The 144,179-nt window shown below is 36.7% G+C and overlaps 2 protein-coding genes and 1 non-coding gene across 3 annotated transcripts; all 3 read left to right on the top strand.

The window, feature by feature from the left end:
- The first annotated feature begins 63,970 nt into the window (after positions 1-63,970).
- Positions 63,971-116,815, top strand: LOC107945389 (uncharacterized). Its single transcript, XM_041075955.1, has 2 exons — positions 63,971-64,897; positions 116,645-116,815. The coding sequence occupies exons 1-2, from the start codon at positions 63,971-63,973 to the stop codon at positions 116,813-116,815; spliced, it is 1,098 nt and encodes a 365-aa protein (XP_040931889.1).
- A 258-nt stretch (positions 116,816-117,073) lies between these two features.
- On the top strand, positions 117,074-117,907 carry LOC107921349 (uncharacterized). The gene is made up of 2 exons (XM_041075954.1): positions 117,074-117,398; positions 117,561-117,907. The coding sequence occupies exons 1-2, from the start codon at positions 117,074-117,076 to the stop codon at positions 117,905-117,907; spliced, it is 672 nt and encodes a 223-aa protein (XP_040931888.1).
- Positions 117,908-142,451: 24,544 nt separating this feature from the next.
- Positions 142,452-142,558, top strand: LOC121205125 (small nucleolar RNA R71). The gene has a single exon (XR_005900209.1). It is a non-coding gene; the product is annotated as a small nucleolar RNA R71 (small nucleolar RNA).
- Positions 142,559-144,179: the final 1,621 nt, after the last annotated feature.

The following is a 144,179-nucleotide window of genomic DNA, read 5'->3' as shown; positions in this document are numbered from 1 at the left end:
TCAGATAGACAAAAGTCTTATATGGATTTGAAAAGAATAGAAATTGAGTATCAAGTGGGCAATAAAGTATTTTTGAAAGTATCCCCATGTAGAAAGGTTCTGAGATTCGGTAGGAAAGGCTAGTTGAGTCCTCATTTCATAGGATCTTATGGGATCACCGAAAGGGTAGGACCATTAGCTTATCGATTGGCTTTACTACCTAAATTGGAAAAGATCCATGATGTATTTCACGTGTCTATGTTGCATCATTTAGATCAGACCCCTCACATGTGATTTCACCAACAGAGGTTGAGATTCAGCCAGACATGACTTATGGTGAAGAACCGATCAAGATCCTGGCTCGAGAAGTCAAACAGTTGAAAAACAAGAATATCGCATTAGTAAAAGTGTTATGGCATAGACATGGGTTAGAGGAGGCTACGTGGGAGCCCAAGGAGGCCATGAGAAACCAATATCCACATCTGTTTACTGGTAAGATTTTCGGGGATGAAAATCCTTAAGGGGAGAATTGTAACATCCCAAATTAGGGCCTAAACGGAACAATGGTTTTGAAACCAGAAATTCGAGGTAGAAATATTTATATTGATAAAGTTTTAAGGTCTACTGTGTGATTAAATAACTGTGTGAAAATATCGATGAGAAATTTTACCGATAAGGTGTCCAATTGAATCATTAGGACTAAATTACAATAAGTGAAAAATATATGTTCTAGTTGATTTAAGGACTTAAATGTGATGGAATTTGAAATCTGAAGTCCTTATTTAGTAAATAGACCACTATATGTCATTATGGACAAAAATGGACATAGGAGGGATAATATATCAAAGTTTTAATGGAAGGGCATTTTGGTCCATTGGTATTGAAAAGAATTAAGAGGGAAAAATAGTAAAAAATTAAGTCCATCTTCTCCGTCCTTGGCCGAATTTCATAAGGAGCCATAGCTAGGGTTTCTTTCATCTTCCTAGGTCAAAGTAGGTGTATCCTAGCCTCGTTTTTAATGTTCTTTATATTTTTGAAATCCTCGTACCTTGATTTAGCTATTTCTACCCTTAACTTGAGCTAGGGTTCAAGTTAAAAAGTATACCCATGAATGACATGCTTGTGCTTTGATGTCTAATGGAAGAATATGGAGGTTTGAGGTGTGATAAACAACTTTTACTAAGTGGTTTTTGGTGAAATTGATAAAAAGGACCTAATTGTAAAAGTTGTAAAAATTATGTGTAAATGTGTGACTAAATGAAAATTTTGGGATGGTATAAGAGAATAAATGATTCAGCTAGGTTTGGGCAATGATAAAATACGATACTTTTCATTTTACGAGCTTAGGGGCAATTTCATAACTTTGTGAAATTTAAGGGCAAAATTATAATTTTGCCATATTGTGATTTTTGGACTGAATTGAATAGTGCGTGTATTAAATGAGCTAAATGTGCTATTATAGATCAAGAGGGACGAGGGATAGAACTTTACCGAGGAAAAGGCAAGGTTGTGAACTAAATCGCAAATTGTCATATTTTGCATCGAGGTAAGTTGTGTGTAAGTAATTCAAAAACTCCAATGTTACGTATTTCATATTTGACATTATATGATACATGTATGTATACTTTAATGAAATTGACTTGTGATGATTTAATGAAAGTTTAGTGATAGCCTCGTATCTCTAAAGCCTTGTGTGACCCAAAGGAATACTTAGGACTTGGATGTCGTGACATTGTGCTAAATGAAATTCTGTGTAAGACCATGTCTGGGACATGGTATCGACATCCAAGATATGTGACTGTGTAAGACCATGTCTGGGACATGGCATCGGCAACAATATGTATGCCAGTGTAAGATTATGTCTTGGACATGGCAACAGCGATGATATATGTGCCAGTGTAAGACCATGTCTGGGCAATGGCATTGAGGATGATATATATGCCAGTGTAAGACCATGTCTAGGACATGGCATCGGCGATGATATGTGGATTCATGTAAGACCGTGTCGAGGACATGGCATTGGTACTTTATTTATTGCATGATAATCCCCAGTGTCCTTTAGTATTCTGGGTGGTTCAATGGGCCATTCAAGATTTTGGGTTATGAAGTGGAGGGATATGAGTAAGAATGTATGGTACAGGAATGTACGTAAATCCCATGAGTATTGAACTCGATTCATGATGGGAAGTTTTGTAACACCCCTAGCCCCAAGTCCGATTGCCAGTTTAGGCTACGAGGTATTACTGAGCTAAACATTTAATTTCATTCACATAATCTATAAACTAAACAGAAATCGAGCTGAATACATACTGATCTTTGAGTTATATATATATGCCATTTTCACATGGCCAAAATATTTACAATTACAAAACATAACTGCCGGCCTAACCTATACATGCCATATCAAGGCCAAAATATTACTGTACAAAAAAGGGTTGATAGTATGATGAGCTGCTGATGATCCTCGAGTCGGTGGCCAATATCGACAATCTAAAAAAAAAGAACAAAGAAATAAAAAACAGAGTAAGCTTTAGAGGCTTAGAAAGTTTTAAGTATTTCAAACAATTAAAACGTGTCATATAAAATGAACATTAAATATCATAAAACTCGTATTCTAATTACAATCACTCGGGCGAATATACACAAGTATACCACATATAAATCCTATTGGTCGAATATGTATACACAAAGAAATTTTCAGCACATGTTTCACTTTACTTTATGGCTCATACAACTAATTTAATTCACATATTTTCATATAATGACAGACATTGACCGAATAGGTCATTTCTCTTATTCGTAGATATAATAATCATCCGCACAATTATATCGTTATTTGATACTCATAACTCACCTTGAAATCAATTTACATATAAGTACATAATACGTACCTGGTCATTTCCATGTATCATACATAATCAATAATAGTTTGCTTTGAACATTTGAATTTGTAATCTCACTTGAATCACCGGCGTTAAGCCTGCTAGGTTTCAAAACCCGAATCCAGTCACTGGCTCAAAGCCTGCGGGACTTTAAGCCCGGATATAGTACCACACTAAGCCTGCGGGATTTAACTCGAATATATATATTGCCAGCACCAAGCCTGTGGGATTTAACCCGGATATATTTTACCAGCACGAAGCCTGCGGGACTTTAACATGGATATATATATATTACCAGCACGAAGCCTGCGGGACTTTAACCCGGATATATTATATATTGAGCGCTAAGCATACAAAGAAAACACACCTTCAATATAACTTTCGGTTCAACACTTATACGCAAGAACACATAACCATTTCACCATCTCAGCTTAGCTCCTAATATCCGTTCGGTTACATGCCATATACTCAATTTATTTATTAAACAACCTTATTCAAGTAGAGATAATACGTAGCAATTCATTTATCATACTTATCTCATTACATCAATTATCTAATAACTGTAATTACTCAAAACTTACCTCGGATATTTTTGAACAGTTGCGGATAGGCTATTCAATTGCTGTCTCCTTTCCCCTATCGGATCTAGTTCCTCTTTGCTCTTGAGCTTAATTTAAACAAATTAATTTGTTTAATCATTTCGAGCATCAAAGGCAATTTAAAGTACTAAACCCTTATACTCAATAATGAAACCAAACCATATACCTAATTATTTTAACACATCACCATAAGCACATATATTGACTAACATACACCCATTTCACATGCCAAGTTACAATGAATAGAAATACATACACACCAATAATCTAATCACCTATTCGATCATATAGAGTAACTTCAATGCATCATGTTTATACAATTTGCCATACACGTACCGCATATTTAACAAACCGAAATTTACTCTTACATATTATCCATTATAATCATTTCATAGATATATAACATAGCTGAATATTCCTTAGCATAAATGCATATAGTAACACTTTAGCAAATAAAAATATAACAACCATTACCATATGTATATTGTTACTTATGCAAAGACCATAACCGAATCAACCATAGGTAACACCCAAATCATCAATTATTTTAACGCACATAACACATAAGGTTAACTAAAACTCCATTCACTTATAAGATATTAACCCTAATGAGTTCATACCATGATCATACATAACCGAATTCAAGTAGAGAAATAATCATAACAAAAACACAACTAAAACCAACTTAAGAATTTAGCCATTTTTGCCTAGCTTGAATATACATTCCTTCCCAAAATAACTAACTACAAAACTAGCCTATACATTATACCAAACTTGCTAGCACACATAATCCTTGACCGAATGTTATTAACTACTAATGCCACACACACACTTATGCATAAAATTCATCCATACATAATCTATAGCTCATTCGGCCATTCATCACTCAAGCCTATCAAAGCTTGTTATCAAACTCATTTGGCCGAATACACATATACGTACATAATGCAAATTTAGCATTTTACTTCGTGACACATTCGGCCTTGGCATAATTTCATTATAATTCCTGATTAGCCACTTCACAATCATATGTATCATCTACTTAATGTTTCATAACTTAGCATGCTAATGACATCAAAGCAATCTACTATAAATTTTTAAGCTCTTTAGCCGAATCTCAACCCATCCAAAACCTAAGTTCAAACCATGAGATAGGTAGAATTTAAACTAATCATCCAAATGATGCATAATTTTCCAAGAATGGCATTGAACATACCTTAATCTAGCTAATCACCTTAGCCGAATTTTTCCCAAAGATTTTTCTTCTTCTTCTCTTCTAGTTACGGCAATGGAGGAGCAAAAATGAACCAACTTTGGTTTCTCCTCCCACTAACCAATATTTTATTTTTCTTTATTCTTTAATTCATTTTGTAAATTAAAATGTTAATAGAAAATACATACAATATGTTTTAATCATTATCATGGCCGGCCACTATCCAAAAATTGGCTAATTTGACATGCAAGTCCACCTTTTTGACAACATGCATTATTAGATCACTTTAAAATTTACCTATCACATTTCACAAATGTCTCACCTAAGTCCTATTTAAAATTTTCACATACAAATGACAAAATCAAAGCATGAGATTTTCACAAATGCATTTACACATATAATAAGCATAGAATTTAACAGTTAATTATTTTTATGACTCGGTTTGGTGGTCCCGAATCCACTTTCCGACTAGGGTCAATTTAGGGCTGTCACAACTCTCCCCCGCATAAGGAATTTTCGTCCTCGAAAATCTTACCAGTGAATAAGTTAGGATATCGATCCTTCATAGTGTCTTCAAGTTCCCAAGTAGCTTCTTCAACCCCGTGCTTAAGCCACAGTACCTTCACTAATGAGATTTTCTTATTTCATAGTTCTTTCTCTTCACGTGCCAAAATACGAACCGGTTCTTCTTTGTAACTTAAATCAGATTGAATCTCAACCTCAGACGGATTGATTATATGTGATAGATTGGATCTATAACGTCTAAGCATCGAAACATGAAAAACATTGTGAATCTTTTCAAGCTCAGGGGGTAAAATCAATCTGTATGCGACTGGCCCAACTCGTTCGGATATTTCATACGGCCCAATGATCCTCGAACTCAATTTGCCCTTACGGCCAAATCTGAGCACTTTTTTCCAAGGTGAGACTTTAAGAAACACTTTGTCTCTGATCTGATATTCAATGTCTTTTCTTTTTAAATCCACATACGACTTCTGACGATCTGAAGCTGCTTTCAGACTTTCACGGATCACTTTTACTTTCTGTTCAGCATCTTTAATCAAATCAACCCCGAAGATTTTACTTTCACTAAGCTCGGTCCAAAACAACGGTGTACGACATTTACGACCGTACAAAGCCTCGTAAGCTTAATGCTTGATTGAAAACTATTGTTGTAAGCGAATTCAATCAAAGGCAAATACCGTTCCCATGAACCACTGAACTCAAGGATGCAACATCTCAACATATCCTCGAGTATCTGAATTATCCGCTCGGATTGACCATCGGTCTGGGGATGAAAAACGGTGCTAAAATGTAACTTAGTACCCAATGCCTCTTGCAATTTCTTCCAAAATCGCAATGTGAATCTTGGGTCTCTATCTGACACAATTGAAATGGGTACCCCGTGTAATCTGACAATCTGAGAAACATACAACTCGACTAGCTTATCAAGTGAGAAATCCATATGTACAGGAATGAAATGAGTTGATTTAGTCAATCTATCTACCACAACCCATATCGCATCTTTCTTGCTTGGTGACAAAGGCAACCCAGACACAAAATCCATCGTAACTTGATCCCACTTCCACTCGGGTATCATGATCGGCTGAAGTAAACCCGAAGGCACTTGATGTTCCGCTTTCACTTGTTGACATATCAAACACTTCGAAACAAAGTCAGAAATGTCTCGTTTCATACCAGGCCACCAAAACTGACATTTCAGATCCTTGTACATTTTCGTACTACCCGGGTGGATTGATATTCGGCTACTATGAGCCTCACTCAAAATCATCGAAATAAGTTCTGAATTTCTTGGAACACACAATCGACTTCTGAACCTCAAACAATCATTGTCGTCTATTTGAAACTCTGATTCCATATTAAAATCATATTCGGCTCGTTTAGCTACCAATTCATCGTCAACTTTCTGGGATTCACGTATTTGATGGATCAATAATGGTTTGGCCTTTAATTCTGCTACTAACACATTATTGGATGAAATGGACAGGTGTACATTCATCGCTCACAAAATAAATAGTGATTTATGACTTAAAGCATCGGCAACCACGTTAGCCTTTCCCGGGTGATAGTCAATAACAAGCTCGTAATCTTTCAACAACTCAAGCCAACGTCTTTGTCGCAGATTCAAATATTTTTGAGTCATCAAATATTTGAGGCTTTTGTGATCCATATATACATGACACCTCTCTCCAAACAAATAATGTCGCCATATTTTCAAAGCGAAAATGATGGCAGCTAGTTCGAGATCATGGGTCAGATAGTTTTTATCATGTGGCTTCAATTGCCTCGACGCGTAAGCTACAACTCGATCTTCTTGCATCAATACACAACCCAACCCAAGTAAGGATGCATCACTGTAAATGACAAACTCTTTACCTGATTCGGGCTGCAGTAACACTGGAGCTTCAGTTAAATAAGTTTTCAGTTGATCGAAACTTTTCTGACATTTTTCTGACCATTCAAACTTAACATCTTTCTGAAGTAGTTTCGTCATTATTGTGGCTATCATCGAGAAACCCTTTTCAAACCGTCTGTAGTAACCAGCAAGTCCCAAAAAGCTCCGAACTTCAGTAATATTTCTCGGAGGCTTCCAATTGAGTATGGCTAAAATTTTGCTCAGATCAACTCTAATACCCGATGCGGATACTACGTGCCCCAAAAAGCTAACTTCTCTCAACCAAAACTCGCATTTACTGAATTTCACGTATAACTGCTTGTCTCATAAAATCTGTAATACCAATCTCAGATGCTCAGCATGTTCAGTTTCATCTCGTGAATAAATCAAGATGTCATCTATAAACACAACTACAAACCGGTCCAAATACTGTCTGAAAATTCGATTCATCAAGTCCATAAATATTGCAGGGGCATTAGTGAGCCCAATCAGCATCACTAAGAACTCGTAGTGACCGTATCTCGTTCTGGAAGCAGTTTTGGGTATATCTGAGTCTCGAACTCGCAACTGATAATAACCCGATCTCAAATCTATCTTTGAAAACACCGAGGCTCCCTTCAGCTGATCAAACAGATCATCAATACGTGGTAACGGATATTTATTCTTTATTTTCACTTTATTTAATTGACGATAGTCGATGCACATTCTCATGGTTCCGTCTTTCATTTTCACAAACAATACTGGTGCACCCCAAGGTGAGAAACTCGGTCGAGCGAAACCTCTATCCGTCAACTCTTGCAACTGAGCTTTCAATTCCTTCAATTCCGTTGGTGCCATACGGTACGAAACTATCGAAATTGGTGAAGTCCCAGGTACAAGTTCAATGCCAAATTCTACCTCCCGAACAGGTGGTAACCCCGGTAATTCCTCGGGAAAAATATCTGGATACTCACAAACCACCGGCACTGATTCAAGCTTCATTTCTGATTCTTTATTATCAAGTACGTACGCGAGATATGCTTCACACCCCCTTTTTACATATTTCTGAGCCAACATCGAGGATATTATTGCGGGTAACCCGTTCATGCCAGCAGACTCAAATCATATTATCTCATCATTTGCACATCTCAAATCAATAGTCTTTCTTTTGCAATTCACAACTGCATCGTGTACAGTCAACCAATCCATACCGAGAATAACATCAAATTCATCAAACGGTAAAAGCATCAAATCATCTGGAAAATAAGAACCTCGGATTATTAGGGGACATTTCTTGCACACTTTGTCAACTAGCACATATCGACCCAAGGGATTCGACACTCGAATTACAAACTCAATAGACTCAACAGGTAGAGTCTTACTGGATACTAAAGTCTCACATACATATGAATGAGTAGAACCAGGTTCAATCAATGCAATCACATTAGTATCAAAGAGAGTGAATGTACCGGTAATAACATCAGGCGAAGAAGCATCCTCGCATGCGCGTATAGCATAAGCTCTAGTAGGAGCACGAGCCTTGGATCTAGTTGTAGCATCTCTAGACCCTCTCTAACCGCCACTAGCATTCCCCGCATTCCTGGGTGGTCTACCTCGGGCTATAGCAGTACTCGGTTTCCCACTCTGATTCACATTTTGTTCTGACAATCTCGGGCAGTCTTTAATAAAGTGGTCAGCTGATCCACACTTATAACAGGATCGGTCATGAAATCTACAACTCCCCGAATGCCATTTCCCATAATACTTGCACTCGGTCCTGTCCCGATGATCGTTTCCAACACTGGCAACCGAAGTTGCTCGCGTACTCACAGGGGGTCGATCGCGGTCTTGTCTGGAAAAGCCCGAAGTGTTCTTAGATCGGTCCAAATCATCTTGAAATTTCTTCAGTGACTGCCGAAAGGGCATTCCCAAAGATCTTTTACGGAATTCTCTAGCTCCATCTTCAGCTTTTCTTTTTTCTTTACTGAGCTCTTCGGCTTTCCAAGCTCGCTCGACAAGTACTACAAACTCTCTAATTTCAAGAATGCCAACAAACAGTTTTATATCTTTGTTCAATCCATCCTCGAAACATTTACACATTATAGCTTCTAAAGAAACACATTCTCGGGCATACCGGCTAAGTCTTACAAATTTTCGTTCATAATCAGTAACTGACATAGAACCCTGTTTAAGTTCAAGAAATTCCTTCCGTTTCTGATCAATGAATCTCTGGCTAATATACTTTTTCCGGAACTCAGTTTGGAAGAACTCCCAAGTCACTCGCTCTCTGGGCACAACAGAAACCAACGTATTCCACCAATAGTAGGCAGAATCACGTAGCAAAGATATAGCACAGTTTAGGCATTCATCAAGTGTGCAAGACAGTTCATCGAACACTCGGATAGTATTGTTCAACCAAAATTCAGCTTGCTCAGCATCATCACTATCGGTAGCCTTAAATTCAGTAGCCCCGTGCTTTCGGATTCTGTCAACCGGGGGCCTATTCAACCTCAAATGATCAATTATCGGAGGTATCGTAGGTGTAGGGGGTGTATTATTCGGGAGTGGGGGTTGTGGAACAGCCGTATTAGTTCGAATGTATTGGTTGAACCAATTATTCATCACACTACAGAAAGCCTGTCTAGCCTCATCGTTCTGATTGCTTGCAATAGGTTGAGAGTCCATTGGCGCTGTCCCATGTGCGGGAGCAGGCGCTACACTTTCAACATCATCAGCTACCACTTGATTGGGATCGGGATCCATTACTATACGAAAACACATTTTTAACTGTCAGACTTCATCATACTATCGAATTAATACTATATGACATGTATCGCTAGACTCAAACACTCTACAATAGTCCTAGAATCGACTAAACCGTAGCTCTGATACTAATAAAATGTAACACCCCTAGCCCCAGGTCCGATCGCCGGTTTAGGCTATGAGGTATTACTGAGCTAAACATTTAATTTCATTCACATTAAACAGAAATCGAGCTGAATACATACTGATCTTTGAGTTATATATATGCCATTTTCACATGGCAAAAATATTTACAATTACAAAACATAACTGTCACCGGCCTAACCTATACATGCCATATCAAGGCCAAAATATTACTGTACCAAAAAGGGTTGATAGTATGCTGAACTGTTGACGATCCCCGAGTCGGTGGCCAATATCGACAATCTAAAAAAAAGAACAAAGAAATAAAGAACAGAGTAAGCTTTAGAGGCTTAGTAAGTTTTAAGTATTTCAAACAATTAAAACGTGTCATATAAAATGAACATTAAATATCATAAAACTCGTATTCTAATTACAATCACTCGGTCGAATATACACAAGTATACCACATATAAAGCCTATTGGCCGAATATGTATACACAAAGAAATTTTCAGCACATGTTTCACTTTACTTTATGGCTCATACAACTAATTTAATTCACATATTTTCATATAATGACAGACATTGACCGAATAGGTCATTTCTCTTATTCGTAGATATAATAATCATCGACACAATTATATCGTTATTTGATACTAATAACTCACCTTGAAATCAATTTACATATAAGTACATAATACGTACCTGGTCATTTCCATGTATCATACATAATCAATAATAGTTTGCTCTGAACATTTGAATTTGTAATCTCACTTGAATCACCGGCGTTAAGCCTGCTAGGTTTCAAAACCCGAATCCAGTCGTTGGCTCAAAGCCTGCGCGACTTTAAGCCCGGATATAGTACCAGCACTAAGCCTGCCGGATTTAACACGGATATATATATTACCAGTAGGAAGCCTGCGGGATTTAACCCGGATATATATTACTAGCACGAAGCCTGCGGGACTTTAACCCGGATATATATATTACTAGCACGAAGCCTACGAGACTTTAACCCGGATATATATATTACCAGCATGAAGCCTGCGGGACTTTAACCTGAATATATTATATATTGAGTGCTAAGCATACAAAGAAAACACACCTTCAATATAACTTTCGGTTCAACACTTATACGCAAGAACACATAACCATTTCACCATCTCAGCTTAACTCCTAATATCCATTCGGTTACATGCCATATACTCAATTTATTTATTAAACAACCTTATTCAAGTAGAGATAATAGGTAGCAATTCATTTATCATACTTATCTCATTACATCAATTATTTAATAACTGTAATTACTCAAAACTTACCTCGGATATTTTTGAACAGTTGCGGATAGGCTACTCAATTGCTTTCTTCTTTCCCCTACCGAATCTAGTTCCTCTTTGCTCTTGAGCTTAATTTAAACAAATGAATTTGTTTAATCATTTCGAGCATCAAAGGCAATTTAAAGTACTAAACCCTTATACTTAATAATAAAACCAAACCATATACCTGATTATTTTAACACATCACCATAAGCACATATATTGACTAACATACACCCATTTCGCATGCCAAGTTACAATGAATAGAAATACATACACACCAATAATCTAATCACCTATTCGATCATATAGAGTAACTTCAATGCATCATGTTTCTACAATTTTCCATACACGTACCGCATATTTAACAAACCGAAATTTACTCTTACATATTATCCATTATAATCATTTCATAGATATATAACATAGCTGAATATTCCTTAGCATAAATGCATATAGTAACACTTTAGCAAATAAAAATATAATAACCATTACCATATGTATATTGTTACTCATGCAAAGACCATAACCGAATCAACCATAGGTAACACCCAAATCATCAATTATTTTAACGCACATAACACATAAGGTTAACTAAAACTCCATTCACTTATAAGATATTAACCCTAATGAGTTCATACCATGATCATACATAACCGAATTCAAGTAGAGAAATAATCATAACAAAAACACAACTAAAACCAACTTAAGAATTTAGCCATTTTCGCCTCGCTTGAATATACATTCCTTCCCAAAATAACTAACTACAAAACTAGCCTATACATTATACCAAACTTGCTAGCACACATAATCCTTGACCGAATGTTATTAACTACTAATGCCACACACACACTTATGCATAAAATTCATCCATACATAATCTATAGCTCATTCAGCCATTCATCACTCAAGCCTATCAAAGCTTTATATCAAACTCATTTGGCCGAATACACATATACGTACATAATGTACATTTAGCATTTTACTTCGTGACACATTCGGCCTTGGCATAATTTCATTATAATTCCTGATTAGCCACTTCACAATCATATGTATCATCTACTTAATGTTTCATAACTTAGCATGCTAATGACATCAAAGCAATCTACTATAAATTTTTAAGCTCCTTAGCCGAATCTCAACCCATCCAAAACCTAAGTTCAAACCATGAGATAGGTAGAATTTAAACTAATCATCCAAATGATGTATAATTTTCCAAGAATGACATTGAACATACCTTAATCTAGCTAATCACCTTAGCCGAATTTTTCCCAAAGATTTTTCTTCTTCTTCTCTTCTAGTTACGGCAATGGAGGAGCAAAAATGAACCAATTTTGGTTTCTCCTCCCATTAACCAATATTTTATTTTTCTTTATTCTTTAATTCATTTTGTAAATTAAAATGTTAATAGAAAATACATATAATATGTTTTAATCATTATCATGGCCGGCCACTATCCAAAAATTGGCTAATTTGACATGTAAGTCCACCTTTTTGACAACATGCATTATTAGAGCACTTGAAAATTTACCTATCACATTTCACAAATGTCTCACCTAAGTCCTATTTAAAATTTTCACATACAAATGACAAAATCAAAGCATGAGACTTTCACAAATGCATTTACACATATAATAAGCGTAGAATTTAACAGTTAATTATTTTTATGACTCGGTTTGGTGGTCCCGAATCCACTTTCCGACTAGGGTCAATTTAGGGCTGTCACAAGTTTAGCATGAGTAGAAAGGAGTAAGATAAGCATGATGTTTAATGACATTTAAAGTCAATTTTGACTATGGTCATGTGTGCAATATGATATTGTGGTGATAATTGATAACATGTTTAACCCATGATTATCTTGACTTATGTTGTTTATTATTTACATGCAACTTACTAAACGTTTTGCTTACCTTTCTCTCTTTCCCTTTTCTTTTAGCATCGCCAAGCTAGCTCGGGGATCGTGGAGGTCAGAGCTCGAGTCACACTATCAACAAATCCTTTGGGGTATATTTGGTTTAATGCTTTTTAGTATGGCATGTAAAGGGGACTTAGCATTTTGTTACTTGTGTCATATTTGTTAGCCAAAGTGATGGCTCCTTTTGGTATATTATTCCCTTTTATATATGGCCATGAAACATGGCTCATTTTGATTATTGGGTTAAAATTCCTAAATATTGATACATGCATGGGATGTGTTATTATTCGTGTGGTGTGTGCTAAATTGGTTGCTAGCAATGAATGATAAAAGGTGGAACTCATGCTTGATGGATAAATTGTACCAATTAGCATAGTCATAATATGAACAAAGGTAAAGAAATGAAATGACTGAAATTGTCAAGTGGGGAGTTTTAAACATGTATACCTTGATATGTAAATTTCATGCATGACGTAAAGTTTTGGAGGTCTAAGCAGCACAACCATTGCCTAATCTATCAGCATTGACATGTGATTGTGTTTGTGTTGTTATGGGTGACAAGAGGATTTTTTAAATAGCCTCAAAATTTATCCACACGGGTAGACATACGGGCATGTGTCTGGACTGTGTGTGATACACGGTTAGCCCCATTGGCGTGTTGTCCGGCCGTGTGTCCCCTGCACCCTAACTTTTCAAGTCAATATCCATGGTAGTAAACATACGTGAAGAGACATGGCTGTGTGTCACAACCGTGTGGATGACGCGGCCTTAGGACATGGGCATATGCCCAAGCCGTGTGAAGTCTGCACCTTAAATGCAAAAATTAAATTCACCACACGGCCTAGTACACGAGCGTGTGGCTTGGCCGTGTGACCCTTAACCGATGCTGACGTCATAAACAGAGAGTTACACGGCCTGGGGACGCGGGGCGTGTCAGGGGCACACGGGCATGTCCTTGTTTCCACACTGCCATGTGACCTTGTTTTATGAAAATTTTTCTAAAGTTCACGGTTTAGCCCCGAACCGCCCCCGATGCATGATTTGGGTCTCTTAGACCCATGTAAGGGACGATATGCATGTTTTTGAATAACTTTTAAATTTGAACAAAATTTTATGGCCTAATTTTACATAGTTGTGTATGTTCAAGTCTGGTAATGCCTCATATCCTGTCCAGGCGTTGGACACGGGTAAGGGGTGTTACATTTAATTTGAGAGTAAAATAAAATGTCATTCAAGTTGGCATTCATTCTTTCAAAAAAAAATTTGGTCACAAAAATTTGCATTTAGTTATAAATAAGGAGTAATCTCAATCATCAATTTACCTTTTTATTCTCCCCCCTTTTTGTTATATCAAAATACAAATAAAGCTTAAAGAGAGTAAGTTAGCTCATCAAAAGATAGAAGAAGTGAAATGAGCAAAAAAAAAAAACTTAAGATAAAATTAAAGCAATAAAGTGTAAGAATAAGTTATAGGTATAAATAGAAAAAAAATAGTGCAAATGTTACGAAAATGAAATGTATGGTCTAGAGCTAATCTAATCATCTTGATGAGGAGAGAAAAGAGGTGTCGAAGGGAAACGAGCTAATAGAGATGCCATTTGCGTCTCCAAGGTCGAGAGACGAGAGTTAACAGCTTCCCTAATACCTCGAATGTCATTGCTCAAGGCATGTATAGCATAGATGATAGCACTATTAACCTTAGAGAAGGGTTGAGCCATATGCGACAAAGAAGGCGGTGGAGCAACGAGCTTGGATTCTGGAATATCATCAAAAGTAGCATTGACATCATCATTGTCATTATCCCCTGTTGGCCATGTTTCATCCAAGAGTTGGAGGTAGCATCGAAATGATATCCCATATGATGTAGGGCCTCATAACTAATAGGTTGATTAGAAGAAATGGGGATGTCTCCATGGGTGCTAATGCCTAATTGCCTAAGAACGTATGAAAAATAAGTACCATGAGGAAGAGTGATGTTTGTATTCATCCCTCAACCAATAGCTTTTGTAATATCGTTAAATAAGATAAGTGCAAAGTCAGGGTGCTTATTGGATTTAAAACAATCTAGCCACCAATAATCAGTGTTTCAAAGTTTGGCATAATTTTTTATTGGTCTTAGGTTCCAAGTAAGAATTAAATATAGGACATGATCAAGATGATTTAGTTTAGATACTGATTCAGACTGGATAAAATGGAGGGATCAAAATGCCCTTTTTCATCAGAGGAACCTCTAGAAGGTAAGTGAAGATAATCGCCAAACTCTTCAAGAGTGAGGCAAATAGGAGTTCCCATTAAAAAAGAGGTGATGGCAGTAACGGAGTCGCCAGACTCATCATGTTCGAGTTTGGTATTGGAAAAGAAAGCGCGAACAAGATTTTAAAAAGTTGGCGAATAAATTTTTAAAAGATCCTTCCACTCCCAATTTTGTAAAATAAGGAGATAAGCAAAGCTAATGGCTTATAACATGGCTATATCAATTTTCCTAGCCTCCCATACACCTTTTGAAGTAAAATAAGAGTTAAAAATGTATCGAGAATGTGAGTTAAACAAGTGCTAAATGGTGACTCTAACTAACCAGATGGATTAGAAGACGATGCGATAGTTCTAGAACACTTCTTTGGGAGCCATTATAGCTATTAACAACTTAGAGAAACATTAAAACAAAAAAAAAATCTTTTTTAGGAATTTTGTCAAACACTTGGTAGGTTAGGGTTTGGAAAGAGTTTAACAAATATCTTTAGAAATAGGTGACCTCCTACAATAAAACATGATATATAATGTTAAAAAATATCCCATTGACCATTAACAAATAAGATTTCAAGCTACATTTTTCACAATCAACAGGTTGAAAATTTTAGAAATTTACCTCAAAATTTTTGAAAAAGGAATAATCTTCAAGTAAGAAGGATCTAATCTTGTGAAAAGAAGTTTGAAGATGGAAAAGAACCAAGATTTGTTGAGAAATTGAAGAAATTTGAAAAGATTTTGAAAGGAGATGAGAGAATTTTCGGTGAAAGGAAAAACAACTTAGGGTTCTTTGTGTTTAAAACAGCTGTAGGCATCTTTAAAAGCCCAGTGGTATCAACATTTTTATACGAGTATTGATATTTTTATAAAAGTATCAATATTTTTTAGTTGATACTGATACCAACTTAGCATTCTGTTTTTTAAGTGCAGTAAAATAGCGAAAACGATATTTTTAGGTTGTATTGTTTCCTAAGTGTCCTAAAATGACTCCAAAATAGTTCCTAAACATTTCGTATGCATAAAGATGTGTAGTGTGAGTAAAATGCATCAAATGCATGAAGCAAAAATATGTTAAAAAAATGACTAAGTTAATACCACTACTCTAAAATGTGAAAGGAAATGAAATAGAAATATAATAGTTTTTCACAGGAAACTCCCCCTACCTTTTTGCATATAAAAGCCATGAAATTCAAGCTCAACAAGCTTGTAACAATTAAATAATCAAATATGGTAAAAGAATATTGTAACACAAAGTTAAGGAAAGGTTGTTAAACTTAGTTCTCCCTTAAGTGCCTAAAATCTTTCTTTGTCTAATGGTTTTGTGAAAATGTCAGCTAATTGGTTTAAGATGTCTATATACTCTAGAACCTTTTCACCCTTTTGGACATAATCTATAATGAAATGATGCCTAATTCTAGTGTGTTTAGTTCTAGAATGTTGGATGAGATTTTTAGTGAGACAAATAGCACTAGTATTGTCACACTTGATAGGAACAATATTTATATCAATTCCATAGTCCTTAAGTTGTTGTTTCATCCATAAAATTTGAGCACAATAACTACCAGCTGAAATATATTCCGCTTCGGCGGTGCATAATGCAACACTATTTTGTTTCTTTGAAAACCATGAAATTAGCATGTTGCCTAAAATTGACAAGTATTGGAGGTGCTTTTCCTATGTAATTTACAACCTCCAAAATCTACATCCAAGTAAGCATGCAAGCTAAAGGATGAGTCTCTAGAGTACCAAAGACCTAAACTTTGAATATCTCTAAGGTATCTAAAGATTCTCTTAATAGCTTGTAAATGTGATTCTTTAGGACAAGATTGATATCTAGCACACAACCATGCACTAAACATAATGTTGGGTCTACTTGCGGTAAGATAAAGCAAGGAATCAATCATTGACCTATATAATTTTAGATCAACACATTTACCTTTATCATCTTTGTCAAGCTTTGTAAAAGAGCTCATTGGAGTAGCTTGTGGTTTGAGAGTGTCCATCCCAAACTTTTTGAGCATGTCCCTTGTGTACTTAGCTTGATTGATGAAGATACCATCCTTTCTTTGCTTGATTTGGAAACCTAAGAAGAAATTTAGTTCTCCTATCATGCTCATCTCAAACTCACCTTGCATTAGCTTAGAAAATTCTTGACAACGAATATCATTAGTAGAACCAAAAACTTTGTCTTTTCTTTTAATGAAAAGTGTTGTATCAACCTTCCTTTTACAAATATTTTTTTCAATAAAAAAATTTGATAATCTTTCATACCAAGCTCTAGGAGCTTCTTTCAAATGATACAATGCTTTTGAAAGTTTAAAAACATGGTTTGGAAATTTTCGATCATCAAAATTGGGTGGTTGTTCAACATACACTTCTTCATTTATAAAACCATTTAGAAAAGCACTTTTTATATCCATTTGATATAATTTAAAATTATTAAAGCATGAAAAAGCTAAGAGCATTCTAAGGCTTCCAATCCTAGCTACGGGAGCATATGTTTCATCATAATCTATTCATTCCTCTTGAGTGTAATCTAGAGCAACAAGTCTAGCCTTGTTCCTCACTATGTTACCGTTCTCATCTAGTTTTTTCCTAAACCCCATTTAATACCTATAGTAGATTTATTATTAGGTCTATGAACTAGGGTCCAAACTTCACTTCTCTTAAATTGATTTAACTCTTCTTGCATAGCCAATATCCAGTATTTATCATTTAATGCTTCTTTGATATTTTTAGGCTCAATGCATGAGATAAATGCAACATACTTACAAGTATTTCTAAGAGAAGATCTAGTGATTATCCCTTGGGAAGGATATCCCAAAACCATACGATCCTTCACATAGTTGAACTTTTTTGGATGAGCGACTTCTCTTTACTCGATTGAAAGTTCTTCTAAAGTATCTTGTAGTTGTTCTTGAATTTTGTCATTTGATAATTGATCCTCTTTATTAAAAAATTCTGCATCATCATAAAAAAAAACATGTATAGGCTCTTGTACTACTAAAGTTCTTTTGTTAAAGACTCAATAAGCTTTAGAATTTAAAGAATAACCAAGAAAAATTCCTTAATTACTTTTTGCATCAAATTTACCAAGATTATCTTTCTCATTGTTTAAGGCAAAACATTTGCATCCAAAGGGATGAAAATAGCTAATGTTAGGGTTTTTGTTTTTGAAAAGTTCATATGAAGTTTTCTTTAAAATAGGCATAATCACTACTCTATTAATCACATAGCAAGCTGTGTTTGTTGCTTCCACCCAAAAATATATTGGTAAATTATTTTCACAAAGCATGGTGCTAGCCATTTTTTCTAAAGTTCTATTTTTCCTCTCAATAAGTCCATTTTGTTGAGGGGTTCTAGGTGCAGAAAAATTATGGCTAATTCCATTTGAGTTGCAAAAATTTTCAAAACCAAGATTTTTAAATTCGGTTCTATGATCACTTCTAATACTAGTGATAGAGTAACCTTTTTCATTTTGGTTCATTTTTAAAAATGTGATGAATTTTTCTAAAGCTTCATGTTTAGTAATTAAGAAAAAAACCCAAGTAAATCTAGAATAGTCATCAACAAGCACAAAAGAATATTGTTTTCCACCCAAGCTAGATGTCCGAATTGGACCAAACAAGTGTATGTGAATTAGTTGAAGAACTCTACTAGTTGATATATCATTAATAGGTTTAAAAGAAACTTTTTTATATTTACCCTTAATACAAGCATCACAAACATTATTCATATCAAAGTCAATTTTGGGTAATCCTCTTACTAAGTCATTTTTAACTAATTTATGCAATATGTTCATGTTATCATGTCCTAGTTTTCTACGTCATAACAAAGAGCTATTTTTATTTTTAGCAATAAGACATAAGCTAGAGTTATGCATATCATCTAAATGCACTATATATATTTCTATCTTATGTCCTACAAGCATAATCTTATTATATGCAATGTCAATAACTTTACAACCTTTAGACTCAAATGTGACATTGAAACCTTTATCACATAATTGACTGATACTTAAAAGATGATGCTTAAGACCGTTGACATACAAGACATTTTCAGTAATGATAGAAGAGTTTTTACTAATGGAGCCTATTCTTTCAATTTGTTTTGTAGAATTCTCACCAAATGTAACTTCTCTTCCACTTTTTGGCTTCAAATTGATAAAGTGACTCTTGTCACTGGTCATGTGTCTTGAGCATCCACTATCGAGGTACCATAAGTTTTTCTTTGAGTAACCCACCTTAAGGCAATGCTCCTTTTCCTACAAACATAGAATTAAGGTTAGATTTTTAGTAACCAAATTATTTTGGGTCTATAAGCATTAGTTCCTATAATTTTAGTCCATTTGGGTATCCATTTTGAAATCAAGCTCCTATCTTGAGAAGTTATGAGTCCTTTAGGGACCCTTACACTTTTAATGATTTTTCTCTTATAAAAATTTTGGGGACCTTTATGTTTATAGAAATTAAAGTTATTTTTAACAAAGTTTTGTTTTGAATTTTCTCCTTTTTCTAAAACTTTGTTAGAATGGGCTTTTTCACTCTTAAGCAACTTAAGTTGCTTTTGATGACCCTCATGAGCTTTCGAAAGTAAATTATGCAAGTCTAAATTTTTCTTTTGAAAGTCATTAATAATTTCTTGCATTTTATTTACTTTCTCTTCAAGTTCATGATTGGTTTTAGAAAGTAAGTCATTTTCATTTCTCAATTTTGAAACATTTTTCTCATGTTTTGACATCAGGACTTCAGATTCTAAACCTAATTCATCATAGGCATCTTGCAACTCATCAAAAGAATAATCATTTAAAGTAGATGAGTTAGAAGTTACCTTAATATCATCGATGACCATAAGGCAAAGATTGGCTACTTCTTGATATTCATTATTCAATAAATCCTTATCACTCCAAGTAGCAACATGAGCCTTAAGCTTTTGTATGCTTGACCTTATTTTCTTCCATTAAGGATACTCAAATTTGATGAGTCCTGGATTCCTGCACTCATGTCATATGATAGGGTTCTTCTCTTTAATAGATTCATTTTTCAGTCCTTCCTTATTTATTTTGGAATTGTCTTCCTTTGTTGGACCTCATGAATCTCTTGAATCTTTTTGCAAACATTTCCATTTCTTCATCATTATCATTGCTATAGTCTTAATTCTTCTCACAAGTTTTTGATTTGAATGCAACTCCCACTTTCTTTGGAACTTCTTTGATTTCCTTTGCATTGTAGTTGATCTTCATCTCATATGTCAACAAAGAACCAATGAACTCATTAAGGGATAGTAAGTTGAGATCCTTTGACTCTTCTATTGCCGTCACTTTGGGTTCCCAAGATGTTGGGAGACTATTTAACATCTTCTTTACCATCTCTTTGTTTGGATATGTCTTCCCAAGAGCTTTGAGACCATTGATAATATGAGTGAAGTGATCGGACATCTTATTGAATCCTTCTTCCAGTTTTGCTTTAAACAATTCATAATCAAGGGTGAGAAAAATTATCTTGGACTCATTAACTCTACTTGTCCCTTCATGGGTGACTTCAAGTTTGTCTCATATTTCTTTTACATTGTCATATAAGGAGACTCTATTTTACTCATTGGGACTAAGAGAACAAAATGAGTGTGCACAACCTTTACATTTAATTACACCTTTTTGATGTCATTTTCATCCCATTCATTCTCTTTCTTTGGGACAACAACACCTTCCAGCCTCTTTATTGGGATGGATGGCCAATTAGTAACTATCCCCCAAACTTCATAATCATTGGCTTGGATGAATAGCTTCATTATTGTTCTCTAATATGAGTAATTTGTGCCATTGAATATATGTGGCCTCATGGTGGAATGCCTTTCTCCCAATATAGTAGAATTTTGCTCTGATGTCATGTAGAAGAGTTCTTGACTTGAGCTTCTATCTAGAAAACCTTGAGGATCTTTTCTATTAGTGATAAAATTGTTTCTAGAGATCTAGCTCTGATACCAATTGAAAGGTCGATGACGTAAACCGAAAATGCCAAGAGTGGGGTGAATTGGCCTTTAAAAATTTTGGTAAAGGAAAGGAAAGAATGAAATAAAGAACACAAAGAATTGAGAGTGGTTCGGCCCCAATTGCCTACTCCATTACCTTAGATTTCCACCACTAAGGATTTATCCCAAATTCACTAATTTGTTCAACCTTTGAGGACAAGGTTTAACCTTACAACTCCTTAAGATTTATAATCCAAATCTTAAGTTTCAAAACCTCTCAAAGAGATACAAATGAACAAACAAAGAAACAATCCTTACAAGAAAATTTTCTTTGCAAATTGAAGCACAAATACAATGAAATACACTTGAGCAAAATGAAGGAGATAAAGCTCACAAGTGTATATAAGAAGAATATGAAAATTTAATCTCTAAGATTGTTTGATTGATGATTTTTGCTTGAAGTGATTTTCTTGGATATTGTAGGACTTTAAAAGATGGTATTTATACCCCTAATAGATTTCCAGCCATTGAGGATGTTGGAGAAGTTAATATGGCCGTTGGGGATGTAAAACTAGAGCATTTATTTCACTTGCAACTTCAAGTATTGATACCTCAAAAAATGGTATCGATATTTTTTTGGTCATAAATGCTAATTTAGTGACCGTTGGAATGAAAAAATTGATACTTCAAAATTATTTTATCGATACTTCCTTCCATAGGTATCGATACAGGATCGATACCTTGTAGGGTTTATGAGAAATAAAATACACTTTTGGTATCATTTTTAATAAAGGTATCGATTATTTTCAAAAAGTATCAATACCGAAAATAAGGTATTGATAATTTTTAAGGTTTTGACAGAATGCCTTTTGGGTCTCGATTTTACTAAGGCTATCGATTATTTTAAAAAATTATCGATATTTGGCCAAATGGTATCGATACTTTTTGGCCTGGAGCAGTTCTGACTTGGTGGAAAATCATTTTGATGTGTTAAAATAATTTTAACTTTATTGAGATCATTTTGACTTGATTTTAAAATTGTTTCAAAATTTTCTAAGAGTTTATTGTAAGTATTAAAAATTTTATTTCTTAGAATTCAAATTTAAAAATTATTTTGTCAAATTTAGCTTATATTCAAAAACTTTTATCAAATAAAACTTAGTTTAATAGGTATTGACAAAGAGATCTCCTAGCAAGTACAACAATTTCCCCTTAATCGAAGGGGAGGCTATAAAATTATGTCCCTTAACATTAAGGGTTTTGGCGAGGGATCTCATTCATAGACCATGGCGTGATGTGGAGTGGTTTTGAAAAAAAAATAAAAAATTTGAATTTATAATTTTTGAGTTATTGATGAATGTCATAACTGAGTTAGGGTATGAGGATCTAACAAGCTAGACATAATGAAATCCAAAACCATTGGAAGTAGAGTCGTTAATAACCAATTTGGGCTAGGTCGTTTAGTTACCTATCTCCTAAAGTTTTTTTAGACTATTCATGAAAAAAATCCTATAAAAAACCTAAGACTTGGTCTCGTTACCAAATACGAGTTCGAGAGTACACTTACGTATAAGGAAGTTAAAAGCACCCCTACAACACTTGTTTAAAGAATTTTCTACTTGATTTGATAATTAGAGTTTATGCCTAATTAATTAAAAATGACTCCAAATATTATAAAATTAAGAACACTTTTAAATCGAAGAAGTTTTAAAATGCTAGGCTAATATCCTAAATTCAAACCTCAAACTCAAAATAAAATGAAAAAAAATCCAAAATCTAAAAATTAGATAAAAATAATCTAAAGTCCTTAAAATCTAGAATCTAGGTTCCAAAAGTCACAAAATCTAATATTTGGGACCTAAAATATAAAATCTAAAAAATTTAAGGCTTATAAATAAAATAAAAAACTTAAAAAAGAAATCTAAAATATAAAAATTATAGTAATTAAGAATTACAAAAATCAAAGAAGTCTTAAAATCTAACATTTACTATTTACAAACTTAAAAATCTTGAAAAATCAAAATTAAGAATCGAAAGCTAAAAAATCTAAGGTTTATAAACCTAAAATCTAGAAAATGTTGAAATCTAAAATATTGGAAATTCTAATAGTAAAAACCAAACAACTTAGTGTGTATGTCTTTGCTAGAGCATTTTAATTATTTGAGTACTTTAGATGTATAATTTTGTTGTTTATACATGGATTCTTTAGAGTACGATGGAAGCTAAATTCATTATCATTTTGGGTTTTGGTTTTGCTTTTTTTATATTATTTTTTAAAATTTTGATGATTACTGATTTTTGTTTTTATTGGAGGGGTTGTTGGAAGTGTTTTACATCCTAATTTCAAAGTTAAATTTAATGTTCGTTTATATTATTCTTATATTGTAGTGATCTCTATTTATGAGTGCTTTTATTTATTATAAATTAGATGTTATTTGTTGCATTTTAATGTTATTATAATGTGTTTGGTTCTTTTTCTTTTTATTGTTTATATATATTTGTTGATTCATTTTATTACTTTGTGATTTGGTTTATATTCAATAAGTTGAGGGAGAAATGGATTAGATAGTCGGGGTGCTGTTTTTTTATTTATAATAAATATTAAGATTTTTTTTCAAAAGAAAGGTAAAAGTTTAATGGATGAGGCAAAGGAAATTCCATCACTTTAAAGTTATTGAATATATTTTTGTTGAGGAAAAAATAAAAAAAATATTTATTTGCTAATTGAAATTGCTTGAATAATCACCATAATGTATTCTAGAAAATATAGTTAACACATCTACTATATTATACAAGATTTCAATATTTATTAAAAATAATTTACTTAGCTTAACCTGTAATTTTATTTATGGTAAAGAAACAACTTATTGGGGAGTCTTGTTGAGCTTGCAGGAACGATACTTAAACATAATTTTACCATTTGCGGGACAAAGAACTTTATAACAAAAACAAAGTGTCTTTAACAAATAAACATAACCCTTACGTTTAAAACACTATGAATATGACAAGTTTTGCAAATCTTATCATGTTTTAGCGGTATTTATGTTGTTGAAATACTATTTAAATTTTGTTATATTTATGTTAGTTGCTGTTGGAACACTATAAATATGATAAGTTTTGCAAATCTTACTAGATTTTTTTTTATGGATTGAATTAAATTATTGGAAACCATATTAAAATGTATATACGTTGTAGAATGTCTACCGAACCAACATCTATTGAGGGTAGTGTTAACCTCTTAGTACTACTTCAACAAATTTTGGAAATTCGGTAGGTGAAGCTTCAATCCAAACAAAGGGGACTGCTGGGACAAGAAAAGCCATCCCTCTAAGGTTAGAAGTTTTGTCTCACTTCACTAAGATTATTAATAGTGAGGGTGCAAGTAAGGCTAAATGTAATTATTGTGAAAATGAATTTTGTTGTGATGGGAAAAAAATGGTACGGAGTAATTAAAATATCATAACAATTCATGTAAGAAAAATCCTAGTAATATTGTTGACACTAGCCAAGGACAACTAGTTTTACCTAGTAAGGGAGTTGAAGGGGGAAGAGCATCTTTCAACTTGGAGATTTAATCAAGAAGTATGTAGGAAAGGGTTAGCACAAATGATTGTGATTGGTGAATTGCCTTTCAAGTTTGTTAAAAGTGAAAGCTTTAGGAAAGACCAAGATAAAACAACTTTTTAAAAGTTCTTGTTCTAAAGTTTGCTTAACTACTGACACATGGACTTCTTTGCAAAGAGTTAATTATTTGTGTATCACTACTCACTTTATTAATAAACATTGGAAATTTAATAAAAATATTTTAAACTTTTTTTTCCAATTTCTAATCATAAGGTGAGTTCATTGGGATGGTGATTGAGAAATGCTTGTTGAATTGAGGGATTGATAAGTTGTTTATTGTCACTATTGATAATGCATGTTCAAATGATGTTGCTATTGGTTATTTGAGAAAGAAATTTATCCTTCCAGGAGGTTTAGCTCAAAATGGTAAATATCCTCACATGAGATGTATGACACACATTGTGAATTTGATTATTGTTGAAGGCTTAAAGGAAATGAATAAAGATGTTGAATGTGTTAGGGGGCTATTAGATATGTGAGATATAGCTAGATTACAAAAGTTTAAGGAGTGTGTTGTGGTGGAAAAGATAGAGTGCAAGAAGATCTTATGTCTTGATGTTTGTACTAGGTGGAACTCAACCTACTTAATGTTAGACACTGCTCAGAATTTTGAGAGAGCTTTTGATTTATTTGAGGAGCAAGATACAAACTTTAGGGCTGAACTTGAAAGGGCAGGGGGCTGGCCTAGTTTGGATGATTGGGCAAGTGTTAGAAACTTGATGGATTTCTTGGAACACTTTATGAAGTCACTTTGCATGTTTTTGACACTTCATAATGCACATCCAATATTTTTTTGAAGAGCTTTTTGAAATTGATATCCTTTTTACAATATGCTTAGTCAAATATCGATGTTGAGTTTAATGTTATGGCCATGAAGATGAAAGATAAGTACGATAACTATTGGGGTGATATTGGTAAGATAAATTTCCTTGTGTTTGTTGTTTGTGTTTTAGATCCTAGACAAAAAATAAAGTATCTTAAATTTGCAGTTAGTGAAATGTCTAATGTGAAAAAAACTTGTAAAATGATGCAAAAGTTTAAATAAGTTTTCTATGAATTATTTGATGAGTATAAGCCTCCACTTCATAGTGCTTATAGCCAATTGAGTGTGGCAACACATATTTCTCTCAATGAACCACAACAAAAAAATGAAAAGGTGTATGCAAGCTTTGTATAAAAAGCGTGAGTTAAAAAATGACAGTGAGGACAAATAATCTAAATTAGATAAATATCTAGTTGAGGCTAATGAGAATTTTGTTGAAGATTTTTGATATTTTATTGTGGTGGAAAGTGAATAACCCTAGATTTCCCACTCTTTCAAATATGGTTAGAGATGTGTTAGCTATATTAGTTTCTGCAGTTGCTTCAGAGTCTGCATTTAGCACCGAGGAGAGTGTGCTTGATAAATTTAGGGGTTCTTTAACTCCTAAAAATGTACAAGGTCTTATGTGTACTTAAGATTGGATTAAAAAATCATCATCAAAAGAAGACATCAAGAGATTGAAAAACAAATCCAAGAGTTTGACAATATTGAAAATGGTATATTTATTTTTAATTTAATATTTTCAATTTTTTTACAACATCACTTCTACATTAAATTATTTAATCATTTCAATGTTTTTACTTTTCTTGGAATGCATCAGAGCCTACCCTAAATTCATAAGCTTTCGTGAGTTGAAGGGTATGCTTGTTATCTTATTCTTGTTAACTTTTAGTCAATTCCTTTGTTATTATTTGTTTTTTTAAAAATGCATATATTACTATTATATGTTCATTTTTTTTCACATATTTTGTAGGTATAATGTAAATGGAGATCTTTTGGAGAGAAGAAATGGATGCAAATGAAAAATATTAAAGACTATTACATTTTAACTATGTGTTAATTTCAAGACTAATGTAGTGCTTTTAATTATGTAGTGTTTCAAGACTTAAAATTTCGATTAATTTCTTTAATTCGGTTAACTTTCAAGACAAATGAACATTATCAATGTATTTTTTAATATGTTTTAACAAAAAAAATATAAATTTCGATTAATTCGATTAATCGACTAAATTAATCGAAATATTTCAATTCGGTTAATTTTTTTTTAAAAAAATCGATTCAATTAATAGTTAAAGGATTATACAATTCGATTAATTCGGTTAATACTAGTTCGGTTTAGTTAACTAAACGGTTAATCGTTTGAACACCCCTACTAAAAAGCTAAACTCAAGCACAGAGAGGAATTGGGTTGCAAATTTCCATCACCCCTGCTATATAAGCCAAAAAATAGAAGAAAACATTTCTTTTTTTTTTTGAAAAATCAAATTTCGTCTATTTTCTCTCTTCTCTCTTGGCTTGCTCTGCCACAGGAAAACCCAAGGTTCTTCGATTTTTGGTGATAAAGCACTTGGTACGGTGGCTGAAAACTAGAAAACTTCTTCTTCTTCTTCTTTTGTTTTTAGTTTCAAATTGGAACCCTTTAAAATAAAAATAAAAAAGGCTAAAAATTTTTCGTTCTTTCTTTCGATCTAGGTTCTATGTTCACCAGATTTGTAAAATAAAAGGGGAAGAAAGGAAAAGAAAGGAAGCATCGAGGAGGGATATGCATGGGTTCACCAAGCTTCTTATGACAGAGGACTTAGTTCAATGTTGGCCCTTCATTGGAGTTCTCCCCTATTTTATTTATGCATGCACATGAAAAAAATGGAAATGAAAAGAGGTTGAAGATCGCTACCTATGGCAGCAGACTCAGGGGCTCCTCTCATATTTTCCATTTTTTAATATTTAGGGCTTTTTTCTATTTTTTACTAACCACTACTGTAACACCCCGAACCCGGCCTGAACGTTATGGCCGAATCTGGCAATGTCACATGAGAGTGTTTTCGAAAATGCATCGATTTCGCGGAAGCTTAAGAAAACATTTTATTTTAGAAAAAAAACGTTCGCTTTTAGAGAAAACCAGATTCTAAATCTTTCTTATCAGTAACAAATCATCAACAGAATAAAAACCGAATTAAAAACCAGAAAAGTCCAAAGTCCCAAACATTTACATCAAAAACCTGCAACACATAACCAGAATAGGAAAAATAGCAGAAAACAGTCCCAAAATTTTACTAGTGGCCACCGTCGAGACCTTCGCTGCACCGATCCACCTAATGCTGGAGATTACCTGAACAGTTTAAACAGAAAAGGGTGAGTTTTCGCAAACTCAGTGTGTAATCCCCACAAAAAATATACACACAGCACATAATTCGAAATCAGTCATATATTTATACATATTACAGGCCTGAGCCCTTTACAAAATCAGTGTAGACCTTAGCCCACTCAGATACAGAATCAAATACAGAACAAAATAATAGAGTCCTACCCACCAGCCTCTACACACCAACTCCGTCCAACACTACACACCATGTGGGGATAAAATCGACCCACCCATCCCTACACACCGTGCTGTATTGAAATGCGACATATTATTAGATAATTGCAGCTGAGCTGCCAGATATCATGCTTAAAAGCCTTTCAGAATACTTCCTCCAAAACATCAACCTAACACCGATGCACTGCAACATACAAATATGACATGCTAATATGCATTCTATCAGATCATACAATTAATTCAGATATCATAGTTCATGCTCAGTACAGAAATAAGACAGTTAGGATACTCGTTTAGGGGTCTAAGTAATGCTTACCGACCCTACAGTAGTCTACAGTCGGCTTGGGTGGCCCGTGCAACCTTACAGATCATTTCAGAAAAATGGGCTAACACACCCATGTGGCTTTCCCGTATGGGACCACACTCCCGTGTGGCCCACACGGCCCAAATTGGCCTTGGTCGTGTGGATCACAAGCCTGGCCCAAAAATCCCACACGCCCGTGTGGTTCATCCGTGTAGGCCCACAACGCCCAATTGGTCGAACCCGTGTCTCGCACACAGCCTCGTCGGCCATCACACGGCCGTGTCATGCACCCGTGTCATGCGCGCACAGCTTGGCTCGTTGTTCACATGCCCATGTTCAGCCACATGGCCTACCACACGAGCGACCACATGCCTGTGTGGCATCGATAGATTCATTTTTCCAACTTTCATCGATTCTTATTTTTTGTGTTTTCGGGTACACACCTAGTATTCATTCGAAGCTAAAACGACCACGCACACTCTCGAACCATCATTTAACCAGTATAACGCCAAAGTAGTCACTTAAAGCCATGCTCAAATTAAAATGCACGAAAAAGACCAAACGCTAAACTCACAAAAATGTTACCTTTCGTCGTACAATCGGGGTTTCACAGACTTCGCACATCAATCAGAGATCACCAGCCCTTTGATTATCTCCTACACCAATCGACCCGATTAACAATTGATTCATAATGCAAAGCTAGCACTAAAACGCTAATTGCACTTACCAAACGCAAAGAGATAATAGTGATAATGGATTGTGAAACCTTAGCAGTAAGAAGAGAATAATTTCACGAAGGAAAAAGGAAGAACAAAATCGGCAGCAAAGCTTGAGAACAAGGGTGAATAAAACCGAAACTGGAGAAAAAAATCAGTTTTGGCAACCATTCTGATCACTTCCCCCGAACTCTCCTCAAAACTCTCACCACTAAACCACACCTCATATTTTCAGTAAAACCCAAACTCTAGCCGAAATTTGCAGCAAAAAAAAAGAACAAAAAAAATTAGACCCTTGCCACTACAAAGATTCGAACACAAGATCTCCAACAAACCCTCACTCCTTCTAACCACTAGACCACAGGCCCATTCTGACATAATTTTGCCAAATTTTAATTAAGAGCCTACTGAACCCAGTTAAAGCTTTATTCATAAAAATGTCAAAATTTGCCAAAGACATGGCTTGAACTTGGGGCCTCTCCCAAACACCCTGAACACTTAAATATTGAAGCAGATACACAGTTGTGTGTCATTATTTACAGAAACAAATCTATAAAATTTTTGAGTGTTACAACTCTACCCTCTTAAAGAAAATTTTAGCCTTAAAATTTTACCTGATCAGAACATATAAGGATAATGCTGACGCATCGCATCCTCAGGCTCCCATGTGGCCTCCTCAGTGCTATGATTCTGTCATAACACCTTCACTAAAGGAATAGATTTCCCCCTTAAAACCTTAAAGTCTCGATCTAAAATCTGAACCGATTCTTCCTCGAAGGTTAGATCTGGTCGAACCTCAATCTCTTCAACTGGAACAACATGAGTGGGATCAGAGTGGTAGTGCCTCAACATCAAGACGTGGAACACATCATGAATCTGATTCAACTCTAGAGGTAGCTCTATTTGGTAGGCAACTGGCGCTACACATTTCAGAATTTGGTACGGCCCAATGAATCTAGGGCTTAGCTTACCTTTGCGACCGAACCACAGAACCTTTTTCTATGGCAAAACCTTGAGAAAAATGAAGTCTCCTATCGAATAATCGATATCTTTTCTATTCATATCAGCCATTTTTAGTCGATCTTGAATCAAACAGACCTTGTCATCCATTTCTAAAACCAATTTCAGACCCAAAATATGTCGTTCACCCAACTCAGTCTAGCATAGGAGAGTGCGACACCTACGGTTATACAGTGCTTCGTAAGGTGCCATTTGTATATTAGACTGGTAGCTGTTGTTGTAGGCAAACTCTGCCAATGGCAAGTACTCCTCCCAATTGCCTCGGAATTCGATAACACAGCTCTTTAACATGTCTTCCAGTATTTGAATCACCCTCTCCGACTGACCGTCTGTCTGAGGATGGAAAGCAGTACTGAAGTCTAATCTTAAACCCAGAGCCTCATGAAGTTTCTTCTAGAACCGAGACATGAAGCGAGGATCCCTATCAGAGATGATCGAGACAGGTACCCCATGTAGCCTCACTATTTCAGAGATATAGAGTTTAGTCAATTTCTGTAGAGAGAAGTCTGTCTTAACCGGGATGAAGTTAGCAGACTTGGTCAATCGATCCACGATGACCCAGACAGAATCCTTCTTAGTGGCTGTTAGAGGCAACCCACTAATGAAGTCTATCGTTAGCCGCTCACATTTCCATAACAATATCTTTACCAGTTGTAACATACCTAAAGGCAACTGATGCTCAGCCTTAACCTGCTGACAAGTCAAATAGTGAGCAACGAATGTCAGTAACTTCACACTTCAACCCTGGTCACCAGTACAACTCACACAGATCAAGGTACATTTTATTCCCGCCAGGATGCATAGCATAAGGGCTACTATGCACCTCCCTCAGAATCAAAAGTCTTAAATCCTGATCATTCGATACACAAATCTGACCGCAGAAACACAATACCCCATCCTTATTAATCCCAAAATCTGTTGTAACACCACTTTCAACCTGAAGGAAACACAACTCAAGAGACTGATCCCCAAGCTGTTTATCTCTGATCTGATTGATCCATGTAGGTTTCACTTGAAGTTCTACCAACAGACCCTTATCATCGAAAAGACTAAGTCGAGGGAACATCACTCTCAGATCGGTTATGGCTTTACGACTCAATGCATCGGCCACCACATTGGCCTTACTAGGATGGTACTCGATGGTGCAGTCATAATCCTTATGTAATTCAACCCTTCTACACTGCCTAAGGTTTAACTCATTTTGAGTGAGGAGATATTTGAGGCTTTTGTGATCAGTATAGATAGTACACTTCTCACTGTACAGATAGTGCCTCCAAATTTTCAGAGTGAAGACTACCGCTGCCAACTCCAAATCGTGCGTCAAATAATTAGCTTCATGATTCTTGAGCTGACGAGATGCATAAGCAACCACCTTTCCATCTTGCATCAGTACGCAACCCAAACCCACATATGACACATCACTTTATACCACGAAGTCTTTACCAGGCTTAGGCTGTATCAGAACAGGAGCTTGAGTCAAAAAAATCTTAAGCTTATCAAAACTCTCCTGCTGTGTATCAGTCCAAACGAAAGGAACTCCCTTACGCAGTAGCTTAGTCATAAGAGAAGCAATCAAAGAGAACCCTTCCATGAAACGTCAATAGTATCTGCCAGCCCCAGAAAGCTACGGATCTCAGACACATTCTTCGGCTGTTTCTAATCCAACACAGCCTCAATGTTACAAGGATCTACACGAATCCCCTCAATAGAAACCACATGACCCAAAAAGGCTACTTCTCAGAGCCAGAACTCGCACTTACTAAACTTCGCATACAATTGTTTCTCCTGAAGAGTCCGTAGTTGTAACACCCCTAACCCGTAACGAACACCGGGACAGGGCTCGAGGCATTACCAGAACTTTACACTTCTAGTATACTAACCCGGGTCACAAAATTTCACTTGAATTTAAAACTTTTCAATCATGAACATCTCGTCCCTTGTATAGGCCTTCGAGACCTATAACATATCTGAAGGCAATGTGGAACAAATACGGGCACGTTCGATTAACCTTGGGCTCCTCAGAAAAAATCTTCCTTAACATAAAGGAACACACGCCCGTGTGTCTTGGGGCACGCCCATGCCCTTCAACTGTGGGCAACACTGACTTATCAACACGGCCATGGAACACGCCTGTGCTGCCTGCCCGTGGACGAAACTGTCATTTTTACACGACCATGGCGCACGCTCGTGTGGCTTACCCGTGTTCAACTTTGAGCTAAAATTTTAAGCGTAGGGGACACACGGCCATAACACATGCCCATGGGAGGGAACCGTGTGTCACACACGCCCGTGTGTCCAACCACGTGGACTTTATTAGGCTATTTTCCAAGCCTTTAGTCACCCCTTTATACTACTTGTGCCTAATGGTTACCAAGTTTGAGAAGAAGCATGATTATATACTTGTAAATAATCTTAATGAAAATAGTTGTATGGAAACCTCATATCATTGGTTTCATACATAAATGGTTATTTCCTATTTAGTGTCATAGGTTCCCATATTACTTTAATCCATCTGAAATTGGCTCATTCATGTGATTCATTGCCAATTGATAGCAACCCATCCTTCGTAATTAAAACCATGCATAAAATCATAGGTCATAGCCTACTTAAATTAAGTGAATTTTCATGGCCATATACAAAGAGATAAAAATATTTTTATATGCCTTCACTGGGAAAATCAAATGACACATATAATAAAATACTCAAAAATACTATACATGCCATTAAACAAAATAAACTGAGTCTTTATACCAAAGCTTGTTTAGTTGATAGTGTGTTCAGTCCCCAATTGTCTTCCAATCCTTATGAGTCATTGAGCTCTGTAAGACAGGGAAAAAGAGAGGGGTAAGCATTTTCATGCTTAGTAGGCTCGAATAACTGGAAAGTAAACTTACCGAGTAATTAGCAAACATCCATACTTATTTCATGAAATCATCCATTATGAAATGATTTCCTATCACATGCACTCAATCAATGAGTTAGTCACATAATCATGTATTATGTAATTTAACTAGATGAGCTCATCATTCAACATTTCATTCATATATGTATATCCCATGTTAATCTCGTTGAGTTTCTAGGAAACCTTGATGGAATACCCATTATCCGTCAATTCATACGAATGATTATTCCATATATGCACTCCCGCGAACCTCACATCATATGGCAGGATTACTAGTCCAGGCTAAATCCCCTATTATATGAACTCAAAAGGTGATGTCGGGATTACCAGTCCAGGCTAAATCCCTTATAGCGACAAACACCCTTAATGAGCTCGGATCTGAATTACCAATCCAGGCTAAATTCAGACCCTAATCGGATTACCCGTCTGGGCTGAATATATCATGCACACATATTCTTCGGGAGGCTTGATCATTCAAGGAACATCTGTCCAGGCTAGATTCCTTTTCATACCTGAGGTCTCGGATTACCCGTTCGGGCTAAATCCTTACTACAACACATGTAGGATCTTAGTTTACCCTTTTCAATGAGGGTTTGTCCATTGAATTCCCTTTGTCAACCTCAACCGAGATATTTTTCACATGTTATCATCAATATGCATTTCTATGATATTTCATACCAATAACGAATACAATCGTCAAGTATTCATTTTTCATACAATTATGCATATCAAGGGTTTACTTTAAGTTTTCCGAACTTACTTGGTACTCTTCTCGGAGTTGTGTTTCGGTTATTCTGAAACCTTGCGTTTACCACGATCGACCTCCGAAATTTGTTCCTCGGGGTCTATAACAGCAAAATTAATTCATTAATACCCCACATTATATATTTCAAGTTTAATACCTACCCCCGGTCCAAATGACCGTTTTGCCCCTAACCTTTCACATATTTACGATTTAGTCCCTAGGCTCGTATAATGAAACACATTCAATTTCTATCTTATCCAAGCCTAACCGAATATTTTGCTCTCTTATGGCAACCCACATTTTTCATTATTTGCCTCATTTCTACCACACATTTACATCTGTTGCAAAATAGTCCCTATAAGGGTTTCTCATGAAAACCAACTTGGAAAAGATGTTTAACACACATTTATCTTTCATATTCTTCCATAATCTATCAAAATACCAATAACTCATGCATGGGTAAATTTTTGAACATGAACCCTAGCATGAAATATGGGTAGAAATGGAGAGCGGAAACTACCGGGATTTCAAAAATATAGAGAACATAAAAAATAGGGCTTGGGAGCACTTACTATTGAGCTTGAAAATTGAAGAAACCCTAGCTATGGTGTCATCTAAATTTCGGCAGCTATGGGAAGAAGATGAGCATATTTTTGCTTTATTTTTCCCTTTTTATTTCATTAAAATGCCTAATGACCAAAATACCCTCATGCGCTTTCTTTAAAATTTCATCCATGCAAGCCCATTTTTGTCCAAAAATTTAGAATTTGGGAAAATTGATCTCTAAGGCCTTCTAATTCATAATCTATAGCAATTTCATACAAATTGCTTCTAGAATCCAAGTTTTGTAATTTATTCAATTTAGTCCTAAATTTCCAATTGGATATCTTATACTTAGAATTTGTCGTGAAATTTTAACACATGCATATATTCATATATTAGGCCTCATAATAATGATAAAATAAATATTTTTGATGTCGAATTTGTGGTCCCGAAACCACTATTCTGACTAGGGCCTATTTCGAGATGTTACAATAGTACCACTCTGAGATGCTCATCGTGCTCGTCTTCAGACTTAGAATAAAGCAAGATATCATCGATGAACACCACAATAAACTGATCTAGGTAGGGCTTAAATACTTGGTTCACTAAGTCCATAAATGCTGCTGGTGCAATAGTCAAACCAAAGGGCATAACTAGGAACTCGTAATGTCTATATCGAGTCCTAAATGTTGTCTTATGCACATTAGCCTCCTTAACTCTCAACTGATGATAGCACGAATGTAGATCGATCTTAGAAAACACAGAGGCCCTTTTGAACTGGTCGAATAAGTCATCTATCCTCAGAAGTGGGTACTTATTCTTAATCGTTAACTTGTTCAAATGACGGTAGTCGAGACACATCCTCACTGTCCCATCTTTCCTTTTCACAAATAGAATAGGTGCTCCTCATGGAGACACATTGGGACGAATGAACTCGTGATCTAACAACTCCTGAATCTAAGCCTTAAGTTTCGTCAGCTCTTTCGGTGCCATTCGGTAAGGCGCGATAGACACCAGAGCTGTACCAGGGATAAACTCAATACCAAACTCCACCTCTCGGCTCAGAGGCAAACCCGATGTTCCTCAGGAAACAGATCTGGAAAGTCCCACATGGTTCTAATGTCCTTAACTGAAGAGTCCCCAGAATTAGAAACACTGATTAGGCCAAGAATGCCTCACATCCTTTCCGAACCAACTTTTCCACTACCAAAGCTGAGATCACATTAGTTAGGTAGTCACATCGTTCCCCAATCACCACTGCCTCATTGTCCTCCACGATCCTCATAACAACCTTTTTCGTCGCACAATCCAGACTCACACGATGTTTAACTAGCCAGTCCATTCCCAAAATCAGATCGAACTCCCCAAACGGAAGCTCCATTTGATCAGGCAAAAATACTGTCCCTTGGACCTCTAGCAGAATGTCTCTAAACAATTTACTCACTTAGATAGACTGCCGCAACGGACTGACCACAATTACCTCACTAGAAGTACTCTCAATCGAAATCCTGAAGGTTTTTGACACGGTACTAGCTACATATGAGTGTGTAGAGCCTATGTCTATCAATGTGAAATAAGGTACATCAAATATTAAAAATGTACCCGTAATAACGTCCGAAGCATCTCTATCCTCACATCGATGAGTAGCATAGATCAAAGAAGGCTGCCTCGTCTTAGTCGGTCTTGCACCTCTACCCGGTGCTCTCTGCCCTTGGCCTATGCCGTTACCACCCCTGGCCTACTCTGGCCCCTAGGTGACTGCTGAACTAACCTCAACGACTATGTTGTCCCAGTAACCGAAGCTTGCATTTGATCAGTTCTCAATAGACAATCTCTAACATGATGCTCAGTAGACCCACATCTCAGACATGCTCCAGTAGTCTTCCAACACTTGCCTGGATGACGTCTACCACAATGTCCACAAAGCGCCACCCCAGCAGGTGTAGCACGAGGCCCAACTCTCACTTGCCCATTAGATCTGGCCTTTTTCCTAAGCCTCATCCTAGAATTTGAGGGCTTTGAATCCCTCTTAGTCTTTCCTCTATCCCAGTTTTGGCACTCAGTGTGCTTTACTTCTTCGGCGATCTTTGCCTTCTCAACTAGAATAGAAAAATTATGCTCCCTCTGCGGAGCTATCAGAACCCGCAAATTGTCCCTGAGGCCATCCTCGAATCGGACGCAGCGCTCACACTCTATCGCCTCTATGCCTCGCACATCATAACCCAATCTTAGGAACTCAGCCTCATACTCGACCACTGAACGGTCTCTCTAGGTGAGATTAAGGAACTCACGCCTCCTGGCATCAATGTAGCTTTCCCTCACATAATTACTCTAGAACGCAGTTCTAAAATAGTCCCAAGTCAATCAGTCGGGCTGAGTGCACTCTTTAACTCAGCCACCATTGATTAGCAGTAAAATCCAGGTCGTCCATAATTCTTTCCATGGCCTCCACCAAATACTTAGCCATGCTAGGGGTGACTCCAGCAACACCCCTAAATAATTTAGCCCTATTGGACCGGAGTTGTTCCATAACCGACCCTTGGCCCCCAATTCCGGTGTTGGACCTAGCGACCCTCTCTAAAATCCATAACATGGCTTGGGACAGTGCGTCATCCCTAGCCACAGAATCTCGAGACCCAGTCTCTACCATAGGTGATATCGGTGTCTCACTAGTGTCCAAGTTTGGTATATTATCCATGGAAGAGGACTCAGCTCGAGCCCCTCTATGGCCTCTACCTCAGCCTCTAGTACCACGTTCGTGGATACCTCGTACACTCATTTTCTAATTCGATAAAATTTCTTAACGTTTGAGTGTTTAATTTTATCGTTTGAGTGTTTAATTCGATAAAAAGGACTAAATCGTGTAAAGTGCAAAATTTATGTTCTATTAGTTAAAGGCTTCTAATAGCTATTAAACATTAAAGTTAAGTTCCTTACATGTTAATTAGACCATTTTTATAGTGGGTGGACTTTTATGGACATCTTTTAATGACTTTAAGGTATATATATTATAAGGTTAAAATAGTAATTAGTATAATAAACTTAAAACATATGAAAGAAAAATTAACACTCATCTTCTTCAATGTTATTCCACCAAAATTATAGAAAAAAGATACCATTTTAGGGATTGAAGCATTCGGCACTTTCAATTGCTTGCATGTAAGTGATTTTGACTCGGTTTTTAGTAATTTCTATGTTTTTGAGATTGTTGCAGCTTACTCTAGCTAGCCGAGGGACTATTTTACAAAACTATTAAAGGTTTATGGTTTTGCCATTGTTGAATCTATATGTGTTTTGAGGTTTCTTGATAGATTCTGAATGGTTGATGTGAATTATACAAGTTTTGTTAAGTGATTTTTAGTAAAACACTCAATTAGGGATTAAATTGAAAAATGTTGAAAATTTGTAGTCAAAGAGTGAGATAAATGAAAATTATGTGCTAATATGAGTACTAGGAAAATTCAGCTATCATGGGTTTGGGTGAAATTACATGAATTTGTAATTTTATGAAATAATGACTAAATTATAAAAATGTGAAACATTAGGGGTAAATGTGTAAAAGTGCCTTAATGTGAGTTTTGGACTAAATTGAATAAAGAGATAATTAAATAAGTTAATTTTGATTATATTTAGATCAAGAAAGGTGAAATACGAATTTAGATCGGGGAAAGAACAAGGTTTTGGATTAGCTGACTCATGTCGTCGTTTTTACATTCCAAGTAAGTTCATATGTAATAAGTTTTGTTATAATTCTATTTTAAATATTTTGATATTGCATAAACTGTGAATACGACATTGCAGATATATTCATCGATGACTCAGGATTGGAAATCCCAATTGAACCTTAGGAATAAATTAGGATACAAATGACATGTCATTAGGGATAATTATAGAGATAGCTTCAGCTATGTATTGGCACTTTGTATGCATTATCGAGATAGCTTCAGCTATGTATATTGACACTTCGGGTGTAAGATTGTTGAGACAGCTTCGGCTATATTATTATTGGCACTTATTGTGCGAGATTCTCGAGTATCCTATTTTATTCCAAATGGTTCAACCAGTTTATCGAGGACATGAATTGGAGAGAATAGATACGTATCGGTACAGGTATGTACAAAAACTGAATATGTATTGAGCATATGAAAGAATTGAGTTTATGGTTAAATAGATGATTGAATATATGTTAACATTATTCTTATGCATATTTTGTAGTATGTTATATGCATATTTTGAATGTTAACTAAATGGTGAGTTTTGCTTATGATTTTCATACGAGCTTACTAAGCTTTATAGCTTACTTTGTTTATTTTTCCATGTTTTATAGTGATTTGAAAGCTAGCTCGGATTCGAGGATTGTCGAAGACTTCATCACACTATCAAGCTAACATTTTCGTACCTTTGAATCTATGTTTTGAGTATATGGCATGTATAGGTACTTTGGTCATTTTGGTATATAAGTTGATTATGAATTTAGCCATTTGAATTGGCTTGTAAATGTCTAAGGTTTGGCTTGTATAGATAGCCATGTGAATCGGCTAAATTTGGTTAGTTTGGTTATATATATATGTGCATATGGCCTATGTTATGTGATTGAGGTTGGCTTTGTGATGCTTATCGATAGTAGGAATTATGGATGTAAAATTGTTGATATTTAAGAAGATGTATGCTTGTGAATTTGAGCATAATGATGCATGTTTCGAAATGTAACACCCTGATTTTGGGCTTAGTTGGAACCATTAATCTGAGGTCATAGAAATTATTATTTTTATTATTTTATGTATTGTAGCAAGATTATATGAGTGTATTAAAAATTTGGTGAATTAATTTTAGCGATTTCGTGCTTAATTGCAAAAAAGGACTAAATCGCATAAAGTACGAAAGATTTGTTCTACAAGTAATGCTGTTAAATAGCTATGAAACACTAAATTAGAGGTCCTTAGTGAGTAAATAGACCAATAAAAATTAGGGGCTGAACATGGAGACAAAAAAATTGGAAAGTCAAAGTTTGGTGGGCATTAGGAGACTTATTTGGTAATAAAATAAAACAAAAAGGAAAATGGTTGTCATATTTTCATCTTTCTTCTTCATCCATTGAAAATTGTAGCAAACATGGGGGTTTTGAGAGCCCAAACCTTCAGCCACTTAGTTCTCTTTCAAGTAAGTGTTTTTGAAGGTCTTTCTTGATAAATTTTGTATCTTTGTGACCCTTGTAGCTTAAGCTAACTAATGCAGGGACTAGTTTACAAAATGGTTGAGAGTCTAGGGGTTTTCCATGTGAAGACTCTTGTTGTTTGCTGATTTTTTATGAAAGAAAATGAATCTTGGTTGTTTAATTAACAACTTTTGTGAAAGGATTTTTCATTAAACCACCTAAAATGGACCTTTTTGTAAATGTTATAAAATAGGTGATAAATGTGAGGAATAATTGAAATTGAAAGTTGTTATAAGCTTAAATCAGTTTCAGCTAGGCTTGGCTAATAAGGAAATTTGATGAAAATCGCTTTACGGGCCTAGGGGAAAAATTGTAATTTTGTGAAAGCTTAGGGGCAAAACTGTAAAATTTTCAATGTATGTTTTATGGGTAGCTAGTAATAATTATAAAAATTTGGCTAAGCTTGGGTTGTGTTTAATTTCATGAATTTGCACTCTTATGTGATAGGGACTAAATTGCAACAATGTGAAACATTAGTGGAAAAAGTGTAAAGTTGTCCTAATGTGAAATTTTGAACTAAATTGTATAAATTGATGACTAAATAAGTAAAATCTGTTATTATATAGATTGGAGGAGACGATATCTAGACAGAGAACAAGGGAAAGCAAAGTATTAGGTTAGTCGACTTACTTTGTTGTTTCAGCGAATGAGGTAAGTTCATATGGTTAGTTAACAGTGATCAATTATTAAATTAGAAATGATATAATGTATTATTATAATGTAAAATTGTTATCGAATCATGATAATATGAGATTGAATTGAAAGATCAATCTAAGAAAAATACAGGGTCGAGTACAATCGGACTAAGACTCGTGATGAATTGACAGAAAAGACCATGGTTGGAACATAGTGATATATGAGCCAGTGTAAAACCATGTCTGGGACATGGCATCGACACCAGTATATGGGAGCCAGTGTAAGACCATGTTTGAGACATGGCTTTGGCCTCGATACGTGTCAATGTAAGACCATGTCTGGGACATGGCATCGGTACTGGTATATGCGAGCTAGTGTAAGACCATGTCTGGGACATGGCATCAGCCTCGATACGTGTCAGTATAAAACCATGTCTGGGACATGGCATTGGCACCGGTATATGCGAGCTAGTGTAAGACCATGTTTGAAACATGGCATCAGCCTCAATATGCGAGCCAGTGTAAGACCTTGTTTTGGAACATGGCATCAGTATTGATATATGTGTCAGTGTAAGACCATGTTTGGGACATGGCATCAGCACCGATGTATGAGAGCCACTGTAAGACCATGTCCGGGATATGGCATCAACATTCTACCCTTTTGTATGAGGCTTATTGGGTATCCTTTAATATTTCAACTAGTTCAACGAGTGATTTAAAGATCATCTCATGATTGAGAAAAGTTATGATTATGTTGCAAGTGGTACAGGTATGTGTGCAAAACTCATGAGAAATGATTTCAGTTTATGATGCACATTTGGTAAGGATGAAAACAAGTAAGTCATGCCCATGAGAATGTTTTTTTGATGACCTTGTGATTATGGGTCAATGCTTATGATGTATAAATATGTATTTTTACCATGATGGTTGAAATGATTTGTAAAGGTGTTATAAACTTAGTTATTATTATTTTACACTAAAACAGTTTTGGACAGCAGTAGTAGTCCGACTTTGAAAATCCACCAAAAATTGTGGAAATTTAGTTATAGGTTGAATAAAATATGAAATTAAACCTTATCGAGTTTAGTTTCACATAGAAGAAACGGTGCAAGCAAAAGAATTTCATGTTATGAGATATTTGGATTTCTATGAGACAGGGTTAGAGTGATTTCGGGTCCCATTGTCTTAACTTTGGAAACTCATTAAAAATTGAATGAAAACAATTATGGGATAGAATTCATATTAGTAAATCCTTAATGAGTCTATTTTCAAGAGAAATAGATAGGAACATTATCCCGTACTATGAAATAATTATTTTTTAGTAAAAAAAGGTCAAAGCTGTCAAATAGGAGAATAGGGGTAACTTTGAAGAATAAACTGTACTTATTGGCTAATCTATAAATTCTAAAAATTTTATGGTAGAAAGATATACGAGTCTAGTTTCAAACTCTTTTAACGGATCTTAATTTAGAATTCTGTAGCTCAAATTATCAATAATTTAGTGATTATGACTCGCATAGATAGCTTGGCTGGAATATGAATAAATAGTGGAATTATGTGCAATTGTGATTGTGTTACCTTGAGAACATGTTGTGAGAATATGGCAAAAACATGTCAATAAACCTCTTATTATTTTCATATGGACTTACTATGCTATATAGCTTACCCCTTCATTTTTCCTCATTTTATAGGATCACTAAGCTAGCTCGGGTTGTAGATCGTCGGAGATTCTATCACACTATCCAGCTATTGAAGGGTATAAATTATTTCAAGCACTTTAAGTTTATGCCATGTATAGGGACTTAGACAATTGGGTATGTGTCATTTGATTTGGCCAAATGTATTGGCTCATAATGAGAATATGATTTATTTTGTATATGGCCATGTGATGTGGCTCATATTGATTATTGGACTGTAAATCTATTCATATATGAATGCATGTGCTAAAGGTTTCATATGGTGTGGTCATGTGTGTTTACATGGATGAATTGTGAATATGCCTGAGATTACTTGATGATTTTAAAGTGACTAAATTGGCTTATGGATAAACCTTATCATAAGTATGAAGGGTAAGAATGTGTTAACGATAATCATGGCATGAAGTTGATAAGTTTAAACTAGGCAAAGTACAATGCCTTTTGCATGAATAAATTGATATGAAATTGCCACGAAAAGTGCCATTGAAGTTATGTTTAAGTAAGTGCTAACAAGGGTGCCAAATGGCTTGGTAAATAGTCATTTTCTGGGCCACACGGGCAAAGACACAGCCGTGTGACTTGGCCGTGTGACCTTTTTGTTGCTGACGTCATAAAGAAAGAGTTACACGGGCTGAGGACATGGGTGTGTCCGAGGCCACACAGGCGTGTGTGACCACACAGCCTAATGTGACTTTCTAGAATGAAAATTTTCCTAAGTATTGTAAAAGGTTCGTAAGTTCTCGATTTAGTCTCGAACCACCCCCGATATATATTTTTGGCCTCGTGAGCCTATATAATGGACATTATGAACATGAATGAATGTTTTTATTTTGAACGAAATTTTATGACCCAGTTTTATATGTATGTGCACGTTTTAGTCTGGTAATACCTCATACCCTATCTCGGCCTCAGACTCGGGCAAGAGTTGTTACATTTAGTGGTATCAAAGCTATGGTTTAGTTAGTTCTAAGACTAACCTAGCATGTGTGAAGGTTTAACTATACATGCCATGGATTTGTGATAGTGTGATGTCTCCCGGCACGAATAAGAAGAATTTTGTTTAGACAAAGGTACTCTCCAACTGAGCTAAACCTGACCATGTTGATAGTGGTACTAAGGTAATTGACTAAAGTGCAATTATGATGACTTAAAACTTGGAAACGTACGAATAAGAATTCATGATATATATATTTATGTACATATGAGACATGAGAAACATGAAATAGAATGTGTAAGCGGCATAATGAGCTTATCTACGATTGATCGATAATTCCATGATGTATAAGACTGATTTGCTCGAGTGAATGCATGTGTTCAGGTAACTTACGAAAAATATAGGTGGAATAAATGTCCATGTATACTTATTTGAATAATTATGATTGGCAAACTCGTACAGTTTAAGTAAATGTGTTAAATCAATTGGATTGATTTATATGATTGTAATGATATGTATATGATGATGTGTGAGATGAAAGTTTCGATTGTGATACATTTATTCATATTTTTTGGCCTTCACATGATGTTATGTGTTCAATATGTTTGATTAAGTGAATGTGACAAGAAAAGACATTCGAAATTCATAGAATGTATGCATAAGTGAACTTGATTGAATAAGATAATCGAAAAATCTATGAAATACAAATGTGAACGATAGTTTGCCTGAAATGAATGATATAATTGTGACGACATTACTTTGATGATGAAAGTTGTGTCATATTTATGTGTATAAGAGACGAGTTAGGGACCTTACGACCACACCCTTCCCCCTTACTAGAGTGGTATTTTGTAATGGAATTTTGTGAGAAATGTATTGAATAAACTCACAAGTGTGAAACTAAAGAGTTTAGTGATAGAATAGCTATGAATATGATTAGAGATTAAGAGATTAAGAGATTAAGAAAAGGTTGATAGGTAAACCCAGAATTAGTAAGGTATCAGATAACCCGAAAAATTTTGTGATTCACGCAATATCACAGTTGGTGAAGAAGTTAACTTCGATTAATCGATCTATTCTGATACGATGTCGAGAAATGTATTAATCAAAATTTCTTCAAAACTGATCTCCTTTAGTGAGAAGAATAATATGAAATTTGTGATGGTTAAATAGATTATGACAGTCTCTTCTGAGGTGTTCTATGTGTTTATTTGTTCTCAGAAATATTCCTATGGCTACTGATCCTCTGATGAAATTCTTGTTATGTGGGGATGTTTTCTAATCGTGATATTAGACGAAAGCATTGTCAGCATGACTGGTTTATAATCTATGTTGCTCTATTTCCCTCTGGCATTCTAATGCATTTCGTCTGTTGCGAATGGATGGGAAAATGTGTATGAAGCTATGATTCTGTTTCTTCTAAATATTGCTTTATTTGATTTATATATGGGAAGGTACATTGATATTGTTACATCTAGTCCTAATGGGTCTGAATGATGTTTTTCTAGACTTCTTTTCTCTAGGGGATTATCGAAATCTTTCATACTTTCTTGTGAGTTATGTTTTCGATATTTCGATACGGTATTGCATCTTGGTTTTCTTTATTTTGGAATTTCCCAACTTAGATTTCTTCCTCTTGGTTTTCATGTCATCTTTATTTCATAAATTGTCAATCTTGGCTCATGTCTAAAGTGTGTTCTTTGGCTTATGATGACTATGTTGACTATGATTATGCTTTTGGTTTGATTATTGCTAATGTGATGACCTTAGTATTTGGATTTCTCAAATTTTTGTGTAATGATTTGACATCGGCAAAGACTTCTTGATTTCAATAATGTATTGCTGAATGAATTGTGAAGTGTTTTAAGACCATAAGGCAACGTGATAACTTAAAGTATCTAATGTTATAGAAATATTTGACTTTGATATAGTGAAGATGACTTGGGTATTAAAAGATGATGAGATAGTATCGAATGACCTTTGAGAAAGCAAATTGTGATTGCAAGTGTTTGGATAGAAAAATCCAAAACTTATACAGAGATTCTACAAGAAAACTCACGGAAATAGTGTGTTAGTGATCGAGTTTGGAACTCGATATTTCTAATCTTTTTGTATGAGTAATTGAAATGTTAATGGAGTTAAAGCCGAACAACAGGTATTACCAGAACTACCTCCGTCAGTATTGATATTAGAATGGAAATAAGAAAGGGATCATTCTCGAGGCCATACCAAGAATTTCCCTTGTCTTGTAAAGAGAAAAAAATGTTATGTGGCTCGTTGATTAAATGTTTGATGAGATCTATAAAATTTTTTCGGTATGTACGGAAAATTTCACTCATCAGATTAATGGAATTTCATGTCTCTATGATTGTTGGAATTCTTGGAGTGCTAAGTCTTCATTAATCGAATTGAAATATTGGTTTTATATTGTGATTTCTTGAGGAAGCTAAAAGAGACTCTGAAATTTAAGAGCAATTGATAGTTGAGTCCACAAGCTATTGGGTCGTATTAAATTATAGAGAGTATAAGGTCGAGATGAACTGGCTAGTTTCACTATTTGAATTTGAAAAGATTCAAGTATGTGTGTATAAGTGTTACAATGACATGGATCTGACCTTTTATGTGCATGAACTCTTCAATAGAAGTGAGATTCAGTCGATATGTTGTATAGTGAAAGAATCACTCATGATTCGAGTATGAGAAAATAAAGAGATAAGTATTGAAGGTACAACCAAGTGAGAGTTCTGTGACAATGATTATGAGAAGAGTAGTTTTTTTGAAAACCAGACCACTTTTCTGGAAAGATTTTTGGGGACGAAAATTCCTAAGGGGGAGAATTGTAACACCCTAATTTTGGGCCTAGTAGGAACCATTAATCTGACGTCGAAGAAATTATTTTATTATTATTATTTTATGTATTATAGCATGATTATATGAGTGTATGAAAAATTTGGTGAATTAGTTTTAGCGATTTCGTGCTTAATTGCGAAAAAAGACTAAATCGCATAAAGTGCAAAAAGATTTGTTCTACAAGCTAATGCTATTAAATAGCTATAGAACACTAAATTAGAGGTCCTTAGTGAGCAAATAGACCAATAAAAATTAGTGGCTGAACATGGAGACAAAGAAATTGAAAAGTCAAAGTTTGGTGGGCATTAGGTGACTTATTTAGTAATAAAATAAAACAAAAAGGAAAAAGGTTGTCATCTTTTCATCTTTCTGCTTCATCCACTGAAAATGGCAGCAAACATGGGGGTTTTGAGAGCCCAAACTTTCAGCCACTTAGTTCTCTTGCAAGTAAGTGTTTTTGAAGGTCTTTCTTGATAAATTTTGTATCTTTGTGACCCTTGTAGCTTAAGCTAACTAATGCAATGACTAGTTTACAAAATGGTTGAGAGTCTAGGGTTTTTCCATGTGAATACTCATGTTGTTTGCTGAATTTTTATGAAAGAAAATGAATTTTGGTTGTTTAATTAACAACTTTTGTCAAAGGATTTTTCATTAAACCACCTAAAATGGACATTTTTATAAATGTTATAAAATAGGTGATAAATGTATGGAATAATTGAAATTGAGAGTTAATATAAGCTTAAATCAGTTTTGGCTAGGCTCGGTTAATGAGGAAATTCGATGAAAATCATTTTACGAGGTTTAGGGGCAAAATTATAATTTTGTGAAAGCTTAGGGGCAAAACTGTAAATTTTCCAAAGTATGTTTTATGGGAAGCTAGTAATAATTAAAAAATTTTTGCTAAGCTTGGGTTGTGTTTAATTTCATGAATTTGCACTCTTATGTGATAGGGACTAAATTGCAAGAATGTGAAACATTAGGGGCAAAAGTGTAAAGTTGTCCTAATGTGAATTTTTGGACTAAATTGTATAAATTAATGACTAAATAAGTAAAATTTGTTACTATATAGATTGGGGGAGAAAATATTTGGACAGAGAACGAGGGAAAACAAAGTATTGGGTTAATCGACTTAATTCGTTGTTTTAGCGAACGAGGTAAGTTCATATGGTTAGTTGACAGCGATCAATTATTAAATTAGAAATGATATAATGTATTATTATTACGTAAGATTTTTATCGAATCATGATCATATGAGATTGAATTGAAAGATCAATCTAAGAAAAATGCAGGGTCGAGTACAATCAGACTAAGACTCTGTAACATCCCAAAATAGGGCCGAAACAAAATAGTGGTTACAAAACCACGAATTCGAGATAAAAAATTTTATTTTGATTAATTTTTATAATTTACCGAGTGATTAGATTCATGTGTTAGAGTATCGATGGAAAATGTTATAGATAGCATGCTTAATTTACCTACTAAGGCTTAATTGAAAAAGTTGATAAATATGAGTTTTAGATGTTAAAGAATTAAATTGAAGAGCATAATTGAAGTTGAGGTCCTTAAATGGTAATTAGACCATTAGGTTTTCATGGACAAAAATGGACGTACATAGATAAAAATAACTAAAGTTTTAATGAAGGGTATTTTAATCATTTGGTAATTAAAAGATTAAAAAAGGGAAAAAGATGGCAAAATGTACCCATTTTCTTCATTAGGCTGAAATTTCAAGGGTTCTTCATAGCTAGGGTTTTTCAAGCTTCCAAGCTTCATAGTAAGTGATTCCAAGCCCCGTTTTTAATGTTCTTTACGTTTTTGAAGTCCCGGTAACTTGATTTAGCTTATTCTAGCAATAATTTAACCTAGGATTCATATTTGGAAAAATACCCATAGGTGAAATGTGTTCATTTTGTTTTTTTATGGTAGAATATGAACTTGAAATTATGTTAAACGACCTGAGCTAAGCGATTTTAAGCGTAAAGGAGTAAAAGAACATAATTGGTAAAAATACCTAATGGTCATAAGTACATGTTAGAGTAGGAATTTGATGTTGCCATAGGTAAATAAATAATTAGCATGTCATAAAACATAATAATTAGGGATAAAGTTTTATTTCCGAGCCTTGGGGAAAAGTGTAAATATGCAAAAGTATAGGGGCAAAATCATAATTTTTCTAAAGTTAGAGTTAAGGACTGTTTTGATAAATGTGAATATTAAATAAGTTAAATTTGCTATTATAGATCAAGAAGAATAAAATTCCGGGTTAGACCGAGGAAAGAAAAAGGTTGATGACTAAATCAAAATATTTGATCATATTTTGTATCAAAGTAAGTTTGCGGTAAATAAATGCAATGTTTTATTATTTATAATTAATGATGTTATTTTTCAGCATCTATATATTTATTTTGTAAATTTATTCCTTGATGATTCAAGCAAGAATTGACGGAGAAATGATATTTAAAAGTCCCGATTGAACCTTAGGAATGTGTAGGATACAAATGTCATGACGTTAGGGTTTAAGGATACCAAGTAAGACTATGCCAAGGCATGGCATTGGTAAGTTTTACAAGGAAAGGAAATCATGTAAGACCATGTCAAGACATGGCATTGATAAACTACTATAAGGCAAAGATCCCATGTAAGACCATGCCAACGCATGGCAATGGTGCGTTCATAAGGCAAGGATACCATGTAAGACCATGTCAAGACATGACAATGGTAAGTTTAAAAAAAAAAGGTACTCGTGTAGCCTTAGTATTCCAAATGGTTCAACAGAAAATTTAAAGAGTGTACCAAAGGGAAGGTAAGATAAGTCCATGTTCTAAAGGTTCAGGCTATCTTGATAATTCATTTAGAATGTTGTTATTTATTTACATGCAAACTTACTAATCTTTATGCTTACTCCCTTTCTTTTCTCTATTTTTTATAGTATCACAAAGCCAACTCGAAAAATCATAAGGACGTCGGAGATCGCCTCACACTATCAACAACGTATCTCGGTATTTTATGACTAGAAATACTTTAAGTTATGGCATGTATAGGGACTTGGCTATTGTGTGTGTATGTCCTTATGATATGATTAAAGCATGGCATGTGAATACTTGGTAATGTTTAGCTTATGATATAGCTAAATAAGAACACGTTTTGGTATTATGTATGCCTAAATGTGGTTTGATGAAAGAAATTATGAAAGAGTAAGAGTTGGCCATGGAACAGTTAGGAAACAACAGTAGTAACATGGTTTGAAAAATCACTAAACATTGTTGAAATGGAATTAAATGGTGAATGCGATATAGAATTAAATCTTATTAAGTTTATTTTCATAGGGAAGAAATAGAGCAAGCAAAGAAAGTCTATATTCTGAGATATTTAAATTTCTGTAAGACTGGTTCAGAGTGACTTTGTGATCCCCAGTTCCAAGTTTCGAAAATCACTAGAAATTTTACAAAAATAATTATAAGTCAAAGTTTATATTTCTATAGTCCTTACTGAGTCTATTTTCATTAGAAACAAATAGAAACATTATTTGATTTCTGTATAGTGAGATAATCAATTTTCAGTGAAGAGAGGTCAGGTCCGCTGAACTGCAAAATAGGGGAACTTTTAATGAAAAAACTGTACTAATTGGTCAAACCAAAAATTCTAGGAAAAATTTACAGATTTAAAGTTTGAGTTTTGTAACTCGAGTTATAATTAATTTAGTGACTGTTAGTCAGATGGTCAGTTTTATTATGAATAGTGAAATAAATTGTTTTGATTTGTGTAAGTAATCGAAAAAATTTTAATGTTCCCGGTCTGGTCCTGAACCATTCCAATTGCACATTTTAGGGCCTCGAGGGCCCCTTTTTGGGATTTATTGGATGAATGTGAGCGAATTAGCTTTTAAAAGTAAAAAAAATTATGCCCCGAACAAGTAAGATAAGTCTGGTAACGCCTTGTACTCGACTCTGACGACGGTCTCGGGTAAGGGGTGTTACAGACTCGTGATGAATTAATGGAAAAGACCATGGTTGGACCATGGCAATATGAGAGCCAGTGTAAGACCACGTCTAGGACATGGCATCGGCACCGGTATATGGGAGCTAGTGTAAGATCATGTCTGGGACATGACATTGGCCTCGATATGTGTCAGTGTAAGACCATGTCTGGAACATGGCATCAGCACCGATATATGGGAGCCAGTGTAAGACCATGTCTGGGACATGGCATCAGCCTCGATACATGTCAGTGTAAGACCATGTTTGGGACATGGCATTGACACCGGTATATGCAAGCTAGTGTAAGACCATGTGGAACATGGCATCGCCCTCAATATGCGAGCCAGTGTAAGACCATGTTTGGAACATGGCATCGTCATTGTTATATGTATCAGTGTAAGACCATGTCTGGGACATGGCATCGGCACCGATGTATGAGAGTCAGTTTAAGACCATGTCTGGGACATGGCATCGACATTTTATCCTTTTGTATGATGCTTATCGGGTATCCTTTAGTATTCCAACTGGTTCAACGGGTGATTTAAAGATTGTGTCATGATTGATAAAAGTTATGATTATGTTGCAAGTGGTAAAGGTATGTGTGCAAAACTCATGAGAAATGATTTTGGTTTATGATGCACCTTTGGTAAGGATGCAAATAAGTAAGTCATGCCCATTAGAATGATTTTGTAATGACCTGGTGATTATGGGTCTATGCTTATGATGTATAAATATGTATTTTTACCATGATGGTTGAAATGATTCGTAAAGGTGTTATAAACTTAGTTATCATTATTTTACACAAAAATAGTTTTGGATAGCAGTAGTAGTCCGATTTTGAAAATCCACCAAAAATTGTGAAAATTGAGTTAGAAGTTGAATAAAATATGAAATTAAAGCTTATCGAGTCTCGTTTCACATAGAAGAAATGATGTAAGCAAAAGAATTTCATGTTATTAGATATTTGGATTTCTGTGAGACAGGGTTAGAGTGATTTCAGGTCCCATTGTCTTAAATTTGGAAAATCATTAAAAATTGTATGAAAATAATTATGGATATAATTCACATGAATAAATACATAATGAGTCTATTTTTAAGAAAACTAACTGGAACATTATCCAAATCTTGTACTGTCAGATAATTAATTTTTAGTAAAGAAAGGTTGAAGCTGTCAAATAGAAGAATAGGGGTAACTTTAATGAATAAACTAGTGTAATCCTTCAATTTTGAAAATTTTATGGCAGAAAGATATATGAGTATAGTTTCAAATGCTTTTAACAGATCTTAATTTAGAATTTTGTAGCTCAAGTTATCAATAATTTAGTGACTATGACTCATGTAGACAACTTGGCTAGAATATGAATAAATAGTGGAATTATGTGCAATTGTGATTGTGTTACCTTGATAACATGATGTGAGAATATAACAAAACATGTCAATAAATCTCTTATTATTTTCATATGGACTTACTAAGCTATATAGCTTACCCCTTCCTTTTTCCTCATTTTATAGGGTCACTAAGCTAGCTCGGGTTGGAGATCGTCAGAGATTCTATCACACTATCCAGCTATTGAAAGGTATAAATGATTTCAAGCACTTTAAGTCTATGGAATGTATAGGGACTTAGTCAACTGGGCATGTGTCATTTGATTTTTCCAAACGTATTGGCTCATAATGGGAATATCAGTCATTTTGTATATGGCCATGTGATGTGGCTCATATTGATTATTGGGTTGTAAACCTATTCATCTATGCATGCATGTGCTAAAGGTTTCATATGGTGTGGTCATGTGTGTTTAGTATGGATGAATTGTGAATGTGTCCTAGATTACTTGATGATTTTAAAGTGACTACATTGGCTTATGGATAGACCTTAGCATAAGTATGAAGGGTAAGAATGTGTTAACGATAATCATTGTATGAAGTTGATAAGTTTAAACTAGGAAAGGTATGGTCCCTTTTGCTTGAATAAATTGATATGAAATTGCCACGAAAAGTGCCATTGAAGTTATGTTTAAGTAAGTGCTAACGAGGGTGCCAAATGGCTTGGTAAATAGTAATTTTCTGGGCCACACGGGCAGAGACACAGCTGTGGATCTCATCCGTATGGAGAACACGGTCTAGCAGACGGGCATGTGACTTGGCCGTGTAACCCTATTTTGTTGCTGACGTCATAAACAAAGAGTTACACGGGCTGAGGACACGGGCGTGTCCCAGGCCACACGGGCGTGTGTGATGACACGGGCTAACCTATACGGATGTATGGCTCTCCAAACATAGAAAATTTCCTAAGTGTTGTAAAAGGTTCGTAAGTTCTCGATTTAGTCTCGAACTACCCCGACATATGTTTTGGGCCTCGTGAACCCATATAAGGGACATTATGAACATGAATGAATGTTTTTATCTTGACCGAAATTTTATGACCCAGTTTCACAGTATGTGTGTGTTTTAGTCCAGTAATGCCTCGTACCTTGTCCCGGCCTCGGACTTGGGCAAGGGGTGTTACAGGAAATGTCTAATTAGTTGAAATGTGTATGTGAATTTGGTATAAATGGATTGGTCTATTTTGTGACTTGTGTGCATTGTGGATAATGATATTGAGTTAGCATGAATTAGGCTTGATTTAGTTGGTTTGAATGCCTATATATGCTATGAATTGTGCAAATTTGTGTGGTGTAGGTTTGAGCAAGTTTGGGTGGCAAAATGGCTTGGTAAATAGGCTATTTTTCCACATGGGTAGGGACACGGGCGTGTATCGTAGCCGTGTGTGACACACGGTCAAGTTGCACGGTCGTGTGTCCCTTGGTGTTGAAATTAAAAACAAGTCAGTATGCCCCACACGGTCTCACACACGGGCATGTGACTTGGCTGTGTGGCTTAAGTCAGTATACCCTAGAAGTTTCGCATTGCCCAGTACACAGTTTGGCACATGGGTGTGTGTGGCCATTTTTAGGGTACATAGGCTAGTCACATAGGCATGTTTGTTGGCCGTGTGACCGAAGTCAAAGAGTTACACGGGGTTAGACACGGGCTGTGACACGGCCATGTGCTCCCATTTTGAATGTCCACACAGCTTGTGACACGAGCGTGTGTTCCCTGTTTTTGGGAAAATTTTCTAAGTGCTCAAGAAGTTTTTAAAGATATCGGTTTAGTCTCGAACCACCCCAAATGCATGTTTTAGGCCTCGTAGGCTTGTATTAGGGACAATATGTTTGGTTATGAATGAATTGTAACACCCCTTACTCATATCCCATGCCGGGACAGGGTAGGAGGCGTTACTAGACTTAAACACATGCATACAAACAATATCGGGTCATAGAATTTTGCTCAAATTTAAAACTTTCAAACTTCCTCTTAACGTCCCTAATATAAACCTACGAGGCCCAAAAACACACTTTGGAAATGGTTTGGGAATAAATCGAACAGTTTGAAAACTTTGAGCAAACAAGGGCACACGCCCATGTGTGAGGGTGACACACCTGTGTGTCCTCTTAACGTGGCCATGTTGAAGGCCCGTGTGGCTCACACGGCCTGAACATATCAGGACATGCCTGTGTCCCTAGCACATGTGAATTTATTTCTCGGTTCAAACCTATAGGGCTTTTCACTCGGCTTGACACATGCTCGTGTCCATGGCCCGTGTCCCTTGCACGGCAATGACACGCCCATGTCTCAGCCTATGTACAAAAACCTTGACATTCTGTTTCTGACGTCATCAACCATTTAGGGGCACACGGCCAAGGCACACGCCCGTGTGCTAGGCCGCGTCCTTCACACGGTTGAGATACATGGCCGTGTCTCCGCCTGTGTGGATACTACTGGGCATTCTGTTTTGCCAAATTTAGGTGCAGGGGACACACGGCCTAACTACACGCCTATGGGGCAGACTGTGTGTCACACACGGTCTAGACACACACCTGTATGTCTACCCATATGGACAAAAACAAGGCCATTTGCCAAGCCTTTTTGTCACCCTTACTTACACCCTGCTACAAAAACATCAAACAATACCAATACCACATAAACATATGACCATATCAGCTAATACCTAGGCATCCATACATTATTTCCAATCTATTTCCTATCACATCGAACATCTTCTACTTATCAACACAAACCATGGAACAAACACATCCATTAGAATTTTCATCAAATGCATTTAATAATAATCAGTATTAGCCAATAGCCTATACAAAATGAATATCACATCCATATGAGCCAACACTTGTGGCTAAACCAACATGAAACTAAACAAAAAGATCAAGTCCCTATACATGCCACGCTCAAATCATTTAACCTAACTATACAAAAACTTTAGGTCATAGTGTGATCAATGCCTCCGAGGCCTCTGATTCCCGAGCTAGCTTGGCGACACTATAAGAGAAATGGAAAAGAGAGGAAGTAAGCATAAAGCTTAGTAAGTTACAAGTAAATAGTTAACATCGCTTTACCAAGTAACATCATACTCATAACATATCATACACTTGCACAAGACTCTCGAATGACTATAGACATAACTTACTCATTTTTTTCCCTACTATTCATACACATGACCCGAGCTCATTCTTATGAGTTTTGTGCAAGTACCTGTACCACTTGCAACATAATCATAACTTTTCTCAATCATGATATAATCTTTAAATTACCCGTTGAACCAGTTGGAAAAATAAATAGATACCCGATAAGCCTTATACAAAAGGGTAAGATGCCGATGCCATGTCCTAGACATGGTCTTACACTGGCTCTCATGTATCGGTGCGGATGCCATGTTCCAAACATGGCCTTACACTAGCTCACATATCGAGGCTGATGCCATGTCCCAAAAATGGTCTTACACTGGCTCACATAACCCCAGAAGTGGGAGTTTTACCACATCAAACCTTGTCATGCATATTAGTAAAAAAATTGAACATTTCATGCAATATCAATTATTTAATGCATAATAACAATAGAATTGTGATATTTACGTGCAACTTACCTTGGTGTACAAAATATGGGAGACTAGTTGAATTAGTCTACTACTTTGGTCTTCCCCCGATCTAGGTCCCGATTTCGTATTTCTTGATCTATAATGATAAAATTCACTAATTTAATCATCACATTAATCAAGATATTTCATAATTCTTATTTTGGCAAAATGACCATTTTGCCCTTAGATTTCACAAAATTACGATTTTTCCATTAGGCTCGTAAAACGATTTTCATCAAATTTTCACATTAACTAAGCCTAGAAAAAACTACTTTAAGCCTATAGCATCTCACAATTTCAATTATTTCACACATTTACTACTCATTTTGTAACTTTTACAAAATGGTCCCTTTTTGGTGTTTTCATGAAAACCCCTTTCACTAAAGTTGTTTATTTAACAACCATGATTCATTTTCTTCTATAAAAATTCAGCAGCAACATGAGTAACCTCGTGGAAAAACACTAGACTCTCAACTATTTTTCAAAATAGTCCCCTCATTAGTTAGCTTAAGCTACAAGTGCCTCAAAAATACAAAAATCATCAAGAAAGACCATCAAAATCACTTATTTGCAAGAGTCTAAAGTTGCTGAAAATTTCAAGCTCCCATAGCCTTCTTTCTTAGAAAAAATTAGTGGAGAAAAAAGAGAGAATGAAAAAGATGAAAGCCTTTCCTTATTTTATTATATTTCTAGTCAAATTTGTCACCAAATTTCACCTAACTTTGACCTTACAAATTCTTTGTCTCCATGTTCAGTCACTAACAAATTTGAGGTCTATTTACTCAATAAAGACCTCTAATTTAATGTTCCATAGCTATTTGACACCTTTAGCTAGTTGAACAAAATTTTTGCACTTTACGCGATTTAGTCCTTTTTCAAAATTAAGCATGCAATCACTGAAATTAATTCACCCAAAATTTCAAACACTCATATAATCATGCTATAACACATAAAATAATATTAAACTAATTTATTTGACCTAAGATTTGTGGTTTCAAAACCACTATTCTGACTAGGCCCAAAATCGGGATTTACAATTCTCCCTCTTTAGGGATTTTCGTCCCCGAAAATCTTACCAGTGAAAAGGTTTGAGTATTGATCTTTCATAGTCTCTTCGAGCTCCAATGTAGCCTCTTCAACCCCATGTATATGCCATAGTACTTATACAAGTGTTATACTCTTGTTCCTCAGTTGCTTAACCTCCCAAGCCAAAATCTTAACCGACTCTTCACCATAAGTCATATTTGATGGAATCTCAACCTCCATTGGTGAAAGAACATGCGAAGGGTTAGAACAATATCGGTGCAACATCGACACATGGAAAACATTGTGGATCTTCTCTAATTTAGATGGCAAGGCTAGTCGATAAGCTACCAGTCCAATTTTTTCGGTCACCTCATAAGGTCCAATAAAACGTGGACTTAGTTTTCCTTTCTTACCGAATCTGAGGACTTTCTTCCACGGGGATACTTTAAAAAACAACTTATCACCGACTTAAAACTCAATTTCTTTTCGTTTCAAATCCACCTAGGATTTCTGTCTATCCGAAGTGGCCTTCAAATAGTCACGAATTACCTTTACTTTCTCTTCGGTCTCTTTGACTAAGTCAACCCTGTGAATCTAATTTTCTCTGAGTTTGGTCTAATACAAAGGCTTTTGGCAATTATGCCCGTATAAAGCCTCATAAGGCACCATTTTCAAACTCGACTGATAGCTATTGTTATAGGCGAACTCTACCAGCGGTAAATGCTTTTCCCAACTGCCTTGGAATTCAAGGACACAACACCGCAACATGTCTTCAAGAATCTGAATTACTCTCTCCGACTACCTGTCAGTTTTCGGATGGAAAGCCGTGCTAAAATTCAACTTTGTCCCCAAAGCTTCTTGTAACTTTTTCCAAAACCACGAGGTAAATCTTGTATCTCTATCTGAAATGATAGACAAGGGCACTCCAAAGTCTCACAATTTTGGAAACATACAAATCGACCAATTTTTCAAGTGGATAGTCCATACGCACCAGTATAAAATGAGCTAACTTTGTTAGTCTATCATTCACAGCCCATACAACATCTTTCTTCCTTGGCGTACAAGGCAACCCGGACATGAAATCCATAGTAATACGGTCCCATTTCCATTTGGGGACCATCACAAGCTGAAGTAAACCTGAAGGTACTTGGTGTTCGGCTTTCACTTGCTGGCAAATTAGGCACTTAGAGACAAAATCTGAAACGTCTCTGTTCATTCCCGACCACCAATACATTTTCTTGAAGTCATTGTACATTTTCATACTACCCTGATGGATAGACATACAACTACTATGTGCCTCATGCAAAATTTTCTGAATAAGCTCATCATCTTTGGGTACACAAATTCTGTCTCAAAATATTAAACTGCCATCTGAACCAATCCGAAAATCTTATTCTATACCCGTCTCGCATTGAGTTATCTTAGCTTGCAATTCCTTATCACCTTTCTGAGCTTCGGAGATCTCTTGCAAAATCATTGGTTTTGCTCTCAACTCGGCTAAAATTGAATCATCATCAGTTACTAACAACTAAGTGTTCATAGCCCTTAAAGCAGACAACGACTTCCTACTCAAAGCATCGGCGACCACGTTCGCCTTTCCCAGGTGATAGTCTTTCACCAGTTTGTAGTCTTTTATGAGCTCTAGCCATCTTCGTTGGCGAAGGTTCAGTTCCTTTTGAGTCATCAAATACTTTAGACTTTTATGGTCGGTGAATACTCAGCATCTTTTTCCATACAAATGGTGTCTCCAAATCTTCAGTGCAAACACTATGGCGGCTAACTCTAAATCGTGAGTCGGATAATTTTTCTCATGCGGCTTTAGTTGTCTCTAGGCATACCTTATTACCTTGCCTTCTTGCATGAGCACGCATCCTAATCCATTCAAGTATGCGTCGCTATACACCACAAATTCTTTTCCCGGTTCCAATTGCACTAAAATTGAAGCTTCAGTCAACGACGCCTTTAGTTTCTCGAAACTCTGTTGGCATTTTTCCATCCATTTGAACTCAACATCTTTCTATAACAACCTTGTCAACGGAGTAGCAATTATGAAGAATCCTTTAACGAATTGTTTGTAGCAACTCGCTAAGCCTGGAAAGCTTCTAATCTCTAATACATTCCTCACAGTTTCCACTCAACAATAGTCGAGATCTTACTCGGGTCAATTCTAATTACATCACCCGACACGATGGGTCTTAAGAACCCGAGCTCTCGGAGCTAAAACTAAATTTTACTAAACTTGGCATACAACTGCTTATCTTTTAAAGTCTGCAAAATAGTTCTCAAATGCTCTACGTGTTCACTCTCATCACGAGAATAAATTAATATATCATCGGTAAAAACAACAACGAACTTATCCAAGTACGGTTAGAAAATACGATACATTAAATCCATAAACACGGTGGGAGCATTTGTTAAACCAAAGGGCATGACAAGGAACTCATAGTGCCCGTACCTCGTCCGAAATGCGGTTTTCGATACATCTTGCTCTTTAACTCTTAGCTGGTAATAGCCGAACCTTAAGTCTATCTTAGAAAACACTGTGGCTCCTTTCAATTGGTCAAACAAATCATCGATCCTTGGCAAAAGATACTTGTTCTTCACAGTCACCTTGTTGAGATGTCTGCAGTCTATACATAACCTCATCTACTCATCTTTCTTTTTCATAAAAAGTACCGAAGCACCCCATAGAGAATAGGTCAGTCTTACAAAACCCTTATCCATTAATTCTTGTAGCTGAACCTTCAACTCTTTTAACTCCAACGGTGCCATCCTATACGGGGCAACAGAAATAGGCTCCATACTAGGGACCAACTCAATACCAAACTCGACTTCCCTAGCCGGAGGTAGTCCGGGCAACTCTTCCAAAAACACATCCGGAAACTCACATACCACTGTAACTGACTCAATCTTTACTTCTGACACTTGGGTATTCAACACAAATACTAGATAAGACTCATACCCTTTTCTCATATATTTATTAGAAGAAATCACTACAAGTAAGCTATCCGGTTCACTTGATTCAACCCGAAGGATAACCCCATTTTCACATTTCAGTTCAATGAATTTCTTTCCATAATTCACTATAACATCATGGGTTGACAACCAATCCATACCAAGGATAACGTCAAATTCATCAAACGGCAATAACCTGAGGTTAGCCGAAAAACAATGACATCTAATTATCAAAGGACAATTTTCTACATACTTGGCCAACTAATACATGCTTGCCTAATGGGTTTGACACCTTTACCACAAATTTTGTAGACTTGACAAGCATATTCATGCTAGACACCAGTTTCAGACGAGCATACGAATGGGTAGACCCCGGATCAATCAAAGCAACAATAGAAATATCATGAAAGGAAAAAGTATCCATAATCACATTCGATGATGATGCCTCTTCGCAGGCGCAAATGGCATAAGTCCTTGTAGGCGCTTGGCCCTCGGACCTCACGGCAGAATCTCAATGCGCACCTCTGTTGCAAGCCCCACTTCTCAAGTTCTTCTGTGGTCTACCCCTCGAAAGAGCATTACTCTCTCTCACATCTTACTTCTTGTCTTTTTCATCCATTTCAGGACAGTTTTGGATGAAATGGTCCAGTGAACCACACTTGAAACAACCTCTATCATTTCCTTGTCACTCACCAAAATGACACCTACCACACTATGAACACTCCATCCTATTTGGCCGAGCACTACCAACACTCGCGATAGAAGTGGTTTGAGCTTTAGAAGCTCTGTACTGCTTATTCTTATTTCTACTCCTGAATCCTACTGAAGCATTTGATTGAGTAGGAAACTCTCTAAATCTCTTGGATGAGGTCTGATGTGATTTCCCCATCTATCTTTTCTTTGAGTCACAAGACTTAATATCAGCTTTTCTTTTCTCTTTGGCCAATTCTTTTGTCTTGCAAGCTCTCTCAACAAGCATCGCAAACTCCCTTAATGCTAAGATGCCAACTAATAATCGGATGTCTTCATTCAATCCGTCCTCAAATCTCTTGCACATGATAGCTTCAGTGGATACGCACTCCCGAGCATATTTGCTGAGCCTCACAAACTCACGCTCATACTCCGTTATTGTCATTTAGCCTTACTTTAATTCAAGAAATTCTTGTCTTTTCTGGTCTATAAATCTCTGGCTAATATACTTTTTACGAAACTCTTCCTGGAAAAAGTCCCAAGTTACCCTCTCCCTCGGTACAACCGATACGAGCGTTTTTCACCAGTGATAAGCCAAGTCTCTTAAGAGTGACATCACACATTTAATGCACTCCTCAGGTGTGCAAGGCAGCTCATCGAATACCCTGATGGTATTTTCAAGCCAGAATTCTTCCCTTTCTAGGTCATCATCTATATTCGCTCTGAATTCCTCGGCCCCTTGCTCCGAATTCTATCAACTGGAGGTAATCACCCCTACGTCTTGGGGAGCTATGGCGGCAGGCTAGGGGATTGGAGGGGGTGGAAGAGGTGGAGTGTTCGAGTTTGCACGAACAAACTTTGAATACCATGCGTTCATCAAGTGGAAGCAGGCTGCTCTAGCTCCTCCGCCCTTACTAAATGTCACGGGCCCACTCTCGACTAGCGCGGTCCCTTCAGTGGGAGCCGGCGCATTACTCTCTATATCATCTGCCACTGCTCCGTCAGGATCCATTTACTATATGAAAACATAATTTAAATTCGTCAGGAGTCGTCACACTATCACAATGTATTTTTGGCATGTATAGCTAGGCTTGTACACTCGCTACGTTACTCCAAGAATTGACTAAACTGCAGCTTTGATACCACTAACTGTAACACCCCTTACTCATATCTCACACTGAGACAGGGTACGAGGCATTACTAGACTTAAGCACATGCATACAAACAATTTTGAGTCATAGAATTTTGCTCAAATTTAAAACTTTCAAACTTTGTCTTAATGTCCCTAATATGAATCTACAAGGCCCAAAAACATGCTTTGGAAATAGTTTGAGAATAAATAAGACACTTTGAAAACTTTGAATAATTTCAACGCAAATAAGGGCACACACCCGTATAGGAGGGCGACACGCTCGTGTGTCCTCTTAACATGGCCATGTTGAAGGCTCGTGTGGCCCACACGACCAGAACATATCGGGACACGCCCGTGTCCCTAGCCCGTGGAATTTATTTCTCGATTCGAACCTACAGGGGTTTTCACTCGGCTTGGCACATGCTCGTGTCCATGGCCCGTGTCCCTCACACGGCCATGACACTCCCGTGTCTCAGCCCGTGTACAAAAACCTTGACATTCTATTTCTGACGTCATCAACCATTTAAGGGCACATGGCCAAGGCACACGCCCGTGTGCTAGGCCGTGTCCTCCACACGTTTGAGATACATAGCTGTGTTTCTGCCCGTGTGGTTACTATTGGGCATTCTGTTTTTTCAAATTTAGGTGCAGGGGACACACGGCCTGACTACACGCCTATGGGGCAGATTGTGTGTCACACACGATCTAGACACACGTCCGTGTGTCTACCCTTGTGGACAAAAACAAGGCTATTTACGAAGCCTTTTTGTCACCCTTACTTACACCCACCTACAAAAACATCGAACAATACCAATACCACATAAACACATGACTACATCAACCAATACCTAGGCAACCATACATCATTTCCAAGCTATTTCTTATCACATACAACATCTCCTACTTATCAACACAAACAATGCAACAAACACATCCATGATAATTTTCATCAAATGCATTTAAAAATAATCAGTATTAGCCAACATCAATAGACTATACAAAATGAATACCACATCCATATGAGCCAACACTTGTGGCTAAACCAACATGACACAAAACAAAAAGACTAATTCCCTGTACATGCCATGCTCAAAACAATTAAACTAATTATACCAAAAACTTTAGGTGATAGTGTGATCAATACCTCCGACATCCCTTGATTCTCGAGCTAGCTTGGTGGCACTATAAGAAAAAGGGAAAAGAGAGGAAGTAAGCATAAAGCTTAGTAAGTTACAAGTAAATAATTAACATCGCTTTACCAAGTAACATCATACTCATAACATATCATACACTTGCACAAGACTCTCGAATGACTATAGATATAACTTACTCATTTTCATCCTTACTATTCATATACATAACCCGAGCTCATTCTTATCAGTTTCTTGTAGGTACCTGTACCACTTGCAACATAATCATAACTTTTCTCAATCATGATATAATCTTTAAATTACCCGTTGAACTAGTTGGAAAAATAAATGGATACCCGATAAGTCTCATACAAAAGGGCAAGATGTCGATGCCATGTCCTAGACATGGTCTTAATCTGGCTCTCATATATCGGTGCGGATGCCATGGTCCAAACATGGTCTTACACTAGCTCTCATATGAATGATGATGCCATGTTCTAAACATGGTCTTACACTGGCTCACATATTAAGGCCGATGCCATATCCTGGACATGGTCTTACACTAGCTCTCATATCAATGCCGATGCCATGTTCCAAACATGGTCTTACACTGGCTCACATATCGAGGCCGATGCCATGTCCCAAACATGGTCTTACACTGACTCACATAACCCTAGTATCACGGCATGGATATCCGATCTATTCCTACGGTTCAATTGGAAGTTTTACCACATCAAATCTCGTCATTCATATTTGTTATAAAATCAAAAATTTCATGCAATATCAATTATTTAATGCATAATTACAATAGAACTGTGATATTTACATGCAACTTACCTCGGTATACAAAATATAGGCGACTAGTTGAATTAGTCTACTACCTTGGTCTTCCCCCAGTCTAGGTCCGGATTTCGTATTCCTTGATATATAATGATAAAATTCACTAATTTAATCATCACATTAATTAAGACATTTCATAATTCTTATTTTGGACAATGACCGTTTTACCCTTAAACTTTCACAAAATTATGATTTTTCCATTAGGCTCGTAAAACGATTTTCATCAAATTTCCACATTAACAAAACCTAGCCAAAACTACTTTAAGCCTATAGCATCTCACAATTTCAATTATTCACACATCTACTACTCATTTTGTAACTTTTACAAAATGGCCCCTTTTTGGTGTTTTCATGAAAACCCCTTTCACTAAAGTTGTTTATTTAACAACCATGATTCATTTTCTTATATAAAATTCAGCGACAACATGAGTATTCTCATGAAAAAACACTAGACTCTCAACTATTTTTCAAAATAGTCCTCCCATAAGTTAGCTTAAGCTACAAGGGCCTAAAAATATAAAAATCATCAAGAAAGACCATCAAAATCACTTACTTGCAAGAGTCTAAAGCTGTTGAAAATTTCAAGCTCCCATGGCCTTTTTTCTTAGAGAAAATCGGTAGAGAAGAAAGAGAGAATGAAAAAGATGAAAGCTTGTCCTTATTTTATTATATTTCTAGTCAAATTTATCACCAAATTTCACCTAACTTTGACCTTAAAAATTCTTTGTCTCCATGTTCAGCCACTAAAAAATTTGTGGTCTATTTACTCAATAAAGACCTCTAATTTAATGTTCTATAGCCATTTGACACCATTAGCTAGTAGAACAAAATTTTTGCACTATATGCGATGTCCTTTTCAAAATTAAGCATGCAATTACTGAAATTAATTCACCAAAAATTTCAAACCCTCATGTAATCATGCTATAACACAAAATAATATTAAAATAATTTTTTCGACCTTGGATTTGTGGTTCTGAAACAACTGTTTTGACTAGGCCCAAAATCGGGCTGTTACATGAATTGTATTTGAATTGACTAATTGTATGAGAAATGCATGTTTAAATGTGTGATAAGGTTAGTAAAGCTCTGTAACCCTATTTTAACATCGAATACAGGTAAGGGGTGTTACAGACGCACTGTCCCAAGCCATGTTGAGGATATTTGAGAGGGTCGTTGGACCTCATTTTGGATCTGGGGGCTGACGGTCGGTAACTGAACAACTCCGATTGAATGGAGCTGAGCTATTTAGGGGTGTCACTAGAGTCACCCCTATAGTGGCCGAGTTTTGGTTGGAGGCCACTGAGAGGATTATGAATGATTTAGACTGTACTCCCGAATATAAACTTAATGGTGCAGTCTCTTCGCTTCATGACGAGGCATATCAGTGGTGGAATACCCTAGTATCAGTGGTGCCAAGAGAAAGAGTTTCCTGGAATTTCTTTCAAGCTGAGTTCAAAAAGAAATATATCAGTAAACGGTTTATTAATCAGAAGCGAAAAGAGTTTCTTGAATTGAAACAATGCCATATGTCTGTAACTGAATACGAACGAGAGTTTGTAAGGCTTAGTAAATATGCTTGGGAATGTATTTCAACTGAAGAAATTATGTGTAAAAGGTTCAAAGATGGATTGAATAGAGATATCAGATTGTTGGTTGGAATTCTAGAGTTGAAAGAATTCGTTGTACTTATTGACAGAGCCTGTAAAGCCGAAAAACTTGGCAAAGAAAAGAGAAAGGTAGATTTTGAGGCTAAATATTCGAGGAAAAGATCGATGAATAAGCCGTATCAGTTTTTGTCAAAGAAATCACGGGATTTGTTCAGTCGTTCAAATACTTCAATAGGATATCCAAACAAAGATCGTGGAAAGCAATACTCGAGTCCTAAGGCTCAAGCTACATCAGTATCGAGTGTTGTCAGTGTGAGAAACAACAAACCCGAGTGTCAGCAATGTGGACGACGACAATTTGGAGACTATTGGATGATTAATAATAATAAAGCCTATCTCAGATGTGGTTCACAAGAACACTTTATTCGTGATTGTCCTCAGTTATCCAAGAAAGATAATCTTCAGACTTCAAGACTTAGCAATCCTGCTACTAGAGGGAGGCCACCGAGAAATACAGGGAATGTAACTAGTAGTAGAGGAATAACAAAAGACTCCGCTGTGAGATCTGACACTAGTGCACCTGCTAGAGCTTATACGATTTGCGCTTGCGAAGTGGCATCGTCACCTAATGTTATCACCGATACATTTTCTCTTTATGACACTAATGTAATTGCATTGATTGATCCTGGATCGACTCATTCATATATCTGCATGAATTTAGTGTCCAATAAGAGTTTTCCTGCTGAGTCTATAGAGTTTTTGATTAAAGTATCGAACCCCTTACGCAAGTATGTTCTAGTTGATAAAGTTTGCAAGAACTGTCCCTTAATGACTCGGGTTACTATTTTTTGGCTGATTTGATGTTGTTACCATTTGATGAGTTAATGTAATTCTGGCTATGGATTGGTTGACACTACATGATGCTGTTGTAAATTTATTGAATTGAAATGTCAGAATAGTGAAATCATTCGAATTGAATCAGATGAATCAAGTAAATTTCTTGTTGTGATTTCGTCTATGTCAGCTTAGATATGTGTGAGAAAAGGTTGCGAAGCTTATCTTGCTTATGTTTTGGATACAAAAGTGTTTGAATCTAAGATTGAATCAGTGCCAGTTGTTTGTGAATATCCGGATGTGTTTCCAGAAGAATTACTAGGGTTGCCACTGATTAGATAGGTTGAATTTGCTATTGAATTAGTGCCGGGAACATCACCGATATCTATAGCTCCATACATAGTGACTCCGACAGAATTGAAAGAGTTGAAAGCTCAGTTGCAAGAGTTAATTGATAGAGGTTTTGCACGACCTAGTTTTTCGCCCTAGGGTGTGCCAGTGTTGTTTGTAAAGAAGAAAGGCAGGTAAATGAGAATGTGTATTGATTATTGACAACTCAACAAAATTACAATAAAGAACAAGTATCCTTTACCGAGAATAGATGACTTGTTTGATCAGTTGAAACGGGCAACAATATTCTTGAATATTGATTTGAGATCTGGCTATTATCGGTTGCAAGTTAAAGATTCAGATGTGCAGAAAACTGTGTTCAGAACAAGGTACGTGCACTATGAATTTCTTGTTATGCCTCTCGAATTGACTAATGCTCTTGCAGTTTTTATGGATTTGATGAATCAAATTTTTAAACAGGATTTAGATATATTTGTTGTTGTATTCATTAACGACATTCTGATCTATTCTCGAGATGAGTCTGAGCATGCCGAGCATTTGAGGATTGTGCTACAAACCTTGAGAGATAAGCAACTATTCACTAAATTCAGCAAATGTGAGTTTTGGCTTCGTGAAGTTGGATTTTTGGGACATATTGTTTCAGTTGAAGGTATACGAGTTGATCCGAGTAAGATTTCTGCAGTTGTTGATTGGAAACCACTGAGAAATGAATCTGAAGTCAAATTTTTTTGGGGGTTAGCTGCTTACTATCGACATTTTATCAACAGGTTTTCAGTGATTGCTACACTAATGACCAGATTGCTACAAAAAGATGTGAAGTTTGAGTGGTCTGAAAAATGTCAACAGAGTTTAGTTCAGTTGAAAATATTATTAACTGAGGCACCAGTGTTGGTTCAACCTGAGTTGAGTAAAGAGTTTGTGATTTATAGTGATACGTCATTGAACGGTTTGGGTTGCTTTTTGATATAAGAAGGAAAAGTGGTAGCTTATGCCTTCACACAATTGAAACCGCATGAAAAGAATTATCCGACATATGATTTAGAGTTGGCCGCTATTGTATTTGCATTGAAAATTAGGCGACATCATTTGTACGGTGAGAAGTGCCACATCTTTACCGATCACAAAAGTTTAAAGTATATAATGACTCAGAAAGATCTGAATTTGTGTCAACGAAGGTGGCTCGAGTTTCTGAAAGACTATGAGCTAGTGATTGATTATCATCCAGGGAAAGCGAAAGTAGTCGCAGATGCTCTGAGTAGAAAATTATTATTTACTTTACGGGCAATGAATAATTAGTTAACCTCATCAGATGATGGTTCAATTGTAGCAGAGTTGAAAGCTAAACCGGTTTGTCTTTAGCAAATTTGTCAAACTCAGAAGTAGAGTTTGCATACCGAGAGATCCAGAGCTTATTGTTCTGAGGTAAAGTTTGCATGCCGAGAGATCCAGAGCTTATATAGAAATTTCTGAATGAAGCACACAGTGGTTGTCTATCTGTTCACCCAGGGAGTACCAAATGTACAGTGAGTTATAACTGTTGTATTGGTGGTTGGGAATGAAACGAGACATTTCAAAGTTTGTATTGAGGTATTTAGTTTGTCAACAAGTAAAAGCTGAACATCAAGTGCCTTTGGGATTGCTACAACCGGTGATTAATCCAAAATGGAAATGGGATAGAGTTACGATGGATTTTGTATCTGGATTGCCTCTCTCTCTCTGAGGAAGAAAGATGCTATTTGGGTTGTCGTTAATCGACTGAGGAAATCTACGCATTTCATTCCGGTATGTATAGACTATTCACTTGATAAATTGGCTAAATTGTACATTTTAGAGATTGTTAGATTGCATGGTGTGCCAGTTTCGATTATTTTGGATAGAGATCCGAGGTTTATATCGCAATTTTGGAAGAAATTGCAAGAAGCTCTAGGTACAAGGTTGAATTTTAGTACAGCATTTCATCCGCAAACTAAAGGTCAGTTTGGGAGAGTAATTCAAATTCTAAAGGATATGCTTCGTTGTTGTGTTTTAGAGTTCGAAGGCAACTGGTAGAAATATTTGCCATTAGTTGAATTTATGTATAATAATAGTTTTCAATCGAGCATAAAAATGGCACCGTATGAAGCATTGGATGGTCGCAAATGTCGAACTCCAATGTACTGGACCGAGCTTAGTGAGAAAAAGATTCACGGGGTTGATTTGATTAGAGAGACTGAAGAGAAAGTGAAAGTAATTTGTGACAGTCTAAAAGTAGCTTCAAATCGACAGAAGCCATATGAGAATTTGAAACAAAAAGACATTGAATTTTAGATTGGAGACAAAGTATTTTTGAAAGTATCTCTGTGGAAGAAAATTCTTCGATTTGGTCGCAAAGTCAAACTGAGTCCGCGATATATCGGGCCGTATGAAATCATTGAAAGAATAGAACTAGTGGCATATCGGCTAGCATTACCGTCAGAATTAGAAAAGATTCACAACGTGTTTCATGCCTCAATGTTACGATGGTATTGATCAGATCCATCACACGTAATTTCTCTGGCAGAGATTGAAATCCAACCCAACATGACATACAATGAGGAACCAATTAGAATTTTAGTTCGAGAGGTTAAATAGTTGAGAAGTAAACGCGTAACTTTAGCGAAAGTACTTTGCAATGACATGGTGTCGAAGATGCCACGTAGGAGCCCAAGGAATCTATGAGAAAATAGTACCTTAACCTTTTTGCTGGTAAGAATTTCGGGGACGAAAATCCATAAGGGGGGAGAGTTGTAGCAACTCATTTTTTGTCAAATCAGAATAGTGGTTTTAGGCCAATTCGAGGTCAAAATAACTATTTTATTATTATTTTAAGGTTTACAGCATGATAGTTTAGTTGTGTGAAATTTTCATTAAGAAATTTTAACATTTGAGTATTTAATTCGATAAAAAGGACTAAATCACGTAAAGTGCAAAATTTATGTTCTATTAGTTAAAAGTGTCTAATAGCTATGTAACATTAAATTTAAGGTCCTTAAGTGTTAATTAGATCATTTTTATAGTGGGTGGAGATTTATGGACATCTTTTAATGGCTTTAAGGTTTACATATTATAAGGTTAAAATAGTAATTAGTATAATAAACTTAAAACAAATAAAAGAAAAATTAGCACTCATCTTCTTCAAGTGTCATTCCACTGAAATTATAGAAAAAAGTTGTAACACCTCGTACCCGAGACCGTTTCCGGAGTCGAACGCGAGGTGCTAACAGACTTAATTCCTTACTTAATCAGCTCATACAATTCATTTTTAAAATTTTTAGACGAGCTGGCTAACTCTATCACAGTCACTCTAAAAATCATATCTCGAGTTCTGAAACTCGAAATTCAATTCCGTAAATTTTTCCTGAATCTAGACTCATACATATATTTACAAATTTTTTTCTAGAATTTTTGGTCGGGCCAATAAGTACAGTTTATTAGCTAAAGTCTCCCCTATTTCAGGGTTCGACTACTCTGACCTTCATGCATTACGACTTAGATCTCTTCCTGTACAGGGCTTCAATACTTATTCCGTTTGTTTCTAATGAAACTAGACTCAAAAATAAATCTGTAAATAATAAGCATGACTTATAATTATCTCTGGTTAATTTATGGTGAATTTCCAAAGTCAGAACAGGGGATCCAGAAATCGCTCTGGCCCTGTTTCACGAAAACTTAAACATCTCTTAAAATACGGCTCATATGGTCGTTTCGTTTCTTTCATATGAAAATAGACTCATCAAGATTCGATTACATAATTTATTCATTATTTAATTCCATTTATACTATTTTTAGTGATTTTTCAAATTCACATCACTGCTGCTGTCAGCTTCTATTTTAAGGTAAAATTTACCTATTTCATAGTTTTCCATGAATCAACTAGTAATTTGACATACATTATTTCCAAGTATAATCACGATTAGCCCTGACATACGTAGCACCAATAGGACCATGATTGGCCATTCCAATGGCTAATCATTACCAAACATTTTCACATCACTTAATAACCATATCATAAGACCATATATACAAAATGATCATAATGTTATACTCAAAATATACAAGCCATTTTCGCATGGCTATACGAATATACATTACCAAAAGATACTTAATTCAACAACAAGGGTCAGCCCTATACATGCCATTATCAAGTTCAACTGAAGAGTACCAAAAAGTGGCTTAGATAGTGTGGATGACTTCGACATTGACACGTCCGAGTCCGATAGCTGACGAACAAAATCTATAACACAAGGAAACATGGTAACGGAGTAAGCAAAATGATGCTTAGTAAGTCTTAAGAAATTTTAAACAGGTAAAATTTGACATAGAAGTCAACATTCCAAATATTAAACTCGAATCAGCTGTATACCTTTTTGCCCGAAATTACGTATATATATAGATACACTAACATACAAAGAGATCACAACCTGAACCTCGATCATAAACATGAATTATAGAAATAATTTAATCGTATACCTTCATATAAATAAAGACATTGTCCGAAGTAGTTATTTTCATATTCATAGATGTGATATTCATCCATACGTATATCTATACATACATATGCACATTCCATTCCTTATATATGAAACTTCAATCTAAAAGTGGGTTCGCTTAAGTGTACGAAATGCGTACCTGTTTTTCATACTGTATAGTACATTCAATTCATAACCTTACTCGAATTATCGACATTAAGCCTGCTAGGTTAGAACCCGAATCCAGTCACTAGCATAAAGCCTTCAAGACTTTAAATTCAGATGTATATCCAGCACATAGCCTGCGAACCTAAAGTCTGGATATAATTCTCGCATATAGCCTGCGGACATAAAGTCCGGATATAATTCTCGCATATAGCCTGCAGACATGAAGTCCGGATATAATTCTCGCTTATAGCCTATGGACCTGAAGTCCGATATAATTCTGGCATATATATATTCACATGGTAACACCTTTCACATAGCCTATCACATTGGTAATTCAATTGCTCCATTCGTATATAAGGGCAACATATACACCATCATTTTCATTTCGTTTTGAAGATCATACAAACAAATCACATCTACCTTTCATCAATCCAATTTAACCCGAATTATCCATTCAACTAAATGTCATATAATTAAATTATTTACCACACATCTTAGATCAAATAGGACTAAAAGATAATGTTCATCTAGCATAGACATATCAAGGCATCGTAAATCTTATACTAAAGGCGAATACTCAAAACTTACTTTATATCCTTCTGAACAAGTCTCGGTTTGGCTATTCCGTGACTTTAGCTTTTCCTTTATCCGATGTTGCCCCTCTATGCTCTTGAGCTATGTTAAACAAGTTTAGTCATATTAAACCTTTTCATCAACTCATTATTCATGACATAAAAATCATTAAGAGCCGAATAGGTGGCCACTTAATAAGCTTGAATTCATAGGAACTAAATGCCAAAAGAAAATGTCTATGAAACATTTACTCAAAATCTTCTATCTGTAGTTCAACTTCTTAGCCCCTAATCGGTACACTAAGACCATATTAATTCATTTCTCATATTATTAACATAAGCATAGCAAAGCAATTCTCTATAAACAATTTTTATCAATTCATCCATTCACTAGGGACATAGCCGAATGTTCACTAAGAAATTTAAGCACACAAAGTATGGCTTCTTCAATTGACTTACCATTTTTAATTATCCAATTTATTTAAACATTCAATAACAACTCCTCTATTATCAAACACACATTCGGCAAGAACATTGGTAACTTATACTACATCAATTCTAAGCATATAATATTGTTAAATGTCATTAACAAATAAAGCCATACACACACAACTTATAAGTAAATTCCATCCTTGCAAAGTCTATAATTCACTCGGCCACTCAACCCACAACCTATCGAAACTTCAATTCAAACTCATTAGCCGAATACACATATACTTATAATAAGCACATATGACGTCTTCTTCAAGACACATTCGGCTATGGCATAATTTCCTTATAAAACCCAATTTATCAATCCACCATCACATGTATCATTACAAAGCTTCACACTTAGCATGCTAATGACATCAAAACAATCCACCTTAACCGAAACTTAACTCATACAAAACCTATCTTCAAACCATAAAATAGGTAGAATTTAAACTAATCATCCAAATGGTGCATAAGTTTTTCCAAGAATGACATTGAACTTACCTTACTTTAGCTATCCACCTTAGCCGAATTTTCTTCCCTAAAGACTTTTCTTCCTCTTCTTTCTCTAGTTACAGCAATGGAGGAGAAAACATAGGCTAACTTTGGTTTCTTCTCCCACTAACTAGTATTTTATTAACCTTATTCATTATTTCATTTTGTAACATAAAATTATTAGCATAAAATAGTTATAATATTCTTTAATCTATAACATGGCCGGTCACTATGTCAAATTTGGCTAATTTGACATGCAAGTACAAGCATTTTCAAACATGTATTAATAAGTCACTTCAACATTTGCCTAACACATTTCTAAATTTTATCACATAAGTCCTATTTAATAAAATTCACTTACAATTAACAAAATTCAAACATGAAATTTTCACACATGCATATATACATATAATAAGCATCAAATATGACGGTTAATTATTTTTATGACTCAGTTTTGTGGTCCCGAAACCACTTTCCGACTAGGGTCACATTAGGGCTGTCACAACTCTCCCCCACATAAGAAATTTTCGTCCCCGAAAATCTTACCAGTGAACAAGTTAGGATATCGTTCTTTCATAGAGTTCTCGGGTTCCCAAGTAGCTTCTTCCATCCCGTGCTTGTGCCATAACACTTTTACTAAAGGAACCCTTTTGTTTCGTAATTCTTTCACTTCACGATCTAGGATACGAATCGGTTCTTCTTCATAACTCATATCGGATTGAATTTCAACTCTGATAGATTAATTATGTGCGAAGGATCAGATCTATAACGTCGAAGCATCGAAACATGAAAAACGTTGTGAATCTTTTCAAGTTCAGGGGGTAAAATCAATCTATATGCAACTGGACCAACTCGTTCGGATATTTCATACGGCCCAATGAACCTCGGACTCAATTTGCCCTTACGGCCAAATCTGAGTATCTTTTTCCAAGGTGAAACTTTAAGAAACACTTTATCTTCCACCTGATACTCAATGTCTTTTCGTTTCAAATCCGCGTACGACTTCTGACGATCTGAAGCTGTCTTCAGACTTTCACGAATTATTTTTACTTTCTGCTCAGCATCTTTCATCAAATCAACCCCGAAGATTTTACTTTCCCTAAGCTCGGTCCAAAACAATGGTGTACGGCATTTACGACCATACAAAGCCTCGTAAGGTGCCATCTTAATACTTGATTGAAAACTATTGTTGTAAGCAAATTCAATCAAAGGTAAATACCGTTCCCATGAACAACTAAACTCAAGGATGCAACATCTCAACATATCCTCGATTTTCTGAATTATCCGCTCGGATTGACCATCAGTCTGGGGATGAAAAGCGGTGCTAAAATGCAACTTGGTACCCAAAGCTTCTTGCAATTTCTTCCAAAATCGCAAGGTGAATCTCGGATCTCTATCCGAAACAATAAAAATAGGTATCCCGTGTAATCTTACAATCTGAGAAACATACAATTCAGCTAGTTTATCTAGTGAATAATCCGTACGTACGGGAATAAAATGAGTCGACTTAGTCAGTCTATCAACAACAACCCAAATCGCATCTTTCTTACTTACCGACAATGGAAACCCAGATACAAAATCCATCGTGACTCGATCCCATTTCCATTCAGGTATCATGATTGACTGAAGTAAACCTGTAGGCACTTGATGTTCCGCTTTCACTTGTTGACATATTAAACACTTCGAAACAAAATCGGAAATGTCTCGTTTCATACCATGCCACCAAAACTGACGTCTCAGATCGTTGTACATTTTCGTACTCCCCGGGTGAATTGGCATTCGACTACAATGAGCTTCATTCAGAATCATCGAAATAAGTTCTGAATTTCTTGGAACACACAAACGACTTCTGAACCTCAAACAATCGTCATCATCAATTTGAAACTCTGATTCTATATTCGAAACACATTCAGCCCGTTTTGCAACCAATTCATCATCGACTTTCTGAGCTTCACGAATTTTATGAATCAACAATGGTTTGGCCTTAAATTCTACTACTAACACATTATCAGATAGAATGGACAAGTGTACATTCATCGCTCGTAAAGGAAATAGTGATTTATGACTTAAAGCATCCGCAACCACATTAGCCTTTCCCGGGTGATAGTCAATGACAAGCTCATAATCTTTTAACAACTCAAGTCAACGTCTTTGTCGCAGATTCAAATCTCTTTGAGTCATCAAATATTTGAGACTTTTGTGATCCGAAAATACATGGCACTTCTCACCAAATAAGTAATGTCGCCATATTTTCAAAGCGAATACGATGGCAGCTAATTCGAGATCATGGGTTGGATAATTTTTCTCATGTGGCTTCAATTGCCTCGACGCATAAGCTACAACTCGACCTTCTTGCATCAATACACAACCCAACCCAAGTAAGGATTCATCACTGTAAATGACAAACTCTTTGCCTGATTCGGGCTGCACTAGTATTGGAGCTTCAGTCAAATAAGTTTTTAGTTGATCGAAACTTTTCTGACATTTTTCTGTCCATTCAAACTTAACATCTTTCTGAAGTAGTTTCGTCATTGGTGTGGCTATCATCGAGAAACCTTTTACAAACCGTCTGTAGTAACCGGCAAGTCCCAAAAAGCTCCGAACCTCAGTAATATTTCTCGGAGGCTTCCAGTTAAGTATGGCTGAAATTTTGCTCGGATCAACTCGAATACCCGATGCAGATACCACATGACCCAAAAAGCTAACTTCTCTCAACCAGAACTCACATTTACTAAACTTAGCATATAACTGCTTATCCCGTAAAATCTGCAACACTAATCTCAGGTGTTCAGCATGTTCGGTTTCATCCTTCGAATAGACCAAAATGCCATCAATAAACACAACTACAAATCGATCCAAATACTGTCTGAAGATCTAATTCATCAAATCCATAAATACCGCAGGGGCATTAGTGAGTCCAAATGGCATCACTAAGAACTCGTAGTGACCGTATCTCATTCTAAAAGCAGTTTTGGGTATATCTGAATTTCGAACTCGCAACTGATAATAACCCGATCTCAAATCTATCTTTGAAAACACTGAGGCCCCCTTTAGTTGATCAAACAAATCATCAATACGCGGTAACAGATATTTATTCTTTATTGTCACTTTATTCAGCTGACGATAGTCGATGCACAACCTCATGGTTCCGTCCTTCTTTTTCACAAACAATACTGGTGCAGCCCAAGGTGAAAAACTTGGTCGAGCAAAACTTCTATCTATCAACTCTTGCAACTGAGTTTTCAATTCTTTCAATTCCGTTGGTGCCATACGATACGGAGCTATCGAAATCGGTGTAGTCCCAGGTACAAGTTCGATGCCAAACTCTACCTCTCGAACAGGTGGTAACCCCGGTAATTCTTCGAGAAAAACATCCAGATATTCACAAACCATTGGTACCGATTCAAGTTTCTTTTCTGATTCTTTATTATCAAGTACGTATGCAAGATACGCTTCACACCCCTTTCTCACATATTTTTGAGCTAACATTGAGGATATTATTGTTGGTAATCCATTCCAATTAGTAGACTCAACTCGGATTATCTCATTATTTGCACATCTCAAATCGATAGCCTTACTTTTGCAATTTACAATTGCATCATGTACGGTCAACCAATCCATCCCGAGGATAACATCAAATTCCTCAAACGGTAAAAGCATCAAATCGGCCGGAAAATAGGAACCTCGAATTACTAGGGGACATTTCTTACACACCTTATCAACAAACACATAATGACCCAAGGGATTCGACACTCTAATAGCGAACTCAGTAGACTCAACAGGTAAAGTCTTACTGGATGCTAAAGTCTCACATATATAAGAATGAGTAGAACCAGGGTCAATCAAAGCAATCACATCAGTATCAAAGAGAGTGAATGTACCAGTAATAACATCAGGCGAATAAGCATCCTCGCGTGCACGTATAGCATAAGCTCTAGCAGGAGCACGAGCCTCAGATCTGGTGGTAACATCTCTAGATCCTCTCTGACCGCCACTAGCATTCCCCGTATTTTTAGATGGTCTACCTCAAGTAGTAGTAGCACCCGGTTTCCCACTCTGATTTACATTCTGTTCAGACAGTCTTGGGCAATCCTTGATAAAGTGGTCAGCTGATCCGCACTTATAACAGGAGCGGTCAGGGAATCTACAACTCCTCGAATGCCATTTACCGCAATACTGGCACTCCGTCCTGTCCCGACGATCATTTCCAACACTGGCAACCGAAGTGACCCGCGTACTCACAGGGGGTCGATCACGATCTCGTCTGGAAAAGCCCAAAGTGTCTTTAGATCGGCCTGGATCACTTCTAAATTTCTTTGATGGTTGTTGAAAGGGCTTTCCCAAAGACCTCTTACAGAATTCTCTTGCTTCCACTTCAGCTTTTCTTTTCTCCTTATTGAGCTCTTCGGCTTTGCAAGCTCGTTCGACAAGTACTACAAATTCTCTAATTTCAAGAATGCCAACATACAGTTTTATATCTTCGTTCAACCCGTCCTCGAAGCGTTTACACATGATAGCCTCGGACGAAACACATTCCCGAGCGTATCTACTAAGTCTGACAAACTTTCGCTCATAATCAGTAACTGACATAGAACCCTGCTTAAGCTCAAGAAATTCTTTCTGTTTCTGATCGATGAATCTTTGAATGATATGTTTCTTGCAGAACTCGGTTTGAAAGAATTCCCAAGTAACCCGTTCTCTCGGCACGACGGAAACCAAAGTATTCCACCAATAGTAGGCAGAATCACGTAACAGAGATATAGCACATTTTAAACATTCATCAGGTGAGCACGATAATTCATCGAACACACGAACGGTATTATCAAGCCAAAACTCAGCCTGCTCAGCATCATCACTGTCAGTAGCCTTGAACTCAGTAGCCCCATGCTTCCGAATCCTATCAACCGGGGGCTTGTTCAACCTCGACGGGTCAACTCCAGGAGATATTACAGGTGCAGGGTTTGTATTAGTCGGGGGTGGGGGTTGTGGGACAGCCGTATTAGTTCGAATATACTGATTGAACCAATCATTCATCACGCTATAAAAAGCTTGCCTAGCTTCATCATTCTGATTACTAGCAATAGGTTGAGAGTCCACCGGTGCCGTCCCATGTGCGAGAGCAGGCGCTACACTCTCAACATCATCAGCTATCGCTCGGTTGGGATCAGGATCCATTACTATAAATAAACACATTTTTAACTGTCAGAAATCACCACACTATCAGATAAACACATAATGGCATGTATAGCTATTCCCCTACGTATTACGGTAGTCCTAGAATCGACTAAACTGTAGCTCTAATACCAATTAAATGTAACACCCCGTACCCGAGACCGTTGCCGAAGTCGAACGCGAGGTGCTAACAGACTTAATTCCTTACTTAATCAGCTTATACAATTCATTTTTAAAATTTCCAGACGAGCTGGCTAACTGCATCATAGTCACTCTAAAAATCATATCTCGAGTTCCGAAACTCGAAATCCAATTCCGTAAATTTTTCCTGAGACTAGACTCATACATATATTTACAAATTTTTTTCTAGAATTTTTGGTCGGGCCAATTAGTACATTTTATTAGCTAAATTCTCCCCTGTTTCAGGGTTCGACTACTCTGACCTTCATGCATTACGACTTAGATATCTCCCTGTACAGGGCTTCAATACTTATGCCGTTTGTTCCTATGAAACTAGACTAAAAAATAAATCTGTACATAATAAACATGACTTATAATTATCTCTGGTTAATTTATGGTGAATTTCCAAAGTCAGAACAGGGGATCCAGAAATCGCTCTGGCCCTGTTTCACGAAAACTTAAACATCTCTTAAAATACGGCTCATATGGTCGTTTTGTTTCTTTCATATGAAAATAGACTTATCAAGATTCGATTACATAATTTATTCATTATTTAATTCCATTTATACTATTTTTAGTGATTTTTCAAATTCACATCACTACTGCTATCAGCTTCTATTTTAAGGTAAATTTTACCTATTTCATAGTTTTCCATGAATCAACTAGTAATTTGACATACATTATTTCAAAGTATAATCACGATTAGCCCTGACATACGTAGCACCAATAGGACCATGATTGGCCAATCCAATGACTAATCATTACCAAACATTTCCACATCACTTAATAACCATATCATAAGACCATATATACAAAATGATCATAATGTTATACTCAAAATATACAAGCCATTTTCGCATGGCTATACGAATATACATTACCAAAAGATACTTAATTCAACAATAAGGGTCAGCCCTATACATGCCATTATCAAGTTCAACTCAAGAGTACAAAAAAGTGGCTTAGATAGTGTGGATGACTTCGACTTTGACACGTCCGAGTCCGATAGCTGACGAACAAAATCTATAACACAAGGAAACATGGTAACGGAGTAAGCAAAATGATGCTTAGTAAGCCTTAAGTAATTTTAAACAGGTAAAATTTGACATAGAAGTCAACATTCCAAATATTAAACTCGAATCAGCTATATACCTTTTTTCCCGAAATTACGTATATATATATACACTAACATACAAAGAGATCACAACCTGAACCTCGATCATAAACATGAATTATAGAAATAATTTAATCGTATACCTTCATATAAATAAAGACATTGTCCGAAGTAGTTATTTTCATATTCATAGATGTGATATTCATCCATACGTATATCTATACATATATATGCAGATTCCATTCCTTATATATGAAACTTCAATCTAAAAGTGGGTTCGCTTAAGTGTACGAAATGCGTACCTGTTTTTCATACTGTATAGTACATTCAATTCATAACCTTACTCGAATTATCGACAATAAGCCTGCTAGGTTAGAGCCCGAATCCAGTCACTAGCATAAAGCCTTCCAGACTTTAAATTCAGATTTATGTCCAGCACATAGCCTGCGGACCTAAAGTGTAACACCCCGTACCCGAGACCGTTGCCGGAGTCAGACACGACGGGTTAACAGACTTAATTCACTTATTAATAGTCCATTTTAAAAATTTCCAGACTAGCTGGCTAACTGCGTCACTGTCACCTTAAAAATCATATCTTGAGTTCCAAAACTCGAAAATCAGTTTCGTAAATTTTCCCTAAGACTAGACTCATATATCCATTTACAAATTTTTTTCTAGAATTTTTGGTGGGGCCAATTAGTACAGTTTATTAGTTAAAGTCTCCCCTATTTCAGGGTTCGACTGCTCTGACCTTCATGCATTACGACTTATATATCTCCCTGTACAGGGCTTCAATAGTTATTCCGTTTGTTTCTAATGAAAGTAGACTCAAAAAGGAATCTATAAATATATGGTATGACTTCTAATTATCTCTGGTTAATTTATAATTAATTTCCAAAGTCAAATAAGGGGATCCAGAAATTGATCTGGCTCTGTCCCACAAAAACTTAAATATCTCTTAAAATACGACTCATATGACCGTTTCGTTTCTTCCATATGAAAGTAGATTCATCAAGGTTCGGTTACATAATTTATTCACTATTTAATTCCATTCCTACTATTTTTAGTGATTTTTCAAATTCACACCACTGCTGCTGTTAGCATCTGCCTTTAAGGTAGACTTTACCTATTACATAGTTTCCATGATTCAACCAACCCCTTAGCATATATAGCACAAAGTATGATCATGATTAACCATTCCAATGGCCAATCATTGCCAAGCATATCCACACCTCTCAATAACCATATACATACAAAATGATTATAACATTATGCTCAAAATATATATAAGCCATTTTCGCATGGCTATCCAAATTTATACAAAACCAAAGGGTACATGACCAACAACAAAAAGGGTAGTCCTATACATGCCATTTCAGAGTTCAACCAAAAGTGTACCAAAGGGGCTTTGATAGTGTGGACAACTTCGACTTCGACAATCCCGAGTCCGATAGCTAACGCACCAGAATCTATAAAATAGAGATTCAAAGAACGGAGTAAGCATTTAATACTTAGTAAGTTTTTAGCAATAAAATTAGGCACAACTGAAGTATAGCATTCACATAACTAAACGGATAACTTCATATACACATATTCTCAAAAATCAGTCCTACTTCACATTTCCAACCCTTATATTCATACATAAGGGATCAACTTACCCAAAGGCCCGAAAGCTCACTAATCGACTGAGCGGATAATATTTAAACGAAATCACTACTCCAATGCATATACGAAACGTACCTTATCATTGGAGATTTTACGAGCGTATTAATTGAAATTATTACAGCAAGATCGCTCATTCCCAAACCAAGTACCTTCGGGGTTTAGCCGGATATAGCTTCTCGCTCAAATGCCTTCGGGACTCAGCCCGGTTATAGTAACTCGCACAATTGCCTTCGAGACTTAGCCCGGTTATAGTAACTCGCACAATTGCCTTCGGGAATTGACCCGGTTATAGTAACTCGCACAAATGCCTTCGGGACTTGCCCCGGTTATAGTAACTCGCACAAATGCCTTCGATACTTAGCCCGGATATCAATCCGAATATCCATGCACATATCAATAAATCATGACACATCAATATTTCACTTTCGTAACTAGAATTCAAACACAAGTCACTTATCAAGCATTATCATTTTCAGCTCAAAAGCTACATACAAAGGGCATGATTTTGATTTGCTTATAACATAATCTAATCGAATCATAATCTAAGTTTCATTACTCGAAAACTTACCTCGGATGTTGTCAAACGATTTCGACGGCTATTCGATCACTTTTTCCTTTCCCTTGTCCAACTTTGGTCCTCTAAGCTCTTGAGCTAATTCAAACAAATTTAACTTATTAAAGTCTCATTATGCTAGCTTATGGCCGAATATGACAATGAATTTGATAGGTCATATGGCCACCTTTAGCTCAAATACAAAATGGTCATACGCATTTTTAATCACATTGAGCAATTTAATACAATTAATCTAACATTTCCTCATGTGCACGTTTATTACCGAATACACACATCATTAACCTAATATCAATTATCTGAGCACTTTAACAAAATTTTCCTTGAGCCGAGTACCTAAGTCAAGATAGATTCATCATTATGCTCGCCTCTAACCGAATACATGCAACACCAATCTACCTCATGTGGCCGAATATGCATGTCTATGTTGAGGCCGATTATATGCTTAATACTTCCTACAAGTATGGTTACTTGTATTGACTATATATCATTTTGTTTCAAGTTCAAAACTCGGCTAATACACATATATACACTAGTAATAAAATACTAACATTTTGCACTTCACCTTACTACCATTTCTCATCTATTTCCTACCATGGCCGAATGCATCAAGACGCCATACCATTTCAATTTTGGTCATGGGTTACACAAAGAACTTAATGTCTAACTCAAAATGCCAAAAAGAAAATCCAAGAGTCATCAAACACCATCACATGTATCATTACAAAGCTTCACACTTAGCATGCAAATGACATCAACACAAATCCACCTTAGCCGAAACTTAACTCATCTTCATGCCTCATCACCACAACATCAAACACCAACCAAGAAGACAACACCCATGGCCGAATATCATCTCCATCTCATAGCAAAGATTTAAACCATGGGCTAGGTAGAACTCAAACTAACAACTAAAAACATGCATGAATCTCATGAAACAACATCAAACATACCTTAGTCTAGCAAACCACCATAGCTGATTTCCTCAAAGCTCTTTTTCCTTCTTTTTCTTTCTTCTATTCGACCAAGAACAACATGAGAGCTTTTTTTCTTTCTTTTTTTTTTTCATCATCATTTACCTTCCCATTATTATTTTATTGCCCATACTCCTTATTTTATTTTTCCTAACATAAATCACTAACATAACATGTTTATGACATGTTTTACCCATAACATTTTGTCCACCCTCCTTGTCATGGCCGGCCACTTACTAATTAAGGGGGAAATTGACATGCAAGTCCACCCTTTTGATCTCATGCACTAATAGATCCTTATAGATCGACCTATAACATTTCAAAAGTGTCACACATAAGTCCTATTAGTTAAATTTATGCAATTGACTAAATCGAAGCTTAAAACTTTCACATATTCATATTCACATATTTTAGACAATAATCATTATATTCAAATAATTTGGTGACTCGGTTTAGCGGTCCCGAAATCACTTTCCGACTAGGGTCACTTTAGGGCTGTCACAACTCTCCCCCACTTAAGAAATTTTCGTCCCCGAAAATCTTACCGGTAAATAAGTTTGGGTATCGTTCTTTCATAGAGTTCTCGGGTTCCCAAGTAGCTTCTTCCATCCCGTGTTTGAGCCATAACACTTTTACTAAAGGAACCTTTTTGTTTCACAACTCTCTCACTTCACGAGCTAGGATACGAATTGGTTCTTCTTCATAACTCATATCGGTTTGAATTTCAACCTCGGAGGGACTTATTATGTGCGAGGGATCATATCTGTAACGTCGAAGCATCGAAACATGAAAAACATTGTGGATCCTTTCTAGTTCAGGGGGTAAAAGCAACCTATATGCAACTGGACCAACTTGTTCGGAGATTTCATACGGCCCAATGAATCTCGGACTCAACTTGCCCTTACGCCCAAATCTGAGTACTTTTTTCCAAGGTGAAACCTTAAGAAACACTTTATCTCCCACCTGATACTCAATGTCCTTTCGTTTCAAATCCGCGTACGACTTCTGACGATCTGATGCTGCCTTCAGTCTTTCACGAATTATTTTTACTTTCTGCTTAGCATCTTTAATCAAATCAACTCCGAAAATTTTACTTTCATCGAGCTCGGTCCAAAACAATGGCGTACGGCATTTTCGACCGTACAAAGCCTCGTAAGGCGCCATCTTAATGCTTGACTGAAAACTATTGTTGTAAGCGAACTCAATCAAAGGTAGATACCGTTCCCATGAACCACTAAACACAAGGATGCAGCATCTCAACATATCCTCGAGTATTTGAATTATCCGCTCGGACTGACCATCGGTTTGGGGGTGAAAAGCGGTGCTAAAATGCAACTTGGTACCCAAAGCTTCTTTCAATTTCTTCCAAAATCGTGAGGTGAATCTCGGATCTCTATCCGACACAATAGAAATGGGCACCCCGTGTAATCTTACAATCTGAGAAACATACAATTCAGCTAGTTTATCCAATGAAAAATCCGTACGTAGGGGAATAAAATGAGCCGACTTAGTCAGTCTATCCACAACAACCCAAATAGCATCTTTCTTACTTGCCGACAATGGCAACCCAGATACAAAATCCATCGTGACTCGATCCCATTTCCATTCAGGTATCATGATCGGCTGAAGTAAACCTGTGGGCACTTGATGTTCCACTTTCACTTGTTGACATATTAAACACTTCGATACAAAATCGGAAATGTCTCGTTTCATACCATGCCACCAAAACTGACGTCTCAGATCGTTGTACATTTTCGTACTCCCCGGATGAATTGACATTCGGCTACAATGAGCTTCGTTCAGAATCATCGAAATGAGTTCTGAATTTCTTGGAACACACAAACGACTTCTGAACCTCAAACAATCGTCATCATCAATTTAAAACTCTGATTCCGTATTCGGAACACATTCAGCCCGTTTTGCAACCAATTCATCATCGACTTTCTGAGCTTCACGAATTTGATGGATCAACAATGGTTTGGCCTTTAATTCTGCCACTAACACATTGTCGGATAGAACGGACAAGTGTACATTCATCGCTCGTAAAGAAAACAGTGATTTACGACTTAAGGCATCCGCAACCACATTAGCCTTTCCCGGGTGATAGTCAATGACAAGCTCATAATCTTTCAATCGAGCCAACGTCTTTGTCGCAGATTTAAGTCTCTTTGAGTCATCAAATATTTGAGACTTTTGTGATCCGAATATACATGGCACTTCTCACCAAATAAGTAATGTCGCCATATTTTCAAGGCGAACACAATGGCAGCTAGTTCAAGATCATGGGTCGGATAATTTTTCTCATGTGGCTTTAATTGTCTGGACGCATAGGCCACAACTCGACCTTCTTGCGTCAATACGCAACCCAACCCAAGTAGGGAGGCATCACTATAGATGACAAACTCTTTGCCTGATTCGAGCTGCACTAGAATTGGAGCTTTAGTCAAATAAGTTTTCAATTGATCAAAACTTTTCTGACATTTTTCCGTCCATTCAAACTCAACATCTTTTTGAAGTAGCTTCGTTATTGGTGTGGCTATCATCGAGAAACCTTTTACAAACCGTCGGTAGTAACCGGCAAGTCCCAAAAAGCTCCGAACCTCAGTAATATTTCTCGAAGGCTTCCAGTTAAGTATGGCCAAAATTTTGTTCGGATCCACTCGAATGCCCGATGTAGATACCATGTGACCCAAGAAGCTAACCTCTCTTAACCAGAACTCACACTTACTGAACTTAGCATATAACTGCTTATCCCATAAAATTTGCAACACTAATCCTAGGTATTCAGCATGATCGGTTTCATTTCTCGAATAGACCAAAATATCATCGATAAACACAACTACAAACCGATCCAAATACGGTCTAAAAATTCGATTCATCAAATCCATAAATACCGTGGGGGCATTAGTGAGCCCAAACGGCATCACTAAGAATTTGTAGTGACCGTATCTCGTTCTGAAAGTAGTTTTGGGTATATCTGAATCTCGAATCTCGAATTCAGCTGACGATAGTCGATGAACAACCTCATGGTTCCGTCCTTCTTTTTCACAAACAATACTTGTGCACCCCAAGGTGAGAAACTTGGTCGAGCGAAACCTCTATCCGTCAACTCTTGCAACTGAGCTTTCAACTCTTTTAACTCGGTTGGTGCCATACGATACGGAGCTATCGAAATCGGCGTAGTCCCTGGCACAGGCTCAATACCAAACTCTACCTCCCGAACAGGTGGTAAACCCGGTAATTCTTCGGGAAAAACATCCGGGTATTCACAAACCACCGGCACAGATTCAAGTTTCTTTTCTGGCTCTTTATTATCAAGTACGTATGCAAGATACGCTTCACACCCCTTTCTCACATATTTATGAGCTAACATCGAGGATATTATAGCTGGCGACCCATTCAAGTCAGTAGACTCAACTCGAATCATCTCATTTTTTGCACACCTCAAATCGATAGTTTTTCTTTTGCAATTCACAACTGCATCGTTAACGGTTAGCCAATCCATACCGAGGATAACATCAAATTCATCAAACGGTAAAAGCATCAAATTGGCCGGAAAGCAGGAACCTCTGATTTCTAAGGGACATTTCTTACACACTTTGTCGACAAGCACATAACGACCCAAGGGATTTGACACCCGAATTACAAACTCAGTAGACTCAACAGGTAGAGTCTTACTGGATGCTAAGGTTTCACATATATAGGAATGAGTAGAACCAGGGTCAATCAAAGCAATCACATTAGAATCAAAGAGAGTAAAAGTACCGGTAATAACATCTGGCGAGGAAGCATCCTCGCGTGCGCGTATAGCATAAGCTCTAGCAGGAGCACGAGCCTCAGATCTGGTTGTAGCATCTCTAGATCCTCTCTGACTGCCACTAGCATTGCCCGTATTCCTAGATGGTCTACCCCGAGCAGTAGTAGCACCAGGTTTCCCACTCTGATTTACGTTCTGTTCAGACAATCTCGGGCAATCTTTAATAAAGTGGTCGGCTGACCCGCACTTGTAACAGGAGCAGTCATGGAATCTACAACTCCCCGAATGCCATTTACCACAATACTGACACTCCGTTCTATCTTGACGATCATTTCCAACACTGGCGACCGAAGTGACTCGTGCACTTACAGGGGGTCGATCACGGTCTCGTCTAGAAAAACTTGAAGTGTCTCTAGATCGGCCCAAATCATCTCTAAATTTCTTCGATGACTATTGATAGGGCCTCCCCGAAGACCTTTTACGAAACTGCTTTGCTCCCATATCAGCTTTTCTTTTCTCCATACTGAGCTCCTCGTCTTTGCAAGCTCGCTCGACAAGTACCACAAATTCTCGGATTTCCAAAATGCCAACATACAGCTTTATATCATCATTCAGTCCATCCTCGAAACGTTTACACATTACGGCTTCTGAGGAAATGCATTCTCGAGCGTACCGGCTAAGCCTTACAAACTTTTATTCATAGTCGATAACCGACATGGAACCTTGTTTAAGTTCAAGAAATTCCTTCCGTTTTTGATCCATGAATCTCTGACTGATATACTTTTTTCGAAACTCGGTTTGGAAAAACTCCCAAGTTACTTGATCTTTGGGCACAACAGAAGTCAACGTATTCCACCAATAGTAGGCAGAATCACGTAGCAAGGAGATAGTACACTTTAGGCACTCATCGGGTGTGCAAGATAGCTCATCGAGTACCCGAATAGTGTTGTCCAACCAAAATTCAGCTTGCTCGGCATCATCGCTGTCCGTAGCTTTAAATTCAGTAGCCCCGTGTTTTCGGATTCTGTCAACTGGGGGCTTATTTGACCTTATTTGGTCGGTTGCTGGAGGTATTGTAGGTGCGGGGGTGGTATTAGTCGGGAATGGAGGTTGTGGAACAGCTGTATTAGTTCGAATGTATTGGTTAAACCAATCATTCATCACGCTATAAAAAGCTTGCCTAGCCTCATCATTCGGATTGCTAGCAATAAGTTGAGAGTCCGCCGGCGCTGTCCCTTGTGCGGGAGCAGGCACTACACTCTCAAGATCATCAGCTACCGCACGATCGGGATCGGGATCCATTACTATAAATAAACATATTTGCAAATGTCAGAAATCACCACACTATCAAATAATCAAAAAATGGCATGTATAGCTAGACCCAAACGTATTACGGTAGTCCTAGAATCGACTAAACCGTAGCTCTGATACCAATAAAATTGTAACACCCCATACCCGAGACCGTTGCCGGAGTCAGACACGAGGGGTTAACAGACTTAATTCACTTATTTACAGTCCATTTTAAAAATTTCCAGACTAGCTGGCTAACTGCGTCACTGTCACCTTAAAAATCATATCTTGAGTTCCAAAACTCGAAAATAAGTTTCGTAAATTTTCCCTAAGACTAGACTCATAAATCCATCTACAAATTTTTTTCTAGAATTTTTGGTCTGTCCAATTAGTACAGTTTATTAGTTAAAATCTCCCCTGTTTCAGGGTTCGACTGCTCTGACCTTCATGCATTACGACTTAAATATCTCCCTGTACAGGGATTCAATACTTATGCCGTTTGTTTCTAATGAAACTAGACTCAAAAAGGAATCTATACATATATGGAATAACTTCTAATTATCGCTGGTTAATTTATAATGAATTTCCAAAGTCAGATCAGGGGATCCAGAAATCGCTCTGGCCCTGTCCCACGAAAACTTAAATATCTCTTAAAATACGACTCATATGACCTTTTCGTTTCTTCCATATGAAAGTAGATTCATCAAGATTAGATTACATAATTTATTCACTATTTAATTCCATTCCTACTATTTTTAGGGATTTTTCAAATTCACACCACTGCTGTTGTTAGCATCTGCCTTTAAGGTAGACTTTACCTATTACATAGTTTCCATGATTCAACCAACCCCTTAGCATATATAGCACAAAGTATGATCATGATTAACCATTCCAATGGCCAATCATTGCCAAGCATATCCACACCTCTCAATAACCATATACATACAAAATGATTATAACATTATGCTCAAAATATATATAAGCCATTTTCGCATGGCTATCCAAATTTATACAAAACCAAAGGGTACATGACCAACAACAAAAGGGTAGTCCTATACATGCCATTTCAGAGTTCAACCAAAAGTGTACCAAAGGGGCTTTGATAGTGTGGAAGACTTCGACTTCGACAATCCCGAGTCTGATAGCTGACGCACCAAAATCTATAAAACAGAGATTCAAAGAACGGAGTAAGCATTTAATGCTTAGTAAGTTTTGAGCAATAAAATTAGGCACAACTGAAGTATAGCATTCACATAACTAAACGGATAACTTCATATACACATATTCTCAAAAATCAGTCCTACTTCACATTTCCAACCCTTATATTCATACATAAGGGATCAACTTACCCAAAGGCCCGAAAGCTCACTAATCGACTGAGTGGATAATATTTAAACAAAATCACTACTCCAATGCATATACGAAACGTACCTTATCGTTGGGACTTTACGAGCGTATTAATTGAAATTATTACAGCAAGATCGCTCATTCCCAAACCAAGTACCTTCGGGGTTTAGCCGGATATAGCTTCTCGCTCAAATGCCTTCTGGACTCAGCCCGGTTATAGTAACTCGCACAATTGCCTTCGAGACTTAGCCCGGTTATAGTAACTCGTACAATTGCCTTCAGGACTTGGCCCGGTTATAGTAACTCGCACAAATGCCTTCGGGACTTAGCCCGGATATAGTAACTCGCACAAATGCCTTCGGGACTTGGCCCGGTTATAGTAACTCACACAAATGCCTTCGGGACTTAGCCCGGATATCAATCCGAATATCCATGAACCTATCAATAAATCATGACACATCAATATTTCACTTTCGTAACTAGAATTCAAACACAAGTCACTTATCAAGCATTGTCATTTTCAGCTCAAAAGCTACATACAAAGGGCATGATTTTGATTTGCTTATAACATAATCTAATCGAATCATAATCTAAGTTTCATTACTCGAAAACTTACCTCGGATGTTGTCGAACGATTTCGACGCCTATTCGATCACTTTTTCCTTTCCCTTGTCCAACTTTGGTCCTCTAAGCTCTTGAGCTAATTCAAACAAATTTAACTTATTAAAGTCTCATTATGCTAGCTTATGGCCGAATATGACAATGAATTTGATAGGTCATATGGCCACCTTTAGCTCAAATACAAAATGGTCATACGTATTTTTAATCACATTGAGCAATTTAATACAATTAATCTAACATTTCCTCATGTGCACGTTTATTACCGAATACACATATCATTAACCTAATATCAATTATCTGAGCACTTTAACAAAATTTTCCTTGAGCCGAGTACCTAAGTCAAGATAGATTCATCATTATGCTCGCCTCTAACCGAATACATGCAACACCAATCTACCTCATGTGGCCGAATATGCATGTCTATGTTGAGGCCGATTATATGCTTAATACTTCCTACAAGTATGGTTACTTGTATTGACTATATATCATTTTGTTTCAAGTTCAAAACTCGGCTAATACACATATATACACTAGTAATCAAATACTAACATTTTGCACTTCACCTTACTACCATTTCTCATCTACTTCCTACCATGGCCGAATGCATCAAGACACCATACCATTTCAATTTTGGTCATGGGTTACCCAAAGAACTTACTGTCTTACTCAAAATGCCAAAAAGAAAATCCGAGAGTCATCAAACACCATCACATGTATCATTACAAAGCTTCACACTTAGCATGCAAATGACATCAACACAAATCCACCTTAGCCGAAACTTAACTCATCTTCATGCCTCATCACCACAACATCAAACACCAACCAAGAAGACAACACCTATGGCCGAATATCATCTCCATCTCATAGCAAAGATTTAAACCATGGGCTAGGTAGAACTCAAACTAACAACTAAAAACATGCATGAATCTCATGAAACAACATCAAACATACCTTAGTCTAGCAAACCACCATAGCCGATTTCCTCAAAGCTCTTTTTCCTTCTTTTTCTTTCTTCTATTCGGCCAAGAACAACATGAGAGCTTTTTTTCTTTCTTTTTTTTTCATCATCATTTACCTTCCCATTATTATTTTATTGCCCATACTCCTTATTTTATTTTTCCTAACATAAATCACTAACATAACATGTTTATGACATGTTTTACCCATAACATTTTGTCCACCCTCCTTGTCATGGCCGGCCACTTACTAATTAAGGGGGAAATTGACATGCAAGTCCACCCTTTTGATCTCATGCACTAATAGATCCTTATAGATCGACCTATCACATTTCAAAAGTGTCACACATAAGCCCTATTAGCTAAATTCACATGCAATTGACTAAATCAAAGCTTAAAACTTTCACACATTCATATTCACATATTTTAGACAATAATCATTATATTCAAATAATTTGGTGACTCGGTTTAGCGATCCCGAAACCGCTTTTCGACTAGGGTCACTTTAGGGCTGTCACAAAAAGTTCGGATATAATTCTCGCATATAGCCTGCAGACATAAAGTCCGGATATAATTCTCGCATATAGCCTACGGACATGAAGTCCGGATATAATTCTCGCTTATAGCCTACGGACCTGAAGTCCGGATATAATTCTCGCATATATATATTCACATGGTAACACCTTTCACATAGCCTATCACATTGGTAATTCAATTGCTCCATTCGTATATAAGGGAAAAATATACACCATCATTTTCATTTCATTTTGAAGATCATACAAACAAATCACATCTACCTTTCATCAATCCAATTTAACCCGAATTAACCATTCAACTAAATGTCATATAATTAAATTATTTACCACACATCTTAGATCAAATAGGACTAAAAGATAATGTTCATCTAGCATATACATATCAAGGCATCGTAAATCTTATACTAAAGGCGATTACTCAAAACTTACTTTATATCCTTCTGAACAAGTCTCGGTTTGGCTATTCCGTGACTTTAGCTTTTCCATTATCCGATGTTGCCCCTCTATGCTCTTGAGCTATGTTAAACAAGTTTAGTCATATTAAACCTTTTCATCAACTTATTATTCATGACATAAAAATCATTAAGAGCCGAATAGGTGGCCACTTAATAAGATTGAATTCATAGGAACTAAATGCCAAAAGAAAATGTCTATGAAACATTTACTCAAAATCTTCTATCTTTAGTTCAACTTTTTAGCTCCTAATCGGTACACTAAGACCATATTAATTCATTTCTCATATTATTAACATAAGCATAGCAAAGCAATTCTCTATAAACAATTTTTATCAATTCATCCATTCACTAGGGACATAGCCGAATGTTCACTAAGAAATTTAAGCACACAAAGTATGGCTTCTTCAATTTACTTACCATTTTTAATTATCCAATTTATTTAAACATTCAATAACAACTCCTCTATTATCAAACACACATTCGGCAAGAACATTGGTAACTTATACTACATCAATTCTAAGCATATAATATTGTTAAATGTCATTAACAAATAAAGCCATACACACACAACTTATAAGTAAATTCCATCCTTGCAAAGTCTATAATTCACTCGGGCACTCAACCCACAACCTATCGAAACTTCAATTCAAACTCATTAGTTGAATACACATATACTTATAATAAGCACATATGACATCTTCTTCAAGACACATTCGGCTATGGCATAATTTCCTTATAAAACCCAATTTATCAATCTACCATCACATGTATCATTACAAAGCTTCACACTTAGCTTGCTAATGACATCAAAACAATCCACCTTAACCGAAACTTAACTCATACAAAACCTATCTTCAAACCATAAAATAGGTAGAATTTAAACTAATCATCCAAATGGTGCATAAGTTTTTCCAAGAATGACATTGAACTTACCTTACTTTAGCTATCCACCTTAGCCGAATTTTCTTCCCTAAAGACTTTTCTTCCTCTTCTTTCTCTAGTTACGGCAATGGAGGAGAAAACATAGGCTAACTTTGGTTTCTCCTCCCACTAACTAGTATTTTATTAACCTTATTTGTGACAGCCCAAAATTGACCCTAGTCGGGAAGTGGTTTCGGGACCACAAAACCGAGTCATAAAAATAATTGATTTCCATATTCTATGCTTATTATGTGTGTACATGAGTATGTGGAAGTTTCATTCTCCAATTTTGCCAATTGCATGAGAAATTATTAAATAGGGATTGATATGAGACATGGTGAAAATATGATAGGCTAATTTAAAATGGTCTATTAATGCATGTTGTGAAAATGATGGGTTTGCATGTCAAATTACCCAAAATTTGAGCTAGTGGTTGGCCATGCTATGGGTGGAAACATGTTGGGAACATGTTGGCCTAATGAGGTATGTAGGAAAAAAATAAAATAAGGGGCATGGGCATAAAATAATGAAAAGGAGTATGATGAATACAAAAAAAAATGTGTGTAGTTGTTCCCCCCCCATTGCCGTGAGCTAAAGAAAAGAAACGAGAAAATTTTTGTTCATCCTTTCTCATCTTCATTTAGCCGAAACTAGAAAGAAAAAAACAAAGAAAAAAAATACTCATCCTTTGGTTCATCCTTGGCCAAAAATTTAAGGAGGAAGGAAGAAGAAAGGTTGAAGAGGTTCGGCCATGCATGTAGCTAGGCTAAGGTATGTTTGATGATGTTCCATGAGATGCATGCATGTTTTAGTTGTTAGCTTGAGTTCTACCTAGCCCATGGTCTAAATCTTGCTATGTGATGGAAATGACACTCGGCCATGGATGCATCATTCTTGGTTGATGTTTGATGTTGTGGTGATGAGGCATGAGGATGAGTTAAGATTCGGCCTAGGTGGAGTTTGTGTTAATGCCATTGCATGCTAAATATGAAGCTTGTTAATGATGCATGTGATGGTGGCTTGATGATTCTTGAACCTCCTTTTTAGCATTTTTGAGTGAGCACATATGTGCATTGGTTGCTAAATGGAGAAGAATCGGCTAGCAAGTTGTGTGCTAAGGCCGAATATAACTTTTGCATGTTAATGAGCAATGCATGTGTTAAATTGATGGAAAGGGAGAGGATGCTTTACTAGTGTGTATATGTGTGTATTAGCCAAGTTTTGAACTTGAAACAAAAGGGTGTTTAGTCAATACAAGTGACCATACTTGTAGAATGTATTAAGTGTTGAAATCGGCCCCAAAATAGACATGCATATTCGGCCAAGGGGGAAAAATTAGCTAAAATGTTGAGTTTGATTCATGATTCCATACATATGTGACTTTAATGTCTAATGTATAAATATGGGCTAAGTGCCTTGTGTTCCTCTTTTCGATGCTCAAATGATTAAATCAATTTATTTGTTTAATTAAGCTCAAGAGCAAAGGGGAACTAAATCCGATAAAGGGAAGGAAAAAGTGGTCGAATAGCTATCGGAATCGTTCGACAACACCCGAGGTAAGTTCTTGAGTAAGAGAGCTTAAATTATGATGTGATTAGATCATGTTTTAAGCAAATTAAAATCATGCTCTTTGTGTGGCTATTGAGCCGAATTTGCAAGAATGATAAATGTCTTGTGTTTGAGTTTTGCTAACGAAAATGAAATACGAATGGGCCATGATTTATTGTTAAATGTGCATGGTTATTTGAATGATGTCCGGGCTAAGTCCCGAAGGCTTGTGCTAAGTGACAATATCCGGACTAAGATCCGAAGGCATTTGTGCGAGATACTAATTCCGGGCTAAGCCCGAAGGCATTTGTGCGAGATACTAATTCCAGGCTAAGCCCAAAGGCATTTGTGCGAGATACTAATTCCGGGCTAAGCCCGAAGGCATTTGTGCGAGTTACTAAATCCGGGTTAAGTCCCGAAAGCATTTGTGCGAATTACTATAACCGGGCTATGTCTCGAAGGCATTTGAACGAGGAGCTATATCCGGTTAAATTCCGAAGGTACGTGATTTGGGAATGAATGAACTTGCTGTAAAATTCCAGTTAATACTCTCGAAACATCCCAACATTGAGGTATGTTTCGTATGTGCTTGAATTTAGTTGAGCCCTTACAAATAAGTATTCGCTCAGTTGATAAACGAGCTACCGGCCTTTGGCTGAGTTGATCTTTTGTGTATGTACATAAGGGTTGATAATGTGAAGCAAGTACGATATCGTAAATTTGTGCATATGAAATTATCCGTTTAGCTATATGAATGCTATACTTTTGTTGTGCTGGAATTCCTTGCTCAAAACTTACTAAGCATAAATTGCTTACTCCGTTTCATTGCTCCTCTGTTTTATAGATTTGGTTCTCCAGCTATCGGACTCGGGATCTTGAAGTCAAAGTCGCCCACACTATCAAAGCCCCCCCTTTTGGTACAATTTTGGTTGAACTTCGAAATGGCATGTATAGGACTACCCGTTTGTTGTGGGTCGTGGACCCTTTGGACTTGTATAAATTTTGGATAGCCATGCGAAAATGGCTTATATGTGTTTGAGTATAATGTTATAATCATTTGGTGTGGATATGCTTGACAAGGATTGGCCACGGGGATGGTTAATCACTTTCATAAATTGTGCTATTTATGCAAAAAGGGCTAGTTGAATCATGGAAACCATGAAATAGGTAAAGTCTACCTTAAAGGCAGATGCTGACAGCAGCAGTGATGTAGATTTGGAAAATCACTAAAAATAGTAGGAATGGAACTAAATAGTTAATAAATTATGTAAACAAACCTTGATGAATCTACTTTCATAGGAAAGTAACGAAACAATCATACGGACAGTATGTTAAGAGATATTCAGGTTCTCGTGAGACAGGGCCAGAACGGTTTCTGGATTCCCTGTTCCGACTTTGGAAATTCATTATAAATTAACCAGAGATAATTAGGAGTCATACCATATATGTATAGATTCCTCTCTGAGTCTAGTTTCTATAGAAACAAACGGCATCAGTATTGGAGCCCTGTACAAGGAGATATCCAAGTCGTAATGTCCAAAGGTCAGGGTAGTCGATCCCTGTAACATGGGAGACTTTGACTAATAAACTGTACTAATTGTCCAGACCAAAAATTCTAGAAAAAAATATGTAGATGGGCATATGAGTCTAGTTTCAGGGAAAAATCACGAAACTGATTTTCGAGTTTTGAAACTCAAGATATGATTTTTAAAGCGACTAGTATGCAGATTGGCAGTTTCTGGGAAATATTTTTTATAAGGGGTTTAAAGTCTGTTAACACCTCGTGTTCGACTCCGGTGTCGGTCTCGGGTTCGGAGTGTTACATTTGATTGGTATCAGAGCTACGGTTTAGTCGATTCTAGGACTACCGTAATGCGTTGGGTCTAGCTATACATGCCATTTTATGTGATTACTTGATAGTGTGGTGATTTCTGACAATTGTAAATTTGTTTATTTATAGTAATGGATCCCGATCCCAACCGAGAGGTAGCTGATGATCTTGAGAGTGTAGCGCCTGCTCCCGCACAAGGGACAGCGCCGGCGGACTCTCAACCTAATGCTAGTAACCTGAATGATGAAGCTAGACAAGCTTTCTATAGCGTGATGAATGATTGGTTCAACCAATACATTCGAACTAATACGGCTGTCCCACAACCTCCATTCCCAACTAATACCACCCCCGCACCTACAATACCTCCGGTAACTGACCAAATAAGGTCAAATAAGGCCCCAGTTGACAGAATCCGAAAACATGGGGCTACTGAATTTAAAGCTACGGATAGCGACGATGCCGAGCAAGCTGAATTTTGGTTGGACAACACTATCCGGGTACTCGATGAGCTATCTTGTACACCCGATGAATGCCTAAAGTGTACTATCTCCTTACTACGTGATTCTGCCTATTATTGGTGGAGTACTCTGACTTCTGTTGTGCCCCGAGAGCAAGTAACTTGGGAGTTTTTCCAAACTAAGTTTCGGAAAAAGTATATCAGTCAGAGATTTGTTGATCAAAAACGGAAGGAATTTCTTGAGCTTAAGCAAGGTTCCATGTCAGTTACTGATTACGAGCGAAAATTTGTTTGACTTAGTAGATACGCTCGGGAATGTGTTTCGTCCGAGGCTATCATGTGTAAACGCTTCGAGGATGGGCTGAATGAAGATATAAAAATGTTCGTTGGCGTTCTTGAAATACGAGAGTTCGTAGTACTGGTCGAGCGAGCTTGTAAAGCCAAAGAGCTTAGAAAAGAAAAACAAAAAGTTGATGTGGGAACTGGAGAGTTTCGTAAAAGATCTTCGGGAAAGTCTCTTCAACAGGCATCGAAGAAATTTCGAGATGATGCGGGCCAGTTTAGAGGCACTTCGGGCCTTTTTAGACGAGATCGTGATCGACCCCCTGTGGGTACACGAGGCACTTCGGTCGCCAGTGTTGGGAATGAACGTCGAGGTAGAACGAAATGTCGATATTGCGGTAAATGGCATTCGGGGAGTTGTAGATTCCCTGACCGCTCCTGTTACAAGTGCGGATCAGTTGACCACTTCATTAAAGATTGCCCGAGGTTGTTTGAACAGAATGAAAATCAGAGTGGGAAACCGGGTGCTACCACTGCTCGAGGTAGACCATCTGGAAATACGGGCAATGCTAGTGGTGGTCAGAGAGGATCTAGAGATGCTACGACCAGATCCGAGGCTCGTGCGCCTGCTAGAGCTTATGCTATACGTGCCCGCGAGGATGCTTCTTCGCCTGATGTTATTACCGGTACTTTTACTCTCTTTGATACTAATGTAATTGCTTTGATTGACCCCGGTTCTACTCATTCTTACATATGTGAAACCTTAGCATCCAGTAAGACTTTACCTATTGAGTCTACTGAGTTCGTAATTTGGGTGTCAAATCCCTTGGGTCGTTACGTGCTTGTCGACAAAGTGTGTAAGAAATGTCCCCTAGAAATTCGAGGTTCCTGTTTTCTGGCGGACTTGATGCTTTTGCCGTTTGATGAATTTGATGTTATTCTTGGTTTGGATTGGTTGACCGCGCATGATGCGGTTGTGAATTGCAAAAGCAAGACTATTGATTTGAGGTGCGCAAAAAACGAAGTAATTCGAGTTGAGTCTACGGACTTGGAGGGGATGCCAGCTGTAATATCAGCAATGTTGGCCCATAAATATGTAAGAAAAGGGTGCGAAGCATACCTTGCGTATGTACTGGATGACAAAGAATTAGACAAGAAACCCGAATCTGTGCCGGTGGTTTGTGAATACCCGGATGTTTTTCCTGAAGGATTACCGGGTTTACCACCTGTTCGGGAGGTAGAGTTTGGTATTGAGCTTGTACCTGGGACTACGCCGATTTTGATAGCTCCGTATCGTATGGCACCAACCGAGTTAAAAGAGTTGAAAGCTCAGTTGCAAGAATTGACGGATAGAGGTTTTGCTCGACCAAGTTTCTCACCTTGGAGTGCACCAGTATTGTTCGTGAAAAAGAAGGACGGAACCATGAGGTTGTGCATTGACTATCGTCAACTGAATAAAGTGACGATAAAGAACAAATATCCGTTACCGCGTATCGATGATTTGTTCGACCAACTGAAGGGAGCCTCAATGTTCTCAAAAATAGATTTGAGATCGGGCTATTATCAGTTGCGAATTCGAGATTCGGACATACCCAAAACTTCTTTCAGAACGGGATATGGTCACTACGAGTTCTTAGTGATGCCGTTTGGGCTCACAAATGCCCCTGCGGTATTTATGGATTTGATGAATCGGATCTTCAGACCATATTTGGATCGGTTCGTAGTTGTGTTCATTGATGACATCTTGGTCTATTCAAGAGATGAGACCGAACATGCTGAGCATCTGAGGCTAGTGTTGCAAATTTTGCGGGATAAGCAGTTATATGCTAAGTTCAGTAAGTGTGAGTTCCGGTTAAGAGAGGTTAGCTTCTTGGGTCATGTGGTATCCGCATCGGGTATTCGAGCTGACCCGAGCAAAATTTCAGCCATACTTAACTGGAAGCCTCCAAGAAATATTACCGAAGTTCGGAGCTTCCTGGGACTCGCCGGTTATTACTGACGATTTGTCAAAGGTTTCTCGATGATAGCCACACCAATGACGAAGCTACTTCAAAAGGATGTTAAGTTCGAATGGACGGAGAAATGTCAGAAAAGTTTTGATCAACTAAAAACTTATTTGACTGAAGCTCCAATTTTAGTGCAACCCGAATCAGGCAAAGAGTTTGTCATTTATAGTGACGCATCCCTACTTGGGTTGGGTTGCATATTGATGCAAGAAGGTCGAGTGGTGGCCTATGCGTCGAGACAATTAAAGCCACATGAGAAAAATTATCCGACCCATGATCTTGAACTAGCTGCCATCGTATTTGCTTTAAAAATATGGCGACATTACTTATTTGGTGAGAAGTGCCATGTATTTTCGGATCACAAAAGTCTCAAAAATTTGATGACTCAAAGAGACTTAAATCTGCGACAAAGACGTTGGCTTGAGTTGTTGAAAGATTACGAGCTTGTCATTGATTACCACCCGGGAAAGGCTAATATGGTTGCGGACGCCTTAAGCCGGAAATCATTGTTTGCTTTACGAGCGATGAATGTGCACTTGTCTGTTCTACCCGACAATGTGTTAATAGCTGAATTAAAAGCCAAACCATTATTGATTCATCAAATTCGTGAAGCCCAGAAAGTTGATGATAAATTGGTTGCAAAACGGGCTGAGTGTTCTCCGAACAAGGAATTGGAGTTTCAAATTGATGATGATGATTGTTTGAGGTTCAGAAGTCGTTTGTGTATTCCAAGGAGTTCGGAACTCATTTCGATGATTCTGAACGAAGCCCATTGTAGCCGAATGTCAAGTCACCCGGGGAGTACGAAAATGTACAACGATTTGAAACGTTGGTTTTGGTGGCATGGTATGAAACGAGACATCTCCGACTTTGTTTCGAGATGTTTAATATGTCAATAAGTGAAAGCGGAACATCAAGTGCCTTCAGGATTACTTCAGCCGATCATGATACCCGAGTGGAAATGGGATCGAGTCACAATGGACTTTGTGTCCGGACTGCCATTGTCAACAAGTAAGAAGGATGCGATTTGGGTTGTTGTTGATAGACTGACTAAGTCGGCTCACTTTATCCCCGTGTGTATGGATTTTTCATTGGATAGACTAGTTGAATTGTACGTTTCTCAGATTGTGAGATTACACGGGGTACCTATTTCTATCATGTCGGATAGAGATCCGAGATTCACCTCGCGATTTTGGAGGAAATTGCAAGAAGCTTTGGGTACCAAGCTGCATTTTAGCACTGCTTTTCATCCCCAAACCGATGGTCAATCTGACCGGATAATTCAGATACTTGAGGATATGTTGAGATGTTGCATCCTCGAGTTCAGTGGTTCATGGGAACGGTATTTACCTTTGATTGAATTCGCTTACAATAATAGTTTTCAATCAAGTATTAAGATGGCACCTTACGAGGCTTTGTACGGTCGTAGATGATGTACACCGTTGTTTTGGACCGAGCTCGGTGAAAGTAAAATTTTCGGAGTTGATTTGATTAAGGATGCTGAACAGAAAGTAAAGGTAATCCGTGAAAGTCTGAAAGCAGCCACAGATCGTCAAAAATCGTATGCGGATTTGAAACGAAAGGACATTGAATATCAGGTGGGAGATAAAGTGTTCCTTAAAGTTTCGCCTTGGAAAAAGGTACTCAGGTTTGGCCGTAAGGGCAAGTTGAGCCCGAGATTCATTGAGCCGTACGAAATCTCCGAACGAGTTGGTCCGGTTGCGTATAGATTGATTTTGCCCCCTGAGCTTGAAAAGATTCACGACGTCTTTCATGTTTCGATGCTTCGACGCTATCGATCTGATCCATCGCACATAATTAGCCCATCAGAGGTTGAAATTCAAGCTGATATGAGTTATGAAGAAGAGCCGATGCATATCCTAGCTCGTGAAGTGAAGGAGTTGCGAAACAAAAGGGTTCCGTTAGTGAAGGTGTTATGGCTCAAACACGGGATCGAGGAAGCTACTTGGGAAACCGAGAGCTCGATGAAAGAACGATACCCAAACCTATTTACCGGTAAGATTTTCGGGGACGAAAATTTCTTAAGTGGGGGAGAGTTGTGACAGCCCAAAATTGACCCTAGTCGGGAAGTGGTTTCGGGACCACAAAACCGAGTCATAAAAATAATTGATTTCCATATTCTATGCTTATTATGTGTGTACATGAGTATGTGGAAGTTTCATTCTCCAATTTTGCCAATTGCATGAGAAATTATTAAATAGGGATTGATATGAGACATGGTGAAAATATGATAGGCTAATTTAAAATGGTCTATTAATGCATGTTGTGAAAATGATGGGTTTGCATGTCAAATTACCCAAAATTTGAGCTAGTGGTTGGCCATGCTATGGGTGGAAACATGTTGGGAACATGTTGGCCTAGTGAGGTATGTAGGAAAAAAATAAAATAAGGGGCATGGGCATAAAATAATGAAAAGGAGTATGATGAATACAAAAAAAATGTATGTAGTTGTTTTCCCCCCCCCATTGCCGTGAGCTAAAGAAAAGAAAGAAGAAAATTTTTGTTCATCCTTTCTCATCTTCATTTAGCCGAAACTAGAAAGAAAAAAACAAAAAAAAAATGCTCATCCTTTGGTTCATCCTTGGCCAAAAATTTTAAGGAGGAAGGAAGAAGAAAGGTTGAAGAGGTTCGACCATGCATGTAGCTAGGCTAAGGTATGTTTGATGATGTTCCATGAGATGCATTCATGTTTTAGTTGTTAGCTTGAGTTCTACCTAGCCCATGGTCTAAATCTTGCTATGTGATGGAAATGACACTCGGCCATGGATGCATCATTCTTGGTTGATGTTTGATGTTGTGGTGATGAGGCATGAGGATGAGTTAAGATTCGGCCTAGGTGGAGTTGTGTTAATGCCATTGCATGCTAAATATGAAGCTTGTTAATGATGCATGTGATGGTGGCTTGATGATTCTTGAACCTCCTTTTTAGCATTTTTGAGTGAGCACATATGTGCATTGGTTGCTAAATGGAGAAGAATCGGCTAGCAAGTTGTGTGCTAAGGCCGAATATAACTTTTGCATGTTAATGAGCAATGCATGTGTTAAATTGATGGAAAGGGAGAGGATGCTTTACTAGTGTGTATATGTGTGTATTAGCCAAGTTTTGAACTTGAAACAAAAGGGTGTTTAGTCAATACAAGTGACCATACTTGTAGAATGTATTAAGTGTTGAAATCGGCCCCAAAATAGACATGCATATTCGGCCAAGGGGGAAAAATTAGCTAAAATGTCGAGTTTGATTCATGATTCCGTACATATGTGACTTTAATGTCTAATGTATAAATATGGGCTAAGTGCCTTGTGTTCCTCTTTTCGATGCTCAAATGATTAAATCAATTTATTTGTTTAATTAAGCTCAAGAGAAAAGGGGAACTAAATCCGATAAAGGGAAGGAAAAAGTGGTCGAATAGCTATCGGAATCGTTCGACAACACCCGAGGTAAGTTCTTGAGTAAGAGAGCTTAAATTATGATGTGATTAGATCATGTTTTAAGCAAATTAAAATCATGCTCTTTGTGTGGCTATTGAGCCGAATTTGCAAGAATGATAAATGTCTTGTGTTTGAGTTTTGCTAACGAAAATGAAATACGAATGGGCCATGATTTATTGTTAAATGTGCATGGTTATTTGAATGATGTCCGGGCTAAGTCCCGAAGGCTTGTGCTAAGTGACAATATCCGGACTAAGATCCGAAGGCATTTGTGCGAGATACTAATTCCGGGCTAAGCCCGAAGGCATTTGTGCGAGATACTAATTCCGGGCTAAGCCCGAAGGCATTTGTGCGAGTTACTAAATCCGGGTTAAGTCCCGAAGGCATTTGTGCGAATTACTATAACCGGGCTATGTCCCGAAGGCATTTGAATGAGGAGCTATATCCGGTTAAATTCCGAAGGTACGTAATTTGGGAATGAATGAACTTGCTGTAAAATTCCAGTTAATACTCTCGAAACATCCCAACATTGAGGTATGTTTCGTATGTGCTTGAATTTAGTTGAGCCCTTACAAATAAGTATTCGCTCAGTTGATAAACGAGCTACCGGCCTTTGGCTGAGTTGATCTTTTGTGTATGTACATAAGGGTTGATAATGTGAAGCAAGTACAATATCGTAAATTTGTGCATATGAAATTATCCGTTTAGCTATATGAATGCTATACTTTTGTTGTGCTGGAATTCCTTGCTCAAAACTTACTAAGCATAAATTGCTTACTCCGTTTCATTGCTCCTCTGTTTTATAGATTTGGTTCTCCAGCTATCGAACTCGGGATCTTGAAGTCAAAGTCGCCCACACTATCAAAGCCCCCCCTTTTGGTACAATTTTGGTTGAACTTCGAAATGGCATGTATAGGACTACCCGTTTGTTGTGGGTCGTGGACCCTTTGGACTTGTATAAATTTTGGATAGCCATGCGAAAATGGCTTATATGTGTTTGAGTATAATGTTATAATCATTTGGTGTGGATATGCTTGACAAGGATTGGCCACGGGGATGGTTAATCACTTTCATAAATTGTGCTATTTATGCAAAAAGGGCTAGTTGAATCATGGAAACCATGAAATAGGTAAAGTCTACCTTAAAGGCAGATGCTGACAGCAGCAGTGATGTAGATTCGGAAAATCACTAAAAATAGTAGGAATGGGATTAAATAGTGAATAAATTATGTAAACAAACCTTGATGAATCTACTTTCATAGGAAAGTAACGAAACAATCATACGGACAGTATGTTAAGAGATATTCAGGTTCTCGTGAGACAGGGCCAGAACGGTTTCTGGATTCCCTATTCCGACTTTGGAAATTCATTATAAATTAACCAGAGATAATTAGGAGTCATACAATATATGTATAGATTCCTCTCTGAGTCTAGTTTCTATAGAAACAAACGGCATCAGTATTGGAGCCCTGTACAAGGAGATATCCAAGTCGTAATGCGCAAAGGTCAGGGTAGTCGAGCCCTGTAACATGGGAGACTTTTACTAATAAACTGTACTAATTGGCCCAACTAAAAATTCTAGAAAAAAATATGTAGATGGGCATATGAGTCTAGTTTCATGGAAAAATCACGAAACTGATTTTCGAGTTCTGAAACTCAAGATATGATTTTTAAAGAGACTAGTACGCAGATTGGCAGTGTCTGGGAAATATTTTTTATAAGGGGTTTAAAGTCTGTTAACACCTCGTGTTCGACTCCGGTGTCGGTCTCGGGTTCGGGGTGTTACATTATTCATTATTTCATTTTGTAACATAAAATTATTAGCATAAAATAGTTATAATATTCTTTAATCTATAACATGGCCAGCCACTATGTCAAATTTGGCTAATTTGACATGCAAGCACAAGCATTTTCAAACATGTATTAATAAGTCACTTTAACATTTGCCTAACACATTTCTAAATTTTCTCACATAAGTCCTATTTAATAAAATTCACTTACAATTAACAAAATTCAAACATGAAATTTTCACACATGCATATATACATATAATAAGCATCAAATATGACGGTTAATTATTTTTATGACTCAGTTTTGTGGTCCCGAAACCACTTTCCGACTAGGGTCACATTAGGGCTGTCACAAAAAGACACCATTTTAGGGCTTGAAGCATTTGATATTTTCTATTGCTTGCTTCTAAGTGATTTTGACTAGAATTTTAGTAATTTCTATGTTTTTGAGATCGTTGCAGCTTACTCTAGCTAGCCCAGAGACTATTTTGCAAAACTGTTAAAGGTTTAGGGTTTTACCATTGTTGAATTTATATGTGTTTTAAGGTTTCTTGATAGATTATGAATGGTTAATGTGAATTATACAAGTTTTTTAAGTGATTTTTAGCAAAATGCTCAATTAGGGATTAAATAGAGAAATGTTTAAAATTTATGGTCAAAGTGTGAAGTAAATGAAAATTATGGGCTGATATGAGTACTAGGAAAGTTTGACTATCATGGATTTAGGTGAAATTGCATGAAATTTTAATTTTATGAAATAAGGACTAAATTGTAAAAATGTGAAACATTAGGGGTAAATGTGTAAAAGTTCCTTAATGTGAGTTTTGTACTAAATTGAATAAAGAGATAATTAAATAAATTAATTTTTATTATATTTAGATCAAGAAAGGTGAAATACGAATTTAGATCGGGGAAAGAACAAGGTTTCAGATTAGCTGACTCGTGTCTTTGTTTTTACATTCGAGGTAAGTTTGTATGTAATAAGTTTTGTTCTAATTGTATTTTAAATATTTTGATATTGCATAAACTGTGAGTACGACATTGCAGATATATTCGACAACGACTTATCATTGGAAATCCCGGTTGAACCTTATGAATAGATTAGGATACAAATGACATGTCATTAAGGATAGTTATCGAGATAGCTTCAGCTATGTATTGGCATTTTGTGTGCGTTATCGAGATAGCTTCGACTATGTATATTGGCACTTCGGGTGCAAGATTATTGAGATAGCTTCGGCTATATTATTATTGGCACTTATTGTACGACATTCCTGAGTATCGTTTTTTATTCCAAATAGTTCAATGGGTTTATCGAGGATATGAATTGGTGAGAATAGATATGTATCGGTACAGGTATGTACGAAAACTAAATATGGATTGAGCATATGAAAGAATTGAGTTTATGGTTAAATAGAGGATTGAATATATGTTAACATTATTGTTATACATATTTTGTAGTATGTTATATGCATATTTTGAATATTAACTAATTGGTGAGTTTTGCTTATGATTTTCATATGACCCTACTAAGCTTTATAGCTTACTTTGTTTTTTTTTTCATGTTTTACAGTGATTTCAAAGCTAGCTCAGATTTGGGGATTATCAGAGACTTTATCACACTATCAAGCTAACATTTTGGTACTTTTGAATCTATGTTTTAAGTATATGGCATGTATAGGAACTTTGGTCATTTTGGTATATAAGTTGATTATGAATTTAGCCATTTGAATTGGCTTGTAAATGTCTAAGTTTTGGTTTGTGTATATAGCCATGTGAGTTGGCTTAATTTGGTTAGTTTAGTTGTATATATATATGTGCATATGGCCTATGTTATGTGATTGAGGTTGGCTTTGTGATGCTTATTGATAGTAGGAATTATGGATGTCAAATGGTTGATATTTGAGAAGATGTATGCTTGTGAATTTGAGCATAATGATGCATGTTAGGAAATATCTAATTAGTTGAAATGTATATGTGAATTTGGTATAAATTGATTGGTCTATTTTGTGACTTGTGTGCATTTTGGATAATGATATTGTGTTAGCATGAATTAGGCTTGATTTAGTTTGTTTGAATGCTTATATATGCTATGAATTGCACAAATTGGTTTGGTGTAGGTTTGAGCAAGTTTGGGTGGCAAAATGGCTTGGTAAATAGCCTATTTTTGTCCACATGGGCAGGGACACGGGCGTGTCTCTCAGCCCTGTGTGGCACACAGTCAGGTTGCACGGCCGTGTGTCCCTTGGTGTTGAAATTCAAAACAAGTCAGTATGCTCCACATGACCTCACACACAGGCGTGTGACTTGGCCGTGTGGCTTAAGTCAGTATACCCTAGAGGTTTGGCACGGCCTAGCACACAGTCTAGCACACGGGCGTATTAGGGAAAATATGTTTGGTTATGAATGAATTGTATTTGCATTAACTAAATGTATGAGAAATGTATGTTTAAATGTTTGATAAGTTTGATAATGCTTCGTAATCCTATTTTGACATTGAGTACGGGTGAGGGGAGTTACAGACGCATTGCCCCAAGTGATAATGAGGCTATTGGAGAAGGTCGCTGGACCTCATTCTGGAACTGGAGGCCGACGATCGGTAAGTAAACGACTACGGTCGAATGGAGCTGAGCTTTTTAGGGTTGTCACTAGAGTCGCCCCTACAGTGGCCGAGTATTGGTTGGAGGCCACTAAGAGGATTATGAATGATTTAGACTGTACTCTCGAGTAGAAACTTAAAGGTGCAATCTCTTCGCTTCGCGACAAGGCATATCTGTGGTGGTTGACGGTTGAAGAGGGTACTCAACCTGATCATCTGAACTAGGATTTCTTTAAAACTGCTTTTAGGGGAAATATGTGGGGGTGAGCTATGTAGATGCTCGTAGGCTTGAGTTCATGAATCTCACGCAAGGGGATAGATCAATGGCCAAGTATGAGGTCGAGTTTTTAAGGTTGAGTGTATGAGAAGTGTGTCCGTTCTGAGGATGATTTGAAAGATAACTGTGACACCCCTAATTTGACCCTAGTCGGGAAGTGGTTTCGAGACCGCTAAACCGAGTTGCAGAAATAATTGAATATAATATTTTATGTCTATTATATGTATATATGCATGTGTGAAAATTTCATGTTTGAATTTTGTTAATTGTAAGTGAATTTTATTAAATAGGACTTATGTGAGAAAATTTAGAAATGTGCTAGGCAAATGTGAAGTGGCCTATTAATGCATGTTATGAAAATGATGGGTTTGCATGTCAAATTACCCAAAATTTGAGCTAGTGGCCGGCCATGCTATGGGTGGAAACATGTTGGGAACATGTTGGCTTAGTGTGTTATGTTAGAAAGAATAAATAAAGGGTTAGTAATTAAGTAATGAAAAGGGAGGGGTGATGAAAACAAAGTTGTCTCATCCATCCCCCCCCATTTGCCGTAACTAGACAAAGAAAAGAAAAAAAAAGAAAGGGTGTTCATCCTTTAACACCTAGGCCGAAAATTTGAAGGAGGAAGGAAGAAGAAAGGTTGAAGAGATTCGGCCATGCATGTAACTAGACAAAGGTATGTTTGATGATGTTCCATGAGATGCATGCATGTTTTAGTTGTTAGTTTGAGTTCTACCTAGCCCATGGTCTAAATCTTGCTATGTGATGGAGATGATATTCGGCCATGGGTGTTGTCTTTCTTGGTTGGTGTTTTGATGTTGTGGTGATGAGGCATGAAGATGATTGAGCTTGAGTGTTTAATAAAAAGGTTTGGATGTGAGAGTGTGTGAGGAGTAGAAATGAGGGGTCTTAGCAACTTCATGAAGGTTCGGCCATGGTGCTTCAATATTGCACTTGTGTTTAAACCTAGGATTAATTAGTTATATGGTTAGTATGGGTATGGGTGACCGAATATGAGAGCATGAATAGATGGAGAGTTTGGTGAATCGATATGTGGTAAATGTTAAGTGTTAAATGAGATAGAAATGATAGATTAATGTTACACATTCGGCTATAGTTAGGCATGTTGATGATCTTATCTTGACTTAGACAATTAGGCATAAAAGGGTGGTAATGAGGTTGAGGTTGTTGAATGGTTAGTTGGGTAACAAATGAAGCATTCGGCCATCACTTGGGAGCTTATGTGATGTTGAGTTTAAAATTAGCAAAGGTGATTACCGAATGTCCAAGTATGCATATGCATGTGTGATTAGATTATTGATAGTATGGTAATTGCATGAGGTTATTAGCCGAATAGCTAAGAACATAAAGTAGCAAGATGAAAATTTTACCATGTCGTTTCGTATGTGATAAAATCATCAAAAATGTGGATACCAATATATGTAGCAAAGCGGTTAAATGAGTTAATTTATTTGTTTAAGCTCAAGACTCTAAAGGAGAGGCGTCCAACAAGGGAAAGGAAAAAGTGATCGAATAGCCGCCGAAATTGTTCGACCACATCCGAGGTAAGTTTTAAGTGATTAAACGTTGAGTAAATTCAATTATAATAGGACATGATGAGTTGATTTAATTAGATATGATGTGGCCATGATATGTTCTAAGCTCAAATGGTAAGTTCTTAAGTGTTTGAGCTTGGGAATTCAAGGGTAATTTGAAATAGTCTGCTTAGGACAGCAGCAGTAACGTGACTTTAGAAAATCACCATAAATTTATGGATTTGAATTAGAGGCTGAATGAGACATGAAATTAAAGATTAATGAGTCTAGATTCTTATAAAAGAAACCGTGTAAGCAAAGGAATTTCCGATAATGAGATACTTCAAGTCGAGTGAGACAGCGCAGAATGACACTGTAATCCTCTGTTCTGTTTTTAGAAAATCATTATAAATTGTACAAAAATGGTTATAAGATAAAATTTATATGCTTAGACTCCTTAATGAGTCTATCTTCAAATGAAATCAAATACAACACATTTTGAATTCAGTAAAATGAGAAATTTGATTCGTAGTGAAGAGTGGTCAGATTAGTCAAACAGTGAAACAGGGGAACTTTAAGAAAAATCTGGTATTGTTTGGCCAAACCTAAAATTCTGGAAATATTATGGATGGAAGATATACGAGTCTATATTCAGGAAAAATTAACGGAAAGTGATTTGGAGTTTTGTAGCTCCAGTTATAAATAATTTAGTGACTATTGCTCAGGAAAAACAGCTTGTGCTGAATTTGAGATTATGTGAACCTTGATAAACTTGTTTTAGTTTCTCATAAGCTATTGATTAAACCCATACTTGAATTCTAAATCGTGATATTGTAAGTTTATGAGTATTCGAATATGAAATGATAGTAAGGCCTAATGGCTGATGTGATGAATGTGAAAGTGTATATATGTGATAAGGCCTAATGGCCGATGTGATGAATGTGAAAGTGTATATATGTGATAAGGCCTAATGGCCGATGTGATGAATGTGAAAGTGTATATATATGTGATAAGGCCTAATGGCCGATGTGATGAATGTGAAAGTGTATATGTGTGATAAGGCCTAATAGCCGATGTGATGAATGTGAAAGTGTATATGTGTGATAAGGCCTAATAGCCGATGTGATGAATGTGAAAGTGTATATATGTGATAAGGCCTAATAGCCGATGTGATGAATGTGAAAGTGTATATATGTGATAAGGCCTAATGGCCGATGTGATGAATGTGAAAGTGTATATATGTAATAAGGCCTAATGGCCGATGTGATGAATGTGAAAGTGTATATATGTAATAAGGCCTAATGGCCGATGCGATGAATGTGAAAGTGTATATATGTGATAAGGCCTAATGGCCGATGTGATGAATGTGAAAGTGTATATATGTGACGGGGCCGAGTGGCCAACGTGATGGATGTGAAAGTGCATAAATGTGATAAGTCCCGAAGGGCATTTGTGTCAGTACTATATCCGGGTTAAAACCCCGCAGGCTTTATGCGAGAATATTATCACTGATTAATGTCCGTAAGCTTCGTGCTCGTACTATATCCGAGCTCTAAAGACCCGATGACTACGTGTGGGAATTTTTTCCGGGTAAGACCCGATAACTTCGTGTGGAGATTATGTCCGGGTAAGACTTCGTAATAAGAATTGCTTATAAATATATTCAATGCGAAAGGTTAAACAGGTATGTACTCCAAGTTTATATGTGAGCTTGATTTGCACTAAATCATAAGGTAGTTATGTGATGCATACGAGAGCAATCTATGAGACTATTCCTATGATTATGTGACATCGGATCAGTGTGAGAGGTGATGTGAAATCATACGATATATCTATGTCACATGAGCTCACTTTTATGTGAAAGTTTATCTGCCTATTGTATATGATGAGATGTGCATATTCGGTAAAGGGATGGTATGCCCAAAGGAAGAGTGAAATAAAAATACGAACAACTACGTTATAATTTGATTGTTATCTGTTGACACTGCTTAAAACTTACTAAGCATTGTAATGCTTACTCCGTTTACTCTGTTTCCTCTGTTTTATAGATCTCATTGCGAAGCTACAGGCTCGGGGATCGTCAGCAACTAGTCACACTATCACTATCCACTATTTGGTACTGCTATGTTTTGGACTATCTTATGGCATGTATAAAATAGACTAGTGGCGGAAGAATATTTTGGTTAATGTATATAGCCATGCGAAACTGGCTTATATATGTTTGAGCATAATGTTATAATCATTTGGTATGGAATGGTTAATCACTATCATAACTTGTGCTATTTATGCTAAAAGGGCTAGTTGAATCATGGAAACTAAGAAATAGGTAAAGTCTACCTTAAAGGCAGATGCTGGCAGCAGCAGTGATGTAGATTTGGGAAAATCACTAAAAATAGTAAGATTGGAATTAAATAATGAATAAATTATGTAAACGAACCTTCATAGGAAAGTAACGAAACGATCATATGGACAGTATGTTAAGAGATATTTAGGTTCTCGTGAGACAGGGCCAGAACGGTTTTTGGATTCCCTGTTCCGACTTTGGAAATTCATTATAAATTAACCAGAGATAATTAGGAGTCATGCCATATATGTATAGATTCCTCTCTGAGTCTAGTTTCTATAGAAACAAACGGCATCAGTATTGAAGCTTTGTGCAAGGAGATATCCAAGTCGTAATGCACAAAGGTCAGTGTAGTCGATCCCTGTAACATGGGAGACTTGGACTAATAAACTGTACTAATTGGACCAATCAAAAATTCTAGAAAACAATATGTAGATGGGCATATGAGTCTAGTTTCAGGGAAAATTTACAGAACTGGATTTCGAGTTTCAGAACTCAAGATATGATTTTTAAAGCGACTAGTACGCAGACTGGCAGCTTGTCTGGGAAATTTTTTTTAAGTGGTTTGAAGTCTGTTAACACCTCGTGTTCGACTCCGGCGACCGCCTCGGGTTCAGGGTGTTACATTTGATTGGTATCAGAGCTACGGTTTAGTCGATTCTAGGACTAACGTAGCACGCGTGAGTCTATTTATACATGCCATAAAGTGATAAAATGATAGTGTGATGATTTTTGGCTATTAAAATGTGTTTGCTGTATTGTAATGAATCTTGATCCCGATCGAGCTGTAGCAAGCTTCTGACTATGAGAATTTACGATATAACTTCATTTAGATATTCCTAAATTATTAAGTTGATCAGGTACGTATCATGTACTCGTATTTGAATTTCGATTTTGATTGGATTATAAGGGTATAAGTGATGCAATTTTGAAGGAGTGTTATGACTATAAATGTGATTTTTGTATGTGGCTATGGAACTGGAAGTTGAATGGTCGATAAGCATGTTGTGTTTGTATTCAAGTAATGTAAATGATATACTAATGTGTATTGCTATATGTGTATATGTATGTAGAGACGAAATTGTCGAATGTAAAAAGGCAGTGAAGCGTATAGAGTGGTTGGTTTTCAGCACTAAGTGTGCGGGCAATAAGTGTTCACGGTTGTGAGATTGGCACTAAGTGTGCGGGAAATAAGTGTTCACGGTTGTGAGATTGGCACTAAGTGTGCGGGCAATAAGTGTTCACGGTTGTGAGATTGGCACTAAGTGTGCGGGCTTGAAATGCATGGCACTAAGTGTGCGAGTTTAAAGTACATGGCACTAAGTGTGCGTGGTTGATTATTAAGCACTATGTGTGCGAACCCACTATATATATATATATTTTCTATCAATTATTTATATTAAGGGTGCGACTTTACCAAGTCGATTTCGGACAGCGGAAAGGGGTAAGTTCTTGAGTAATAGAGCTTAAATTATTATTTGATTAGATCATGTTTTAAGCAAATCAAAATCATGCTCTTTGTGTGTGGCTATTGAGCCGAAATTGCAAGAATGATAAGTGTCTTGTGTTTGAGTTTTGCTAATTAAAATGAAATACGAATGTGTCATGATTTATTGTTAAATGTGCATGGTTATTCGAATGATGTCCGGGCTAAGTCCCGAAGGCTTTGTGCTAAGTGACCATATCCGGACTAAGATCCGAAGGCATTGGTGCGAGTTACTAAATCCGGGCTAAGTCCCGAAGAGCATTCATGCTAGTGATGTATCCGGGCTAAGTTCCGAAGAGCATTCGTGCTAGTGATATATCCGTGCTAAATCCCGAAGAGCAATCATGCTGGTGACGTGTATTCGGGCCTTCGTGCCTAGTAGGCTTCGTGCCGGTAATTTGAGCAAAGTTTAAGTATTCATTACTATACGAATTCAAATTTAAATGAGATGATATGTTTAAAAGTGTACATACATGATGTTTATAGACTTGGTTAAGTCACATCAATGTGTATTAACGAATGAATAAGAGCACTATGTATGTGAATAATTAGAGGCACTGTGTGTGTGCGAATTCCTTTAACCGAGCACTATAAGTGCGAGATCGGTCAGTGGGCACTAAGTGTGTGAAGTGGAATTCATGTAAGACCTCGTTTGGGACGAAGGCATTGATTTGAGATAGTGTGTAAGACCATGTCTGGGACATGGCATCGGCTCGATATGTGAGAATATGTAGGACCATATCTAGGATATGGCATTGTAAGAGCTATATGTGCTATTGCTGAATGGACACTATTTTGTTAATCATGTTCAAGAAATTATTTTGATTAAGTTTCGACATTCGAAAGTTTGAAAGAATTTTTGATGAATGTTGATAATTTTGGATATACGAGTTATGCGCTAGAATAAATCTCATGCCAGAGTATTATATTAGGCTTTATGCCTATTCGACTGTATACGGGTAACGTTAACTATGATTGAATGTGCTAAATGAACTAAATGTTCAGGTACGTGGAAGTTGACTTTTCTTTTGGAAATGAGTTAAGTTGAATATTGAGATGTGATAAAGTTATAAAGGATATTTATTGGGATGTTTGAGTATATGTCTACTTTCGGTTAGGTTACAGCTTATTTATGAATGAAAACATGGGTTACAAATATGTGGGTTGATGATGTGAATTATACATATTAATATGTGCTTAATATGTGTTTGAGATGCAATTGTGAATTAAATTAAGTGATTATTACTTATGAAATCAAGAAAATGAGATATATGTGCATACTTGTAGAAATTTTTATGTATTTGTTTTAAGATAAGAAAATGATTTTACAGATCAATGCGAAATCAATAATGAATTACAATTGCCATCGATGAGCTAATGTTTATATGAATATAATTCAATAAGAGGACGTTATCCTAAACTATGCATCGGTAGAAATTTTCGGGGACGAAAATCCCTAAAGAGGGAAGAGTTGTGACACCCCTAATTTGACCCTAGTCGGGAAGTGGTTTCGGGACCGCTAAACCGAGTTGCAGAAATAATTGAATATAATATTTTATGTCTATTATATGTATATATGCATGTGTGAAAATTTCATGTTTGAATTTTGTTAATTGTAAGTGAATTTTATTAAATAGGACTTATGTGAGAAAATTTAGAAATGTGCTAGGCAAATGTGAAGTGGCCTATTAATGCATGTTATGAAAATGATGGGTTTGCATGTCAAATTACCCAAAATTTGAGCTAGTGGCCGGCCATGCTATGGGTGGAAACATGTTGGGAACATGTTGGCCTAGTGTGTTATGTTAGAAAGAATAAATAAAGGGTTAGTAATTAAGTAATGAAAAGGGAGGGGTGATGAAAACAAAGTTGTCTCATCCATCCCCCGCCATTTGCCGTAACTAGACAAAGAAAAGAAAAAAAAAGAAAGGGTGTTCATCCTTTAACACCTTGGCCGAAAATTTGAAGGAGGAAGGAAGAAGAAAGGTTGAAGAGATTCGGCCATGCATGTAACTAGACTAAGGTATGTTTGATGATGTTCCATGAGATGCATGCATGTTTTAGTTGTTAGTTTGAGTTCTACCTAGCCCATGGTCTAAATCTTGCTATGTGATGGAGATGATATTCGGCCATGGGTGTTGTCTTTCTTGGTTGGTGTTTTGATGTTGTGGTGATGAGGCATGAAGATGATTGAGCTTGAGTGTTTAATAAAAAGGTTTGGATGTGAGAGTGTGTGAGGAGTAGAAATGAGGGGTCTTAGCAACTTCATGAAGGTTCGGCCATGGTGCTTCAATATTGCACTTGTGTTAAACCCTAGGATTAATTAGTTATATGGTTAGTATGGGTATGGGTGACCGAATATGAGAGCATGAATAGATGGAGAGTTTGGTGAATCGATATGTGGTAAATGTTAAGTGTTAAATGAGATAGAAATGATAGACTAATGTTGCACATTCGGCTATAGTTAGGCATGTTCATGATCTTATCTTGACTTAGATAATTAGGCATAAAAGGGTGGTAATGAGGTTGAGGTTGTTGAATGGTTAGTTGAGTAACAAATGAAGCATTCGGCCATCACTTGGGAGCTTATGTGATGTTGAGTTTAAAATTAGCAAAGGTGATTACCGAATGTCCAAGTATGCATATGCATGTGTGATTAGATTATTGATAGTATGGTAATTGCATGAGGTTATTAGCCGAATAGCTAAGAACATAAAGTAGCAAGATGAAAATTTTACCATGTCGTTTCGTATGTCATAAAATCATCAAAATGTGGATACCAATATATGTAGCAAAGCGGTTAAATGAGTTAATTTATTTGTTTAAGCTCAAGACTCTAAAGGAGAGGCGTCCAACAAGGGAAAGGAAAAAGTGATCGAATAGCCGCCGAAATTGTTCGACCACATCCGAGGTAAGTTTTAAGTGATTAAACGTTAAGTAAATTCAATTATAATAGGACATGATGAGTTGATTTAATTAGATATGATGTGGCCATGATATGTTCTAAGCTCAAATGGTAAGTTCTTAAGTGTTTGAGCTTGGGAATTCAAGGGTAATTTGAAATAGTCTGCTTAGGACAGCAGCAGTAACGTGAATTTAGAAAATCACCATAAATTTATGGATTTGAATTAGAGGCTGAATGAGACATGAAATTAAAGCTTAATGATTCTAGTTTCTTATAAAAGAAACCGTGTAAGCAAAGGAATTTCCGATAATGAGATACTTAAAGTTGAGTGAGACAGCATAGAATGACACTGTAATCCTCTGTTCTGTTTTTAGAAAATCATTATAAATTGTAAAAAAATGGTTATAAGATAAAATTTATATGCTTATACTCCTTAATGAGTCTAGTTTCAAATGAAATCAAATACAATACATTTTGAATTCAGTAAAATGATCTATTTGATTCGTAGTGAAGAGTGGTCAGATTAGTCAAACAGTGAAACAGGGGAAACTTTAAGAAAAATCTGGTATTGATTGGCCAAACCTAAAATTCTGGAAATATTATGGATGGAAGATATACGAGTCTATATTCAGGAAAAATTAACGGAAAGTGATTTGGAGTTTTGTAGCTCCAGTTATAAATAATTTAGTGACTATTGCTCAGGAAAAATAGCTTGTGCTGAATTTGAGATTATGTTGTGAACCTTGATAAACTTGTTTTAGTTGCTCATAAGCTATTGATTAAACCCATACTTGAATTCTAAATCGTGATATTGTAAGTTTATGAGTATTCGAATATGAAATGATAGTAAGGCCTAATGGCCGATGTGATGAATGTGAAAGTGTATATATGTGATAAGGCCTAATGGCCGATGTGATGAATGTGAAAGTGTATATATGTGATAAGGCCTAATGGCCGATGTGATGAATGTGAAAGTGTATATATATGTGATAAGGCCTAATGGCCGATGTGATGAATGTGAAAGTGTATATGTGTGATAAGGCCTAATAGCCGATGTGATGAATGTGAAAGTGTATATGTGTGATAAGGCCTAATAGCCGATGTGATGAATGTGAAAGTGTATATATGTGATAAGGCCTAATGGCCGATGTGATGAATGTGAAAGTGTATATATGTAATAAGGCCTAATGGCCGATGCGATGAATGTGAAAGTGTATATATGTGATAAGGCCTAATGGCCGATGTGATGAATGTGAAAGTGTATATATGTGACGGGGCCGAGTGGCCAACGTGATGGATATGAAAGTGCATAAATGTGATAAGTCCCGAAGGGCATTTGTGTCAGTACTATATCCGGGTTAAAACCCCGCAGGCTTTATACGAGAATATTATCACTGATTAATGTCCGTAAGCTTCGTGCTCGTACTATATCCGAGCTCTAAAGACCCGATGACTACGTGTGGGAATTTTGTCCGGGTAAGACCCGATAACTTCGTGTGGAGATTATGTCCGGGTAAGACTTCGTAATAAGAATTGCTTATAAATATATTCAATGTGAAAGGTTAAACAGGTATGTACTCCAAGTTTATATGTGAGCTTGATTTGCACTAAATCATAAGGTAGTTATGTGATGCATACGAGAGCAATCTATGAGACTATTCCTATGATTATGTGACATCGGATCAGTGTGAGAGGTGATGTGAAATCATACGATATATCTATGTCACATGAGCTCACTTTTATGTGAAAGTTTATCTGCCTATTGTATATGATGAGATGTGCATATTCGGTAAAGGGATGGTATGCCCAAAGGAAGAGTGAAATAAAAATACGAACAACTACGTTATAATTTGATTGTTATCTGTTGACACTGCTTAAAACTTACTAAGCATTGTAATGCTTACTCCGTTTACTCTGTTTCCTCTGTTTTATAGATCTCATTGCGAAGCTACAGGCTCAGGGATCGTCAGCAACTAGTCACACTATCACTATCCACTGTTTGGTACTGCTATGTTTTGGACTATCTTATGGCATGTATAAAATAGACTAGTGGCGGAAGAATATTTTGGTTAATGTATATAGCCATGCGAAAATGGCTTATATATGTTTGAGCATAATGTTATAATCATTTGGTATGGAATGGTTAATCACTATCATAACTTGTGCTATTTATGCTAAAAGGGCTAGTTGATTCATGGAAACTATGAAATAGGTAAAGTCTACCTTAGAGGCAGATGCTGGCAGCAGCAGTGATGTAGATTTGGTAAAATCACTAAAAATAGTAGGATTGGAATTAAATAATGAATAAATTATTTAAACGAACCTTGATGAATCTATTTTCATAGGAAAGTAACGAAACGATCATATGGACAGTATGTTAAGAGATATTTAGGTTCTCGTGAGACAGGGCCAGAACAGTTTCTGGATTCCCTGTTCCGACTTTGGAAATTCATTATAAATTAACCAGAGATAATTAGGAGTCATGCCATATATGTATAGATTCCTCTCTGAGTATAGTTTCTATAGAAACAAACGGCATCAGTATTGAAGCTCTGTGCAGGGTGATATCCAAGTCGTAATGCGCAAAGGTCAGTGTAGTCGATCCCTGTAACATGGGAGACTTTGACTAATAAACTGTACTAATTGGCCCAACCAAAAATTCTAGAAAAAATATGTAGATGGGCATATGAGTCTATTTTCAGGTAAAATTTACAGAACTGGATTTCTAGTTTCATAACTCAAGATATGATTTTTAAAGCGACTAGTACGCAGACTGGCAGCTTGTCTGGGAAATTTTTTTTTAAGTGGTTTGAATTCTGTTAGCACCTCGTGTTTGACTCCGGCGACGGCCTCGGGTTCGGGGTGTTACAATAACCTTAGGGTATTGATTGCTTCACAAGGGAGCGAGATTTCATGGTTCTGGTTGATAAGGCGAAGATTGCCGAAGAAGTTAAGTGCATGGAGTGCCAAAATAAGGACCGAGAGAGAGGCAAGAATAAAAGGGATTCAAAGCCCTCTACTTCTGTTCAGAGGCCTAAGAGAAAGGCCAGACTTGATGGGCCTATTAGAGTGGGGGTTCCTGTTGCTCCTACTGGGATTTAGCTATGTGGAAATTGTACTAGGCCCTGTCTAGGCGAGTGTTGGACGAGGTTAGGGGCTTTTTTGAGGTGTGGATCTTTAGAGCACCGTATTAGAGAATGTCCATAGTAGGCTGATCAGATGAAAGCTTCGGGACTGGGTTTTGTACAGCCTCAGAGGGTAGTTTAGTAGCCACTTAAAGGTCGTAGACCAGCTAGGGGTGGTAATGGTATAGGTTGTGGGTAGAGAGCATCGGACAGAGGTGCTAGTTAGACCGAAGTGATGCAACCTGCGTTTGTTTATGCTGCTCGACGCCAAGAGGACAGAGATGCTCTTAAAATTATCATCGGTACATTCTTTATTTTTGATGTACCTTATACTGCTTTGATAGACCTAGGTTCTACACATTCCTATGTAGTTAATTCTGTTTCTAAAAATCTAGAAATTTCTATCAAGAGCACTTTTAATAAGATCATAGTATTGAGTCCATCAGGACAATCTGTCCAGGTTAATAAGCTTTATAGGGATGTTTCGTTAGTGGTGCAAGAGGCTATTTTTTTGGCAAATTTGATGGAGCTTCCGTTTAAGGAGTTTGACTTAATTCTAGGTATGGACTTGTTGGTTGAGCATCGTGTTAGCTTGGATTGCGTATGTAAGAGGGTCGTTTAGAGTACTGAGGATGATAAAGAAGAGGTTGTGATTGGTGAGCATCGAGATTATATGTCCAACGTGATCCCCGCTCTTGTGGTTGAAAAATTGGTTTGGAAAGGATATGAGGCGTATTTGGCTTACGTCAGTGTTTCTATTTCTAAAGACTCTTTTCTCGGGGATATCAGAACTGTGAGGGATTTTCTAAATGTCTTTCCTGAGGAGTTACCAAGTTTACTTCTGAATCGAGAAGTTGAGTTTGGAATTGAGCTTCTACCGGGTAGAGCTCTAGTGTCCATCGCCCCCAATCGAATGGCATCGAAGGATCTTATAGAGCTTAAGGCTCAACTTCAAAAGCTTCTGGGTCTTGGTTTCATCTGCCCTATTGTGTCTCCATGGGGGCACCAGTTTTGTTTGTTAAGAAAAAGGATGGGACCATTAGGATGTTTATTGATTATCGGCAACTGAATAAACTGAAAGTGAAGAATAAGTATCCACTTTTGAGGATTGACGATCTATTTGATCAGTTCTGAGGGGCTTTAGTGTTTTCGAAGCTTTTACGCAAGGGTGTTTCTTTTGTCTAGACTGATGCGCTGTAATCGAGCTTCGAGAAGCTCAAGTCTGTTCTAACTCAGGCTGGTGTTCTGATACAGCCTAAATTTGGAAAAGAGTTTGGAGTATACAGTGATGCATCACACTTTGGATTAGGATGTGTATTGATGGAAGATGGAAAATTTGTGGCTTATGCGTCCCATCAGCTTAAGACACATGAAGGGAACTATCCGACACATGATCTCGAATTAGCTACTGTGGTTTTTTGCATTGAAAACTTGGAGGCACTATTTGTATGGTGAGAGGTGTATTATCTACACTAATCACAAGAGCCTCAAGTACCTCCTTACTTAGAAGGAATTGAATCTTAGACAACGACGATGGATTGAGTTGCTCAATGATTATGATTGCACGATAGAGTATCATCATGGCAAGGCCAATGTGGTGGCTGATGCTCTAAGTCGTAGAGCAATTTCTGATTTGAGGGCGATGTTCGCTTGTCTTAGTCTGTTTGATGATAGGAGTCTATTAGCTGAGTTACAAGTTAAGCCAACTTGGATTGATTAGATTTGAGATAAGTAGTTAGGGGATGGGTCTCTGAGTTTGCGATTTCTTCAGATTAAGAGTGGCAATATTTTAGATTTTGGGCTGAATAATGATGGTGTTCTGTGCTTTCAAGGTTAGATCTATGTGTCGAATGATTCTGATTTGTGGCAGTCTATTCTGGGGGAGGCGCATAGTAGCCCTTATGCTATGCATCGAGTGGTAATAAGATGTATCAGGATTTCCATGAACTGTAATGGTGGCCGAGTCTGAAACATGAGGTTACAGATTTCATTGTTTGTTGTCTAACGTGTAACATCCCAAATTAGGGTCTAGTTAGAATAGTGGTTTCGAGACCACAAATTCGAAATAGAAATAATTATTTTATAATTCTCATGAAATCTAGATATGATTGCATGCTTGTGTGAAAGTTTCATGAAGAAATTCTATGCATAAAATGTCCAATTGAATTTTAGGGACCAAATTGGATAAGATGCAAAACTTGCATTCTACAAGCTTTAAGCATGAAATTGCTTTAGATTATGAATTAGAGGGTCCTAATTAGCAATTTGACCAATTTCTATAATTTTGGACAAAAATGGACAAGCATAGGAAAATTTTAAAAGAAAGACCCTAAGGGCATTTTGGTTATTTGGTAATTAAAAGAATAAAAAGGGATAATCAAAGCAAAAATATGTCCATCTTCTCCAAGTGCTAGCTGAATTTCTCAATAGCAATAGCTAGGGTTTTTCAACATTTCCAAGCTGGATTATCAAGAAAAATGTGATACAGGTCTTGATCTAGGGAAGAATAAAGTATACGACAATTAGGTCGATTACCATCATTTTGTACAGAGGTAAGTTCATGTGTAAATGTTGCAATGATATATCATGTTTTTAATATTTTGTTAATGTATGAGTTTATATGATTACTTAATATGTCAAGTGTGTGAATGATGTTGTAATCTATAAGCACGAGATTGTGAATGAATTCGACAAACATGAGACATCGAGAAAATCTCGTTTGAAACTTAGGAATAGTTTAGGATACAATGTGACATGTCATTAGGAACTATGTGGATATGAGCTCATGGATATATGTGTAAATGTGATATGTGAATCAGGGTGCTGGTCTTGTACGTCCTACCGGTGGCTGGGTAGCCTGGCATGTGTTGCGTGTACCTGTCAGCTTGTGTGAGCAACCCTAGTTGTTACGTCTTAACTGTCAACATGAGTGAGCAGGCCCGTGATTAGCTCATGAGCGAGCAATATGTGATTGTGATATGAGGTAGCATATGGCTATGTTTGAAGCACTATGTGCAAGTCTTTCATGTATCCCATAATATTTTGAGTGTTCAACGGGTAAACTTGTGAGTCAATCAACAAGTAAATCAAGGAAGAGGGAATCTGACATTATGATTTGAGTTGGTACAGGTATGTACGATAAACTCACATGTATGAGCTCAATATGTGATGAATTTTTGGTAAGATTGAAAATGTGTAAGTTATGTTTACAAATTTGAGTTATATCTATGAGTTCAGAATAACACATAAGTAAATCTATGCTATATCACTAATGTTTATATATATATACATATCTATGATTATTGTTTCTATTTATTTGCATGTGAACTTACTAAGCTTCATGCTTACTCCCTTCTCTTTTCCCATTTTCTTATAGTATCGCCAAGCCAACTCAGGGATCAAAGAAAGTCGGAGGCTCGATCACACTATCAACTGGACATTTGGGGTATAGTTAGTCTCAATATTTTGAGTATGGCACGTATAGGGACTTGGTCTTTTTGTTATATGTCATATTGGTCTAGTAAAATGTGTTGGCCTATAGAAATATTTTATTTATTTTGTATATGGCCATGTGATATGGTTCATGTTGATCATTTGGGTTGTAACCCTAATCAATTATACATGCATACAATGTTTTTATGTTTGATGTGTTTGTTTGTGGATGAGATGTGTGATGAATGGCACGTGTGCTAAGTGAATAAATCATTGTTATAAGTATGCCCAATCTATGGTATAATTAGGTAAATTAAAACTAGATTTAGCATAATGAATGAATATGAAATTAGTGTAGAATGCTATATGAAAGTATGATGTTTTGGATAAGTAACATGTTTTCATTACAAAGGCATGGCATAATCACATTTGTGAGTCTTTAAGTGACTAAATGTACTGGGTTGCATGTCATCTTAGATGAATGAGTAAATGAGCATTTAAGGGTGACAAATGGCTTGGAAAATAGCCTTAAATTTTTCCACATGAGTAGATACACGAGCGTGTGTCTAGGCCGTGTGTGACACATGGTCTGCCCCAGGACGTGTGGTTAGACCGTGTGTCCCCTACACCCTAATTATTATAAACAGAATGCCCAGTAGTAAACATACGGGCAAAGACACGACTGTGTGTCTTAGCCGTGTGACAGGCACAGCCTTACGACATGGGCGTGTGCCCAGGCCTTGTGAAGTTTGCACTTAATTTTGAGAATTTAATTCGCCACACGGCCTAAGCACATGGGCGTGTGACTTGGTTGTGTGACCCTAATTGTATGATGATGTCATAGTCAGAGAGTTACATGGGCTGAGGGCATGGGCGTGTCCCAAGTGACACGGGCGTGTAATCACACAGCCTACCCATATGGGCGTGTGACTCCCAAAGTAGGAAAATTTTTCTAAGTTGCCCTAAAGTTTTCTAAAGTCCTCGATTAATCTCAAATCACTTTTAATGTATGTTTTGGACCTCATAGGCCCATATAAGGGACAATTTACATGAAATTGAAAAGTTTTAAATTTGAACGAAATTTTATGGCTGGTTTTGTGTGAATGTTAATGTTTTAGCTCGGTAATGCCTCGAGCCCTGTCTTGGCATTGGATACGGGTAAGGGGTGTTACATTTAGTGTATCAGAGCTACGATTTAATCAATTCTTGGACTAACGTAGCATGTGTACGAGTCTAGGTATACATGCCATACATATATTATGATAGTGTGACGGCTCTTGACGATTTTAAAATATGTTTTCATATAGTTAATGGATCCCGACAGAGCAGTGGTGGATAATGTAGAAAGCAACGCCCCTGGTCCCGCTGAAGAGGAAGTGCCAACTGAGAGAAGACCTGAAACTGTTAGTAAAAAAGAAGGAGGCAGAGAAGCCTTTCTTCACATGATGGACTCCTGGTATATGGAGTTTGTTCAAATGAACCCAAACACTCAACCCCCTCCACCCCCACCTATTCCTCAACCTATCCCTGTAGCACCTCAAGGGATGGACTTTGTGAGACTGAATAGACCCCCAGTGGATAAGATTCAGAAACAAAGAACCGAAGGGTTCTGGGATAGTAAAGATGATAACCCTGAAAGGGTAGAGTTCTGGCTTGAGAATACCCTTAGGGTGTTTGATGAGTTACCATGCATTCTTGAGGAATCATGAAGTGTGTTGTGTCCCTCCTGAGGGACTCGACCTACCAGTGGTGGAACACCCTGTGTCGGTGGTACCAAGGGAGAGAGTTAATTGGGAGTTCTTCCAAGAAGACTTCCGTAAGAAGTACAATAGCCAAAGATTTATTATTCAGAAAAGGAAAGAATTCCTCGAGTTAAAGCAAGGTCGAATATGGTAACAGAATATGAGTGTGAGTTCGTGAAATTGAGCAAATACACTGAGAATGTGTATCGACTGAGGCTATCATGTGCAAAAGATTTGAAGATGGATTAAACTAAGACATCCGGTTGTTGATGGGTGTACTTGAACTGAGAGAATTTGTTGTGCTCATGGAGAGAGCTTGTAAAGCCTAGGAATTGGCTAAAGGGAAGAGAAAAGTAGAATTAGAGTTTTGAGATTCGAAAAAGAGAAAGACGGGTAAATTATTTTAGTCCTCAACTAAGAAACCGAAAGAGTTTAATACTCGATCGAGTGTTTCAGCTGGGTTTTCAACTAGGAACCATGGGAAACAGTATTCGGGTCACAAGGCTCAGACTACTTCGATAGCGAGTGTGGGTAACGCTCAACCTAATAGACCTAAGTGCCAACATTGTGACAGACATCACCCGGTGAATGCTGGATGAATAGCCAGGCATGTTTTAAATGCAGTTCACATGATCATTTTATCAAGGATTGTCCTGAGAGGATCGAAAAGGAAAAATTTCAGAGTGCAAGATCGAACAATACTACTTCTAGAGGAAGACCACAAAAGAATTCGAGAAATGGAGCAAGTAGCAAGGGTGCATCTAGAGCACCGACTAGGAGACCCTAGGGTAGAGAACTTGCGAGGACTTACGCCATTTGCGCTCGCGAAGAGGCTTCATCCCCTTATTTTTTTACGGGTACTTTTTCTCTCTAGGATACTTCTGTTGTTGCTTTGATTGATTCGAGATCTACCCATTCATATGTATGTGTGAAACTGGTGTCTAGTATGAATATGCCCGTCGAGTCTACAGAATTTGTGATAAAAGTGTCAAACCCTCTAGGCAAGCATGTGATAGTTGACCAAGTATGTAAGAATTGCCTTTTAACGATTAGAGGTCATTGTTTTCTGGCTAAACTCATGCTTTTTCCATTTAATGAATTTGAAACAATTCTTAGAATGGATTGGTTGACCATGCATGATGTAGTGGTAGACTGTAGAAAGAAAATCATTAAATTGAAATGTGAAAGCCTTCGGGTTGAATTAGATGAATCGGATAGCTTGTTTGTAGTAATTTCTTCTATGACTACTCAGAGATATATGAGAAATGGTTATGAAGTTTATCTTGCCTTTGTGTTGAATACGAAGGAGTCTGAGTTGAAAATTGAGTTGGTGCCGGTAGTATGTGAATATCTAGATGTGTTCCCAGAAGAGTTACTCAGATTGCCTCCAATTAGGGAAGCTGAGTTTGGCATTGAATTAGTTTCAGGCACTGCATCTATTTTGATCGCTCCGTATAGGATGGCTCTGACGGAGTTAAAGGAATTGAAAGTCTAGTTGCAAGAGTTGATGGACAAAGGTTTCGCGAGACCCAGTTATTCTCCGTGGGGCGCACCGGTGCTATTTGTGAAAAAGAAAGATGGTTTGATGAGATTGTGCATTGACTAAAAACAGCTCAATAAGGTAACCATAAAGAACAAGTACCCCCTACCAAGAATTGATGACTTGTTTGACCAATTGAAGGGGGCCACAGTATTTTCGAAGATAGACTTAAGGTCTGGTTACTACCAATTAAGAGTCAAAGATTCGGAAGTACCGAAGACTGCATTTCGGATAAGGTATGGTCACTACGAATTTTTAGTTATGCCTTTTGGTTTAACGAATGCACCCATTGTATTTATGGATTTAATGAATCGTATATTCCGACCATACTTAGATAAATTTGTGGCTATTTTTATTGATGATATCCTGATTTATTCTTGTGATGAGACTGAGCATGCCGAACATTTGAGAATGGTTTTGCAAACCTTGAGAGACAAACAGTTGTATGCTAAGTTTAGTAAGAGTGAGTTTTGGCTATGAGAAGTCAGATTCTTGGGACACATTATCTCGAGTGATGGCATCCGAGTCGATCCGAGTAAGGTTTCAGCTATTGTTGAATGGAAACCGCCGCGAAATGTGTCAGAGGTTAGAAGCTTTCTAGGCTTAACTGGTTATAACAGATGGTTTGTTAAAGGATTTTCCATGATTGCCACTCCGATGACGAGACTGTTACAGAAGGGTGTTAAGTTCGAATAAACTGAAAAATGCCAACAGAGTTTTGAGAAGCTAAAGGCATTGTTCATTGAGGCCCCAATTTTAGTACAACTTGAGCCAGGAAAAGAATTTGTGGTTTAAAGTGATGCATCCTTGAATGGATTGGGTTGTGTGCTTATGCAAGAAGGTAGGGTGATAGCTTATGCCTCGAGGCAGCTGAAACTGCATGAGAAGAATTATCCAACACATGATTTGGAGTTGGCTGCCATTGTGTTTGCGTTGAAGATTTGGAGACATCATTTGTATAGTGAGAAATGTCGGGTGTATACTGACCATAAAAGTCTGAAGTATTTGATGACTCAAAAGGACTTGAACATACAACAACGGAGATGGCTAGAGTTGATAAAATACTATGAGCTAGTGATTGATTATCACCCGGGAAAGGCAAACGTGGTCGCCGATAGGAAATCCTTGTTTGTGTTAAGGGCTATGAGCACTCAGTTGGTGATGATCGTTTTATGGTTCACTAAACTAGACTACGATCACGACAAAGGCAAGCGCACCTATTGAATGGTAGTATAGCTTTGATGAGTCCAGAATATCGTATCCACAAGGACTAATAGTACTAGTATTAACTATCTTTCTATTATTTAGCCTAGAATAAAAGAGATTTGTTTTAATTTAAATTTAACTAAACTAATTAACTAATGAACGTGACAGAGAGTGCAGAAAATAATCAAATAAACCAATGATAAAGAAAATACCCAAGGAAGAATCCACCTATGCTTCACTTATTATCTTGACTCTGAATCAAACGATTTATTCACTTGTCATGATCCGTAGAAATCCCTAAATTATGTTAATATCTCTTTCGAGACTAAGAACAACTGACTCTAGGTTGATTAATTAAAATCTCTTTCTAATTAAAACCCCTATCGTCGCATTAACTCGATCTATGGATTCCCCTATTAGATTTGACTCTAATCCGACAGATTTATGTCGTCCTATTTCTAGGATTGCATGCAACTCTGCTAAATTATGCTAGATCTACTCTTAAACAGGGACTTTTTCTCCACTGAATAAGCGCATCAGACTTGGAATAATATCCTGAAAATATTAAAATAAGGATTAAGAACACATAATTAAGAACAAGAACAAATATATATCGGGTAATTTAAATAATTAAATAATAAGATCCATCATAAGTTTCATTCACCCTAGGTATTTAGGGAGTTTAGTTCATAATGTAAAAGGAAGACATCTCAATTTGAGAAAAACAACAAGACATAAAAAAACCCAAATAAACTTCGAGAGAAATTTGAATGGAGATCTTCAATCTTGAAGTGGATCTGCTTCTGAGATGATTCCAACGGCTTCCTTCGAGTAATTTCTGCTTTTTGCTCTGTGTGTCCCTTTAGGCCTTCTTCTAGTATGTATTTATAGACTTTTGAATGCTCAAAAACCCTAAAAATTGGCTTTTTCTGTGTGTTTGGGAAACAGGGAGCAATATTGACACAGGCTGGCACATGGGCGTGTGGCCTTCCCGGGTGGATGACATGGGCGTGTGGCCTGCCCATATGGATCCTGAAAACTCTGATTTTGGCCCCTTTTAGCTCTTTTTGCTCCCAATTGCTTTCCTAAGTATAGAAACATGAGGAATTAGGAGCATCAAATTAACTGATTTTACATCATTAATCATCCATAAACACATTAAGAATGGGATTAAATTATGTTACATTTATGGTTTATCAAATATCCCCACACTTAAGCATTTGCTTGTCTTCAAGCAAAATCCTCAACTCACAATTAAAATTAATTCTTCTCAACTTATAATTCTCATCAATAATGTTTTGAAATAATTCACGAACAATCATGCATTGAAAATTCAACTAAAAGAGCCCTAAAGATTCAAACAATCCAAGTCACACATTTTTTTAAGACATGAAAACATAGGTATCTCCCCTTATCTAAGTACTTACCTTTAATTCAAAATCAACAAGATTTTACATCCTCACTAAAGATTCTCTCAAATCACTCAAAGTGTTTAAGGTTCAAAAATTAAGCACTCAAAAGTCAATTATGAAAAGTCATTACCATAGGCTTGCATGAAAATCAAATCTCCGCCACTATAAAATGAAATGATACACAAATCAAAAGGTCTTTAAAGGGTTGTAACAGGGCTTGGGTTAAAGGTGTAGATAAAGGCTAAAAAAGAAAGTTAGAATCGAGATCGAATTGATAAATTACCTAACTAGAAAAATAAACTAATATTGAATAATTACACCAATCGAAATTATTAAAGAATAACACGAGCTTCTTCTTAGAATATGAAATTAACTACTTAAGCTCAAAAACATAGAACTAGTAATAATTCAATATAAATGTATATATATTTTTTCACTTTTTTTTTGAGAACAATAGATAATAAGAGAAAATTTAACAACTAAAACAAAAGAACATAGTTAAGCAACTAACAAAATCAAATCTAGACAAAAAGGGAGTCAATAAAACAGAAAACAATTCTCAATGAATCAAAAAAAAAAGTTATGGGTTAATATTAAAGGGTAAATCAAAAAATAGTTTGTTAGGCGTAAAGGGGGTTTACTAAGGGTTAATTATGAAGGTAGGCTTATGCGATAAGTGGGTTAAAACCTAGGTGCCTTTATCATCTCAATATATCAAATCAAAGGTGTGGTCTTGACATGTATAATCGAAGCAAGTTCTACAATAACAAATCAATATTGACACACTTGTAACCAATAATAAAGTGATCAAGAAAAAAATGTATGCTCTAAAGGCTCAAAATCCCACAAAAATTATGGTTTTTGATGTCAATCTTGCAAATTTCAAATTTCAAGGTAATACTTCAATTTAGGGAAACAACCTAAATTTTTTTGTTATTCCGAAAATAGACTTATCATGTTTGATTCTCTAGTGTCTTAAAGTTTAAACAATAAATGCACAATTACCTATGAATTTAATCTACAACACATCAACGATAATCATAAATTAATAAGAATTCATTCTAATAATAATGTGAGAAAATTACTTAAACACAAGACATAATTCAAGGATTTTCTAATAATTCTATAGATAACCTCCCCACACTTAAGATGTACATTGTCCTCAATGGACAAACATATATAATCACAGTATAAACAGAATATCATAAGAGAGGGAGAAAACTGAAACTGCCCTGAATATTGGATGAAATCTTCATAATAGTGAAAAGAGGAATTGCTGTCAAATTTAAATGTAACTCATGATTCTGAGCAAACTAACAAGAAAATAAACACAAATAATAAATAAAATTAAAGGGTTATAACTCGATTAGAAACAACCATAAATCTTTCAAAAATTAATAATGAAAATAAATTGAAGAGAAATAATAATAATAATAATAATAAAACAACTAAAACAAAATTAAAAAGAAAGATAAATAATAAAATAATAATAATAAAATAATAATAATAATAAACTCAATAATATCAATAAACTTAAAAGGTAATTGTAATGATGATAGTAAAAATAAAAAAATGAAAGAAAAAAGAAAAAAATAGACAGCAAAATAAAAATAAAAATAAAAATAAAAAATTATATAAAAATTAAAAAATTAAAATATTAAAAATATAAGTATAAGAATACTAAATTAATTAATTAATTAGTAAAATAAAAATAAATAATATAAGAATTAAAAATAAATAAAATAAAATAAAATTGGGGTGATTAACCCAATTTTCACATAGCCATGGACATGCCGGTGTGTCCAGGCCGTGTGGGATACATGGCCATGACGCTAGGCCATGTGTGTTTTCCTTCGCTTCTCCCACGCCCATGTGAAATGCCACACTCGTGTGGCCAGGCCGTGTAACTCTCTCACTTTGAAAAAAAAATTAGCTCCAGGTTTTACACGGCCTAGGACACGCCCGTATGTCCAGGCTGTATGGGTCACATGGCCATGTCACCAGGCCGTGTGTGTTTTCGTTCACTTCTCCCACGCCCATGTGAGATCCCACACGCCTGTGTGGCCAGGCCATGTGGGTCAAAAACACACTTTTATTTTATATTTTGAAAATTAATTAATTTTTTTAAAAAAATCATGAAAAAATGTTAAGAAAATTAGTAGTGTTAACACTCGGGTTGCCTCCCGAGAAGCGCTTATTTAAAGTTTAAGCTCGACTTACCTCGTATTCACACGATTACGGTGGTTCACGGAGTCGAAACTCCTCTTTCTCACTATCAATTCTATTATCAACATAAGGTTTTAGCCGAGTAATATTTACCTTAAAAGTGTCAAATTTAGAATGATTTACCTCGACTGTACCGTATGAGAAAATATTTACTACCGTAAAAGGAGTTGCTCCATTTGCATTAAGCTCTGAAGTGGTGATTTGAAGGTCCGTTTTACCCAACAATACCTCCTTAAGCTCGTCATGGAGTCGCTTTGATTCATCGTGTATTTTAGGTTTCTCTTTGACGTGTGTCTGCCATTTATCTAGTTCATCAATTTGTAATCTTCTTTCTTCATGATTTGTTCTGTTTTTGTTATGTAAACTGGACTACGACTCTGTCACGTTTTGTCGAGGTGTTTTCTGCAAAGAATGTTGAGCCATAAGGTTATTAACATTAACAGGACTTGTAATATCATTTCGATCACTAGATATCCTAACAGAATCATGAGCTTGGAGTTTAATCGTGTCATCACCTATACAAAGTATTAACTCACCTTTACCAACATCTATGATAGTTCTAGCAGTTGCTAAAAAGGGCCGTCCTAAAATCAATGGTATGTCACTATCCTCATCCATGTCTAGAACAACAAAATCAACTGGGAAAATGAATTTATCAATTTTGACGAGTACGTCGTCAACAATACCCCTAGGAAATCTAATTGTTCTATCTACCAATTGAATGCTCATCCTAGTTTGTTTGGGTTTCCCAAGACCTAGTTGCTTAAACATTTTTGAAGGGCATGACATTAATGCTAGCCCCTAAATCAGCCAAAGCATTATTAACACTTAAACTACCAATTAAACAAGGAATAGTAAAACTCACTGGATCTTTTAATTTGTTGGGTATTTTATTCTGCAAAATGGCTGAGCACACTGCATTTAGCTCCACGCGCGACGAATCATCTAACTTTCGCTTATTTACTAAAAGCTCTTTTAAAAATTTAACGGAACTTGGTATTTGTGAAAGAACTTCAATAAACGGTAAGTTAATATGTAATTTTTTCAACAGTTTAAGGAATTTTACGAATTGTTCGTTTGTGTGGTCTTTCCTTGTCGCATTTGGATATGGAACATGAGGTTTATATTCCTTTATGACAGGTTTTGCTTGTTGTGGCTCACCTTAACCTTACCTTTACCTACCACATCTTCTTGTCTCAATTTTGGTTCATCTTCAACTAACCCTTCTTCATCTCAAACAGTAATCACATGAAGTTTCTCCCCTGGGTTAGTTTCGATATTACTTGGTAAGCTACCTTCTGGTTGTTCTGAAATCATCTTGGCAAGTTGACCAATTTGATTTTCGAGCCCTTGAATCGACATTTGATAATTTTTGGGTACCATTTCAGTGTTTTGGAAGTGAGTTTCTGACACTAAGATGAATTTCATTAGCATCTCCTCAAGGATCGGCTTCTTTTCCTAGTGGTAAGGTGGTTGTTGGAAACCCGGAGAGGGTGGTGGTGGTCTTTGATTTCCTTGGCCACCCCATGAAAAAATTGTAACATCTTGAAATAGGGCCTAAAGAGAACAATGGTTGCGAAATCACGAATCTGAGATAGAAAAGTTTATTGTGATTAATTTTATGATTTACCAAGTGATTAGATGCATGTGTTAGAATACTGATAAGAAATTTCAGTGATTGCATGTCTGATTTGCATATTAGGACTTAATTGAAAAAGTTGATAAATATGAGTTCTAAATGCTAAGGGATTAAATTGAAGTGCATAATTGAAGTAGAGGTCCTTAAATGGTAATTAGACCATTATATTTTTATGGACAAAAATGGATATACATGGGTAGAAATAACTAAAAAATTTTAATGAAGGGTATTTTAATAAAGTGTCAAATAAAAGAATTAAAAAGGGAAAAAGATGGCAAAAATGTGCTCATCTTCTTCCTTAGGCTGAATGTCAAGAGTTCTCCATAGCTTGGGTTTGTTTCAAGCTTCCAAGCTCAATAATTAAGAAGAACGAAATTCGGAGCTAGACCGGAGAAAGAAAAAGGTAGTGGACTAAATCGATATAGTTGATCGTATTTTGTTTCGAGGTAATTTTGCGGTAAATAAATGCAATATTCTATTATTTTATGTTAATGTTGTTAATTTCCAGCATGTTTATATTTATTTTATGAAATTATTCAAAGAAGACTCAAGCACGAATTGATGGAGAAGTAACTTCAGAAAGTCCCGGTTGAACCTTAGGAATGTGTAGGATACAAATGTCATGACATTAGGGTTTAAAGATACCATGTAAGACCATGCCAAGGCATGGAAATTGGTAAGGTTTCTAAGGAAAGGATACCATGTAAGACCATGTCAAGACATGGAATTGATAAGTTACTATAAGGTAAAGGTCCCATGTAAGACCATGCCAAGGCATGGCATTGGTAAGTTCATAAAGCAAGGATACCATGTAAGACCATGTCGAGACATGGAAATGGTAAGTTTCAAAATGATACCACGTAGTACCACGAAAGGTCATGGCAATGGTAAGGTACCCTTGTATCCTTAGTATTCCAAGTGGTTCAACGGGAAAATTTAAGGAGAATATCAAGGTAAGGTAAGGTAAGACGAGTTATACTAAAAAGGTAAGACAAGTTCATGCTAGAAGAGCAAAGGTAAGTATATAATGCTCATGTATACTTGATAAGGAAAAAGGTAAGTAAAATATATTAATAAATTTGATTAAGTAAGTATTTAAGTAAGTCAGTAAGTGAAGAAGTTTAAAATATGTTTATGACAATTAATGAAGTTGCATTAAGTAGTATCATGCCAAATAGTAAGATAATTCTTATGAATGTTGTTATTTATTTGCATTAAAACTTACTAAGCTTAATGCTTACCCCTTTTATTTTCCTTCTTTTTATAGTTTTCTCAAGCTAACTCGGGGATCATAAAGTACGTCAGAGGTCTGGGCACACTATCACAAGGATTATTTTGGTATAGCTAGACGTTTCATTTTGAGTATGCATGTATAGCATCATAGCCATTTTGTGTGTATGATCTTATGATATGGATAATGAATGGTATGTAAATGTTTGATAATGATTAGCTGTCGGAATATCTAATCAAGGACATGTTTGGTGTTATGTATGCCTAAATGCTAGTTATTCCATGGAAATCATGAAAAAGGTGAAATTAGCTTTAAAACAGTATCGGACAGCAGTAAAGATGTGAATTTGAAAAATCACTAAAAATAGTAGAAATGGATTTAGATAGTGAGTGAGATATATAATTAAAGCTTATTGAGTCTATTTTCATATGAAAGAAATATAGTAAATAAAGGAGTTTTATTTTATGAGATATTTAAATTATGGTGACACAAGGTCAGAGTGATTTCTGAATCCCCTATTCTGAATTTAGAAATTCACTAAAAATTGTAAAAAAATAATTAGGAGTTTTAATTTATATTTATAGACTCCTTATTGAGTTTAATTTTAAGAGAAATAAACAACATGGTTATTTGAATTCTGTACAAGAAGAAAACTAATTTGTAGTGAACAGTGGTCAAAGTAGCCAAACACTGAAACAGGAGAAACTTTAACTAATAAACTGTACTAATTGGCTAGACCAATGATATGTGATATTCGCGACAGGTTTTAAAAATTTATAATTAACCATTCTTGAAACTAACTATTATCATGATGAAGGCAAGTGTACCCATCGAACAGTAGTATAGCTTTAGCAATATCGGATTGTCGAACCCAAAGGAACCAAGAGTAATAGTAATTACTTTCTTTTTATTATCTAGCCCAAAAATTAAGGGATTTGTTTATCTAAACTAATTAACTAAACTAAGGATGCACAGAGAGAAAATTGGGGAAAAGCTTTTGGGAAAACTCGATTGATTAAGACAATACCCAAGGAAAAATCCACCTAGACTTCACTTGGTATTTAACTCTGAATCAGATGATTTATTCATTTGACTTGATCCGTAGAAATCCCTAAGTTATATTATTATCTCTCGAGAGACTAATAACGTCTAACCTTAGGTTGATTAATTGAAATCTCTTTCTAATTAACACCCTAGTGTTGCATTAACTCGATCTATGGACTCCCTTATTAGGTTTCACCCTAATCTGAAAAAATCTTGTCACCCTATCTCTAGGCATGCAATCAACTCCGCTTAATTACGAAAAATTTACTCTTAGATAGGGACTTTTGCTCCTCTGAATAAGCGCATTAACTTGAATCAATATTCTGGAATATTAAAACAAGAATTAAGAACACATAATTAAGAACAAGTTAAATATTTATCAAACAATTCAGATAATAATAACAAGATCCGTCTTAGGTTTCATTCTCCTTAGGTATTTAGGGGGTTTAGTTCATAATTATGGAAGAAAATGTTTCAAAAGAATAAAGATAACAAAACATAAAGAAAACCCAAAACTCCTGAAGGGAATTGAAGGGAGACCTTCAGTCTTGACGATGAATCCGGCTTCTGAGATGGATCGATCCACTTTCCTTGAGTAATTCCTTGCCTCCTACTCTGTGTGTGTCTTCCTAAGTGCCTCCTCAGGTGTTTAAATAGGCTTTAGAATGCCTAAGAGCCCTCCAAAGTGGCCTTTTCCAAATAGGACTATACTTGGGCTGGGCAAGGACATGCACGTGTGCAATTGCTTCAGACCGTGGTCAAAGCTGCTAAATAGGCATGGGCGTGTGATCTACCCATGTGAGTCATGCTTCAATTTTTCCAAATGGACACGGTCGTGTGGCCTACCCGTGTGAGGAAGTCCAGGCCGTGTTGATTTCCCATGTTGGCCCATTTTCTCCCTTTTTGGCCCATTTCTCGCTCTTTTTATTCTCCTCTGCTCACCTAAGTATAAAACATGAAATTAAAGGATTAGGAGCATCGAATTCACCAAATCTAAGGAGAAATCATCCATAAATGTTCTAAGCATAGGATAAAAATATGAATAAATTACGGTTTATCAAATACCCCCACACTTAAGCGTTTGCTTCTCCTCAAGCAAAATCCTCAACTCATAATAAAAATAAATTCTTCTCAACTTATAATCCCTATTGATAATATATCAAAATAAACCATAAGTAATCATACATTGAGAATTCGACTAAAAGAACATCAAAGTTTCAAACATTCTAAGTTGAGCATTTTATCACGAAAACATAGGTGTCTCCCCTCATTTAAGTGATTACCTTTGATTCAAAATATCACAAAGTTTAACATCCTCACTAAAGATTCACTCAAATCACTAGAGGTATTTAAGGGCAATAAATGAAGCATTCATTAGTTAATATGAAAAGTTATTACCATAAGCTTGCCTGAAAATCAAATCTCCACCAATATATATATTGAGATGATACGTCAATCAAAAGGCCTTTAGAGGGTTGTAACGTGGCTTTGGTTAGGGGGTGTGGTCACAAGCTAAAACAAAAGGTTAGAATCGAGATTGAATTGAAAAATTACCTAACTAGAAAAATAACTAATCATTAATTGAATACAAATGAGCTTCTTCTCAGAATATGGAATTAACACTTAAGCTAAAAAAAAACGAATTACTTCTAATATATATGTATGTATTGTATTTTTTTTAAGAACAAGTCAAATAACATAGGCTATCTATCAAAAATAAAATATAGCTAAGCAATTTATTCAAATCAAATCTCGACAAAAATAGGGATCAAGTTAATTTAGGGGATTTTAACAATAATCGGTTAAGGGTTAATGTTGAGGGTAAATCAATGAATGGGTTGTTAGGCTCAAGGGGGTTCATTAAGGGTTAATTGTGAAGGTAGGCTTTTATGGAGTGAGTGGGTTAAACCTAAGTGCCTTTATCGTGTAGACATATCAAATCAAATGGTGTGGTCTTGACATGCATAATCAAGCAAGGACTAGAATAACAGGTCAATATTGACGTACTCAAAGCAACAATAAAAGTGAGCATGAAAGCAATAATAGATGTTCTAAAGGCTCAATATCTCACAAGAATTATGGCTTTTTGATGTTTAAACCTGTGAACTTCAACTCAAGATAGTACCTAAACTTGGGGAAACAACCTAAAAAATTTTAATTCTCAAAAATCAACTTAATAATGCTTAGTTCTCTAATTCCTTAAAGTTTAAACAATCAATGCATAAATGCCTATGTTTTAATTCAAGGCATATGAACAAAAATAATAAATTATTCAAAATTCATTCTAATGATGATATGAGAAAATTATTTGAGAACAAGACAAAATTCAGGGATTTTCTGATAATGATATAAATGAACCGCCCACACTTTAGATGTACATTGCCCTCAATGTACAAAGTTAGATTTATTGAATTATATATATAATCATAAGATAGGGAGAGAAGTGAAACTTCCTGAATGTTGAATGGAATCCTTGAATTAGAGGTATGGAGAGTAATTGACCAAGGGGATGATAAGATTGGAGGAGGATACTTCGGTGGTGGTAGAGGTTGGGTTCCACAACCACAGTGTCCAGCGAAAAGGTTATCGTGGTGCTTTGGAAGGACATGACAGTTGTGGAGAAACTTTTCAAGTGGAGTCTCGAGTTCCTAAGTGATGATGAGCTTTGGAGCTCTTTATAACTGTGATAACATTAAGAACTCTTTAGGAAATATAAAGAAGCATAATTACTAGTAATGAAATAGCCGAAACTATAAATTGTTCAATAAAAATTATAAAACCTAAAAATGAAATAGTATTAAATGAAAATAAAATAAAAAAGTACTTAAAGAAGATAAATAAAGATAAAAGTGAAAATAAAAATAAAAAATAAAAAGTCTTTAAACATCGTCATCGTCGGGTGGTTCGCGAGGTGATGGTGGCAATGAGATGTGAAAGTACTGACAAATCTGATGAAGAGTAGCATCAATGTGATCAAAGCGCTGAAAACACTACTGCTCAAATCGAGTAAGGCGCTCAAAGATGTTAGAGTATGAAGCCGCCGCATGAACTGGACGATAGATAGGTAGTGGCTGAGATGGTGGGTCCTCGTGCTGCGGAGGGACATCATCAATAATATCCTCTGGGTCCTCCTACTTGGCGGACTAGGCGAGGTGGTACTGAGGAGGGTAGATTCCACATCGTTCCTCAATCATCATCATATGTAGCATACTGGAGATGCCCTGTGGGGACATCTGGCCAATGAGGATGAGGGAGGATGATTGTGCTGCTGTGTTGAGAAGCCTGAAGTACTGTGCCAGTCTAGTCACATAGGGGCCAATGGAGATGACTCCTCTCCTATGTCGTTCCCTCTAATGGCAGATTGCGAGGGTAATGAAATAGGCAAGGTCGAAGATGTACCCGTTCGCCATACTCCATAAATAGTAGGCATCGTGAGTGCTGATGACGTCAGTGCTCTCTCATCGTCCTGTCAGAGTGTGGGCCAAGATGGCGTGTAAATACCTTAGGGATGGGTCGAGGGCCGATGCCTTGGAGCAGCTAGGGTCGTAGGTGGCTGAGGCAGGTCTAAGGCTTGCCAGCATTTCGAAGGAGAGTAGTGGATGTAGCGAAGGAGGGTGTCGAGTTCGTTGTTGTCCATAAATTCCTCTGTATATAGCCCTAGTGTAATTCCAAACTCAGGTACGCTCAACTGGCGAACCAAGCCACTAAGGTAGAATTGGACTGCTCCTATATCTTCGAATTCCATCATAATGGTTTGGAAGTTGAATGTTGAATAGAGTTCCAGTGCAAGCTCAAGGTACATCGGCTCGATGATCCTAAAGAAGAGCTCGTAACACCCCAAAAATCCCGAAATCACGAACTTTTATATTTTTCTGTTTCAATAAAAATTGTGCTTAACATTCTTAGTCAAGTGTTACTTATGTGATAGTAGGTGTGAAGTGTTAATTATGTGATAGTAGGTCTTGGTTAAGGTGTGAGTTTGAACTTAGGGGTGAAGGAAATTATGGTTTAATTATTAAAAGAACCTTGTTGGCAAGTAGGTTGGCTTTTTGAATAAATGAAAGAAGAATTGGACATAAGAAAGCCTTGTGGTGGAGTGGCAAGGGGCGTCACATGCAAGGCAAGGAGGTATGAGGTCCAAATCCCTCCTTGCACGAAAGAAGGATTTCTTTTTGCTTAAGGGATGGACAGTGGTGGCATTGGAAATGAACTCTGTAGGGAGTGATAAGAGGAGAAATGTGAGGAAAGGATCAATGGGTTATCAGGAAGAAAAACGAGGAGATGAGGAGTAAGGATGAGGTGGAGCCGAATTGGGAACTTGGGCTTGAGAAATTCGGCTATAGGGGCTATAAATAGGTGCCGAATGGGAGGTGGCCAGGCTAATGCCGAATTCCCTTCACCTTGTTGCCAGAAACCCTTTTCCCTAAAAGCCAAAAACCCTTTGCTTTACTTCCTTTTCTTTGTGCCGATTTCTATCCTTCCCCTACACAATTTTCTTTGTTTCACTTGTTGTTTAGTCAACTTCTTCTTTCTTCTTCCCTTGGTATCGAATAGTCTTTTTTTGCCATACAAATCTCAAGGGGCCAAACACCTCTTTGGCCGAATACCCTTGGTGCCGCCACTACCCTTTCCACTGAGTCGATTCTAGTGTAAGTATTCGCTCTTCTAATTGGTTTGTTTTGCTAAGTATCGATTATTGTCCCTCACTTCTTCTAATTGATTTTGGGTAGGAATAGGTATCGAATCTCAGTCTTTAGATCTCTGTCGATTTGTTCATCAGGAGAGAAACCTCGGTAAGTGTTCTTGATCTTAGTTGACCGAATGGTCATAGTTAAGGTAAGGGGGACTTGTGTTGGATAGAAGTCACCTGTTATTCTGGTTTCAATAATTAAGATTGGTGCAGATCTAGGGGTTGAGCGTGGTTAGTGATTAAAGAATGGACTATTACAACTTGTCGCGCAAGGTAAGGTGAAAGGTGAGGTTTCGGTTTTGGTAGAGATATGTTTTAAGCATGCGATTAATTGAAGGATGATGTCGATTGTAGGTTTGGGGCTAAGGAAATCGCAACACATTTTATTACCAGGTGTGTACATACACTGCACACATAAGTAGATTAGTAAATCTCGAAAAGCCGAAATGCCGAAAAGCCAAAATACCGAAAAAGGTGAAAGTTTAGCTACGGTAGTCTTGTGAGTGCATGAACACTCGTAAGGGGGTAATCGATAGGTTTCTTGAGGCCCATGGGCGATTCCATGGACTTGGGTTTTGAATTGGCCAAACGGGCCAGAGTGGGCTAAATGGGCCCGATGAGCTATTGGGCCTATAATAGGCAAAAATTGATAATTAATGCTATCTGATAGAAAATTGTATGTGAGCACAATTGTAAATGTGATTTGGGCCTAGTGGCCATATGAATGTGATTTGGGCCTAATGGGCCACATAAATGTGAATGGGCCTAATGGGCCATATGAAAGAGATTGGGCCTAGTGGGCAATATATATATAGGTATGGGGATTTTTTTGGGCTTTGTAAGAGGTTGTAGGCCTAGTATATGATGACTGCATAAAACATAATTAATTTATTAAAGACCGTGGACAAGTCATAGGGTTAAGGTGTGGCAACGGGTATAAGCATGTCTAGGATTAGATCTAAGGAGAGCTTGGTACTTAAGCAGTCTTAATGACCCACCTCCTCTTCTCTAGAATTCTACCTGGTGCATGGTATTCGTTCATCTTAGCTCACGGGATTTGTTAATGGGCCAACGTAAGTAAAAACTCGTAATAAAGAAAAATTATCGAAATGCCCCTAAGGGCAAAAATGACTAAAATACTCCTATGCGATGAGTGTAAGATTTATGATTGCTACATGTTTATCTTCTGCATTCATATGATATTCTGTTTAGGATGCATATGAGGTTAGGAATTATGGAACGGAGGAAGTAGATGAGGGTCGCATGGTTGCTTGACAACTGTGGATCCACGGACGGCTTTTAAAGCCCAACATGTGATTGGAAGCTTGCTGCAATGAAGGTAGTTCCACAACTGGGCTACCATTGGAGTGTATCAGATGGGTGGATTGATATTTATATCCTCACATGGTGTGTACCGAGGAACGGAGTTGTTGTGTAGCGGATGGATTATTGGGGTGGGTTGCACTGTATTGCATTGCATGTATGTTGTATGGTGAATGATGTTTGCTTGTTACTTGTTGAGGGTTGTACACACTGAGTTTACGAAAACTCACCCCCTCTTTTATTTTTCTCAAGTGATGCTCAGTAGTAGGTTCGATGTTTGGAGGGACTCTGGGTGGCCAGCTAGCAAGACAATTTGGATTCATTTTAAAAGTATAAAAGTTACTCGTTTAATTAAGTAATTTTCATTTAGTATGGATTGTAATAAGGCCTCCCCCTTTTATTATTGTTTGGATTATTAAAATCGTGCGTTGTAATTATAAGAAGTGGAACATAGATTTTTTTTTTCTAAGCTATAGTTTTCTTTTAATACTACGTTTCCGCAACTAAAGTTTTAAAGGATAAGTTTTCTTAAGTCAAATGTTTTAAGCAAAGCTCGCAACAGAAAAGTGATTTTACTAAGTAATTGAGATGTAACTTTTTAAGGAAGGGTTTTCAATGAAAACAAGGTTTTCGCTAAAACACTTTAATGTGACACGCCAGATTTGGCCATAACGTTTGGGCCAGGTTTGAGGGTGTTACAAGCTCCCATGGATCAGTCGACAGAAGGGCTCTGACCACATCAGCCAGTTGGATTTGTTCAAGTGCGGCCCAGTCAATGCAGCGGCCCGCACCTAGGGGTCGGGCCCGGAGTATCTGAAACAGTTCTTCCTGAGGTCCCATGGGAAACTGAAGGAAAGGGTAGTGAATTTCAACGGAAGGACCCGGGGATGACGTTGCTCCTTTCCTCTTCTTCAAAGCGGGGACGGCGGTCTTCTTGCCACGTGAGGTTGACATGGTATACCTGCAATGAAAATTCGAAGTTAAAACAATACTCCCCAAGAATAGCATGGAGAGGTATGCAAATATGTTAAAATTAAAGAAGAATACTTCATGGGCATCACAGGTAAAAGGTAAGATGTACCGAAAACTAACTAAATACTAATGGAAGTCATTATTAACAATAGGAACATGAGAATAGTGCTAAATGGAATATCCAGTGAATGAATGCATGTGGGTTTGATAATATGGAATATGGTGTGGGTAAGCATGAAATCCATGGAAACAAGAAAAATGGATGAATGTAGCATAATGTATTGACTAAAATGGAAAATTTCTAACAAAGAGCAAAAGTATTACCATTATTATAACCATGAATATTTACTCAAAATAGTCAAATAAAACAATAAAAAATCATGAAATAAGTAAAAGATTTGAAAAGAATAGAGAGAAAAGAGTAAACAAATGCTAGAGGGAAGAGCTTGGATCATCGAGGGTGGTGTTGTGGTAGGCGCACGGGAGTGGTAAGGAGGGCGTGGGCAAGAGTTGTGACGGCTAGGGTTAAGGATTTTGGAGAAGGGGGTGATGAATAGTGAGGGGTTTATATAGATTTTGGGGCACACACCCGAGGGGCACGCCCGTGTGCCCTTATTTCAGCCCGTGTTTGTCGTGATTTTCAAATTTGGGCGCGTCTAAAATTCGTCCCATGCCTGTGTTCTTTGGGAGTGTCGATGCACACGGTCGTGTTGCACGACCGTGTTCTACTTCGTTCGTATCTCCCACGCCCTTGTGTATAGGTGTAAGCCCATGTTGTTTTATCAATCTTGAGCACAGGTGGTGGGAACGTGCGTGTCACATGCCCGTGCTAAATTCTTAGTTTCAACCACAGTTTCTAGACACGAGCGTGTCGCACGCTCATGTTGTTTTGACAGACTCACCCACCGCCACGTTGCACGGCCGTGGCAACTTATTGCATCTCATTTTGGGGAAAAATTTTACCCTGTTTTCACACAGCCTTATCGTACGGCCGTGTCTCCTGCCCATGGTGTGAGCATGGCCTAAGGCACGCCCTTGTGCCTGGCTGTGTGGATTAGAACGCCTGTGTTTCAAAGACTCGGTTAGTGATTGGATGTTAAAAACTAAAACTTTAAAGAAATCAATACTGTTAGTGCTCGGGTTGCCTCCTGAGAAGTGCTTATTTATAGTCTAAGCTCGACTTACCTCGATTTCGTATAGTCATGGTGGTTCGAGGAGTTTACACTCCTTCTCCCTGCTATCAATTTTATCAAAATAAGGTTTTAATCGAGTACTATTTACCTTAAAAGTGCCAAATTTAGGATGAATTACCTCGACTGTACCATATGGAAAAAATATTGAGTACCGTGAGAGGAATTTCTCCATTAGATTTAGAAGTGGCAATACGAGGATTTGTTGCATCCGTAGCACTTTATCTCCAACCTTAAGTTGATTTGGTAAAATATTGCGCTCGTCAAGGCGTGGTTTTGGTTTATGTGTTTGCCATTCATCTAGTTCCTCAACTCGTAGCCTTTGTTCTTCATAGATAGGTTCTTTGTTGTTACTTGAACAAGGCTCATGTACGCTCTTCGAACCTGTTTTCTGCACAAAGGGTTTCACCACATGATCAGTACCAGTAGTATGATTTATGCAATCACCCTCAATTTTTGAGGTGTTACTCTAATTATGAGCTTGAAGAGTGATTGTTTCATCACCATACGAAGTATGAGTTCACTTGTACCAACATTAATTATCGTTCTAGCAGCTGCTAAAAAGGGCCTCCCTAAAATTAAAGGCACGTTACTATCCTCCTCTATGTCTAGAACAATGAAATCAACTAGGAATATAAATTTGTCAATTTTAACGAGTACATCTTCAATAATACCCCTAGGAAATCTAATTGTTTTATATGCTAATTGACTGCTCATCCTAGTTTGTTTGGGTTTCCTAAGACCTATATGCTTAAACATTTTGTAAGGCATGACATTGATACTAGCCTCTAAATCAGCCAAGGCATTATTAACATCTAAGCTACCAATTAAACAAGGAATTGTAAAACTCCCTGGATCTTTCAATTTGTTGGCCAGCTTATTCTGTAGAATGGCTGCACAAACTGAATTCATCTCCACATGCAATGCCTAGTCTAACTTTTGCTTATTTACTAAAAGCTCCTTTAAACATTTGGCTGCGTTCGGCATCTGCGAAAGAGCCTCAATAAACGATAAGTTAATATGTAATTTCTTTAATAATTTAAAGAATTTACCAAATTCTTCGTCTGTGCGGTCTTTTCTTGTCGCATTGGGGTATGGCACACGAGGTTTGTACCCTTTACTTACTGGTGTTTGTTCACTCTGGTCTACCTCACATTTGCTTTTACTTACCACGATTCCTTGCCTCGGTTCTGGTTTAGGTTCCACTAACCCCTCCTTATCTTGGATGGTAATGGCACTGAGTTGTTCCCTTGGGTTAGATTCAGTGTTACTCGGCAGGCTACCTTGTGGTCGTTCAGATATTAATTTGGCGAGCTGTCCTATCTGAGTTTCGAGCCCTTGGATCAATGCTTTTTGATTTTTAAGTGCTGTCTCGGTATTCTAAAAACGAGTTTCTGACACCGAGATGAATTTTGTTAGCATCTCCTCAAGGTTCGGCTTTTTCTCTTGTTGGTAGTGTGGTTGGTGGAATCTTGGAGGTGGTGGTCTCTGATTCCCTTGGCCTCCCCATGAGAAATTCGGGTGGTTCCTCCAACCTGCATTGTAAGTATTACTATAAGGATTATTTTGAGATCGAGCATTATTACCCATGTAATTTAACTGCTCGTTCTCCATGTTGTGGGTATAGGGTTGGTATTCTAACTTGCTTGATCCACCTCCATTTACTTCGCACTACATTACTGGGTGAACCTGTGAAGAACCAAGAAAACCGTCAATTTTTCTATTCAAAAGTTCTACCTGATTAGAAAGCATGGTGACCGAATTGACATTAAAAAAGCCAGCTGTTTTCGTTGGCTTTGTCCTCATGACTTGCCACTGATAATTATTCAGTGACATCTCTTCTATAAATTCATAAGCATCCTCAGGTTTCTTATTATTGATAGTTCCACCAACAGTTGAGTCAATCATCTGTCTAGTCGAAGGATTCAGGCCATTGTGAAACGTTTGAATCTGTAGCCAGAGTGGTAACCCATGGTGAGGGCACATTCTCAACAGATCATTGTATCTCTCACATGCATCGTAGAGTGTTTCTAAATTCATCTGCACAAAAGAAGAGATATCATTACGTAATTTAGCTGTTTTAGCCAGTGGAAAATATTTTAATAAGAACTTTTCGATCATTTGTTCCCAAGTAATGATTGACCCTCGTGGTAATGAATTCAACCACTTTTTATCTTTGCTCCTCAATGAAAATGGGAATAACCGAAGGCGAATGGCATCATTAGAAATGCCATTAATTTTAAATGTGTCGTAAAACTCTAGAAAATTCACCAAGTGGGTATTTGGATCCTTATCCTGCAAACCATCAAACTGAACAATTTTGTTGTATCATTTGAATCGTGTTAGGTTTCAGTTCAAAATTATTTCCAGCAATATCAGGCCTAACTATACTTGACTCAGTTCCTGTTAAATTAGATTTAGCATAATCTTACATAGTGTGCGCAGCAAGATTCTGATTTACTGGATCAGCAGAATCACAGGAGGTAGCAGATTTTCCTGATTTTCAACCATCTCCTCGATTGTGGTTTGAATATCGTCCTCTTGTTCTTCCTCTATGTATCTTAAGCTTCGCCTTATTTCTCTTAGGTTTCTGTGAGCTGTGCGATCGATCTCACTATCAAAAAGTAATGGTCTTGACGGGTTTTTTCTGGTCATAAACTAGAAAAATCTGTCAGAAGCGAATAAAAAAGAAAATTAGAAAAGAAGAAAATTAGAAAAGAAAATAAAAATTTAAATTACAAATAAAGTAAAATGGCTAAAGTAATAAGAATTGAGTGTTCTTAATATCTTAAGTTCCCCGGCAACGGCACCAAAAACTTGATACGTGATATTCACGACAGGTTTTAAAAATTTATAATTAATCTTTCTTGAAACTAACTATTATCACAATGAAGGCAAGTGTACCTATCAAACAGTAGTATAGCTTTAGCAAGACCAGATTGTCGAACCCAAAGGAACCAAGAGTACTAGTAATTACTTTCTTTTTATTATCCAGACTCAGAATTAAGGGATTTGTTTATCTAAACTAACTAACTAAACTAAGGATGCACAGAGCAAAAATTAGGAAAAAACTTTTGGGATAACTCGATTGAATAAGACAACACCCAAGGAAAAATCCACCTAGACTTCACTTGTTATTTGACTCTGAATTAGACGATTTATTCATTTGACTTGATCCGTAGAAATCCCTAAGTTATATTATTATCTCTCTCGAGACTAATAACGTCTAACCCTAGGTTGATTAATTGAAATCTCTTTCTAATTAACACCCTAGTGTTGCATTAACTCGATCTATGGACTCCCTTATTAGGTTTCACTCTAATCCTGTAAAATCTTGTCACCCTATCTCTAGGCGTGCAATCAACTCTGCTTAATTACGAAAAATTTACTCTTAGACAGGGAATTTTTCTCCTCTGAAGAAGCACATTAACTTGAATCAATATCCTGGAATATTAAAACAAGACTTAAAAACACATAATTAAGAACAAGTCAAATATTTATCATACAATTTAGATAATAATAACAATATTCGAATTAAGTTTCATTCCCCTTAGGTATTTAGGGGGTTTAGTTCATAATTATAAAAGAAAACATCTTAAAAGAATAAAGATAACAAAACATAAAGAAAACCTAAAACTCCTGAAGGGAATTGAAGGGAGATCTTCAGTCTTGACGATGAATCCGACTTCTGAGA

Source organism: Gossypium hirsutum, chromosome A08 (genome assembly GCF_007990345.1).
Source record: "Gossypium hirsutum isolate 1008001.06 chromosome A08, Gossypium_hirsutum_v2.1, whole genome shotgun sequence".
Taxonomy (NCBI): Eukaryota; Viridiplantae; Streptophyta; class Magnoliopsida; order Malvales; family Malvaceae; genus Gossypium; species Gossypium hirsutum.
Note: the sequence above shows the minus strand (reverse complement) of the source record. Positions and strands in the feature narration are given on the sequence as shown.

Coding starts and splice junctions, on each gene's coding strand:
- LOC107945389 (XM_041075955.1), top strand. CDS start 63,971: ATGAATGATTTAGACTGTACTCCCGAATATAAACTTAATGGTGCAGTC. Junction 64,898..116,644: donor AAGTGGCATCGTCACCTAAT/GTTATCACCGAT, acceptor CTGGTTGATAAG/GCGAAGATTGCCGAAGAAGT.
- LOC107921349 (XM_041075954.1), top strand. CDS start 117,074: ATGCAACCTGCGTTTGTTTATGCTGCTCGACGCCAAGAGGACAGAGAT. Junction 117,399..117,560: donor GGAGTTTGACTTAATTCTAG/GTATGGACTTGT, acceptor TGGTTTGGAAAG/GATATGAGGCGTATTTGGCT.